General features: G+C 35.4%; 1 protein-coding gene and 1 pseudogene across 1 annotated transcript; one reads left to right on the top strand and one right to left on the bottom strand.

Annotated features, from left to right (window-relative positions):
* Window positions 1-18,577: 18,577 nt before the first annotated feature.
* On the bottom strand, window positions 18,578-104,795 carry PIGK (phosphatidylinositol glycan anchor biosynthesis class K). Its single transcript, XM_010963382.3, has 11 exons — window positions 104,646-104,795; window positions 101,308-101,361; window positions 98,405-98,496; window positions 80,338-80,473; window positions 78,477-78,588; window positions 77,282-77,378; window positions 74,898-75,015; window positions 74,569-74,679; window positions 69,710-69,882; window positions 44,192-44,276; window positions 18,578-20,011 (listed from the first exon to the last, which is right to left on the bottom strand). Exons 1-11 carry the CDS (start codon window positions 104,736-104,738, stop codon window positions 19,895-19,897), a joined length of 1,188 nt encoding a protein of 395 aa, XP_010961684.2. The 5' UTR covers window positions 104,739-104,795; the 3' UTR covers window positions 18,578-19,894.
* LOC105075567 (protein tyrosine phosphatase type IVA 1 pseudogene) lies at window positions 86,943-88,288 on the top strand (annotated as a pseudogene).
* Window positions 104,796-105,822: the final 1,027 nt, after the last annotated feature.

Raw genomic sequence — 105,822 nt, 5'->3', positions numbered from 1 at the left:
GAGAAGGCTACTTCTTCCTGAATGGATAGGATGATAGATTTCTCCACATTTTCAGAAATATCATAATTGCAAGATGTAATTTAATAAAATATTAAGGAAGACATTACACCCAGATTTCAAACAGAATCCCAACAGGGATGTTAGTGAAAAGCTAGTATACGCCATGGCTAACTGCACTTGAAAGAACGGCTTTGTGCACTACACAAATTATCCCAAGGATTAGCAGCTTTAGTTCTTTACCACGTGACTAGTTTTTTAATTTCAAAGCTAAATACAGGAAATCCATGACACTGAGTCAAAAATCTTTAAAGTTATATTTTAATCTACTGAATATCTAATGAGTGCTTTGCACAATGTCATTTGTTTTTTCTTATTTCACAATAATCCTATGATCCCATTGTGAAAACAAGTAAGCTGAGACTAGGACAGGTTGTGTACCTGGCCCCCCAGAGTGACGAAGATGAGAGCAGACATGCCTGTCACGTGCCAAGCACTCTCCTAAGTGCTTTACGTTTACAAATGCATTTCATCCTCACAGTGACCCCAATAAAAAAATAAATTCTTCTATCGTTTCTCTTTTACAGATGTGAAAATTGAGACACAGGACACTTCAGCAACCTTCCCAAGGTCATACAGCTAGTAAGTGGGAAAGTCAGGTTAGAAGCCACAGGGTCTGTCTCTGGACTCTCTGCCCTCGGTCATCATGTCCTTCCTGGCAGATAGTTAACCGAAATTTAGCAATTTCTACCAGAATGTTTATCATGTCTTATTACATCATATTCATAATATATGGAATATTTGAAGTATATTAGATACTAAGTGACAAATCTGAAAATTACGAAGCAAACATGAGGAGAATATTATCACGACCCTGAAACTACCTGCGTGTTTCTTCTGTTGTCTTGGGTTTTCAATTTGCCATTCCCTTTCTTTCTAAATAGTTTTTATTACATACAGCTATATCAATAAAGAATATGCTGTTTCATTTTACATATTAATAAATATTATAAGACTGTTACAACATAATGTATAGTCTTCCAAACATACTTTTTCCGTAAGACTCATTCATTTTCTTTGTAACTCTAGTTTAATCTCAAGATTATATAATACCATTGTGTAAATATACCGTAATTTATTTTTATCCATTCTTTAAGTAGACATTTTGGCTTTCAGTTTGTTGTTAATATGTACAATGCTTTTATGAACGTTCTGGAAAATTATTTTAGTACACGTGTGCACGAATTTTTATACAGAGTGTCTATCTAGGGATAAAACTGCTGGGCGATAGAGTAAAATTGTTCACACGTGCATGATGTTGCCAGATTGTTTTCCAAGCTGTTGGAGACCTTATGCCCCTAACAGTAGCTGTCCACATCCTAGTGAGCACTTGACCTGGTATTTTCGGACTGTAAGTGTTTGCCCAGCTGGTACACGTCAATTGTAGATCATTGTCATCTTGTATTTCCCTGATTCCTTATGAGGTTTAGTGGTTTTTCTTCTGCATCAGTATTACCTCATCTTTGAAATGACTCTTCATCTTTATCCACTTTTCTGCTGAGTTACTTTACTTTTTCTTTTTTCTTTCAAGGAATTCTTAATATATTCTAAATATTATATTTTTGTTGATTATATGTATTGCAAATACCTTCTTCCAATTTCTGGCTTGTCTTTTCTTTTTCCCTATGGTGTCTTTCAATGTAGTCATGTTTTCTATCTTTTCTGATATTAGGGCATTTTACGCCTTACTTAATATATCTTCCACTGCTCCTGATCAATAACTATTTTCCTATGTTTTATTCTTGAAAATTTCAAAGTTGTTGTCTTTCCTGTGATAGTCAAGGATTTATTTGTGTGTGTGTGTAAAGTGAGGTAGCAATTACTCTTGTTTGATATAAATACCAACTATCCCAGCACCATTTACTCAAGAATTGTTCCAGTGATCTGCAGTCAACTTTCCATTTACATGGGGATTTATTTCTGTTCTGCTTTCTGTTCCATTCTAACCAAATACCCCTGTAGAATACCATACAGTCTTAATTACTATAGCTTTAGAATAAGTCTTGATATCTTGTAGAACAGTCCCCCCCTCACTTTATTCTTCTTCCTGAAGGGATGTTGGCTTCTTCTTTTTTTAAGTCACCAATTTTTGCTAAGGTATTTTTATTCAATGCAGCACACAAATTATATATATTTGAAATGAAATGTTATGTATCTATACACCCATATAACCACTAATGAAATGTTATGTATCTATACACGCATATAACCACCACCAAGATCAGAGTTCGACACATTCCAGCAGCCCAGAAGGCTCACTCATGCATGCTCTTTTCCAGTCAATCTCCCTGTCAAGTGTAACCCCTTTCTTACTTCCATCAGTGTAGATTTATTTTGCATGTTTTTAAATTCCATATAAATAGAATTACATGGTATGTCCTTTTTTGTGTGTCTGGATTCTTTCAGTGAAAATTATGTAAGATCCATCCCTGTCCATGCATATAGCAGTACTTTTCATTGTCGTATGGTATTACTTTGCATTAGAAACACTAATTTTAATGTTGGTATATATAGCACATCTTCTTTATCCACTCTTTTTATTGATGACAATTAGGATTTTTCCATGTCTTGGCTATTATAAACTGCTGATAGTGCTGCTAAGAACATTGCAGTGTGTATATATCTTTTCAAATCAGTGTTTTAATTTTCTTCAGATATATACCCAGAAGTGGAATTGCTGGTTCATATGGTAATTCTATTCTTAAAAATTTCTTGAGAAATCTCCATACGGTTTTCCATAGAGGCTGCACCAATTCACTTCCCCACCAGCAGTGTGCTAAGGTTCTCTTTTCTCCACACCCTCGCCAACCCTTGTTATTTCTTGCATTTTTGTTGATAGTCATTCTGACAGGTATGCGATCATGTCTCATTGTGGGTTTGATTTGCATTTACCTGATGATTAGTGATGCTGAACATCTTTTCATGTGCTTTTTGGCCATCTGTGTGTCTTCTTTGAAAAAATGCCTATTCAGGCCCTCTGTCCATGTTTTGATCAGGTTGCTTGGTTTTTTCATATTGAGTAGTGTGAGTTCTTTATATATTTTGAATATTGACCCCTTATTAGATGTGTTATTTTCAGTATTTCATGTCTTTTTATTTTAGGCATTTCTTATAAACAACAAAATTTTTCTTACTCAAATCTGCTCATCTCTGTTTTTTATGAGAAAGTTGAGTTCACTTCCAGTTCAAGGGGGTTAATAGTATATGTAGACTTGGTACTATGATCTGACTTTGCAATTTCCATTCATTCTTCTTTTTCTAAGTTTTTCTTTACTGTTCCTTTGTTTCAACTGACTGTGATAACTATTGTTATTATTATTCAACTTTTCTTTTCCTATTAGTTTGAAAGTTTTGTATTCTTTCTAATAATGGTCACTCTTGAAATAAAATTTTATCATATATAACAACTTAAAAAATTCTATGATTAATCAATATATGTGAAGATTTCTTCTCCCTGCCTGAATAACTGAGGACCTTAGAAGCCCTGATTCTCAGTCATAAACTTCCAACATGCAGTCTATTTCCAACTACCCCATTTCCAATGCCACACATTAGAAATTACTTTTTATTTTATATTAAGAAAAGTTTAAATTTATTAAAAATACAAAATTACATATTTTTTTAAATTTATGTGTGTTTTGCTTGTTTTTTGTTCTATATTCCTTTTTGCACTATTAAAAATTTTCCATGGGTTTCTTCCTATTTTTCTTAAACTACATGCTTTAGAAGTTCCATTGGTGGAGATTTATTTATAGGGAAATAAGATCAGATTTACATGCTTAAAAATGTCTTTATCTCATCCTTGCTTTTCTGGATGCAGCATTCTAGGTTACTAGTGATTTTCTCTCACCTCTTTAAAGATACTCCTCAGTTGTCTCCTGATTTTTGCTACTGTAGAAAGGTCTTCTGTTTTTCACTTTATTCTTCTATTGTATGGTCTCTGGCTGCTTACTTAATCTTGTTTCTGTCTTTGTGGTTCTGAAGTTTCACTATATGTTAGACATGTATTTTCTTTGTTTTGCTGTGTAAACAATTACCCCCTACCTGTATAGACTGACATCTTTTATCAGTTCTGGAAAATGATTGGCCACCTATCTTGCCTCTCCTACATTCCTTCTGTTTCCTTTTTTTTTTTTTTTTTTTTTTTTGGACTCAGATCAGATACATAATAAATCTTCTATTTTATCCTCCATACTCTTAATCATTCTTCCATATTTTTCATCTTTTTCATTATGTGCCATATTCTAGGTAATTTCTTCAATTTTAATCCCTGGTTTGTTACTATTCTCTTACCTTGTCTAATATGGTATCTAACCCAGCCCAGCCCAGACTATCTGAGCAATTCAGAGCAAATATTTTCGCCCAGATCCATATGTCTGTTCGTATACTTTGGGGGAAACATTCCTTTGTAGACTCCGTATTAAGCATGTATCTATATAATCTATATAAAAGTCACAAACTACCCAAGGAAATATGCCGACATAAGGGAGATTCAATGGAAATAACAAAATTTTGAATATTTGAATCATTTATCAAAATCAAAATATAAAATAATTGTATATGGAATTTTTTTTAATTTAATGGATTTTTAAAAGGGGCAAGTTTTCATAGGATCATCCACAGTTCCCAATAGCATCTTCCTATAATCCTGTATCATGTCAACCTCAGGGGAAAAAACATTAGTCTAAATAAGGAATTTAGCATTTATCTATGTTAAATTTAATCTTATTGGTGTCACTGTCGAAACAATTGTAATTCTGTCGTCTCTTGTACATTTAATCTCTCATTATCTGTGCTACGTGTAAAGTTGATAAGTATATTATTCAGGAGATGGTTTTCCAGACGAGGCTTCCCTGTCTGATAAGTGAAAGCTGCTAATTTGGTTAGAACCGACCTACCTGGTGTCTGTGACTCTGATCCAGCACATATTTCATCGCCTTTCTGCAAGGATGCAGTGCAATCCTGTAACAAACAAGTTGCTAAAATACAAACACTGTCTGTACCATCCCCTTGGCTTGTCACCAACCTAAAAAGAAAATCAAGTTGGCACCTGGGGACCACTGTATTCCCTCTCTTAAGTTCTTGCTTCAAACATAGGCTTTTCAAAGCTCTTGCTTTGTGACTCTGGGCTGATTTACAGTGTAACCCTTCTCTGCAGTGTTCTGCGCTGGTTCCCAGCTTCCTCTTTTCCTCGTCCTATTACCTCTCAGACCCACGGAGCTGCCTCCTTCCTCTTCTGGATTTCAAGAAAGATGCGAGGATCTGGCTTGGCATTTTTAATAAGGGATAGGATGAAACAAGTTGTTGGGGAGGGTTACCTTGATTTTTTTTATGCCTTACCTTTCGCTATCATTTCTTTATTTTTAACATTTTTTATTGAGTTATAGTCATTATACAATGTTGTGTCAAATTCCAGTGTAGAGCACAGTTTTTCAGTTACACACGAACATACACATATTCATAGTCACATTTTTTTCGCTGTGAGCTACCACAAGATCTTGTATATATTTCCCTGTGCTACACAGTACAATCTTGTTTATCTATTCTACATATGCTTGTCAGTATCTACAAATTTTGATTTATCTATCCCTACAAAATTTGATTGATCTATCCCTTCCCACCCCCCCATCACTTCTTATCCAAGAGGACAGCCATTGCCAGCAGAGGGCGGACAGCAGGTGTACGCCCTCGTGGAGCAAAAGTCCTGTAAGCCAGGACAGCTCACCAGCCCACTCTCTGCTCCCTCCCCGGCAGTGTGTCTCTCTGACACTTTGCTAAACCTCCATTTTCTGTAAAGCTGGGGCTCCTCTTAGCATCTCTATTATACTGCGTTGTAGAAAGAATTAAATAAGAATACAGGAAAGGCTTCTGTCCCTGATGGCTCAGTCCCAGCTTGGGCAGGGAGGTGCTCTGAAAGTGCTCGCAGAGAAATGAACACACATTTCTGTCGACACTCATGAGGTCAAAGCTGTCACGGCCTCCCCCACGTTAGAACACTTCCCTGCCCAACTCGGTGCTGCCCACGCAAGGCTTTCCCTCTCTCCCGCCCATCTGCTCTGGCTGCTGTCTTTTAAGACTCATATCACATGTCGCCTCTGCCGGAGCATTTCCTGATCTCACCAGGTGGAGCTGACCCCTCCTCCCACTGTATCCTGTACTGATGTCTCTCCCAGTATTTGTTTAATGTCTCACTTCCCACACTAGACTGGCATCTCCTCGGGTTCAGGACAAGCAGGGATTCATCCCTGTATCCCCAGGACATATCCCGATGCTTGAACCCAAGTAGAGGTGCTTGGGAAAGGGAGGGAGAGAGGATAAGAGAAATTGTTTCAGTCAACGTGAAGAGGCATCTGTCCTCCCTGTCAGAATCCAGTGGGTGATGAGACAAGACACACATACGTGATGCTGATACAAGACAGTCAGACCCAAGGCTCTAGCAGGTAGGGAGGAGAGAAATTCTGACCAGAGGGTCCCCGGGAGGCCCCTGGAGCCTGTCTGGTGAGTTCGAAATACCTTTACTCTGTCTCCTTTATTGCAAAGCAGTTTAACCATTGGATGGGATAGTGTATAATGAGTTACATAACCACTGGCTTATTTTTTCCCCCAATAGGTAGTTTCTTCCCTTTTGAAAAGCAATGCTTTCAGGGATTATTTGCTCTTTGTTTGGAGCCAATTAAATATTAAAGTCTGTCTCCCTCCTTTGCATAAGTCAACAGAATCAGTTCATTTCAGGTCAGGAGACAAAGGAGCACAGAGCTTTGGCATCAGCTCCTCTCCTACCTCCATGCTCCCCACTCCCCTCTTCGCGCTCATTTAACTCTTGCCTGGACCACTGAGGCTGTCCAGGATTGCCTTTCTCTGATTCCTCCTGCCAGGGCAAAATGAGTCTCGTAAAGCACTCACTTTGCTCAGAACCTTTTTCTGAATCCTGACTAGCTGCTAGATTGAGTCCGCATTCCGTAGCCTGGATTCAGAATGCACGGTCATCCTGAGTAGTTCTGGTCTCCATCACAGCTCCTCCACATGCGTCCTGAAGCTCCGGCCACGTCAGGTGGCTTACCTTACACTCGTGTGCTGACCCTTCCCCTGGGTCCCCTTCTCCTGGATCCCCTTCTGTTGACAAGCCTTCTCCACCACTGCTCTCCTCCCTGTCTCCACACTGCCTCAAGGCTCAGTGGAGGAAGCATCTGCCGTTGGCAGCCCAGCTTCCATTTCTCCATCTTTTTAGGCCAAGGTTCCCCATATTTTCTTTGGAGAGTCAATTCCTCCACCATTAACCATGTGGTTTACAGGAGATTAGTTCTATACACAGCTCCAGGGACAGGTCCTGTTCGGCTTAAACCTACTGGCATATCTTGTCCCCTAGACACAAGAATTAATTCAGGATTGGGAACATGACTCTATGCAGGGATACAAGTTTTCCCCTGCTAAAAGTGCTTTAGAGTTTGACACTGATGAGGCCATGGTGGCCACCAGAAGAAGAATCACCTTGGGAATGAAGCCATCACAGGGGAAGCAGACACAAGTGATAGATATAAAATGTCATTGACTGCTGGATCATGCTGAACCTGAAGACAGATCTTTCCTGAACATTCAGTTATGTAAATAAATTCCATTTTTTTATTTAAGCATCTTTATATTGCTTTTTTTGTCATTTTCAAAAAAATTGTATTTGACTGATACTCTCAATTTATGACACCTAGAAACATTCCTGGAGCTCTCTTCACCAGCACCCTGGCTTCCCGTCCCCTAGTGTAAATAAAACAGACAGAATAAAGACATTTCTAACTTACCAGACAGGCTTAGAGACTGAGGCTGTGTCATTCACACAATGTAAAGATTAGATCAGCACTAGGGAATGGCAAAGCGCATGTCAGTGCAAGGATGTTTACAATAATTCTACCACCCTGTGGGGCATCTTCCTTGGCTATAGTTCTCCACATTCTCATTGAGTTTGCTTGACAGGCAGCTTAGAGAAGCAAATATAGCCAGATATTACTCAGAAGCCATCAATAAAACTGTAATACAATAGAATAGAAAGTAAATAGGTGCTTTATATGAAGTAAGAGTCTTGTTTCATAAAACTTTTCTTTTGGTTATAGAGACCTGCATACACACATGTGCATCAGTTCACAGTGTGAAACAGTGCAGACAGAAACAAAGTGTTTTTGAAAACCATTGATCTGGCTCCCACCTGGGACTATTCTATAATACAGAATACAAAAGCAATCGAAGATAACAGTGTATGACTTTACAGAGAGTACTTATTCTGAAAAACTTTTTTAGTCATATAAATACACAGAGATATATATGTAGTCACAATATGAAATGTATTTCTTACTGTGGGCAGTAGCGTCAAAATCTGAAAACCACTGATTTGCTTTCTGAGGCCAGAAATATTACAAAACAGTATGACTGTCTGAGCTGCAGGCAACAGTGTGTAGAGAAGGAAGGAGGGTCCATGATCACCTCGACACTGAGAACCATGAAGGCGGTAATCTTTGTAGAAGGATCGCTGGGCTTCTAGGTTGTTAGTGACAGCATGTCCACAGGACAGCTCAGAGAGGCGAGCCGACAACAGGGCTGGTCAAGCCAGGGTGTGTATCTTTCCAGCCTGTTTCCATGCCCAACTCTTCAAGAGACTGAATTAAAAGCCACATTTCAAAACTACAATGAGGTATCACCTCACACCATTCAGAATGGCCATCATTAAAAAGTCCACATACAATAAATGCTGGAGAGGCTGTGGAGAAAAGGGAACCCTCCTACAATGTTGGTGGGAATGTAGTTTAGTGCGGCCATTATGAAGAACAGTATGGAGATTCTTTAAAATACTAAAAATAAAGTTAACATATGATCCAGCAATCCCACTCCTGGGCATATATCCAAAGGAAACTAATTTGAAAAGATAAGTGCACCCCAATGTTCCTTGCAGCACTATTTACAATAGCCAAGACATGGAAGCAACCTAAATGTCCAGCAAAGGTTGACTGGATCAAGAAGTTGTGTGTGTGTGTTGTGGGGGTGTGAGGTGTGTAATGGAATACTACTCAGCCATAAAAAAGAATAAAATAATGCCATTTGCAGCGACATGGATGGACCTAGAGATTGTCATACTAAGTGAAGTAAGCCAGAAAGAGAAAGAAAATACCATATGCTATCACTCACATGTGGAATCTTAAAAAACAAAAAGACACAAATGAACTTATTTACAAAACAAAACAGACTCACAGGCATAGAAAACAAACTTATTGTTACCAGGGGGGGATAGGGAGTGGGAAGGAATAAACTGGGGGTTGATATTTGCAAAATAAAATAGATAAGCAACAGGTTTCTTCTGTACAGCACGGGGAACTACATTCAATATCTTATATAGTAACCTATAGTGAAAAAGAATATGAAAATGAATATATATATGTACATGCATGACTGAAACATTATGCTGTACACCAGAAACTGACACAACATTGTAAACTAATTATACTTCAATTTTAAAAAAAAGCCCCGTAGACACAGAAGCCAAGAGACAGGAGCTTTGGAGAAAGGCTCAACCTTCTGACCTTTTGCTACCTTTAGCTTTCGGTCCAAAGGAACCCCAAGGGGTGCTTTGCAAAGAACTTGACCTTGGGAATCAAAGTTATTGGCACAATTTCCTGGAATTTGTGGCAGCTTGAGTATCTGCAGAATAACAGTAACAAAAGCCAGGTGTCTCTTAACAAGCAGGTGATTTGCTTTTGTAAAAAGATGTTTGCTCTTCTCATGTTCTAAATTATTCATCTCTTATCTTTTATATTTAGTTTGTTCTCTAAATGGTTAGCACTTAGAGAATGTTATATTCCTTTGACTAGTTTTAGCTTTATTTTAATCTTCTTTTAAAATAAATAGTTTCAGCTACCTGACTTGCTTTTTATAATCCATTTAATTTCCCCCTCCACTGTTTTCACTTTAAAACATTTTTGTTCCCTTTTTCTACCTTAACTTTATTCACAACTACATCTGTGAAATTCTAAGTTTCTGGTTTTAACATCTAAAATTTTAAGCCTTTTGTCTCATTTTCCCTTAGTTATTCTTTGTAATTTCTGAGCTTCTGGTTTTGTTTTTTAACCTGTTTAATGTATAACTTTTATTCCTTTTATTTTGTTTCTTGTATTTCAGCCTCAATTTTTCTCCTTCACCTTGGCTTTCTTTGGTTTATAAGTGTATTTTCCTATTTGTAATTTTAATTATTCTGTTCCCTGTATAATGTGCATTTATCTGGCTAACAAGCAACAGAAATGCAAAGCTGACTCATAACCACTGTGCTATTCAGCTTATTAATATGTGAGCACTTTCATAACCAACCAAACAAGAATATTTCCTACACCAGTCTGCCTCTAACATGGCGTTTTTCTCTTTTGATCCATCTCCTTTCTTGGCAGGGTTACAAGAAATCCTGTTGCCTGAATCTTTTCATTTCCTAGTACTCATTACCAGGAGCAAAGAGAAGCTGCCTAGAGCCAGAAGAATCCGGAGTTTTTAAAAACAGAGTCAATGAGACCCTTGCTGAATGGCTTCTACATGCATGATGGGTCTGTTCCTTGCCTGGGCCAGCTCTGGCTTCCAGATTGTGTCAGAAGGAGGTATTCCTTCCCCCTCTTACCCCTCAGTGGAAGTTCAGAATTAGGGGGAGGTCGTGAGAAGGAGTTCCAATCCTTTGTCCATCTCTCTGGGCAGGAGGAGGACTTTCCCTTGAACCCAGAGGCATCATCTGAACAATTTAAATGACTGCGGCCAAGAATTTCACCATTTAGCGCCATCTGGTTTCCGTGAGGCAGTATATCAAAGTCCAGTCAGAAGATAGGAATCACGAAGTAATGTGAACAAGGAATTAGAGCACGGGGAAATTTGCTGGTGACAGAAAGAGAACTCAGAGGAACAGAGAAACGGCAGGGGTCAGGAGCAGTCTTTACCCCTCAGGCTGAGACAGAGGACCCAAGGGAGAAGCCACCCCTCCCAGGGCTGAGGTCCAGACACTGTTGGAGGGGGTGCAGCAGGGCTCACTGGATGGCAGAGAAGTTCACGGAGGCATTGTCAGTGGAACTTGCTGGAAAGCTGCTCTGGAGTGCTAGGGAAAGCTACCCGCAGGGAGGAGCCACACCTTAGAACTCACTGAAAAGCCACTGAAAGGATGTGGGGAAAGTTATCCAGAGGAGGTGCCCTGCCAGCAGCTCCCCGTGATGGAGACGTCCAAGGAGCTGTGCTGGGGGAAGGTGCCCTCCATGGACTCCAGGGCCAAGCTATGGAGGCAGGTTGCCTGGATGGCCACTCATAAGGAGGGGCTTTGCTGGAAAACCTCTGCTATGGAGGTGCCCACAGGAGGGCGCTCTGTGCTGCCCACTGCTGGGCACTTCAGGAAACACATGTGCACTCATGAATGGACAGTCAGACAGACAGACAGACAGACAGACACACACACACACACACACATACACGAAGAGCACACCAGAACAGAAACAGGAAGAGCAGCTCCTTCTTCCTGCCATGCCTCCCCAGCACCCCCTATCCACAACGCTTAACATCACATTCACTGTAATGGAGAAATCCTCAAAGCGCTCAGCTCCGTTACCATCGATCAGTAATGAGGGGATCTGGAGCCGAGAGGCAATGAACTGACCACGGGAACAGTACAGCTCTCTGGCTGTTCAGCTCCTGCGTCCGCTCTTCAACACGCCTGCGAGCTGTGCAGCAATGACACAGCTCTCTGCTGCCATCTGACAAGGTGTTGCTGTTCTTCTTACAGGTGAAGAAATTCTCACCCTTCACCAAAATAAGGAGATGCGTGGTCCCAGCTGCTGCCGTGCGCATGGCCGGCTGCATTCATCACGCCTCAAATTCCGTCACAGTCCCACTGAATATTGTCTTACCTAAAGATTATACTGTAAGATTAAGCCCAACAGCTTGCATAAAATAAAAGTAGGAGGAAAGGGGAGAGAAATAGCGACCACAAACATGTATCAGGCAAAGGGAAAATCCACACAGCTACCACAGTGCTCAACTCAGCAGTTGGCCAGGGGCCATAGCTGACACCCATGGCTTCCGACTTCCCTTGACCTACTTAATATTCCTTTGCTCTCAGCAAGTTTACTTGGTCAGTTCATTATCTGGTGGAGTGACCCAGCTTTCACTCAGAAGAGTGAGTCTTCAATCATCCCACCTCTTTCTGATGGTCAGTTTTCCATTAACCTTGGCTGTTGGTCATAGAACCAGTACGAGGCACCCCGGGGAATCCTCTTGCCACAAGTCCTCCTCATGTGTAGCAGCTACTCAGTTTTCCTGTGGTAACTGGGATCAGTCACCCCAGTCAGTAACTCCTTACTTTCGGCGAGTTGATTCAGTGATATAAAGAGCCTAAAATGGCCAGGTGGCAATCCTCTCTTCAGAATCAATGGAACCACTGTTTTGTCCCCTGATGGAAGCCCTCCTCTCTTTGGAGCTAAGGCCACCATACTAGCAAAGCTAAGCACTTCCCTTGCTGTGAACTGATTTCCTTAATCAGACTCCATTTTTCAGAATGCCATGATCATGGTAGATAAGGATTCATGTGAGTTCATGGACGGTGATGCTGGTAAAACCTTTAAGAGCAGGGAATACGAATCCATACCTGGAAGATGTGTCAGTTTCAGTGCAGGTGAATTTCTGCCCACTCTGTGATGGCCAGTATAATCAACCTACTGCCAGTCAGTGGATGGGCCCCTGGGGAATGGAGGCACCAACCCAGGCAGTGGCTGAGTTTTAATGTAGGTCTCTGCTCCTGGTGACTAGGCTCTCACCAGTAGCATGACCAGATCAGCCTTGGTAAAGAGAAATCCAACCAGCTGAGCCCAGGCAGTCTCGGTCACCCACCATAACTACTGCTTTCATGGGCACACTGAGTAAGCACTGGGATGGCTGGGGAAGGAGGTGAACTGACACCCACAGAACATGTCCTTTTACACACACACACACACACACACACCCCGACTACAAGGAGACTCCTGTGCAGTAAATGCTATGGTGAACACTTCCATGGGACACAGGTGTGTATCTTCACTATCTGTACCCATCTAGAGAAGACTCATAATATAAAATAAGATAAAGAAAATAGAGAGGGAAGAGCCGGGCAATGAGGTGATGATGAAAGATGGTGAGTTCAGTCTAGGGTGTGCTAAGTTTGAGATTCCTGTGGGGTTTTTGGGTAGAAAGGGGCACTTCTGGAACTCGAGAGAGATCCTGAGATAGATAAATTTCACTGCCAGTGAAACCACAGATGGGGATGAAAATATTCAGGTACAGTGTTAAGTCTGAGGAGTTTGAGGACAGAACTCTGCAGAACATCAGAGGTGGGCTGTCAAAGAGAAGAACTTGCTGGAGACAGAAAAGGAGATGCTAAGTGACAAAAAAAACTGGGGAGATCACGGTGCCACGGAGGCAGAGGAGAAAATGTTTCTAAAAGTGGGAGTAATCAACAATTGTGATATATTAAGGAGAGAGGGAAAAAAGATACAGGCAGAAAAATGCCATCTGATTTGGCAATTAGGAGATCAGTGATATCAGTGAAGAAAATAGTTTCAGGGGAGTAGTGGGAGCAGAAGATAGATTCACAAAAAGGTTCACAAAGGAATACACAAGGCAGGAAGCCAAGTTAGTGAATGCCGCTCATTCATTCAAAATAGTAAGCTACAGAATGAGGTAGAAAAGAGCTGTACATAGCATTTCTATCTTAACATTTAAAAGGAGACATAGAATTTTGGAGGGGTCTTTTAAGATGAGAAAGCTTGAACATCTTATAAAATGCAAGGGAAAGCACTTTTTTGCAAAGGGAGATTGCAGGGCAAGAAAAGAGGTGAGTTTATTAGTAAACAATATCCCAGAAGGGATGAGATCAGTAAGTCAATCTCTAAGACCAAAGGGGTGGGGGTAGGGATTGGATGTGTGGAAATAAAAGGTAAATTTGTAGGATGTTGAGAAGGAAGTTGAGCTGGTTATCTTCCCCCAATTTAATTTTCAGATCACAAGGCAAAATCTTCTGATAACAGGAAACTGTGAGTTGGTGGGACAGGACTGAAGAAAAATTACAATTTTCAAAGAGCAGTAATGGGAAACGGAGAAATCTAATCTGATTGCTCAAGTTTCACTTCCTTCTTGAAGTCTTCTTTGCCTGTTCCCTGAGAACAAATACAACAGAATGTGTTTCTTTAGCAATTAAAATTAGCAGCTCCTTTTTAAACACCCCCTTCTATAGCCCTTACATGGCACTTGTCATTTTCTGCTATGTACTTATTTCATCTTTCCACGTCTTTTCAAGAACTAATTCGTAACTCTTTAAAAAGAATCTTTGTACCTCTCATAGCATCCACTAAAGCAGGTACGTATTAACACAGTGTTTCAGTAAATATCCCTGTGTAACAAACCATCCCAAACTTAGTGAGGGGAAAAAAATTTTTTTTTTGATTTTTCCTTCTCACAGTTCTGGGAGTCAGCTAGGAGGCTCCCACTGGGGGTGTCTCCCATGGCTGCAATCAGGAAGCCTCGGGAGGCTCTGTCCCTCACTTGTCTGGAGGTTGATGTTGGCTACTGGCTGGGACCCTGCCAATGTAATGGACAGAATACACACACATGGCTTCTCCAAGTGGCTCGGGCTTCCTCGGGGGATGGTGGCTGGGTTCCCAGAGCAAGTGTCCTGAGAGAGAGCCAGGCAGGTACTCTACCACCTTTCCTGGCCTAGCCTTGACGTCATGCAGTGTTATTCTGCCATGTTCTATTTATTAGAATTAAGTCACTAAGGTTAGCCCATATTCAGGGAAGGGGAATTTAGACTCCACCTTCTGATGACAGGAGTGTCGAAGAATTTGCAGATACTATAGATAGTAAGGGCTAATTAGATGTCCGTTTAAGCATTAAACATTTTGGGAAAAAAACCTCAGAAGGAAAAAGAAATGAGAATCAGAGCGGTGTACAGCCTTAAAAGGTCTAAACAGAAGTCGATAAAAATGCTAAAGAGTCAATTAACCCATAAAAATATGCTACCCATGGTTGTTTGTTTTACAAGTAACTATTTGCAATCTTACAATTTCCTTTTAGGAGAAAAACTGAGCTATTTAGTCTAAGGCGTACATCAGTGGTTCTCCTCCTTTCGCGTGTATGTGAATTACCTGTGGATCTTGTAAGATGCCGATTCTGGTCAGAGGTCCGGGGTGGGGCCTAACGTTCTGCATTTCTACTGAGCTCCAGGGTGATGCGGTAGCTCCACGGACCACCCGGTGAAGAGCGAGTTAGTAGAGAGTGGCAATGAGGGTGACACTGCCAGGCTCTTGTCCTCTCCCCTTTCTCCGGGAGGGGCCCTAATAGACAGGGGTGTGCACCGGGGGTCCGTATGTGCTTGCAGGACCTTGACTCTCTGGCCAGGTGAACCCTTGAGGCCAGCAAGATTGATCAGTTCTTCCACAACTTTTAGAACTTGAAATACAGGAAGAGAGTAATTTTCCTCTCTACTGTAGTGAAGCACAGGATGTGAGGCTGTGGAACTGCCAGCCATGTGAGAAAGCCAGTCTCCAGGAGGAGTAAAGGAAACATGCAGAGAAGAGGATCCCGGAGACATTCCAGTCCTTGGTGAGGCTCACACCAGACCCCCTTCCCACAAGTTTGTGAGCTTTCCCACTACCCCTCCTGCAAGTTCCCCTTTTTGCCTAATTTGGTTTTCTATCATTTGGAAGTTTAAAAGATCGCCTAACACGGGTGGGGGAGAAGAGGATGCCTTCTCCTGGAAATGCAGCGCCTGCTGTGACGAGGGAATAAAGGAAAAACTCAGACACGGTTATTATCCAGCCGTCGGGCCGGCGGTGAGGACACGCTGCCCCATGGTCACGCTACAGGTGTGTTTCCAACAGAGCGGACAGGCCACGGAGAGAGGGGACAATAAAAAAGACAATAAAAAACTAAGGCTGAGGGAAGGCGGAGAAAAGCCTCAACTTACCTAAAATGGGGGGGGGGGGGACAGAAACAAGAGGCATGAGAGTCTGTGGACTGAATTTGTTGGACAGCGTTGAAAGAAGGTGGAAAGAACCTGTTACCCCAAAATGGCATCTGCTGAAACAGAAGGGAACAGGACAGTCCAGGAGCACTAGGCTCGTGGTTCCCTAAAGGGTGACCCCTGGGCCTGAGTGGAGGTTAAAACAAAAGCTCGGTAGAGGCCTGCCCAGCAAAGAGCAAGAGGCTGAACATCTCCTATGTGCCAGGTATCGTGTGATGTGCTTTACATTCACGGCCTTATTTAAATGACCCGTAAGAAAGTGCCCTACATGGCTCCAGCCAGCTGTCCCCGACATTCTAGCACAGACAGAGCTGGTCCTTCCATCATCAGAAGAGGGTCACAGCACACGAGCCCCACCCGGCAGACTCTGCCTGGGTGCAGCTCTGACGTCTCTGAGGCTCGAGCAGCCCAAGTGAAGCAGGATGACAGTGACCACCTTTCCAAGTTTGTGTACATGAATTTTTAGTAACGGGTCTCTTGGTCACACCTTCATCTATATCAGTCCCATTATTCAAGGGTTTACTCAGTCAAATATAATCAAATATTTCATAGCACATTTCCAAAACAGTAAAATTTTTGCACTTAAAGGAAAAGTTAAAGACTGGTTAAGGTGATTGTTCACAAATGGGACGAATTTCATATTTACGCAGCAGTGATATGCGCAGGTAGGACAGGCAGCGGCGGGACGGCGACACAGGACACTTTCTTTGCGGTAAACGCGCTCAGGCAGGACATGTGACAATGAGGTAATGAGGCTGATTCCAGAAAGCAAAATGGATACTGATCTCAGTTTACAGCCATTCCTTCTGGTATGTTTATAAAATATTTCCTTCGTAAGTTAAAACAGTACCTGCTATAGACGAATTTACTTTTGGTAAAATCAATGAAAAAAGTTCTATGTTAATGCAACATTTGTTCTAACAATTCCAGAAACACACGAGTCAAAATTTCAGATGACGATTCCCACAGTAACTGTAACTCTGCTGTACAACGTACATAATGGAAGAAACATTACCAACGTAAACCATAGCAGAAAACGCTCAGTAAGCAGAAACAAGCTGAGCTATGCTTGTTGTGGGAATCGTCATTTTCAACTAGCTGGGGATATACAAAAATTGAAACCGTAAATGCATGCATTATTTTTTGTATTTAATTCCAATTTTTCTTGATCCAATTCAATCCGCTTTCCATCCAAACTACATTTCCCTTTCACAAACTGCCAGTGAATGTCTTTCATAATTTGAAAAGCCACATCATTTGGTTTCTGTTTCTCAGGCGGGCTGCCTTTGTAGAGCGGCATCACTGTACCCTGGCCCTCCCGCGGAAGGTCAGGATGGGTCTGCTGGGGTCAATTTATCGATATTCCTCCTCTCCCTGAAGGACGCCGGAAGGGAGGAGAAAAAGAAGACCAAAGAGAACAAGAACCACACCGAGTAGCTTGGAAAGGTCAACAAGTGCAGGAGAAAGAGGGACTCTGGCACCATTAACTTCCCCCCCTTGGGATCTCCCTAAGCAGAAATGAGAAAAATACCACCACCACAGATTTACAGTTTCCCAAGTGTTCAGTCATATCATTGTCTCGTCTGATCCTCAGGACAGCGCTGTGAGAAAGGCAAGAGGAACACATCTTTCAGCTGTTCAGCTCTTTGTGATCCAAGTAGAATATACTTAAGGGTGTGTTTTTATGCTATCATTTAAAGTCTGGGCCATTTAATTGCACTTATAATATTACTCACTTAACACCTGCAGGGGATTGACTTATTATTGAAGGCAGAATAGACTTTATGTAAAAAGATTATGGTTATGAGCTAAACATTTAACGTATTTTAAGCTTTAAAAGCTTTAACTATCTTCTGAAAATTCAATAATGAAACAGAAAGAGAAAAAATTGCCCTTGAAACTCTGTCTGGAAAATAATTAATCCTCTATATTATATCTAGCACTGCTTTTCCTAGTTTGGTTTTAACTAAGAAGGGCACCTTCTACAATCGCTGAAGAGGAATCCTTTTACTTTCCAGGAGTCTTTACCATCAGGGTATATTTCATTATATTTAAACTAAATTACTTTGGCTCAAGAACAATCATACTTCTTTTACGGCTCGAAGGAGTTCCCCCACCAGTGTTCATGACCTTACGTAGTGTTTGGAGGGTGACATGGTCAACCGTTTTTGGTCTCTTAGCGCTACTGCGATTCAGCTATTGGAATTTAAGTTTGTTTCCCCCTCTTTCTATGTGTAAAAAGATCCTTCTCCATATAATCAGATAAAAAGTTTTCTTCTTCAGGTGTCTAGAACACCGATAAAAAGATCAATTAAAATGAAGATTCAGAGCTGGCAGAAAGCCTCAATATCGTTTGTTCTAACCTGAGAGATGGCACCGTTAATCCTATGCCTGTGAAAAGCATGGCCATTTTGCATATAATTAAAGGGTAATATTTTAAGTTGCTAAAAGGAAAACAAACTCTAAGGAATATTAATTTTAGGAGGTTTTATTGTGGAGGAAGAGTTGTCTTCTGAATGTTATCCACAATTACAAAACAGATCTTCATAGTGAATAAGATTAACACATAAGCTCCTGGATAAAACAGATTAAACACGGGAAAGTATCCCACAGGACATGAATGCTCAGCTTTCAGGGCTTCTCCCCTTTATATGTGAAAAAACAATATCTGGGCTGAAAGCAAAGCACACTCTCAAACCATTTCCAGTTACGAGACAGACACGAAGATGGCTGGTGAGATGCAAACAATCAGTGTTGGGGAGACAAGCTCTTGCGTCTTGTCACAGACCAGGAAAAAGGCTTCATGTGACACATCAGTCAGACATGAAGACGGGGCCACAAGCATGGAGTTTTCACACAGTCCATCCATTTTATGGGACTGCCCAAGGAAAAGTGTGGATCCAGCCAGGGGGGAAGGTATATACCTTAAACACAATTGAAACAACATCTTTTTCAACGTGGAAACCGAAGAGGAGGTGATCAATTCTAGATGCTCACAGAATGCTTAGAAATGAAAAACAATGGAGTTTATTTTTCTTGAGCAGTCGGTAAAATTCGCAAAGGCCTTACATTTTCCCCATAAACTGACAGTAAATAAGGTCCTGGAGACTGCCAGTACCATAGATTAAGAAATTAATTTTTCATATTTACTTACAATTTTAGCTGCAGAATTCCAAGATTAGCTGCAGTAAACTCTTAACACATTAAAGGAAAATCTTGGGAGCAAAGTAAGTGGTTCTATTCCAGAAGAGTGTTAAATAAATCACGGTACATTCATAAAGTGGAGAGCATGCAGCCATTCACCATGTGTTCCCGGGGAACACCCAGGGAGAGGGGAAGGGCTGACGACACACTGCGAACAACAAGTGAGATTACAATGTGGTATGTTCTCTATTTTGGAAAAAAATTATGAAAGAGGCTGGAAGAACATACACAAAAATACTAACAGAAGTTACTCCTGCTAGTGAGAATTTAATGTCTTCACATTTTTTTTCCCAAATGAAAAGGGGATAAAATAAGGGGAAAATTTCAAAAAAAAGCCAGTGAGTATATTCTCGTCTCTTTGTCCCAATATTTTAATAACACTCAAAATGAAAAAACTGAAATATATTTAGTGTCATTTAGCACTTGCACTAACAATGATTCTTCCTTAAGTTACAAAACATTCAAATTTACAGTCTCCTTATCTTTTTGCCAAGTCACACAGAGCAATGTACCTTTAAAAATGTATTGACATAAATTTTTATCCAAGGTTGTAGTCTTCCACGCAGTCTTCATACACCGTTGCATCTAGAAAATGAACTTCATGTGCTTGATTCCGTAAGTTTTGAAGAAAACCATGATAATAAGTGCCCACAATCCCAGAATAAAACCCCCAGGAGGATGCCAATCTTTCAGCTTTGGTTTCTGCAAAACAAGGATGACATTATAAATTTAACAATAAGTAAATAATTCAACAATAGATAAATACTGATGGAAAATAGGAAACTGACAGGTTGTGCTTTAAGGGGGAGTAAGTTAGACAAATTAAATGTACCGTCAGCCTTCTCTATCTGCAGTTTCCACATTCACGGATTGAAAATATAGGGGAAAAAGTTTCCAGAAGGTTCTAAAAAGCAGTCTTGATTTTGCCACACACTGGTAACTATTTACATAGGATTTACATTATATTTACAGCTATTTACATAGCATTTACATTGTGTTAAGTATTATGAGTGATCTAGAGATGATTTAAAGTACAAGGGAGGATGTGCATAGGTTATATGCAAACATTACACCGTTTTATGTAAGGTACTTGAGTAACCACAGGGCACCTGGAATCATCAGTCCCGGGCTACTGTGTTGGGACAGCAGCAACGGCAAAGACTTCAAACAGGGTAAATATCCCAAAATGGTTCTTACAAAGGTCAGTTTCAAATGGCATTTTGCTTCCTCAAAGGGGCCTTCCCTGACTACCCTACCAAATCACTCTCTTCACCCACGTTATTCAGTAGTCTAACAGTCCTTTTTCACTTTGTATTTATATAACCATTAGTTTGTTTTACCTGTCTCTCCTGTTAGACTGTGGCTCTAGGAGGGTCATCGAGCTATAATTCCCAGCACCTACCTGCCCCAGTGCCTGGCACACACAGGACACTCTTACAATACACTGACCAAGTCAGTACAAAAGCAATGCTACTCGACTCCACTTATCCAGACAGTCAGCAAATATTTGAGGGGCCGCTGAGTCTGGTCATGTTACTTCCATTCTGCCTACTCAAAGCTCATTAACTCAAATGTCAACTTCTCCAGATTTTCCCAGATGATAAGTTCTTTTCTTGGAATGTGCAGCCCCTCCTACATTTACTCCTATCTACTATTACAGTTTCTTTTTTCATTTACCTCCCTGCAAACTTCCAGGGGGCAAAGTCTGGGCGAGTCCCTTTTACATGCTCTTCTCCATTCCTCAACACCCAGCAGTGTCATGTATGCTTCTCTGCTCAGCAAGGAAGCAAGGAAAGGCAGATCAGTCTTTCCCATTCCGTTGTCATTTCAACAGCTACATCATGGCCCTGAAATGGAAGGGCTGTGACTATGATCTCGTTATGAGTTCTGCTTCCTGAATTACTAGCTAAGATTGTAAGGATAGTTATGATATGGCAACCATACTTTAGAAAAGACTAAAGTGAAACTATAATCTGAACTTTGCTTTAGTCACCGTATAAACTAGATTCCAGAAAGGCTTATAAATCTCTTATACATTTCTACATCTTTTTCTCCTTATTGATTGACTGATTGATTGAAGTATACTTGATTCCACATCTTATAGTTTGGCTTTTCCTTACATAATTGGCATACCTAAATGCTCTTCAGTCAATCCTCAAATTCACATGGGAAAAAAAGGAAGGAAGGTATGAAGAAACGGAGGGAGGGAGAGAAGAAGGAAGGAAAGAAGAAAAAAAAAACTCAAAGCAAGTCGTATCAACAAGAATTCATTAGTAAGGGCCATGCCATTAATATATATTCACTGTCATAATATCTAATAGTTACCTAATGTTTTCAAAATTATAAACTCACTAACAAAATTCCAAAGAGTATTTTCCTAGAAAGAAATTCTGTTTTTCTTTTAATTCTATAAATAGCGAAGTTATTTACGCAAATGTCTGATGTTCAATTAGGCAATCCTCTCCTCTTCTTTTTTTTAAATAAAGGAAATGAATTACTATATTGAAATTGCAGTTATCAAAACTTTTAAAAAAACAAAATTTGACATAGTAACATGTAATTTTTAAAATTAAAATGTGGATAATAATTTCAAAGTCATGCTAAGGGTAAACAGTATTTCAAGATGTTTGAAACAACTGTAATGTGATCTAAAAAATGACTTCTTTTTCTTTTCCTTGTGATGAAAATTCTTAGGATTTAACTCTCTTAACAACTTTCATATAAAACTTACAGCAGTGTTAATTACATTAATCCTCTTGTGCATTATATCCCTAGTACTTATTTATCTTACTAATTTGAAGTTTCTACCTTTTGACCACCTTCATCCAACTCCCCTTCTCCACAGCCCTCCACCTCTCATAACCATAAATGTGATCAGAATCTTTCTCTATGAAGTTTGTTTGTTTATTCATTTGAACTATAACTGACCTAAAACACTATGTTAGTTTCTGGTGTACAACATAGTGATTTGATATCTCTAAACATTTGAAAATCATTCACCACAGTAAGTCTAGACTTATTACCAGTTACCTAGACTAGTAATAACACACACAGGTTATTACTTTTAAAAGGTTAAATAAATATTGTCAAAATCTGGCATTAAAGTAAACTCTGGCCTGTAGAAGAACAGGCTATAATATATACAAATTGTTCCATAAACCAATTTAATGAATTTCAGTGCTGAGAGTTCAGGAGGTGTGAACCTTCAAGAATTCACGAGCACCTGTAACTTTCAGGTGGTGTTTCAACCAAGTCATGTTAAAAAAAAATGGTGAACATCATTTAAGCTCTATGATTCATTAGACATTACTGAAATAATTATCAAGTAGTTAATAGCAAATCTTATTTCTATACCTGTAGAAACTCTAGTTACTTTCCAACGAGACGGACCGCCTGAGGCGGTCACTCTACCGCTGCATGTCTAACTTAGCAGCCAGAGGCAGCTGTCAGAGATAACTGCTGGGCAGTAACTATCACTTCTCCAAAGACGGGCCTGAGAGCTGCTTTGGTCTGTTATTCCAAAAACTGCTTCGGAGAGTTCTGGAGGCACTGCTTCCTGATCCTTCAACTAGACACGTCCCACATGTAGACCACTGACACCCGGGAAAGGACCGGAGAGAAAAGCAAAGTGCTAGAGCTACATTCCCCAACAGCAAACTTTGAAAGCAACAACGGAGGACTAAGAAATACATGTCATTACTCCAAAATTACTATGGAATGGCGTATGTATTCACATTGCAACACTGTACTAGCTAATGAAAGCAGCAAATCTCAGCCTTTCAAAACTGCCGTTTGCATTTGCAATACTTTGTTGTATATCATTACATATATTTGATTAACAAAAAAAAAGGGGAAATTAGTTATTAATTAAATGAGCTTAATGTGGCAACTACGTAGAATTCTCCCAGCACAGCCTCTCCCATCTTCTCAGGAAAACACATAAAAAGGCAGAGAAAGAGACAAGAGCACACCCTACTAAAATTAATCGAAACTCTGATGAGAAACCTCAGACAATTTCACTACCTGAAAGTCCTAGAAACCAGGTCTAGAAACAAATTAATAGTGGCCCAGCTTTCTGATTAGTTCACATGATGCAAAGGATTGCTTTGCTCTGTGAAACACAGTAATTCTGTCAGCTGAGAAAGGGACTTTAGCGCTCTCCCTTTTTCTGCAGGCTGTTTAAGAGAAACAGAATTTACAGAGTAGACAATGGCTTTACGGGGCAGCCAGAGCAGTGTAACTCCCTCCCAACCGACCAAGGGCAACTTCTTTCCACAGCCCTTTAAATACAATTCCCAGGACAGAGCATGTCAGAAGGCAGAGGGCCACTGTCAATGGTTCACTGCTTCTAAGGCGGCTCCACATCCAAATGAAAATCTCTGCAAAGAACGGAAAATACAGGGAAAATCCTTTTAATGGTATATGTCAAGAAATACAGTTTTCCCATATACTTCATTGTTTTAAAGTGTCCCAAAACCAGGCACACACAGCGTGGGAACAGACAATCCTAGCCATCTTAGCAAAACCACATTGGATGACTGCCTGCCAGTCACTGGGAAACGTGTAACAGCCTATTTTTCAGATGCGGATCTGAGAAGGCATTCAAATCTAAGTAGATAGTGAAAAGCAACCGCGTGCTCTGTTGGCAAATTCCAACAGTGTTCTAAGAAAAAGAAAAAAAACAATGTTAGGTCCATGAGTAAATGTACTCCCACACTTGAGGAATAAATATCCTACAGAGCATACAGCCCTGAATAGATTTAATAAGGAAACAAAAGATAATTTGGATAATTTTAGAAAAGAATTTATTTGGTATGAACTTGAATAAAAATGTACAGGAAGCCAACAACAAATGAATAATATAAAGAGAAAAACAATACAAGATATAAGGATGGTAGGTTGAGATAAAGAGGGAGATGGGTGACAATTCTGTAACAGAAAAATTAAAATCTACACTGGCAAAGAAGATAGTGTCCTAAGCACATCTCTGAGTCCTTCATTTGCCTAATTGTGGTAGACTGATGGCAAAAAAAAAAAACCCTCCCAATTCCCCATACTTCCCTGTGTCCATACCCTTGGCAATACATTGCTTCATAGCAGCTCTCATCCGGAAGCAGACTCTATACCCTCCCACTGTGACTCAGCTGGCCTTGTGACTCCTTTTGGCCAACAGAAAGCAAGCACCAGTGTCCTCGTTCCAACACGAGCTTCCGGAGGCGTTGCTTGCTTCTGCTCTCTCTCACACCTCCGCTACCACCGTGAGAAAAATAACTGAGACGAGGCTTCTGGAGAAAAAGATGCCAGGTGGGGCCAGCCAGCAACCAGCCAACTCCCATATCTAACCAACCCAAGGTTGACCACAGACCACGAGGGAGCCCAGTTAAGGACAGAACTTCCCAGCTAAACTCAGCCTAAATTGCCAACCTGTAGAATTATGAGCCAAATAAACTGTTGATGTTTTAAGCCACTAAGTTTTGGAGTGGTTTGTTTTGCATCAAAAGCTATGAATACACCCACTGAGGTGAGAATGTAGAAGGAAAAACCCTGATCCTTTACTATCATAAGAAAATAAAGTTTCCATCTACAGACTTGTAGCTTCAGGTTTCTGCAACAATGGTATAGATAAAACCAGCAGGAAGGGCAGCTAATCAACCCCTTGTCCACCGCGAACTTGATTGAGGTGAGGGGGGCCTGTCGTTATAATGGCCCCTCAGACCCTCCTAGAATGAGGAATCCAGTCCCATTAACTCATCTGAGCTAAATTTCACACAGTAAAGACTTCAACAAACACCCATCAACACCTGAACACTATGCATAGCCAGACTCTGACGAAGCCACTACAGTGTCTTCTAGAGGCACATTTCGTAAGTATTCTTGCCACCCACCCCTTACTTTCAGGGAGCTGCAGTTATGCTCATTTGCAGCTCTCTTCATAGTCTTCCTGGAAGGAGACTGACTCCACCTGCCACCATGCTAGTAATTACTCCCGAGGAAATGAAGTGGGGGCATCTAGAGACTAACTCACCTCACTTTCCTCGAGCCTCCCTCCTACCAACTGCAATCTAGACCTCAAGTCTAGTTCCCTTCCTTTTAAAGCTGGTTAGCAATTGGTGTTAATCAGAAGTTGCCCCCACCACCACCACCCTCCACTAGAGAAATGAATATCTCCCAAAATTCTGATGTATCTTACCCATGGTAAATTCACAAAGCAATTAATCTAATCTAGGATAATTAAAGATGATTTGTTTTCAACAGTAATTTTATTTTTAATAGAAAGTTGACCACTGTTTTTCCTTAACCATGATTTTAGTTTTTCTGTGACAAGAATACCTACTATTATCAGTGAGTACTGCTTTGGAATTTGCAGCCAATCCAGATGCAACTTCCAGGAAGAAGCAAATTTTCATTATTTGCAGATGAGTTATCAACAAACTCCACAAAATCAATGCATAATTATTGAGAATAAAGAGTCCAGATTTGAGATAAACATAAGAAAACCAATACCCTTCCAATGTGCCAGTAAAAACGAGTCAGAAAACAGAATAGAAAAAAAATTTCATTCACAATATCAAAAAAAAAACATAAAATATCTAGGAATATCCACAGTATGAGATGTGAGGTAAATAATCTATACTACTCTATAGAGGGGTAAACAGTCCTGAATATCGAAAGGATGTGATAAAGCTAATCTATAATGTTGTTCTGATGCAAAATAGAAAAGATCAGTACAACAGAATAGAAAGTAGGCGATCAGCCCAGTATCCGAGAATTAGGTGTATGATAAAAGAGCTATCAATGAGCAAGGGGATATTCTTACTGGTCCTCCAACAATGGATTAACATTTGGAAAAAAGCAGTTTTGTTTCTAACCAAACACTATAAATCAAAATACACTTCACATGGTTTAGAATTAGACATAAAAATATTAGATGCAAAAAAAAATTTTTATTACTTTTGTAAAGTGGCACCCAGGGATACATCATAATGACAGCTATGTTAATGGTTCCAGTGGAGACAAGTTTCAAGGGAACTCACTGTGGAGAGCAGAACACAAGTCAAAGGGCCTGCAAGTTATTAAGGGGACTGCCAGGTGGGTGGCTACTGTCAGGATGAGCTGGCCCTTGAATGAGGTGCCATGTTTGGGTTGGTGGAGAGGAGGAGGCAGCACCCAAGCAGTGGCCCATGGAGCAAAGTCACGCGAGAAAAGCCAGGCTCTGGGAGGAGGGTGATGCCTCAGCCTCACTGGCAGGAGGAAGGTGGAGATTTGCATCTGCTCTGATCACTGCCAATCCCAGAGGGCCCTTAGGAAACCCTGTTGAAAGGATGGGTGTGGTTTGGGAGTAGCAAGCATCAGGGTCAGGGAGGTTCATTCTGTGAATGCCCGGTGCATGCTGGGATTTGAGACAATGAGATGCCTCTGAGAGCTTAGCCAGCGACCCCCACAGGTGAACACAGTAAAAAGAGATAAAATGTAGAAGGATCTGCACAGTAAAGGGATTTATAAGTCTAAAAGCAATAAATGAAAACAGAAAAGGTGGAAAGATTTTTAAAAGAAGTTTTTGAATGCTCTGTATTTTACAAAGTGTATAAATCAAATTAAGAGGCAAATAAATGGGAAAATATGACAGAAAGGGGGATAAATTCAGTACTTGAAGATGTCCCTAAAATCAGTAAGAAAAGACACATGAATTTATCTATAAATGGGACAGGAAAATGAAAATTCTCACAAAAGAATAATTATAAATAACTAATAAACATTTGAAAAAATACAACCTTTAATCATTAAAAACAATAAAAATAATGTATTAACTACTTCTTCCTCTTTTTTAAAACTAAACTAGTGAATACTAACAAGAATGGTCAACTTTTCAGGGCAGTATCTATTAACGTGTTCAGAAGTCTTTACAGGGTTCGTATCTTCTCATTCCTAGAATCTGTTAGACTCCTAGCTAGGACCTACCATAAGGAACTCAGAAATGCTGCCAAAGGTTTGGCACCAAGATTTTCTTCTCAGTGTTATTTAGATAATAAAAACAGGAAACTATATAGATAATAATAGGAGAAATATTGCACATTTATGTAATTAGTCATCAAAAATGTTTTCAATTTTAATGGTTTGTACAGATGTTTATACCGTAATAATAAGAAAACAAAAGCAAGATGCAAGTTGAGTATGAAATATGAAAAAATTTGAAGAAATTAATTAATTTCATTATTTTTATGGGAGGAAAGGGGAATACACAGGAAAAACTTTTATAAAAAGAGCCTACCTAGAAGACACTGCATATATTCATCTTTTGCAAATTAGATGCACGGCAATAATGCCACTTAGCATTTGATATCCTGCTTTAAGAAAAGGTAACGTGAATAGCATAACAGCAACATAATATAATAAAGTGCTTTTTCAGTATGTATCTAATGATCTTCCTGGAGTGTAAAAACATTGCTATTTTTAAAGCAAGCCTAGGTAATATTTTAGGCATTCTACAATGATTTTACTTACAATCAAGTGACAGACTGGTATAATTATTGCATTTGGTAGTACACTTGCATTGAGGTAAGTTCATACTAAAGTATAGCTTATAATTTCATTTGCGTCCATATTAGAGCTTCTCAGAAAATGACTGATTTTATGTAGTTAAGGTATTCTACTGACTGCCATTAAAATACACTTTCCCTTTTTAAAAAAAACTTTCACAATAATAGCTATAGTGCAGAGGTGAAAAGCATACATAAAACACTGCAACGTGTCATGAGCAAACACTTAAAGCTTAAGGGCCACCTATTATTGAAATGTCTAATATTTCAAATTAAAAAGATAGGTAGCTTAGCAACACCACACCACCAGTCGTGAACAGTGCTCAATCTCGCTTTCACGTTGCTAGGACATCACAACAGAACTTCAGAACAGTTAACAGAGAATAGATCTAAGTATTAAAATTACATAAAAAGAAAAAACTGAGGATTTAAAAAACTGTACATGTTTATTGGGAAGCAAATGGAAAACTGACAAAGTTTTAACGAGATTCTTTTCTTCAAATATAATGAGCTTATCAGATGAGTTGAACTATATTTTAAGGAACAAAAAAAACCCCAATCTACTGAGGTTATAATTACTTTAGAAGATATTTTAGTTATTTGTTTTCAACTGTTGAATCAGTTGTAGTTTATAAGTATTCCTAGTCTATCCATCTCCTCTCTATAAAATGTAATTTGTACTCTTCAAATTATATTGATAGTATAAATCAAACAGTGGTCAGCAGAATTCTCAGTCCTCTCTCCACGATTCCCTTTCCCTGTACACATACACGTACATGCCCTGTTCACCCTACGTACACACAGTGGACCTGCCCTGTATGGTCCCCTCCCTTTGAGTGTGGAAAGGGCTTGTGATTTGGTGGGATATCACTCCTTTGATTAGGTTGCACTGTATCGCAAAGATAAAGGGATTCTGAAGATATAATTAAGGTTCCCCAAATCAGTGACTTTCCGTTAATCAAAAGGGAGATCATCCTAGGAGGAGGGGCTGACCTAATCAGGTGAGCCTTTCAAAAGGCGGTCTGGATATCAGAGACACAAGGCAGAGACATATTTTAGAAGTAGTTGAGACGCTCTCCTGGTAGTCTTTAAGAATCAAACAGCATGCCGTGGAGTGGGCCACAGGCAGGGAATGGCAGGCAACCTCTAGTTGCTGAGGGCCTGCCACACAGTCAGTTCCACAACAACGGGAAGCTGAGATCTGCCACGACCGGCAAGCCTGGGAGAGGACGCTGAGCCTCAGGTGAGACTGCAGTCCTGGTAAACACCCTGACTGCAGCCCTGTTATAACCCAGGCACAGGACTAAGCTCCGTTGTGCCTCGACTCCTGAGTCATGGAAACTGTGAGGTAATAAATGCTTTTACATCACTAAATTCATTACATACCTACAGAAAACTAATTAACAAACAAATCTTGAAATGGAAGTATTCATTACCTCTCATACCTATTCTCTGAATGGAAAACCTTTTCAAGATATTAACTTTGAATGTTTAAAACAATAGAAGAGAATGAAATATTCTAAACTAATTTCTCCTACTCTTTCATACCTATTTATTCTCCAAGACCTTGCTCAAATATCACCTCCAGGTGAAGCCTGTTCTCAAACCTCAGTAAGAATTACTTTCTTCTCTGTGCATCACTGATATTTGGTTTATATCTTACACTGTAGTTAATTTACAGGTGTGATTCTACTACATTTTGGTCTGTTTGTGATATCCATTTCTGAACCTCTACAAGGTCTCGTAAGCTTAGAATAGAGTAATTAACTTGTCTTAGTTATATATTATTTTCTTCTTGAAAATAAGAAATGTAAAATATTCAAATACAATGAACTATTAATTTACTAGTTTATACTCTTGGTTTTATGAGTTAAGGAAAAATTAAGAATTGCATAAATTAAATAATAACACAATCTATTTTAAGAATCCCTAATGAGAAGTTAAAAAATATTCATTTAAAAATGTATAAAACAAGTTGAAGTTTGCAATAAATGAGTCTATTTTTCAGTTCTTAACTAAGAGAAATAACTCACTGTCCCCACAAATAAATCACAAAGGTGCTATTTATCAACAGTATCTATCTGTGTCTGTTAAAAGGTAATCAGAGTTCCACTTCTGCATATGTGGGATTAAATGCTATAGAATTATCTGCCACTCTGGACAACTAAATAATCATTCCAAAGGTAAGAAATAATGGTTTCAGATATTGGACAATCTGCAAATTTGCAGCGGTTTTATGATCCCTGAAAGAATGGGAACAAGTAAGATGATTCCTTCAGTTGCTGAAGCTTTTTCCCTGGAGGCCATTTCCAAGCTGCAGCACAAGGACACGGACAGAGCCCCAGGCAAAGCCTGGCAGTGCTGCAGAGCCAAGGAAACACAGATTAGAATTCAGGGACGTTTCGGTGGCTAGAATTTTCAGGGTGGACTACTGGAGTGGAGGAAGCTCCAGAGATCTGCAGAAGGATCTCCCTGAATCTTTGGCAGAGTTTGAATCTCGGCATGCATAACAAGAAGCTTGGACAGGAAAACGAAGCAAAACACCAAAAGCAACAGGCCAAATAATTCCCAGGACTCATAACATGCAGAGCAACAGGCCACAGTTTATAGCAGGGCTAAACCAGAATAAACCAGAGACAGTGCAGCTATCTCCCACCACTCCCACCCCCAAAAAAAGACTGCTCTGGATCTGGGTAAAACAACTTAAAAGCAGTCCTTAAAGGAATCAAACTGACCCTAAGCAAAATCTAATACTTGCTACGTGAATAAAACAAAAGTCCAAAATGCAACAGCCAACAACAATAAAAATTAAAATATCTAGCATCCATTTAAAAAAAGAAGACATGGAAATAAGGAGGAAAATATCACCTGAAGCCAGGAAAAAAATCAATCAGCTGAAATAGATGCATAAATGAAAAAGATGATGGATTTAGTAGACAGGGCTCTTAAGACAGCTATTATAAATTAGAGGTAATGGAAAACATGAATATATGAGGAGATAAACAGAATACAGAAGTAAGACTCATTATAGGATTTCTAGAAATGAAAAATACGATACATATAATGAAAGATACACTGGATGAAATTAACAGTAGATCAGACACTACAAAGAATTAGCATTAAGTTAGCAAAATGAAGCCCAGAAAGAAAAAGAGCAGGGAAAAGAATAAACAGAGACAAGGACATGCCTATTGTGGCAGAGCATCAAACAGGATCACATCTATGCAACTGGAGTCCTAGGGAGGGAGGGAGAAACACGTAAAACAAATAATGACTAAAATTTTTCCAAATTTCATAAAAACTATAAGCCACCAAAACCACAAAGCTGAACACCAACAGAAGAAACAGAGAAAAGCATGCAAAGGAATGTCATGATCGAAATGCGGTTAAACAATGATAAAGAGAACGCCTTACAAGCAGTCAGATAAAAAGACTTGTTCTTACAGAGCAGGATTCAACAAACTACAGCAGATGAGCCACATGACTTTTACAAATAAAGTTTTACGAGAACACAGCCACACTCACTGATTTACATACTATCTATTGCTGCTTTCACACCACACCAAGTTGAGTAGCTGCAACAAAGACCAGATGACCCACAAACCTACCTGGTCCCCTAAGAAATACTGTATTGACCCCTGCTACAGAGCAAAGATAAGAATGATTGAAGATTTGCTGTCAGCAACCATGGGGACCAGAAGACAATGGAAAGACATCTTAAAAGTACTGAAAGAAAACCACTGTTAACCTAGAATTCTAGGGAAAATGTGCCAAGTGAAAAAAAGTAATTCAAGGATGAATGTGAACTAAAACATCATTCAGTAAAACAAAAGCTTTGAGAATTCAACAGACTTCACTGCAGCGGTCCGATACTACAGGGCAGCACACCAGTGCCTATCCTACAAGGCGTACCGAGAGCAGACCTACAATGTAAGAAATGTTCAGAGCAGTTCTTCAGGCAGAAAGAAAATTCACACTTACACAAATGAATGAGGAGAGATAGAAATGGTAAATTGGCAAACAAGTATAAAAATACTTTTCCTCATTTCAAAATTTCCTTAAAAGATAATTGACTGTTTAAAACAAAAATGATAATAATGCACTGTGGGGTTCATAAATATACAGAATCAAAACGCATGACAACAACAGCACAAAGGATGGGAGGGAGGAATTAAGAATAGATCATTATAAGGGTCTTTTTTATCCATGAAATAATACAATAATATTTAAAGTAGACTGTGATAAATGGAAGACGTATATTATAAAAACTAGAGTGACAACAGCAACTCTGTTTTACAAATGAGGAAAATTCAATTGTTACAGAAGTGCCACTGCTACCCATAACCATGATTATCACTTACGGAGTGCTGACCCAAAGCTCCACTCCATGGTAAAACCTCCATGTTTACTATCTAACTTAATCCTTCCAACAGCACTGAGACATTATGTTATTTCAAACATGAAAAGACTGATTGAGTACTCTGACTAGTCACAAACTAGAAGCTTTAGTAGGTGGTTGATGGGACTGAAACGTGGTGTAGTCTGATTTCAGAGTCAGCGCTCTTCACTACCATATACTGTTCCTGCACCACAGGACTCCTCTGGGAACGTGTCCAGGCTCCTCCCCCTCCAGGCAGCTCCCTTACCCCACAGGTATTATGGGGCAACTAAAATAAGCACAAGACTAATGAGTTACAGAGCACACACTGGATATAGTTGGTGTTACGATTTAGGGGCAGAACTGAGGAAGACAGTTTGGTATATGAGCAAGAGAAGGGACTAAATGGGTACCAGGCGTGTGCCCAGAGATACTGGCTCTTCCGAGTGCTGCTCTCCTCGCTATTCGGGGGCAAGTGGCAAATAAAGCGTACATGAATGCATCTTTGCATGCCTCAACCTCCACTTTACACTGGCACAGGAAGGCAGGGACAACTGCCTGCAGAAACCACCGCAAATATGATAGCTTAAAGCAAAAAATACTTCTGCACACATATGCTCTACTGTGTACTTTTACATATAAATGGTTACCTTAAAAACTACTAGGATTTGGAGCTGTCCTTCACTGTTGGTGGGAATATAAATTGGTATAGCTACTATGGAAAACAGTATAGAGGTTTCTCAAAAAGCTAAAGATAGAGTTCCATATGGATCCAGCAATCCCACTACTGGGCATATACCTGGAGAAAACTCTAATTTGAAAAGTTACATGCACCCCAAATGTTCATAGCAGAACTATTTACAAGAGCCAAGACATGGAAGCAACCTAAATGCACATTGACAGATGAATGGATAAAGATGTGGTGTATACACACACACACACGCACACACGCACGCACGCACGGAATACTACTCAGCCATAAAAAAGAATGAAATAATGCCATTTGCAGCAACATGGATGGACCTAGAGATTATCATCCTAAGTGAAGTAAGTCAGGCAGAGAAAGACAAATATCATATGATACCACTTCAATGTGGAATCTAAAAAATGACACAAATTAACTTAATTTACAAAAAGGACAGACTCACAGACAGAAAACAAACTTACGGTTACCAGAGAAGAAAGGAGGAGGAGGGATAAGTTAAGAGTCTGAGATTAGCAGATACAAACTAGTACATATAAAATAGATCAACAACAAGGTCCTACTATAAAACACAGGGAACTATATTCAGTATCCTGTAATAAACCATAAAAGAGAATATGAAAAAGAAAAAAATGTATATATGTATGAATCATTTCACTGTATACCAGAATAACATTGTGAATCAACTATACTTCAATTAAAAAAAAATTGTTTCCAATTAGATATAAGAAAATTTTCCAACAGGAAGTTCATAGAACAGATTGCTCTAAGGAGTACACGAGGTCTTTTCCACGATTTAGAGGGCAACATTTTGGTGAGATTCCATCCAACAGATGCAAGGATTGGCTAGATTTTTAAAATTCTAGAAGATCTTCTAACATTGAGAATAAGAAGATACTAAGAAAGTAGTGAGAAATCAGCATACTCCTTACATTATTTTATGATTTCAAACCATGAGGAAAATTTTCTCACTGATATAAAAAATGTCAAATTAATTATCACAACTTAGTCTGCCTAAAACTCTAAAAAGCCCATTTAAGTTACATTTTATTTCCTACTAAAAAACCAAAGACAAAACCCCTACTAATACACCAATAATAATGCTTGTCTCCAATTATACAACTATTTCCAAATGAGTAAATAGTTAAGGGAAAAAAACTGAAAATTACTAGAATGAGCTTTTGTTACTTCCCCGTTTAAGGAAAAGTTAAATTCCAACTCCATGTTTTTAAGCAGAATTTTGTTAACTTCTATAATATGGGTCTCCCAAAAGAACCACCACAATGCTTTTAAACGTTAAAGTCTTAGGACTGACACCTTCTCTCCCTTCTTCTTTTTTTTTTTAAACATCTTTATTATGGTATGGTTCCTGTACAGTAAACCACACATATTTCAGATGTACATTCTGGTGAATTTTGATAGATATAAACACCAATGAAACCACTACCACAATCAAGATAGCTAACATTTCCATCACTCCCTAAGAGATGCAATTTTCGAATTCTGAATTTATCCCTTCCCAGCCCTGTTAATCCCTGGTAACCATAAGTGTGTACTCTATGTCTGTGAGTCAGTTTCTGTTCTGTGGACAGGTCCGTTTGTGACACCTTCTTTTCTGAAATACATAATCTAAAGAACAGATTAGGAAGCCGGTCTTTGTGCTTTTTAAATGAAATCATTATTTGGAGAAATAAGTTAGTTTCAGTCAAATTAATTTTTTTTGGAACACCATTTGCTTGTACCTAAAAAGATTATAACCTAAATTTCTCTTACAATAAATTATCTATGAAGTTTGACAAAATATTTTTAAAGAAAGCAGTCACTTTTAGTCACTGTAGTCACTATAAAAATACCTCACATATTTGCAAATAAAAACAAGTCTTAAAATTATTTTTCCTATACTCTACTTATAATAATCTTCCCCTTGGATAAAGGCCCCGTCTGTGATTTAATCAATGACAGTGTTCTTAAACAGTCCTTTTCTATTTCTATACTAATTGAAGACAGCAGGCTAAGATTTATAGTTATTAAAATTACTATTTTATTTTTGGCAGAAACAGCCAACTGAGATGTACAAGGAAAGAAGTAAAATAAGACATCTGAAACTCTTAAAAATTAATTGTTAAAATGTCAGTTAAATCTACTCTATTACAAACAACAATTTTAGGTATAAAAGATATAGCTATTTAGAAGAACAAAATACAGAATTAGTCCCTAACATATCTATAATTATTACACTTCTCTCTACCAATATTATAGATTTAGTAACACTATCTAAAAGTAAACATGTTTATTTCACAAAATTAAATGTCTACTGGCACATTTTAAACTAAAAACCTCTTAAGTAACCAAAATTAGGTAACATGGATATTATTTTGTTTTCACAAGGTATTAAAAACCCTTAAGATAGAACTGGTAAATAAAAAGATACACAAACAAAACCAAACAACTGAACACCTTGGTCAGGTAAATTCATCTAAATGTAGACCAAAGTAAAAATAATCTTCGAAAGAAACCTGTGCTTATCTAAAATTTACCAGAAATTATAAATTAAATACACTATGCTAATTACCCACCAAAGATGATTAGGATAGTGAAATGAAAGTTAATCTTAAACGTTACAAATCTGTAACTAAATGTATTGACTCCTTTAATATAAAATATGACTTCTCTGACATGACTGTATCAGTTTTAAAGTGACTGATAATCTCAACTCTTATTGGGAAGCACATTAAGGTGATTTCAGGTCAATTTAGATGACAGATTAAATAACTCCTAGTTACACTATTTCGATCGTTGCTAGTCGATATCTAACTACTGCCAAGTGTATAGCATGAAGTTGAAGGGCACTGTATTTTTTTTTTATATGTCTATACCTGAACAGCCAATTTCTGAATCTATGTGAGAAAAGATCATCTTATGTTTTATTTTCTTTTTTCCTCTTGGTACTTCTACTGCTGCTTCTAATGGATCCTTGAGTTTAACTGCTGTCAAATTTATTAAGACGGGCACATAACCGTCTATTGATAAAAGCAACAATGTATTTCCTCACTTTTTTAACTAAAATGTTAACTTATGTTATTGTACTATAAATTAAAACCTTCCTATTAGAAGCACGGGATGCAATGGGTATGAGTGATCTGGTTCTATTTTCTTCGCTGTATAATGTACTTTCTTCCTTGTACAGATTTCTACCAGAAAAGTCGGTACCAATACATAGCTAGGGAACTATTCAAGAAGCACATCACTTTTCCATTTCCCGGAGGTGGAAAACGGTCCAGCTCCTCACTTCCAGTATTTTTTGCCTCAACCCCCAGAAAGTCAACATTTATTCAAGGCACCAACCATCCTCCACCAAAGTACATTTATGCCCCTGACACTATGGTCTACACTTAACCCTTAAGACAAATATAGTCAATCAGAGGATCTAAGAAAATCTCAGGAGTTATGTGATACATTTTGATTTAATGGAATGCAGAAAATGAAAACATTCTTTATATTTGGCACATTTACAAAATTACAATAAATTTAAAAAGACCAAAACTCAATTTAGAACTGCCATCATGATTATGTCATGGTATCTGTTAATAAAATAAAAATAGATTTGCAGAGGTTAACCACTATATATATAAACAGATAAAAAAACAAATTTCTTCCGTATAGCACAGGGAACTATATTCAATATCTCATAATAAACTTCAATGAAAAAATATGAAAACAAATATATGTATATATATGCATAACTGGGATACTGTACTGTGCACCAGAAACTGATACACTGTAACTGATTATACTTCAATAAAAATTTAAAATATATTTTAAGAAGTCTTTACTATCTATATAAAAATATTTTAAAAGAAAAAATATACTTTCTGTGAAGAACCAAAAACTCTCCTGAAGGCTTTTGTCTTAGTAACTAAGATGATAAAGCTGTAATGCAAAGGGGGTAAAGTTAATTACTACCAAGACCTTAATATTCAAAGCAATACAAAGGGTCAAATGACTAATATTCATTAGAGATGTTTACTTTCTAAATGTGATGAACTCTAAATTACTTTGACTTGTGAAAGAACTGTGTATTTGTCTAGTTGATTTAATTGCTGATTATTTATTTCAGTTGCGTATAGCTAAGTCTCAGATATTCAAGGTCCACTCACACAAGTTAGAGATCATTCTGGCTCTTTGACACTCATTTTTCTTGCGACTTTGGACAAACCACTACCTATCAAGATGTCTTCAGTGGTGGAGAACAGATAAACAGTTAGTACAGGCAAGAGGTAAATGAGTTATAAAAATGTGCTTTTTATCATCATTTTTATAGAAGATGTGTTTGAAAATCATGTTATTAATAGCTGTTACATTACCAGTATAGTTCATAAAAACCAATAAATATTTACCGATATACTTTTCTAATTGTTTTGATATCTTCCATTTTTTGCATTGATCTATAATCCAGTTAGAATTTTCTTTTTCCATGTGTTATAAAGCAAGAATCTAGCCTTCCCCCACTGCAAGCAATTAATCACTTAATTAATTGTCCCAGCATCATCTACTGAATAATCCTTTAACTTCTCAATGATCTGTGAATGTGAGCTTTATCATTTACATAATCCATACATGTACAGGGATTTCGAGGCTGGCTAGGTGATTTATTCTACCTATTCAGCTCAGATCTATTTTGCACATAAGAGTTACCTACATTTTTGTATCAGTGCCACTTTGTATGTCTAAACAGTACAGGCCTAAATATTTTAATATTTGCCAGGGCTAACTAAAACTGATTTTTGACATAAAATTTTAAAAAATAAAACACATGCATCATCAAATGATACTAAAAAAAAGTGTTATGATTACAGTTAAATTATATATTAATTACTGACCTTGTCACTTTTCAGTACTTTCTAATATATTTTACTTTTTTTAAAAGGAAGTCTAGGTAACATCTGTATTTGAGACTAATACACTACTCTTAACTACATACAAATTTCTCTTTTTAAAAGTCTTGTGTTTGGTTATTTTTTTTAAATCCCTAGTTATCATTATTCTATAACACAATAAACTCTACATAGTGCTAATCAACTTTTTATGTTTACAAATTAAAGTGAAATGAACCTTTACCAAACCACAAAAGGAAGAAGAAAGGAACAAAGAGGAAATACCAAATCAACTGCAAAGATAAGTTCAAAATGGCAATAAACACACATCTATCATTAATTACTGTAAATGTTAATGGACTAAATGCTCCAGTCAAAAGACATAGAGTGGCAGACTGGATAATAAAGCAAGAACCTTCAATATGCTGCATACAAGAGACCCACTTTAGGGAGAAGGACACATATAGATTGAGAGTGAAAGGATGGAAAAGCCAAAAAAGTAGGTGTTGCAGTACTGATTTCAGACAAAATAGACTTTAAATAAAATGAAATGAATCTATTAATTCTTTTTTAAAAAAAAAAAAGAAAGAAAGAAAGAAAAAAGTTTTCTGACTCATTTGCATGTAATTCTTTTTACAAAGAAAATAATACCAACTTTCCACAGAAGTACCATAGTATAGTCACATATTTCAAATCTTAATAGTACATTTCAGGTATTTTTTAAAAACGGTTTAATTTTAAAATCAACATCTCTGAAGTAAATGTAAAATTATGTATATAGAAAAATAATCCTCTTCTCTCCAAACCTGTCTCAGTATGTTAGTTCTGTACCTGCATTCCTAGTAAACAGATGAAGAGGAAAAAACTACCTTTAAAGAAAAATTATCAACATAAGCATGCAAGGTTAACTAAATCACTGTCTTCTGTATGTATTTTTCTGTCTTCATAATATTCTATGCCCTAACTTCATAAATCCTTAAAAGGATTAGTTGTGCTTTCATACATAGTAATGCTCTTTCCACCAGTATTTGCAATTTACACTTTCCCATGCAATTTAGGCTTTTTTCATTTTGTTGCAAGACCACTAGATTGCTAAAATTGTAAGTATAATGAATTCTACAATTTGCATACCTACTCAGAAATGTTTAATAAATACTACCACTGTTGGCTACGAAAGGAACCTGAGAACCATACAGGTCTATCAACAAGCACTTTGGAACCTTTAGTGATCTCTTAACCCTCTTTGCTTCTTAGTCATCATATCAAAGACCACTAAATTCAACAAAGGTCACCTTATGTATCCAGTATCTACAATGTATCAGACACGGCATTTAATTCACTTTCCAACAAAAATAGTAACAACACTCACCAACATTTGGGAAGAATTCATGTAACTTTTAGGTTATAAGAATGAAATAGAGAAAAATGGGGGAAAGGGGCAAGAAAGAATAGTGAGAAAGTTAGAAGACCGAAGAGAGGGGAAAGGATAGAGAAGGAATGACAACAAACAAGAAGCCAGTCTTTCTCATTACCTACTCTGTTCTCTTCCTGTAACATTGCTAGAGCTACGCAACCACGTGGAGACACAGTGTGTTAAATACTAACAGATGTGCTGTGCACACCAGCCATCACAGCAATTATCAGAAGAGACAGATGCCAATCCAGAACCACACACTGTAACAGTATATCTCATTTGGAGGAACACGTTGAATCTTTCAGTACCAGGGAGCCATACTGAGGGGTATTCACATCGTTTCCAATTTGTTGTGGCCACAAGTAATGCTACTACAAATATCAATGCACTTAGGTCCTTATATGTAGGTACTTTTATTTATATATTAGTAGTATGAGCTATATTCTCATGAGTGGAACTATTGGGTTGAGGGTTTATATGTTAAATGTGAAGAGATGCTGCAAGATGGCCTTCTAAAAAAGGTAGGAATAATTCCGATATCTACCAACAAGGTAAACAAGTACCTTTATCTTAGCATCCCTACCAGAAATGGGTGATTTTAATTTTTAAAATATCTTTATTGAGACATAATTCATACACTATAAAATTCACCCTTTCAAAGTGTACAATTCAATGGTTTTAGTATATTTACAGAGTCATGCAATGATCACCACTAAGGTTAGAACATTTTTATCACTCCAAAAAAAGAAACCCTACACCCACTTAGAAGCCATTCCCCATTCCTCCACCTCATTCCACTCTTAGACAACCACGAATCGATTTTCTATCTCTGTAGATTTGCCTATTCTGGACATTTCATATGAATGGAAGGCCACTGTGTGGTAGTTTGGGACTGACTTCTTTTACTTAACACACTGTTTGTTTTCAAGGTTCACCCATGTTGTAGCATGTGTCAGTACTTCTTCCCCTTTTAGCGCTAATAACAGTCCACTGTATGGATACACTGTATTTTGTTTCTCCATTAGTTGACGAACACTAGTGTTTTTTCCAATGATTGTCTATTATGAATAATGTTGCTATGCTCATTCGTGTACGAGTTTCTGTGTGGATGCATTTTCTGTGTTTTTATATACTTAGGTCGGAATCATTGGGACATACGATAAATCTGTGTTTAACCTTTTGAGGAACTGCCAAACTGTTTTCCAAAGTGTCATTTTAATTTTTGCCAATTTGATGAGCATAAAATAATTTCACTTAATTTGTAATGTACACTTCCTGAGTTTTAGAGTTTCTATCATTCATTGGCTAGTTAAGTTTGCTTTCTTCTGAACTGCTTTTCATCTCTTTTTTCTTTTTTTTATATTGAGCTGTTTTGTTTGCCTTTTATAAACTTCCAAGAGTCCCGTGTATATTTTAGGTATTAACCAATTTAACTGTCTTCTTTGTAAACATTTTGTCTTGATTCTAACACTAGTCTTTTAATACTCTGGTATCTTGTGTTACATGAAATACCCCACTTTTATAGAGGTGAACATGTCTTCTTGGTTTATGTGTTCACTAGGAAGCCCTTCCCTACGTCCAGATTCAAAATGCAGTCACCGAAACTTTCTTCTAAAATGTTTATTTATTTATCTTACTTTAAGTCTTTACACAAAATTTATCTCATATTATATAGTATGAAACAGAAGGTTAACCATTTTCCTACTGAAATGGAGTACCATCTTAATCATATATTTAATGATCATACATAATAAATTTTTTCCTCTGGATTCTCTATTCAAGTATCTTTCAAGCCACACATCAGTACTATTCGTTGCTTTTGAAATCAATTTAGTAGGTTTTATTTGCCATTTAAAAAAAAATAGAAAAAGAAAACAGTGTGCATTATATGTAGTGAGGGTAAATGTTTCATACAAATTTTATTTCCAATTTTTAACACACACACACAAACATGTACATCAATGGTCATTATATATGTAAAATGTATTTCCTATTGTGAATTATAATAAATTAAACTCAAAATCCACTCTTTCATTGTGTTTATTAACCCATTTACCAATTCCTTTATCCACATACATTTATATAATTCTAGTGGCTGTGTTCTGATATATGGTAAGGCAGGTGTATTTCTCTTTTATACACCTTCTCTGGCTATTATTGGATATTCTTCCACATGAACTATGTGGTCATTTTTTTCTAACATTAAAAAACTTGCTTCCATTCTAATCAGAACTGCTAATTTGGGAGAAATTATATTTTTATATTAAGTTCCCTGACCTGTCAAGTATATTTGGAATAACTTTCTGCTTATGAAACATGGTGTGTTTCCATGATTCTTATGATATAGGTCCTATGGTTTACTTGTTAAATTTTCTCCTAAGTTATCTTATAGTCCCTTTCATTGCAAAAGAAAAATTTTCCCATTTCCATTTTGTGTGCTTATTGCAAATATGGAGAAGCTATCAGTTTATTTATCTTATAACTGTCCATCTCACCAGATTCTTCTATTAATTCTATTGCTTATAACTTGAGTCTCTTGGATTTCCTAGATGTGCAATCATATTTGCTAGGACACCTAAAAAAGATAAATAATTTGGCAGTATAAAATGGCAACACTGAAATTTTGCTTAGCTCCTCATTGTAAAATGCAGTTTAAGTAACATACACAAGAAATCAATTACTCAAATGACTGAGATACATTCCTCTCCTATTTCTGAAATTGCTTCTCATGTTACAGCCCCTGTCCCTAGCTCCTCCTCTCCATCATCTTCTAAACTGTGCTGCCACTGAGAGGCCCTGGCTTCTGGTGCCTGGGTAGTAGGGAAAAGAGGTGCTCTAGCTCTCACTGTACCCTTAATAATATATATATATATCTCCATCCACTTGGATATCTGCATACATGGCACAAGGCAAGACGCTGAAAAGAATATCAAGATATCAAGGATATCCAGAAAGACAATCAAATAGAAGATACACATATATATATATATATATATATATATATATATACACACACACATACAAGACAGGTGAATAAATAACATTATTTTAAATAAAAATGATACATGCCCCAAGCTAGGTATAAGTAAAGCATGATTCAGGATTAAAAGAAAAACAGCTACTTACAGTATAAAAACATAAAAACATACTATTACAGGTGGAGGTTAGATAAATATTAGAGTATTGCTATAATTTAGATATATTACAGATTTAAAAGTCTTGTGGGATTGGCCTAATTATTATGCATACTACTATTCTCTTAGGGTAAAAAACTGCTTTCAAATATTCCACTTATAAGTGAACTGCTAGCAACATAGCTCACATGTTTCTTAAAGACCACTTGGATAGACAATGGTAACAGTTCCAAAATTGTAGTACTGCCAGTAAAGGGAAATAACTAGAGGATAAATAAGAGTCTGCTTTAACAATGACCTTTTCTGATTACCCTTTGAGAACAGAATTAATTTTATTCAATAAAAAGAAAAAGAAAATAAATTCCTTTCATGCAAGTGTCTAAAAAATCGAAATTTTATAAATTCAGGTACTATAGAAATTTCATTATAATGTTTAGAATTTTGTGTTAAAATTAATACAGCTTCTTATAATACCAAGAAAATTGTGAATTCATACAGTATATAAAAGCAAACTGCAGCTGCTACATAAACCATAGTTTCTTGGCTCATTCACTCTATAAAAGTAAGATTGACATTTCGTCTGGTCGACCATCTTAAAGGTTAATTCTTGTTTCCTGTTTCTGATTTTATTCTAGGTGAACTGTTCTGGGCAGATTCTATTTACCTATTCTGAACAAACCACAAACTGTTTCATTGCTCACTCTTACTGTTAAGAACATATTGACTTGCTGCCTGCTCTGCTGTTTAATTCATTTATGCTGAGAGTCAGGCATGAAGACAGAATTTTAAATGTGACATTTGCAGGCTGTTAGGTCATTTAAGCTCTGACAACACTAGGGAATTCCTGACATATAAACTGGATCTGGTTATCTACCACAGATAGGCTACCCAAAGGGGAAAATTTCTAATCATTTTTTGTAATTTCTCACAGAATTTTAACACTCAATTTTAATGTCAATGAAAGATCTATATAGCCAACATTTTAAAGCAAAAGCCTGTTTCTTTTAATAAGCTCAACCCGGCACCTCTTCTTATCAATCTATATCTGCTAAATAAAAAATTCTTTTGACTGGCAAAGATACATGGAAAGACTCATAATAATAATTAGCATTCATTAAAATTCTGAGAAATTCTGACATTTAAGGGCTTTTAATATCTCCTACAATCTATACCTCCTGAAAAATCTGAGAGATCTAAAGGCCATAACTCTCACCAACAGACTATTTTTAAAATTCTTTGATTCTGGCTCAGCAGGGCAGACTTTATATGCTGTCAAAATTATAGTACAAAATCTAAGTTTAAAAACTTACCACATTGCCTTCTTTAAGATTATAGTTATGTAGAAGGAATGATAGAGTCATTATAATTGGAAATGAAAAAATTACCCACATGACATTTAGAATTCCACTTTACAAGAGCTGATAATGGGGTGGGGTGGAGGAAGTACAGAGAGACTGCTTTCTCATTTTAGCTACTCAAAAAAATTGTACCAAATGATATTTTTTCAGCTCTTTTTCTTTGTCACGAACAAGTACCATACACAATAGTTCAAATCAAAGTTCTCTAAAATTAAGTCTTGTTGTTAAGTAATGCACAAAAGATAATTCTGATTCTACCCTGTATTTTATATAAGCAAGAATTCTACTGCTACACAGCAAGTAGCCTTTTAATATTGTGCTTTGAATGAGACTTCCAGCTGTAGTAGGTGGAGTCTAAATAGGGACAGACGGCCTGGAATGCCTTTCAGCTATGGCCGTTGATTCTGAACAGCCTAACAAAAGCAATTACTTTCCAGAGATTAAAAGTCTTGTTTCTTCCAAAAGAATGAAATGGAAAGCAAACCTGGTGTATTATCTGGGCCACAGGAAGTTGTTCAGCATATTTCAGAGGTTCCATGAGTTCCTCATCCATCTGGTCTTCCTTATAGCTGGAAAAGAAAAAAAAAAAATTAAAAACCAAAGCTAAGGTAAATACTATTTTTAAATAAGGCAAATATTTAAATATGCCAAGTATGAAATATATTAAAAATATATATCCAAGATTTTGAAATAATCAGTATTTGTCGATAATCTATGAAAAACTACCTAATGATAATTTTTAAATGACATAACTATAGATGCATTCAGATTACATTAATTACGAGGTAATAAGACTACCTAACATCATTTAATATTCTCAGATCTTGCCTTTCATTGTGAGACTTAAGTGTTTAAGAACTCCCTGTTCATTGGGTATGCTTTTTATTATAGCATTTAAAGGTCTTCAAATCCTGGCTCCAACCATTCAAGCCTCATCTTCAGCAACTCCTCTATGCCCGAGTCTACTGTTTCAGCTATATCCAACTACTGGTCACCTGCCAGTGGGCCCTGCAGCTCCATGACACTCTGATTTTCTCCACTGTGTTTCCTGTTGGACCAGCCACAACTTCTTTGCTTACTCTTCTTTCAAATAAAATAATTCATTTAGCCCAATCTAGGTATTTTTTACCTCCTTGAAGACAAAAACCATGTCTCATTCCTCTTTGTACATCCAATGTTTACTATATAATAAAGGCTCAATAAATGTTTGCTGAATGAATATATGAATAAAATGAAGACAACAATAACTCTGAGAGATTATTTTATATGGAAAATATTTTCTTTAATACCTGTATTTACAATGAGATGCAGAGTTGACATAACACATACCTAACACAGCATAAAACAGTAAAGTGCAGAGTAGGGGTAAAAAATAGTATCTCCTCAAACAAGGAGAATTAGAAAAAATGTTTTTAAAAAATTATTTACCCTTTTTGAAATAGCAAATAAACATTAGACTTCAAAACAGTAAGACCTAAACACACTTAAACTTTCATTTACCATTTTTTTCCTATAAACTATGTATCAACTTATCAACTTATAATTAAATTTTAAAAATCGAAACCTTGAATTATCTTGAAAAACAGTCAAACAAGACTAGTCTAATCTCTAGGGCTACAGTTAAAAAATCTGATGGTGAGAAATCTGGAGTCTCAATAAAAAGGCAGACATACAGATAAGGACAAAATGTGTACACCTCCCTTCTGCATATGATTTAACAGCTTAAAAAAACCTCTTAGCTAGGTAAAAGTTTGTATATACTTTGCAGATTAGTGTGAAAATAATTAATTTGGGGGAACTCTGACGTCTCTCACCAATGATGAAAAAAACTGTCTTGAAACACTGTTTTAAAGAGACAGGAAGTAGAACAGCGGCTGTCAAGGGAAAGGGGAGAATGGGAAGTTACTATTCAATGGGTAGAATTTTGGTGTTGGAAGATAAAAAAGGTTCTGATGGTGGTTATGGTCATATGATAATGTTAACATGCTTAATGCCACTAAACTGTATACTTGAAAATGGTGAGAACAGTCAACTTTATGTTATATATATGCTGTGGGATGAATTGTGTCCCCTCAAAATTCATGTTGAAGCCCTAAACTTGAGTAGCTCAGAATGTGACTGTATTTGGAGATAGGGTCTTTAAAATGGTAATTAAGATTAAATGAGGTCATGAGGTTAGGTCCTAATCCAATATATTAGTGTTCTTATAAGAAGAGACTAGGACACAGAAAGAGACAAAGTAAAGACCATGTGAAGACACCAAGGGAAGAGAGAGGCCTTGCCAACACCCTGATCTTGGATGTGGAGCCTCCAGAACTGTGAGGAAATAAATTTCTGTTGCTTAAGCCACTCAGTCTGTGGTACTTTGTCACGGCAGCCCTCGCAGACTAATACAGTATATTTTAACACTAAAAATTAATATTCATTGACCAAAAAAACCCCACATTATTTTTAAACATTTCACAACATACTTTTAAAAAGTCTGTCTACATTTTTAGGTATATAAAACATACACCAAGCAACAAAAGCAAAACAGATATATTGAATATTATCAAAATTTAAAACTTCCGTGCTTCCAAGGACACTATCAAGAAAGTTAGGAAAAAAAAAACCGAAATAAGGAAGAACATATTTGCAAATCATTTATCTGAAAAAAAGATTTGTATCAAAAATATATTACAACTCAATCAGAAAAAGATAAATAATTCAATTAAAATTTTTCCTTCCTCATCAAGAATATTTTTAAGCAAAACTGACATATTTGTGTTTATTTTTTACTGTATGTCTGTGGTGGGAAGAATACAGTGACTACTCAGTACAGTTTTGTGCCACTGCCTGTTAAGGCAACCAGAAATTTCAATAACTATCTATTGAAAAAAATGAATGCAGATTGAATCATTTCTAATTAATTAATTAATTAGATTATTTTAATTAATTTAACTAATTAATTCTAAGAGTAAATAGAAATATGTAAAGATCTCCATTGTTTACTCCAAAAATACAAAGCAGTGATGTAAAAAGTGGAATTCAGTTTACTCACAAAAATCTCTCAGTCAATATAAAAAGATAGAAACATTAGAAATCTAGCAATTTGTTTTGAATGACTTTTTAAAAATGCCACGTAGTTGTTATGAAAAATTCCACCATGCTTATTTTCCTTATTTTCTTTTGTTTCATTTTTTCTGAACCATTTGAAAGTAACATATCAGATATGTTAACACTTCAGATATCATAACACTTCACATCTAAACACTTGGCATGTGTCAATCAAGGATGGGTTTAAAAATTTTCTTAATAACTGCAGAACTGCAGGACTTTTTTTTAAAAAGTCACTCAAGGTGCAGTTCACAAGTAATCTTGGGGATCACTATGGACTTAGGACTTTTTAACTTGTTCAGCATTTCACAATAAATCAAATAACTCATTTGAATTTCTTGAAAATGTCCATCATTTTCTTGCTTTGTATGTTGCTAAAAGGGTGGGGTCAAACTAATTTTCTATTTTAATTATTTTCATTTTAAATTTATTTTAAAATTTTAAATTATTATTTTTTGGCTTGGAGGACCAGCTGGTCTTTTTTTTTTTTTTTTAAGGTCTAATACTAGGATATAAGATATAGCTAAGAATCAGTTGTTCTAGATCAGTTCTTTAAGGTACAAAGGAGTCCTTTCAATATGGAAATTCAGATCTTTCATTTCAGAAAAGTTTGTTTTATCCTAATTTTAAGTATCATTTCTATTCATTTTCCTTTGTTTTTCTAGTTCAAACTCTTGAACTAAGCATACTGGATTTTCTCTATCACTTTTTCACTGATCCTTTTATCTACCTTATTTCAGTTTCATTTTCTTGACTTTTTCATTTCTATTCTTTATGTCTCTTACTGAACTTTTGGTAATATCTATTTTCCCTTGGGTACCTCGTAATTTAGTTTTCATTTCTGAAGTGATTTTTGTCTTTTTTTGTTGACTTCCTTTCCCGACTTCAGTCAGCTCCTATTTCATACATCTTCCTGTTGACTGTCCATTTCAATTGCGAGTTTGGAGTGTTTGATGCATGGTGTCCTTTCATAATGCAATTGTTTGTTATATAGGTTATTTGTGTTCGAGTATTGTGTCTTAGTTTTCCTGTTTTATGGCTTTTCTTTTCTTTCTTTTTATTTTTCCTTTCATTCTGCATGTGTATGTGTTTATGTGTGCTGAGATTTGGCTTTAATTTTCTGTTTTCTTACCATAACTTTGTACAGCTACTGGCCTCTTTTTCTTTTGAAGATTGTTCATATTGGTTTTTTTCAGGATCAGTAATAGTTAGCTATCTCGTGATGGAGGGAAGAAAGGAGATAAGCTGGCTTATTAGATTTCTCTCAGTTCAACATCACCCTCCTCTGTGTCTAGCACTGAAGTGTAGATTCTTTAATAAATGGTACTTTGTTGTGGTGGGGGGGTGGGAATAGAATTTGTCTTTTTTTTTTTTCATGTATCTTATTTCCCTTAAACCCTTATCTTTATCTGCTTCTTTCTTTCCCTTCACTACCAAGTCTCCAAGGGACACCCCCTCCCTCCTTGCAAGGTATGTTCCATTCCCTCAGAATTAATGCTTTCCCAAGACTGTCACCTAAGGTCACTCACACTTTCTAAGTCCCATCTCTTCTATCTTCAGTAGCCAGTGCTCTGATCAAGAAGTCCATGCGTACAGCATAATTCAGAAATTGAGAAAACTATCTGTGTTAATTCCAATTTATAGATGGCTGCCGTCCTAAGGGAACCTGGAATATTTTCTTGCAAAATGGTAATGTTCTCTTTCTAAAAGCCATATATTGTTCCTTTCATTTAACGTTTTGAGTTCCTCCTAAAAGGATATACTTTTTCTATTATCTCTTTTCAATATTCTTCACTAAGAAGTTCTACTTAAGTAATTTAACAAGAGATAGTTTCTCCATGTAAAAAGCTGTATATTCCTTTTTTTGCTTTACTTTTTTTTTAAACTGTGCTTTTGAAGAAAACAATAAATGGAATAGAATTTGCTTATACTGTTGAAAGATTTTGGATCCAATACAGTGATGCTACCATCTTAAATCAAAATGCACTTAAAATATTGTCCAAATCCTCTACATAAGTAGGTAAAATACTGCTGGCACAATTCTGAAACCTGTGAAGTTGGTCTTTACAAACTCTCATTTCTTTTCTGTTCTTTTTCATAGATGCTCAGTGTCCTCAAAAATCTTCCTCCTCTGTGCTGTCTAAGCACTCCTAAAAACATGGCAAAATTATTTTTTGTGCCCATATATAAAGTCATCTCTGATTCAGAAACAGGTGAAGTTTTTACTCTGTATTGCCATATTGAGGTTAGATTATTCCTATATAAAATGATCTAGCTTACTGTGGACAGAAGGCCAAAGCATCTTTTCAAACACTAGAAATACACCCAATTAAAAAAAATAAAATAAAAACAGGAAAACAGAGACACTGTGCTATGCCAAATACAAACTAAAAATTAAGAAGATCAATAAATAATTCAACTCACAGACATGGAAAACAAACTTATAGTTACCAGGGCAGAGGGGTGGGAAGGGATAAATTGGGAGTTCGATACTTGCAGATACTGTCTACTAGATATAAAATAGGTAAACAACAAGTTCCTAGTGTATCGCACAGGGAACTATATTCAATATCTTATAGTAACCTATAATGAAAAAGAATATGAAAAGGAACATATGCATGTACATGTATGACTGAAACATTATGCTGTACACCAGAAATTGACTCAACATTGTAAACTGACTATACTTCAATTAAAAATTTTTTTTAATTTATAAAGAAAGAAAGACAGACAGACAGACAGATGATGTAGGGTAACCCAAAGCCATTAAGAAGAAATTCTCTAAACATACGAAAAACAAGAAGCTAGCCAAAGTTAGTGTAATTTCTTAAATGTGACAGCTTAAAAGAATTCCTTGAAACTAAAAGTATAGGAAGAAACCAATTACTTCCTTACTTCAATCTTGTTAGGGAAAAAAGGGTAGAAATCTTCCACTCCTAAACTGCATTTTAAAAATGCCAAAGCATTCATATAATTGACAACACGTATTGTTGTGCAAGACATACTTGACAAACTCGGAGCCCTATGACATCCTGAAAGTTTAAAGATACTCTAAGGGAAAAAAGAACTCAAATTTATTGGTCAATAGAGACAAACACAAAATGCTATTACAACTCCAGAAACGTCCCAAGAGTCACTGAAGGTTATTTTTGTGAAGATAGGTTCTATAGAAATGAGGAACAACTGAATGCATCATCTTTGAAATGAGATCCCCCTCCCAAACTCACAACATCACCATTCTTCTAATTGTCAAACTAAAACTTTGCAAGCAGAGATACTGTAACATAACCTTGCCTGTTACCTACTTTGAAGAAGCACAAGGAGGATGATGAGTCAGGGGAAAGGGACATAATTTGAGGTAGAGAACAGAAAGTTAACTCCCCAGAGAATTCAGGTTACATTAATTTATGGCCCAACTATTAAAATGCCATCTTATTTATCATCAGCTTGCAGTGAGGTATAAGGGTACACATACCAGTTAAAAAAGAATATCTCGCAAGCAACTCAGTAAAGTGAATATAACAAAATCCCAGAAAACCAAGTTCTAGTTTTCACTGAAGGACCTCTTAATCTCGTAGAAGTTGTAGGCAGGCTTTCCAAAAGTTTCCAAAACCGGAAACCGTGTATGTAAAAGGAATTATCTTTGTAGAGTCAAAGGCAATTCTAAAATAGTGGTGGCAGTGGGTAGTCAGAGGAAAATCGGTCAAAATTATCGAGCATTTACCCTATGTTAGACACTCCAGTAGGTACATATAAGTGAAGTTATATATGCATATTGTTCTACTCTTTTTATTTTGCATACATATGTATCTATGTATAAATGAAAAATATGCAGAATATCCAGTTTCATTAATAAATTACATTCTATATATAAGCATATACAATGAAAATATATAAATATATACAAAATAGACAAAGAACTCATACAACTCAACATTCAAAAACAACCTGATTAAAAAATGGGCAGAGAATCTGAATAGACATTTCAAAGAAGACATACAGAAAGCCAACAGACACATGAAAAGATGCTCAACATCACTAACCATGAGGTAAATGCAAATCAAAACCACGATGAGATACCACCCCATACCTATCAGAAAGGCTATTATCAAAAAGAGAACAAGTAACAGTGTTGGTGAGAACGTGGAGAAAAGGAAACCCTCATGTACTGTTGCTGGGAATGTTAATTGGTACAGCCACTAAACAGTGTGGAGATTTCTCAAAAGATTGAAAATAGAATTACCACACAATTCAGCAATTTCACTTCGGGGTATTTATTGGAAGAAAACAAAACACTAATTTAGAAAAATATTTACACTCTATGTTCATTGCAGCATTATCATTCACATAGCCAAGATATGAAAAGTCGTGCTCTACGCTGGAACTTGGCACAACATTGGAAAATGACTATAACTCAATAAAAAAAAGTTAAAAAAAAAAAAAGATATGGAAACAACCTAAGTCTCCATCAACAGATGAATGGACAAAGAAGATATCTCTCTCTCACACACGCACACGCGCGCGCACACACACACACACACACACACACACACACACACACAGAGTGGACTATTACACAGCCATAAAAAAGAATGAAACCTTGCCATTTGCCACAACATAAATTAACCTGGAGGGTATTATGGCAAGAAAATAAGACAGACAAAGATAAATACTGGATGATTTCACTTACATGTGGAATCTAAAAAACAAAACAAATGAATAAACATAACAAAACAGAAACAGAGTCATAGATACAGAGAACCAACAGGTGGTTGCTAGAGGGGAGGAGGTGGGGGATAAGAGAAATAGGTGAGGGAGATTAAGAGGTACAAACTTCTGGTTAAAAAATACATGAGTCACAGGGATTAAATATACAGTGTGGTAAATACAGTCAAAAACAATGTAATGTCTTTGTGTGGTGGCAGATGGTAACTTAGACTAATCGTGGTGATCATTTTGAAATTACAGAAATATCAAATCACTATGTTGTACACCAGGAATTAACATAATGTTATAGGTCAATTATACTTCAAACAAACAAATTCATAGAAAAAGTGATCAGATTTGTGGTTACCAGAGGCTGAGGAGTGGACAGTTGGGAAACTGGATGAAGGGGTCAGAAGTACAAACTTCCAGTTATAAGATAAAGAAGTACTAAAGGTGTTAATGTACAACATGATTAATATAATTACAACTTCTGTATGTTATATATGAAAGTTGTTAGAAGAATAAAATCCTAAAAGTTCTCAGCACAAGGAAAAAAATCTATTTCTTTTTCTATTATTCTGTATCTATATAAGATGACAGATGTTCACTAAACACTGTGATAATCATTTCATGGTGTATGTAGGTCAAATACTTATGCTGTATGCCTTAAATGTATACAGTGCTATGTGTCAATTATATCTTAATAAAACTGGAAGGACAAAAAAGTCCAGCAAAAAATAAAATAAAATAAATTATATTCTATGTATAATTCAGCCACTTGTTTTTTTCATTTAACATGTTTTGAGATCCATGCATGTCAATACGATTACCAATCTAGTTATTACTGTTAAAGGCTATATGGTAGAATATGAAAATGTTTCATTTTATTTAGGCATTCCATTATGGATGGACATCTGCTTTCAATTATTTATTAACAGAAATAATGTTGCAAAAATATCCTCCCAGGTTACTTTGCTTACATGTTCTGTAATAGGGACAAACTATAGCCAACAGGCCAAATCTAGCCTGTCAACTGCTTCTATATATCCTGTGAGCTAAGAATGGTTTTTACCTTTCTTTGAAGGTTGAAAACACAAATCAAAAAGAGAATGCTATTTCATGAAAAATGAAACATACAAAATTTCAAATTTTAGTGCCTGTAAATGAAGTTTTATTTGAACCCATTCATTTGTTAATGTATTATTTATGGCTGCTTTTGCACTACAATAGCAGAGTATTTGCAACTGACAAAGGCTAATATATTTACTATCTGGCCTTTCACAGAAAAAGTTTGCCAACACCTATTCTAGAATAGTTATTGAGAAGTAGACTTGCAGGGTCATGACTTACGCACATTTTAAATTTTGCTAGAAACATTCAAATTACTATCTAAACGGGCTGTATCAATTTATGCTGCCACCAGAAATGTGTAAGTTCCCATTTCCCTCATCACCACTTAATTTTCTACAAGAAACAGTATCTCATTGTTTTAATTTCCATTTCCTTTTTAAAAATATATTTGAATGGTCACTGGACGAGAGTCTTTCTTCTTTTCCAAACTGTATTTCCTTTGGTTATTTTTCGGTTGTCTTTTTTTTTTTTTTTAAATCAATGTGTAGAGTTACTTATATAACCTGGATAGACATTCTTTGACATACATGTTACAAATAATTTCACCCAGACTTTCTCTTCTAACTTTGCATTTTTTTATTATACATGATATTTTAATTTTGTTGCAGTAAGCTTTATCAATCTTTTTTTTAACATTTTTTATTGATTTATAATCATTTTACAATGTTGTGTCAAATTCCAGTGTTCAGCACAATTTTTCAGTTATTCATGGACATATATACACACTCATTGTCACATTTTTTTCTCTGTGAGTTATCATAACATTTTGTGTATATTTCCCTGTGCTATACAGTGTAGTCTATTCTACAATTTTCGTATGGCATCGTCCCCCACTCCTATTTCCCTACTTTAAGTTCAATAATTATTAAACAGTAGATTCTCTTCGATTTTCTATTATATGGTCTGTGAAAAAAATAGGGAAAGTTTGCCTCTTCCTGATTCTTATACCTCCTATTTTTACTCTCGTCCTCTTCATTTAGCTGGGACTTCCTGTGCAATGATGAATAGATGGAACTATAGTATGTATCCTTATCTCATCTCAGTTTCATTGAGATGTTCCTAAAGATTCACCCTAAAGTACAATGTTTGCTGCTGGCTTTAGATACATGGACTTTAGTAAGTCAAGGCAGCTCCCTTTTCTTTCTAGTTTGCTAAGCCATATTGATGTGCCTTTTTCATCATTAATGACTGATGAATTTTAATCAGATGCTTTCTCTGCATCTACTGAAACAATTATAAAATATTTCTCACTTAATGTAATGATAGGATGAAATACATTAATATATTTTCTAACCCTTAATCATTCCTGCAATTTTAAGATAACTTCTATTTGATCATGAAGTATTTTTATTTTTACATTACTTAATTTGATTGGGGTTGTATTTAAGACTTACACATCTGTGATCATAAATGAGGTTAGCTCTATCATTTTTTCATATTCTCTTTGTCTAGTTTTGGTTTCAAAATTAACTACTCCCACCAGATGAGTTAGGTAGTATGCTTTCTTTGCTTATTCTGTTCTGTATGTTGGCTCCATGTATTTGGTAAACATCACAGGTAAAAACCATCTAAGCCTACTGCTTGTCTGAAGTTTATTGGGAGAGTTTACATATCTTTACAATTGAAAAAAAAGCAAATTCTTTTACTTGAAGGCTTAATTTATTTCTTTCACTTCCTTTTTTCCTAAATTCCCACTAAGTATTACTTCAGCCACATTCCAAGTGATTTTTGTACCCTTATATTGAAGATATATCATGAATACAGCACATCTGGGGGTTTTGTTTTGAATTCAGTATGACCACTTTACTCTTTCAGAGAGAGTATTTGGTCTAACGGTATTTAATTCAATAACTGATATAACTGGATTTATAAGTATTATCTACTTTCTATTTCCCATCTATTTGAGGTTCCTTTTTCTTTTGTTCTTTTGCATTGACCAAATATTTTATTTATTCTTTTTCCTCTCTTAACACGGTAGTTATACATACATTATTACAGTGATTACCTTGGACATTATAACATCCAACTTTGACTTGTTAATCTAACCAAACTGATCACATTTACCACTTCTCCAATAAGAATAGTATTTTGCAATATTTTGATTCCATTTATCCCTCTGCCTTTGGCATTGTTGTTGTCATATATTTTAATTCTACAAATTTAACTCAAAAAAGAGACAGTTTTTACTTGTTTTTTGTCCCACCAATATTCAATTATCTTAACGACATGTATATGCCTATTCTGGTTCTCTTCATTCCTTCCTGAATTTCTGTGTTTCCCATTGGGATCGTTTTATTTCTGACTCAAGGACTCTATTTAGTTTTTATTTTAGTTCAGGTGCACTGGCAACAGACTGTTTTGTTTGTCTGGAAACATCTTTATTTCACCTTCATTTTTGGATGATGTTTTTGCTGTGTACAGAATTACAGGTTAGAAGTTTTGTTCCTTCCAGCACTTTAAACATGCCATTCTGTTGTTTTATGGCTTCCACTGTTTATGTCAGTATTAAAGGTGATGTGCCTTTTCTTCTCTGGTGGGCTTTTAAGATTTTTCTCCTTGTCTATGATTTTTCAGCATTTTTACTGTGATGTGGTTTCCTTCACATTCATCCTGCTTGGGATTAGCAGAATTAACTGAATCTGTGGTTTGATGTGTTTCATTAGTTTTGTTCATTATCTCTTTATGTATTGTTTCTTCCTTATTTTCAATCTGTCCTCTGGTTTAAGACACTATTTACACACATTACATCATTTTACTGAATCTAATATCCCTTATTCTTTTCTCTCTGTCCCTTCCTTCTTTCTTTCTTTCCTTCAGCTTGCATTTTTTTTTCTATTGAATTGCCTTCAAGTACACCAATGCTATCTTCTGATGCATCCAATTTGATGTTACACCACTCATTGAGTTCTTCGATTCAGATACAGTATTTTTGATTCTAGAATGTTTATTTCATTGTTTTAGATATATTCATATTCTCTGGTGAACTGCCTATCTTTTTGTCTGTTTTCAAGAATGTTTTCCTATTTTCTTGAACATATTAAAAATAGTTATTTTAAGGTTCTTTTCTACTAACTCCAAGCTCTGCATCACTTCTAGATCTGTTTCTATAGTCTATTTTGTTTTTGTTTTTTCTCTTGATAATACAGTCACAATGTCCTCCCTTTTATGCACCTACTAATTTTTGATGATTGTGTATAGGATACTGTGTACTTAAAGGAAAAAAACCTACTGACAATGCTGTTTTCCATCTGGGAAGATCTACAATTTTTCTGCTAGGCATTTATAGAGTGGTGGTCTGACCACTTCCATTCTATCAGGGATGAGCAAGACTGCCCTACAATTTTGATTAAACTCATTTAACCTTTAATTTGCCCCTATTCTTACAGTGAGGCCCTTTAAGATTTTAAATGGAAGCCTGGTAGACCTTTGTCCCCTCAGCACAGAGAGACAACAGAATTTCCACTATGCTTTTCACAGGTTCCTGGCTTAGATTTCTGTCCTGTTGTCCTGCATAGCTTCAGGTTAGGAACTCCAGCTGCAGTGAATCGCCAAAAGCTGTACTGGTCTCTTTGTCCTCATTAGTGACCCTCCATCAGAGGCCAAGCCCAGATTCCTCTAGTATGGAGGTGAACAAGTCTTTTTCCTGTAAAGGGCCAGAGAGTAACTATTTTAGGCTTTCCGGCCATACAGTCTCCATCACAGGTACTCAACTCTGCCATTATAGCATGAAAGCAGCCACAGACAATATGTAATGAATAAAGGAATGAATGTGGCTGTTTTCTCAAAAAAATTTTATTTACAAAACAGGTGGTGGGCCAGACGTGGCCCATGGGCTATACTTGGCTGATCTTTTCTCTTGCTGCACCCAGAATCAGGAAATACATCCAAAGGGGAAAGTAGTTGGAAATTGTCAGTGTCAGTTCACCACCATCTCCAGGGCTATCAACTCTCAGCTGGCATGTTCTTCAGGGACTCACGCCCTGAAGATCTTTATCTCTTCAGAATTGTAAGACTAGTAAATTCAGCTCTTGTTTTCAGAGTTTTTCTGCTTAGTTGTTAGCTTTCTTTTAGCTTCAGAATCTGGCAAATATTTTGAAAGGCAAATTGGTCATGTGATTGAGGCAAATATCTTGAAAAGGAAACTTGCTTTTGTCTGAATGACAATTGGTCGCTCTAGCCTCACACAGTCACCAAGATTTTTGCTGGTTTCTCTATCCACAAGCAATGACCCACTGCCAGGACCAAACCTAGATTCTCAACCTTTGGCCTACTCCCAGAATCAATAAATTAACTCAGCGGAAAAGTGTCTACAGATTTTCAGCTCATCTCTAAGAAATTTTCCCCAATCTGGATTTTTACCTTCTCAGTCCACATTGCTTCTGCACTTCTCTGATGTCTTTAAAAATATTATTTTTGCCTGATTTTTCTAGCTAGTCTTGGTGGGATCATAAGCCTAAGCAAATTATTTCATCATTCCAGAATTAGTAACTATATCCTACTACTTTCAATATTTAAATTTTTCATTATCACTCAATTCTCAGTATTTTTTAAATTTCCAGTGTTATTTTTATTTATTCCAAGAATAACTCAAAGTGTGTTTTAAAATTTCCACATATATATATTTTAAACAATAAAATATATAAAATAATTTTTTTTGCTATTGATAATAACAATTCTATTGTGATAGGGGAAAAAAAGCTCCATAAGATTTCAAACACTTTACAGCTATTAAGATATGGGGTTTTTTTTTTGGCCCGTAGGTCATTTTTTTAAAGTATTACATTTGGACTTGTGAAAAATGTTTATTCTCTAATTGTTGAATCCATCAGTAAATCATGTTGCTCATATCTTTAATTTCAAAACATCTGAGGGAATCTTTTCTCAATTTCTGATAATGTAATACTGAAATCTACTACAATGGTGAATTTATCAAACTGTTCTTCAAGTATATGTATTTTTTAAAAATATATTGTACCTATGTTATTAGTAACTAAAAGTTTAACATGCTTTCATCTTCCTGATCAGTTAAGCCTTTTACCATTAGTTGCACTCATTATGCTTGGTAATGCCCTTTCCTGAAGTCTACTTTCTCTAATATTAATAACTACATAAGTTTTCTTTTGGTTAGCAATTGCCTGGTAATCCTTCTATTTTCAGCATTTAATGTCACTATGTTTTCTGTCTATAGATTTTTTTTTAATTCTAATATGATGATCTCTATTTTAAACTAAATTAATTCACTTAAATTTATTGTCATAAGCAACATAATTATATGTCTTCTTACTTTGTAATTCCTATTCTTCCTGTTTTTTCTACATTTCACCTTCACTCCTTTGCTGCCTCCTCCCTAATTTTTTAAATTCCGTTTTCTCTCCTGTACTGCTGTCTTTATGCTATTTCGTCTATTTCTAGTCATTTAGGGTCATTCTTAAAATGTAAAATGCATACTTACCTTAGTGTCTGAAGTTACTAAAATCTACTCCTCTTCTTCCCCCCACCAAAATTAACCTCAGAATACTTTAGAACCAATGATTTCCTCTCCTTTCTACGTAATATTGTTATTAAATATATTAGTGCTAATTTATGAGCTCAGTATTCTTCCTTGTAATCAGACCTCTCTCCTTTGCCTTCTTCAAGAAGTGATTATTTTAGATGTTATTTAAGTAAGCGTGTACTGATTCAAAATACACTCAGCTTTTCTCTATGTGAAAATGTCCTTATTTTTGTTCATTCTTTAATGATAGTTTAGCTGGGTAACCAATGTTAAGCTGACAGTTATTTTCTTAAGCCCAACTATCCATAGCTTTTTGTCTTGACCTTCACACAAAGCCATTATAACTCAAAACTCTAGATTTCTATATCAACAATTACAGGGAAACTTGCCTACCATGTTTACTTACCATTTAGATTTTAGCTCCTTAAACGTTTTTCTCCAAGAGATTTCCCTATTACTGAAGAAAGTGGAGCTTCCTACTGAGAGCCACTGTTCAGCAGTGGGCTCTTGCAAATACTTTCTGCCTCACGGGTAAAAGGGCCTGCAGCAGGACAGGCACACAGTCCTCTGTAAAGGCATGTTTGGACTAAGGTGCAGCTGGACCCATCATGGATTGGCTCTAGGACGGGGACCCCACCACTGGTACTCATTTTATAGTGAGGCTAAGCAGGCCTTGCAAAGGGAAGACAGAGTCTGAGCTTGTTGCCAGCTGCTTAGGGAAGCTGCATGTTTGGAACATCAGCTGCGACCAAGAACATTATGGGAAGTTGAACCTGGGCAGCTGCTTTTCCTGAATAAGGAGGTGCCACCAGTTTTAGTTCAATCTGGAAAAAGCCAGAAATGCCCTTCATCAAACAATGATGCTTGTCTCCAGACAATTGCTTTTTTTTTTTTTTTTGTAATTTATAGTGCACCTAAGTATTTTATAACAGAAGAGTTTTTCAGAAAAATCCAGTCAGCAACAATTCTGAAAGTGAAGTCAAATGATTGTTCCTTATTATTAACTTCAAATCACATCTCTAACTCATTTATATTAATTTCTTGTTCTGAAAAAGTACAATGTTAATTTAATTCTGAATAGTACAGAGTATTCTTTTATTGAGAAATGTTCCTCCTGATAATATTTCAAACAATGAATGCCAAAGGCCTCTGAAGTCAGGTTGTGTTTTTATACCTAAGGTAAAAATGGAATTTCTCATATTCAGAGCCAACTCACCGGCAACTTTCATGTATTCTTTATTACTAGAAGTTACCTAATTTCTGGATACTCAAGGTTTTACTGTGCCTAATTTTCAAAGAATTAGGAATAAAAAAAACTACACTTAGCATTAAAACCATACAAGATATATTTTAATCATTTTCATTGATTTATGACATATATATTATGTTTCAGCATACTAAAGAGAAATTATTATGAACATCAGCTATTTTTTCAAAGAATAAGATAAAGCTTTCCCTAACACTGAATATAAGATTTTTGATATATACATCATGTTTATGAAAAGCAATCAGAGCAGTTACAACTCCTACTGGAAGCAACAGAAACTGAGGGCAGTATCTCTAAGCCAGAGATTGCCTAAACTAATAATTTATCTCTAACCATATAGTTCATTATTACCTGTCTTAGTACCATAAAGCAAAAGTGCAAAATATTCTCCTAAAGCATGCAATCCTTATATCACCTAATAGAAATCTAAAACACTATGTTCCTACTCCATCTCTCAAGATACATACTCTTAATATACATATATTTGGTATAAAGAAATAAACATTTTAAAAATTAGATACAGTACTAATTTTAACACAACCCAGTTTAAATCGCTCACTGACTGGCAAAGTCATTCAGACCATTTAAACTAGATCCACTACTACTAAGTGTGGTGCAAAGTAACTCTCGGCCAGCATCCACACTTACTTATCATGAGACAGATTCAAGTATTCTGAGATCACATCCTTTGAACTCTTGTAATTTATTAATTTTCATTTGTTTTTCACTTTTGAGAAATCATACTAGAAAACATTAATTAACTTTAAAAGTTGATCCTATCAGATGAAGAACAAAGAAAGGCTCTTATAACTGAAGTTAAAATGAGGTTGATCAATCTCACTGGAAAAAGATCTTCCATAACAATATTAACTGCATGCTTCTCTTAGTGAAAGTACTTTCAGAATAATATGTGACAATTTCATCAAACTAGAGAAAGTGCAAAGTCTGGAATATTGCTGAATATGATAAGAACTTTGTATATTTGAATTTCAAACAGAGAAAGATGAAGAATATTAGTCAATGTTGGATACATTAATGCCATCTGTAGCTCAAATGAAAGCTGTCGATAAATGTTTGTTTCATGAAGAAACATAAAAGAGGTTTCCTTTCTTACATAAATATTAAAGTACTATTTATATTGCCAAAACGTGGCCAAAAATCAAACATGATTTTTTTTTCAGCCTCCTGCTTTTTCTTTATTTCTATAAGAAAATCAGTTTTGAAATACACGTTCTTAATTACCTGCCACCTTACAGGAATTTATCTATCACATTTACAGAAAAATATACTTTAAATAATATTTCCTAAAGTGTACCAATTTAATGAAAAATCTCATAAATGACTTTACTTGCAGGTTTTAGGTACAGTTTGGCTTTATTAAAAAAAAAATCTGTCATGAAATTTCAAATTATCTATTACTCCTGAGAAAAATTATGGTGGTCTAATAACAGCTGTGCCCCAAAATTGGTATCAATCACGAACAATACTGCTAGTAAAGACCTCGTGGCTCTGTCCCTTACCAGGTTCATTCCTCCCCCTGACAATAAAACCTACAGATAATTTAACACTAGTATTATGATGTCAGAATGAGTATTCTAAAAGACTGACAGGCTACAATAATGAACTTGTAAGATAACTACTGGTGATAAAAACACAATGAAATAAGCATAAAGCCTAAAACAGAGTTTTAAAAAATTAACTACATGAGTAAGTATGAGAAGGCCAACCTAACAATAATTCCTGCCATATCAAAATATGCAAATTGATAAAAATGCAAATCAAGCTATAGAGGTAGAGCTACAGTCCACCAGGCAAAGATGGTAGCACTTCCACTGTATCTTCTGCACTAGAGGAGAGGCTTCAGTGTGGCTGGGATGAGTTTTACATGAATGCTCTTAAAAAGGCATTGACAAAGTATGCTTATTTTATATACATTATCCCCAATCCTCATAATAACTCTGAACGTAGAGAGTTACAGATAAAGTATCAGAAAGATTAAGCAATGTGCCTCAAGATATAAAAACCAAAATCTGAATACATGTCCATTCACCTTCATACTCTTTCCACTTATATCAGATTGCCTTAAAGAATCAATCCAGCACCAGAAGGAATATGACAATACTTCATCTGCAGAATATTTGAAAACCATGAAACAAGCCATACCATTATTTCAACAAAAAATGGCAATTTCTGAAATGGGATTACAGACTTATTTTGTTAATATAAAGTCCTCTGCCTCTTGCTTTACCGAACAGTTACAGTCCTAAAGTGCTGTATATAAATCAATTTTTAAAAACTTGAATCCAGTTTTCCCCACTGATAAATTATAAATAAGAACTATTTTATCTTTATGACTAATTAATCATAAATAATCTTCACACACATCTTAAGATTTCTTCTAACCATTTAATTTCTTGATTAAATATTTAATAATAGGTAAAGTAATTTTAAAAACATGCCAGAAGAGCAGCAATTCAAAAAGATCCTGAAGATTTACCTACTTTAAAACCAAAATTCTGTATTATTAGGTTTATTAAAGCAAGACAACTTACACATAGAATTTTTTAACCATCCTTTTTTAAACTGATCATTCAATATCAAAAATCTTTTTCTCCTGTCAGTGGTGTGAAGAAACAAATATCATGATTTATTTGAAAGTACAACCTGCCTCAATCTTTAGCGTTAAAAAAAAAAAGAAAAAAGAAAGTTCCTTATGTACAAATATGTAATTCTACTGCCATCTTCTGGTAAAACACAATTTCCCAATTTTTTATTGTACTCTTAAATGACAAACCTCCAGATACAAAATATCTCCTTCCTAGTACTAGACTAATAAAAGAGAATAGGTAATTTTTATGATTGGCCAAAAATATACTGGAAATAGAATTCTAGAATAATTTTTATCAGTACATATGATATATTCTCTCAATAATGTTAACGCTTATTGAGCACTTTATTATGCTTAAACACAGAAGGGCTTTACAAGCAAAATGAAAATTAATTCTCTTAATAAACTTATAAAGTGGAATTGCTATTCCCATTTTACAGATAAGGAAACTGAGAATCAAAGAAATCAAATGGTTTGCCTGAGGTACACAGCTAGTAAACAGCAGAGGCTCTGAATTCAGAAGCTTACTGAGTCCAATGACCCTGTCATTGGTTATTATGCTGTAATATCTTCTATAATATCAGATAATAGACATTAAGTTAATTTAACTGATTTAGGGTATTAAATCTTAATTTAGTGGAGAAAAGCAACAATATTACAATTAGTAAAAGATAAGTCACAGAACATAGAATCAAAGAGTTAAAAGAAACCTTAAAGGTCCCACAATTACTTTTGCATAAAATTCAGAATTTTATTCCTTAACCATCCCAATGGATTAAGTCCTAATGTTCTGTTTTTATAAATAATACCATATCATTTTTAGATTTTTCAAAATTTAAAAAACTTAGTTTCTATATACTTAGTGTTCAAATTAAAATTAACTTTGCTTTGATAAAGTTAAAAATATTATTAAACAGTAGCTGGAAATTACTGTCCTCAATAAACATATTTACTAATTTATATTCAGAGAGGTTTTACTTATACAAAAGGATATACTAAATTCTTCTATACTATTTATATGCACTGATTTCTTAAAAGTCATAAACCAACTCAATGAATGTTTTTGTTAATTGTGGATAGTGAAATAAATTGTGTAAAAAAATTTCCATGAAATAATCAACATATTATTTTGAAACTGTAAAAATAAGAACTTTTTGCGTCTATAATATGACAAAATTGGTCATTTAACTATCAGGTTTGGTATCTTTATAAATCAATCAGAGCATATCTAATTTATGCTCTGAAATTCGACTTTAATGAGGTCCTGAATAATAGTGACTAACTGTTATAAATAATAACATAAAATAAAATGGCCAAATAAGATGCTTGAGTTAATACAGAATTATACCAATGAGCAAATTAATCATTTTGAAAAACAAAGTAGTATGTAAAATAGTATAGGAGAAATCCTGTCAACTATTGTTTGAGCCATTCTGATGAATCTTTGCATAAAGTTTCATAATCATATCAATCGGTCAATACTATGAGAATTTGATCACAAAGTTTTATATGCCTCACAATCTATTTTTCCCAATTTCAAAATATATGTTTCTACTGAAATGTATGAGTTAAGTTTGATTTAATTTCCTAGTAAACATTATAAATAGAGACTAGAATTCATATGTTCAGTGATATAATAAATAGTTTAGTAGGTCTTTTACATTTCCAAATAAATTTTAAAATCAGTCTGCCAATTTTTACCAAAAAAACCTACTGGGATTTTTATTGGGATGGAGTTGATCAATGCTAGAATCAAATAAAATCCCTGAATACAATCAATATTAAAATTAATTGTACTTCTGTATTTGAGCAACAAATGTAAAACAATTTTTTGAAACATCACTTTAAATGGCATCAAAACCAAAACTACTTAGGAATAAATTTAATGAAAAGTGTGGAAGACATCTATACTGAAGACTAAAAAACAATGCAGAGAGAAATTATAGGAGATCTAGATAAATGCAGTGATATATTCACGGATCAGAGGATTCAATGTTGTTAAGGTGTCTATACTTCTCAAATTAATATATGGAGTCAATCCAATCCAAATCAAATCCTGCAGGCTTTTTTTTTTTTTTTAGAAATTGACAAGCTGATTCAAAAATTTATATGGAAACACAAAGCATCTAGACTAGCTAAAAGAACCTTGAAAAAGAAAAACTGATTCAGGACTTACACAACCTGATTTCAAGACTTATAAACCTAAAACAATCAAGACAGTGTAATACTGGTATAAACAGAAATACAGTTCAATGCAACTGGAAACAGTCCAGAAATAGATCCACCCATACATGATTGTGTGATTTTTGACAAAGGCACCAACATAATTCAATAAGGAATTCAATCTTTTCAATACATGGTGCTGGAATAATTAGATATCTATATGGAAAAAAGTGAACCACAACCCCTACCTAACACTATACTCAAAAATTAATTCAAAATAAATCAACATCTAAACATAAAAGCTAAAACTATAAAACTTTTAGAAGAAAATAAAAGAACATCCTTGTGACTTTGATTTAGGTTAAAAATACTTGCACAATGGGCATTAAGCATAAAGGAAAATTTGATAAATGGACATCATCAACATTAAATCTGCTACTTTTCAAAAGACACTAAGAATATGAAAGGCAAACTAAAGATTAAGAAAAAATATTTGTAATACATACACCTGAGAAAGAACTCGTACCCAGAATATATAAAATCTTACAATTCAGGAAGAGAACAAACTCAATTTTCAAAAATTGAGCAAAAGACTTGAATAGACACTTCATAAAACATTATGAATGACCAATAAGCACATGAAATGATGCTCAACATCCTTATTATCAGGGGTATGCAAATTAAAATCATAATGAGAAATTACTACTAGAACTGCCAAAATTAAAAAGACCAATACCAAGTGCAATTAAGATGTGGAACAACTATTTGTGAAAATGCAAAATGGTACAGTGACTATGGAAAACAGTTTGGAAGTTTCTTAAAAAGTTTAAACGTGTACCTCCATATCACCCAGCAAATCTAGTCTAATATACTTACTCAAGTGAAGTGAAAATTTATGCTTGTATGCGAATGTTTACAGTGGCTTTCTTCATACCTGCAGAAAACTGAGGGGGCAAAAAGAAATGTCCTCCAATTGGTGAATGGATAAACTGTACCTCAGCAACAAAAAGGAACAAACTACTGATACATGTGACAACAGGTATGACTCTGACATGCATTACACCAGTAAAAGAAGCTAGACTCTAAAGAGTACAGAATGTATGACTCCTTCTATATGACATTCCAGAAAAGGCAATACTGTGGAGACAGAAAACAGATCAGTGGCTTCCAGGGATATGAGGGAGACATTGTATAAAAAGGGGTGTAAGGAAATTTGTTGTAGTGATGAACTGGCATGGTGATCATCCAAGTGTATGCATTTGTCAAAACTCAGAACTATGTACCAAAAAGGGTAATTTTACTCTAAGTAAATTGTACCTTAATTTTTAAAAACTCAAAAAAAAAAAAAAAGAAAAGAAAAAAAAACTATAGCTCAAAAAAAAAAAAAAAAAAAAGAAAGAAAGAAAAAGTACAGCTGCATACAACAGCTTAACCAAAAACACAGTATTACCAAAAGAGTCAAAATATAATGTACAGGGATACATGTTTAGATGATGTAACTAAAATAAAGAGCAAGAAAGTAAATTCCATAAAAATTAGTATAATGGTGAACTGTGAGAGGGACTGAGAGGGACTGAGAGGGCAGAAATTGAGAAGGGGCACAAGGGTTCAGGAACCTTCTGGTGTACCAGCATCATTCTAGTTCTTTTTCTGGTCATTATATGAGCAGTTGCTTTGTGATAATTCATTGAGCTATCATTTATAACTCAGAGTAAATTATAAAATAATAAAATAAGAATATATATATTTTTTAGAGGCAGAAAGCACTCCTGGATTCATATCTTGGCTTCACCATTTGTTAGATGTGTGACTTTAGGCAGGTTTCTTAACCTTTCTCAGCCTCACTTTACTCATCTGTATAATGGGGAAATTACACATGTTTCATAAAGTTATCATGAAAACTAAATGAGATTAATTTATGATTTTTTAAATGAGATTTTCCTTCAAGGTGTCTGCCAAGCTCCCACGTCCCTTTTGGGGGTTTTCGTCTTATCCACATGGGATGGGTCCCTCAGTAGTGATTTTGTGTTAAATGACCCCGTTACTGCCCATCTGGGTCAGAGGTGGCTTTGACTCAAGCTGAGCTAACCAAGAAGCCCTCTGGGGAGCTTAAAATAGGGACTGAGCAAGTTATTTCTGTATCTGGGCTTCATCATAAACAGAATAGATACAAATCTCCAGAAGAGTAGTCTGAACACATTCTATGCCCTACATGGCCAGAGCAGCAGCGAACAGGGAGATGGAAAGAGTACTGCCCACCTTTCTGATTGATTTCTGGTTCCTGATTCCAGTCTTTTACTGGAGCCTACCCTTGGGTTCCATAAAACACCGAATATCTGTATAAATAAATATCTTTAAGGAAATAATGCTAGTTCAGGTTGGATTCTATTATTTACAAACCAACAGTCCTAGATAATGTGTTACATAAAGCAAGAAGCACATAAGAAAAGGCTCAAAATCTGACGACTGAGGCAGCAACTGTCTGACCTTTGACCTCCCATATGCGGTGGGCACTTCCTTACCAAGCCTCTGAAAGAGTCCTACTCTGGTATCAAAACACACACTGACCTTGATAAGCCCATTTTTGACCCTCTGTTAGAGACTGGTAAGAAATCTGTAAGAAAAAAGTCCAGTCTCAAATTTCCTTCTAGACTCAAAATTTTTCAGTTGCTAAAGACCACCTCAAGAGAGAAAGAAACAACCAAGATAAAAGCTGGGAGTCTACAGTTCCTATTGTCCTGGATTCTAATTTTTTCTTGGGCAATGCCTACAGAATTGACTTCTACATTTTGGTGCCTGTATTTTTATATTCTCAAGCTAAAGGCTATTTTCCCTATATAGTTAGGACTCAGTAACGCTGTCAAGGACTTATTACCAGATTCTAGAAAGCCCAACTCTTTGAGGAAGGCAGGCTGTTTTTTTGTCTGCGTACTTAACAAAAGTCAACCTATGTACACTCAGACAAAGCAGTTTAGAACGAAGTTATATAAGCTAAGTTCTTCTTTCACATCATTTGTTCTTGCAAATAAATGAAAAAACACAATTAGTTAAGACATGCGCAGAAACAAGTGTTGTTTCTAAATATATGACTATACCTTACTCAATATCTAAGTTTCAGAAGACATATGAAAACCAATTATTTCATACAGTTACTTCGGCCAATTTTATGTACTAATGTTCTCCATCATAACTGATTTTAGTTTGGGTTCCTCTAATATACAAAATATGAAATATGGACAATCTGAACAAATGAGCTCCATTGTTTTCCATATAGGTAGAAAGTAATATTTTTAAAGGTTTAACTGCCAATTTTCATAACAGTGACCGTACTGATATTTTTAATCTAAGAAAAAATATGTATACATACCATAATGTCCTTAATAAAGTTGCTTTTCATGATACCTGATCTCTCATGAATGTATTTTTCTCTAAACAAACATCCAACTGCCATTCATATTTGCATATAAATAGAACCTACATACGAGATAATATTTGTATCATCCATGTAAAAATTCCTGGAACATGTTGGTAACTTAATCCTCCTAAATTAATTGGAAAACCCACAGCAGTAATTAAGAAACCATCTGTTAAGCAATGTTCTAAATAAAGCTTATTTTTAAACACTAGAGGGCGCTCTAATTCAACAGTGCCTGGTATCTGGCTTAAACGCTTAAAATAATTTTCTCCTTGATTAAAGGTAAATGAAAATAATTGTCAGCACCAACAGTTTTTTGCTTTCAAACTAATACATGGAAATACTTTATGAGACAAAATTCCATCTTTCCAGAATATATTAATAAAACTTGGTAGAATTTCACTGAAAGCATTTTTATTATATAATTATTACATACTTAATAATATGTTAAGTGGAAAGAATAGAAAATAAGTACAGAAGTAGTATAAAGATGGTCCTTGCCTATAAAGGAAATGAATGCAATATTCAGATGATTAAGAGAAGGTGCATCATATCTTATATCTTACAGGCTTAAGTTCAAGGGCAATTACAAAATGAATTTGGTAAGACATTAGCTCAATTTTAACTTTAGTTGCTAAGTATTAAGATATAGTTTAGTTTAGCTATTTTATAAAAGTAATGTGAAACTCAGTATTTAAATAATAAATAAAATTGATACTGCTTTCAAGTATCATCTGCTGTCTCAAGAAAATACTTTTTAAGCCAACAGCTATAGAAAATTGAAAAAGAAAAAAAATCCAAAGCTTTGAATACCAAGAATAGGAAATATTGATAATAATACAAATTTTAAATCTTCATAAGAAATGCATTTGATGTTATTTTTTGAATTTATTTCTAAAGCATTCACAAGCTCAATTATAAATCTTTAAAATTTTCAAAATTGAGAGTAATTTACATGTTGCCTTTTGCCAATCCAGAAAAGTACCCTGGAGTATGAGTTTCCAGTAGAGAGTATTAAACAATCACAAATAACAAAGTTTAATGGCTACTAAACTATATCATCTACATGTTTCAAGAAAGTGGCTATTAACTGAGATACTACGTATTCCTAACAAAGTATTTTGCCTTTAAAAATGTTTACAGAGAAAAAAATAAGCAGATCATTATAAGTATTTCTAAATTCACGTCCGTAAAATCAACCAGTTTCTCTCAGTCTCTCTCTCACCCACACGTACACTTAACTGCTCACTCACAGACAATTCAGTCCCTAAGAGGGAGAGCCTGGCTTATACCTCCCCCTCTCATTTCTTTCCCTAATTAATAACTAGGAGTCCCCAAAGAAATCCTAAACAGCGGCACGTGTTGATGGAGGGCCAGTCCAAATTTACAGTAGTCCCAGATACACTGTTCAAAAGAAGACAACACGAGGGAAAAGGCAGAGATGGGACAGAATCAAGCTACAAATCACCCAGACTCCAGGAACCAAAATACATGGCAGAGAACTAATCAGACTGCCGGAGCCCAGAGAAATTCTGGAAATGGAGGCACTGTGTCACAGTTTGAAGTATACATTTGGCACCTATGTTCTCTTGGCACTCACTTCCCCTTTATGTTTATCTGCCTGGCATCTGCCAGGTGCCTAGGGCCTTATTACACTCTAAATGCCCAGCTGCCAACTTCCCTATTCAAGTCACACCCTTTAATACCTTCTACTACAATAGGTGGCAACATACACATTCAATAAGGAGTATTAATGTTTGCAGTGGTCACATACCTGCCCCATCAGAAGGTCTTCTGAATCATTATATATACCTCTACTTACGTTTCTGAGACAATTGTGGGAAAGTTTTAGTCCTTTTTGGCAAGTCTGAATTCACACTACTACAAACATTGTATTTTGGATCTACAACATAATCCTAATCATGATCTTAGCTTCCCGTTGAAATTTATAGCTTTTGCCCATAAATTCGAAAAGCACAGGGCTCACATAAAATGAAGAATGGGTAGAAATGTGACTTTATTTATAAATACCAATTTTCATCTCTTGATATTATGTTACATAAAAATTTACAAACCATGAGACCAGAATGCTCTATCTGAATAATAATTTAAGATGAATACCTGCTTTCCATGATTCTTGAATCTGGCTGCAAACTAATAGTCTCTGTTGTAATTTCCACTTTCCGTACACTTCCAAAGAAATCAGTTATCAGGACGTTTTTAGGATCCCTCTGAAAAAGATCTGTGCGATGTCCAGGAGTAGACACACACAGACTTTTGGGGCATACCTGAAACTGAAAAACATATATATATATATATATATATAAAACAATAATAAACGCACACATGCCTACATATAGATACAATTTTTATTAAACCCATTAACACAATATGGTAGACGGCAGTATATTTTTAAAACTCTCCCAACCTAAAGAAGCTACTGGTTCTAAAGATTAAAGTTTCACTGCTATTATAATATTTGACATTCTAAGAAAGCCATATAGACATCAGAAATAGGTGATAAAACTAGATGCTGACCAGGGAGGGAAAAAACACTCACTCTTTTTTAACATTGTGCTACCAAGTATATCCTGACCCTTTAAATTTATGAGAACTCATCAACACTCTGACAACAGAATTGCTTTTTTTTTCTGCATCTGTATCCATCTCAGTGGGATGCTCTACCAGAGCATTTTTTTTAACATTTTGTAATCATGACACTTCATTCAAACTTTAAATTCAAATAAAATATTACATAGTAGCCCAATATATAACAAAGATGAAAGCAGAGATGCTCTGGATTGCAGGAAGCTAAAGCATAGTATCCCCCTTGCTCTCCTGCTGTGAACCTGTGTAAACCATTCTATATAACGTTCCTAGTTTACCCATGATGAAAATAAACCTAAAGCACCTCAAGACACTCGTGCTCCAAAGAATACTCTGAAAACCACAAGTTCATCACCACACAGATCTCACAATAGCTTTTATGTTAATCTTATCGCTGATATTCCACATCAGCAAATTACCAAGGACCCTTGCAGGACATTTGGTCCATGCCAAATGGTCCCTGATATTTGGCCCAGTCCCAAACAGGTTCATCTGGCATGAACCAAATATGCTCGTGGTTGCCATGTCTGTCATATATACCAGGATATATCAGACTTCCAAGAGTTTCATACAGACCCTGCATAAAGAAGGCTTAATGTTACTTCTTATTTGACAACATTTCCCATGTAATTTAACATAAGAAATAAGCCTAATTAGTTTAACATCTTCCATTTTATAAGGAGAGGAAACACATTCTTTGAAATGTTCTAGGCACCCTCTGAAAAACTTCAAAGATGGTTGAGGTCAAAAGACTTCAGTTTTACAATCTTATTTTGGGGAAATTTGTCAAAGATATGAAAGGTTTGGACACTTGAAGAAACAGGATCGCAGAACAATATAAAACAATACTTAATTGTCTGTTTAACAGATGAAAAAACTTAAGTTCCAGCTTTACACATTCTTTTCAAGTGCACATGGAACATTCCAGTTTTACAGAAGTACACTATTGATAATCAAGATTAATTTTTAAAACCATTACAACAACAAATCAATTTTAGCCAGCTTTATAATAACAATTCAATTTAACCAGTGATTACAGAAGGTAAAATTCTCTCTCTTCAACCTTCTGTATACCTTTAATTTGTCCTGCATAACCGAAGTTCTAAGTTTAGACAGAATTATCTTCACTTCCCTTAACACAAATGCATCTTTATTCCTCACACCTTCTCTTAGCCAAAAGCACATCCTGCTTCTCCTTGCATATGGAGATGTTTCCCAGATTATTTCTAATAGCATTAATTACATTATTAGAATTTTAAACCTTTAAAAACCTTAATTTCTAATGAAAATTTAGGAAGTAAACAATTGTGGACTATCTCTTACATTAGCATTCTACAGCTCGGCAAAATTATAAATACCTTTTTATAACTTCTAGAAACATGCTTTCTGATAGAAAATTTCTCAGCATGGCACCAAACAAGCTTACTAATAAATCCAAATTTATCTTTAGTTTCTCTATAATAGGAAACCAAAAGTAGGTAAACCTATGTGCAGTAACTAATAGTTCAGTATTTTTTCTAATTTTGGAAGATCTAGATATTCAATAAATTTCTAGCATTTAATTTAATCTTAGCAAAACTTTAAGGTTTCAGGTTACTAAAAAGATTTGGGAAACTAATTTGAAAAGTTTGACTAAATACTTTTTAGCCTACTTACATTTATTCAATTTACGTGCTCTTAACCATTGTTGAATTACTTACGAAAATTTCATTATACCCAGTTATTTTTCTTGCTGACAAATTTGCAAGTCTAGGTAAAATAAAAGTATTATATTTACTACTGATAACTCCAAGGACGTGTCTGTTTTAATTAAGCCAAAAACCTTAAACTAGCTTTTATTTACTAAAGATTATCTTAGATCACATGATCTTGAAGAACATTTTAGTCAGTTTCTGCTATATTTCTGAGAACTTTGGAATGCCCAATCTTTACAAGTTTGTCTTCAAACCACCTAAATAGAGCTCTTTTACAAAATAATTTTGCAGTACCATCCAGAGGTAAAAATATATACATATGTGTGTGTGTGTGATATATATATATATCTCACATACCTACAACATACATGTAGTGATACAGACAGACCTTATAGTTACCAAGACTTGTGGAGAAGACACTTAAGATATTTTTATCAGCCAAATTTCCAAATATTGCTTCCCTTTTTTTTTTTTTTTTTTTTATGAGAAACAACTGCATTTCAAAGAACGGCTCTTAAGTCCCAGAAAAGATGCGGATAGGAAATCTATATCACAAAGACACAAATTAAGGGCAGAACAATTCTGTTTCCAAAGGCCCAATATCTACAAGTATTTTGAGATAAACAGAGGAGATTTGAGGATTGTTGGAATGTTTCTTTCTCTGGGTATATCTAGCTTAAGAGTATTAGATCTAAAAAAATTCTTACTAGGCTTTAAATAATTTTAGTTCCTCTAAATGTTTAAGGGAATTTAGCAATGTACCCAAAAAAATCCCTCCTTTTCAATCAACTCTACGAGGGGCCCATATGAGCATGTAAGTTGATATTGAAAATTTTGCACAGGGCCTTGAGAATAATGTCTTTTCCAATGTCCTGGCTGATTACAATTTAAACATTGATCTCTGGGCCAATATTTTGATAATGAGTCCTAAGAAGGTAAATGGGGGAGGCCTAGGCATGGTTTTAGATACCTTTTGTGTGTTTAATTTTTCATTAGCCTTTTGCAACAAATCTTTTAACAAAGTTATTTTGGAACTTTGAAAGCTTCTGGCAACTTCTGCATACTCCTCAAAATAGGTATTCCATTTGGTCTGTGTGACTGGGGAGACCTCGTTTTTAAGTGAACTTTTTAAATGACCTTATCTATTTGGAACGTTCCTCCTTAACGGCCAATGTAATTCCAAGTTGATTTTAGTAAAACTTTGCCATTTTGCTAAATAATTACAGCTTCCAGGATCACAGTTCTTAAAAATAAAATAAGCAGGTGTGTTGGAAGGCAGTGTGCTCAACTATTTGGACATAAACAATCATATTTCTTTTAGTTAGGCCCTTGGTCCTCTCAGAGCCAAACTAATACCTAAGAGGGACTTGGGGCAGGGAACTGTGTAGCTTGTTGCTCAAAATTTTCTTGAGGTTGGCAGGGGTCCCAGATGTCAACCTAACCTATTCCATGACCAACGTATCCTAACATGGGAGTCTTTAGGTTAGGTGGCAAGTGCTCTAACAATTTTTAAATGTCTGACCCGTACCCACCTATCTTTAGAGATTTTTGGCTTCCAAGATTCCCATTAGCAATGGCCTTTACTTCATGTGCACAGAAACCAAGAGTAACAAAAACAAAAACAAAAGCAAAAAAAAATAGAGACTGGGAAAAGGACTGAATCAGCAGACCTCAAAGAATGGGGCTTTTATTATACTGAGGTATGTTCTCTCAACTCCCACATTATTGAGAATTTTTATCATAAATGGATGTTGAATTCTGTCAAATGCTTTTTTCCACATCTATTGGAATGATCCTATGATTTTTAGCCTTCATTTTGTCAACATGATGTGTCACAATGATTGATTTCCAGATGTTAAGCCATCCTCACATCCCGGGAATGAATCCCACTTGGTCATGCTGTACGATCCTTTTCATGTATTGCTGAACTCAGTTTGCAAGTATTTTGCTGAGGATTTTTACATCTATATTCATCAGAGTTATTGGCCTGTAATTTTCTTTTTTTGTAATATTAATTCTTTTGTTTTGGTGTCAGGGTAATGTTAGCCTCATAAAATGAATTTGGAATTATTATTTCTTCTTCATTTTTTTCAGGGGGTGAATAATTTGAGAAGGCTAGGTATTAACTTCTTTAAATGTTTGGCAGAATCACCTGTGAAGCAACCTAGACCTGGACTTTTGTTTGTTGACTTTTTTTTTCATTACTGATTCAATTTCTTCACTAGTAATCTGTCTATTCAGATTTTCTATTTCTTCATGATTCAGTCTTGGAAGACTATACATCTCTAGGAATTTATCCAATTCTTCTAGGCTGTCTAATTTGTTTGCATATAATTGTTCATAATATTCTCTTATGACCTCGTATTTCTGTGGTACTGATTGTAATTTCTCCTCTTTCATTTCTGATTTTATTGATTTGGGCTTTTTTTTCTTGATGAATCTGACTGGCTAAACGTTTGCCGATTCTGTTTATCTTACATAAATTCCAACAGGGAAGAATATGGGAAGGCCTCCTGGAGGAGGTAGGATCTGATTCGACTCCCAAAGAATAGATAGAAACTCAATATGTGAATCTTAAAAAAGTACATTTCTGGTAGGGAACAAAATATGAGCAAATACTTTAAAAAGCCACCATTCAGCATAGCTTTTGTGCTATAATCAAATTAAGCAAATACTTACAAGGTCATTCATATTCATTTGGCTAGCTGGATTAATTTCCTCCAAAAATTCCAAGACATAAAATGTGTATCTATCCATAAGATGGACTCCAATTGCAGGATCAGGTTGATGCTATGAAAAAGCAAAGGGAACAAAAAGATATACGTCTAACAGAGAGCATCATTATAACAAAATGTTTAAACTGTAATCAAAATTTCCTTCTAAAGTATGAAGAAGTCTAAGAATAAGAAATAACAGATGTATTCATAAGGCATGCAAGTGATTTCAGAAATAGCTGCACATTCCAGAGATAATGCCATTTACAAACGGGAAAAAAAAAATGCACCTACCGAGAGCGAATCTTCTCCCACTTGGCTACTAGCTAGAGCCATTATGTTAGGAGAATAAAATCTCTCATACATAGACGCTCCTTGACAAGTATCAATAATAAACAGTAGCTCATTGTAGCTGAAAGAAAAGTGATAACATCCTTGACATAAACCATGCCGTTAATCACACACTGATTAATATTTTTATAATACTTCTACAACATGTTTAAATCATGTATCATTTCACTAGCTAAAAACTTGAGATTTTTCTGTAGAATTCACAACACATATTTGATCCTAGAAAAATTAAAGGTATAATCCTGTCCAGGGAAACCACCTCAGTAGAACGCAGTGACTGTGCCACAAAGTGGCTGCCCCAACTCTTTCCCCCTTTCTTATCTATGCCACGATTCAGAATCCAAATGAATATTCAATTCAATAAACACTAATCTAGCACCCATGCCATCCTAGAAATTGAGCCAGGTTTAGGAGAATATACATATGTGACTTAGTCACCATACTCAAATATCTTAAAATCTAAATAGAAGACAGACACAAACATATAACTAAATTGGAATGTGATGAGTGTTACAAATATTTATTGAGGTCCTACAATGTGCCTGACACTGAGCTGGGGATACAATAGTCCTTGCCCTCACAGAGCTTAGAGTCTGACAAAGTCAGAGTGCTCCGAGAGCACTGAGAAAGGAACAGAGGGAACTGTAAAGAAAGGCAGGTCAGGGGAAGGTGAGATCTGACAAGGGCAATGAGGGGTGAGTGTTACTTTATCTAAGAAAGGGAATAGCACATTCCAGCAGGGGGAAAAGCCTGTATTAAGGCACCTAAATGTAAAAAAAAAAAAAAAAGTATAACTCTTAGGGGAAAAGGAATAGTACAGTGTAGCTTGGATACAGAGTTAATTTGGGGAAATGGAGAGAAATTAGTTTCAAAAGGGGAAGGCAGATCTGTAAACTACATTGTAAAAAGTCTGGATCTTATCCTATAAGTCTGAAGAAGCCATCAGAGGCTTTTTTTAAGTGAAAGAATAGCATAACTAGCTCTGCATTTTAGAATGAGCTGCCTAGCTAGTGAAGGTGAAAATGGGGAGCAGATAACGTTTTCTCAGAAGCTATCTCTCAGATATTGGATCTCGGTAAACAGCTAACACTGCACCGAGAAAAGAAAACACGGGATCATAAGCAGTAATACCTAAGCAGGTGATAGAAGGCACAATTAATATGACATCTGTTATGAGCCAAAAATCTGTGGGTACCCCCGGGGATCAGAAACTCTGAAGCTATGAGAAGCAGCACAATTACAAGCGTAAGCTCTGGGACAGGACCACTTTGATGTGAACTCTAGTGCCAGCGCTCACGAGCTGTGCAGTTGGGCCAATTACTTAACCTATCTGTGCCTTAGTTTACACATTTGTAAAAATGGGAATAAAAATAGTATTTGCATCATGCAATTGTTATTAAAATTAAACAAAATAATACATGTATAATACAATATCCAGCTCCTAGGATACATTCAATAAATGTAAGCTATGAATAAAATAAAACCAGTACCAAGCAAATGCTTCCTCGACACTTCTATACATTCTGCTTATGCTTATAATTCAGCATTTAGAATATTTAATTTGTAGCACAGTTGTATATATATGTTTGTTTTCCATTAGATTTTAAATAATCTGAAGGCACAATAAGCATCATACTCCCCTCTGTGCCACATGTTTAGAAGGTAAGCCATAAGTATTTATTCAAGGTATCAAGTTAAAGGCAGTTCAACTGCTACTTTAAATTCACTTAAGTTCATACGACAACTTTCAACAGTCACCTTCAACTTTCAACTTTCAACGGTGCTTAACACAGATTACTAACAATATATCATCCTTAATGTGAGTTGTTACAAATTTTATACTAAATTCAGTATTTTTTTTCAAAGAAGAAATCATGTACTGCTGTTACATGGAGGACCCAAGAATGTGCAAAAGGTAAGAAGTACAAGACGAAAAATAAACACATGTTCATAATCCCCCTAAATAATGGGGAGTTTGGTTGGTAAACCTCTTATTTCCTCCAAAAACGATGAGAAGTAACAAAGTATTATCTCAAAAAGTGAACTTTCTTTCATGTTCTTTAAGAAACCCAAATTTTTCTTTTAAAAAGAATTCAGTTCATACTTTCATAAAATACAATAAAACTATTGCTGTAATATGCAATTGCTAAACAAAAGTTTAAAAAACAATTCATTTCAGTAGAAATAACAAACAAATCTACAGGCAGAAGAAATAACTTATTAAAATAAGTTTAAATCTCATAAAATAAGATTTATAAATCTACTAACCATGGAAAAATTAGGTACTAATTTAATTTTCATAAGAAAAGTAGTCATTTGTCAATTACCGTCTTTTCTGCCACATTTGTTCAAAAGCATCTGCAAGTTCTATGTTGGTTATTTCTTCAGAATCTTGAAATTTCAAGAAACCATTTCCACCATGTCCTTACAGGAAGAATCAAAAAGATCAAATAGACACATTTTTAATGCAAATTACATACATCCATCTAAACATTCACTTCATTCATGACAATATTTTAATATCGCTTGTTATTTCATACCTTAAAGTACTGTAACAACAAATTTAATTTTATTTTCTGCTTTACCAATTAAAAAGAGAATAGATAGACTGTGTTAAAAAAAATAGATATAATATATTTAAGAGTTTTTCTATCATTCAGTTTTAGAAAAGTACGTTTATGCTTTTCACCAGCTCCATTATTCTGTCAGAAATGAGTTTCCATAGATAAAAATTTCTCAAATACCACACAAACATTTTTGGTGAGAAAGGAGCTGAAGACACTAGCTAGTACCATGGTAAGTAGCACTATTCACAGTGTTTACGTAAAATGCTAGACCACTAGGAAGTGCAGTTCTCACCTAAAAATGGATATCTTTACTACCATCAACCCATGAGAGTTGACCAGATGATGATGACATTTAAAATGCATGATAGAGCCAGTCTGTCTGGATTTAAATGCTAGCTTTACTACTTAATGACCGTGTTATCTTACGCAACTAACTGAATTTTTCTATGACTCAGTTTCCTCGGCTGTAAAGTGAGAAATTTGTCAGCAAGACCATCGTTACCATGCCTATATAGCTCCCTTATGCAGACTTTTTAAAAGTACCTCCTACTGGGTATCAAAGTAGAAAAATCTTTCTATTTCAGTGCTCGTTCTGAATATATGCAGTCCTGTGAGTTCAAAAATGGTTAGTGCCTATACCTTTGTGGGGGAAAAATAAAATCTCTCTCACATTAGTCACGACTCTGTGGCAGGGCACACAGCTGAGTAATTGTAAGCATATACCAGACCTCAGCTCCCACTCTCACCCCTAGCCACTTATGTGCAGTGTGCAACCCATACAACCATATATGACAGCCCTGATCATCAGCACCTTCTTCAGACTGCTGTGAGGATGAAATGAATTATTACAGACAATGATTAAGAATACTGTCTGATATACAGTAAGCCTCAATAAATATCAACTATCACCATTTTTATCTTCATATTATCATAAATACCGAAATTCTGTAAATACCTGTCATATAAATAAGAATATTGCTCCTATCATCAGAAAGAAGACGTTTTGACCGAGGAGTACTAGATGGGATCCTCCCAGTTAACAGCCGTAAAAAATTCTCCACAGTTACCTGAAAAAATGAGAAATTAGATAAAAATAGAACTTCGGGAAGCCTGATAATTTTTTTTTTTTTACTTTCAAAAACATTCCTTCTTCTTTCTCTATGTATTACTCAGCATAATCTGAATATAAAACTCAGAGAAATATAATTCAATTAAAATATATTTATTTAAATATATACCTCAAAGTAATTGTTTCCATTTTTTAAAAAATACTAAAAACTAACATTTAAAAACTACCTTGAGGAAAAATAAATTAATTATAAATTTAAAGTTTAAATGCTATAGAAAGTATTGCCAAAAACTTAAAAATTGTTTATCTGTCTTTGCAGGTAATTCCTTGGGAAAATACAAAAAATAGACAGTTATAAATTCAGCATTATAACTACTGCAATTAATATGTGCAACTACTTAGTCAATTCTAGATTAACAATGAAAGACAGGTCCATAATAAATCATAAAAATAAAACCATTAGGATAGATCTATAAATAATCCCCACATTATGTATCTTTGATTTTTTTTTTAATGCATTTTGTTACTTAAATTTCATTAGGGGTAACTTTAACATGAAAAAATTCATAACACTGTAAACCAGTTTTCCCAATCAGGAATTTCCAGACATCTTGGATTCCTTGAAAGATATTTAAAGCCTTGGGTGTATAATACAAATTTGACGTTATATCATACAGATCTAAATTTAAAAAGCAGAAAATCTATCCAGCTTTCTTGTTTGACTTTTCCCTAGATCATGAGTATGTAAATGTGTGTGTGTGTGTCTATGTGTGTGTGTGTGTGTCTATGTGTGTGTGTGTGTGTCTGTCTGTGTGTGTGTGTGTGTGTGTGTGTGTGCGTGCGCACAAGTTTAAGCTGTTTGCTTTACACTTTTTTCTAGAAGATAGCAAAATGCTAAATGTTTTAAGAGAATTTCTTGTCAGCTAACAAGGAAGGGAAACTTTTGATCTATATTTTACAACGACTAAATAAACAAGTAAAAAGTCCAACATTCACATACACTTAATTGTTGAAAAAACATTTCTGAGCGCCTTCTTAGGGCTATAGGTACTTGCTAGGTATAAGAAACGCAAGATACAGACCATGTTCTCAAGGAGCTTACAGCCTGGGAGAAGACATATTTTTAAAATCGCTTCAAAACAGGTCTAGAAACATAAGAAATTGTGTCTCTTTTGAGAGGCTTGGTAAAAAGGGAAGGATTCTAGAGGAAGACTTCATCAAGGAAAACTTTAAATTTTAAACATACAATCTTAAATTTAAAATAAAGTCTCAAAGGGAGAAAATATGCCATTTTTTCAAATTTACATTTTTATCTTTAACCATATGCACATAAACACTGGAAGCATATTAAAAGTGATTACCTCTAAGTAGTGTTAGTCATTTTTATATTTCCTCAATTAATGTATTTACTAAAAATACAAAACTTGAAATTTTAGACCAAATATGAAAAATGAACAATACATTTTCTAGAAAAGAAAGTTGATACATTAAACTTCAATAAAATGTTCTAATACAGAAGCCAAGACACAGTTGTTCTATCCTAGATACATTTATGAAATGTTCATGTTGTGACAGTTTTACTCAAATAGTTTCCTTAATATGAACTCTAGAAACAGAATTGTATCTAGGCTTAAGTGACATTCATGTATAAAGTTTAAAGAAAAAGTATAAGACTTATTCTACCACTATTTTAGAGCTTAAAAGTAACAACTACATTTCTAAAATGTGGCTAAATAAAAGAATTTACCTCATAACTTCTATAATCTACTTCCACATCATCTCCATACACATTTAGTTCCATATTCTTATGACTGAACACTGTAGCTGGTTTAGGATTTCTAGGGTTGCATGCCATATCATCTGCAAGCATCAGAACAATGTGACTAGGAAAAAAAAATTTTTTCAGTAAATACACTAAATAAAATCAAAAAATTTAAAAGATACATTTTATTTATATTATGTAATAACTATGTGCATTCTTTTATTAAAAATAACAAAGTAATTACTGAGTACATATTTTAAAAGCTTTAATTATTTTTTTCATATCCTTATGCAGTATAAGTTTTAGAGTAGAGAAATTAGAACAATCTGGCATGAACTTATCGACAGAACTTTAAGTTACTAACTTAAATTTTTTCCCCAAAAGAGCATACTTTATGCCATACAGCAAAGGGAAGCTAAGCTGACAGAGAAAGAGCTACACTGTTTCCCCCAAAGATTTTTTTAAATTTTAGTAATATTTGACACTCTCAAGACTTAGAGTTAAACTATGATATTTCAGAGAATTTAATTTTCAGAATCTCAAATGCTTAAGTATGAAAACATGCAATCAATCAACAAGTACAATCACTGCACCACAGGAACACATCTCCAGTGCAATCATTCCTCACTGGCTCCACTCCATCTCCCTAACACCATCATCTCTAGATGATGGTGGACTAGATGCTTCCTGCTTCCAACTCTCACCCTCTTGTTCATTCTCCTTACAGCCATCAGAGTGATCTTCCTTAAATGAGTCAAGTCATTAAACTTTCTCACTTAAAACTCGCCAAGGACGTTCCATTATAGAGGAAAATAGAAACTCCTTACAAGGTCTAAAAGGCTCAATGTGGTTTCTGTCTATCTCTCTAACTTCAGCCCCTACCACCCATGTTCACTATACTCCTTCCACACTGGCCTCCTTTCTGTTCCAGGAATATGCCAAGGCTTTCCCAATTAGGGTCTACTGACCAAATATTTAGACTTCTTTCCTCCCAAATCTTCACATCATTCCAATCTCACCTAAGGTACTCTATTCTCACTACATGTTTTACCTCCTATAGGTCATTTACAAATCTGAAATCCTCATCTCCCACCACCACCTCCGGTAGAACATAAGCACTTCTCTGAGGCAGGGGCTTTATCTGTCCTGTTCACGGTATCACTCAGGCTTAGTAACAGAGCCTGGCATATAGTAGGTATTCAATAAACATTCACTGAGTGAATGAAATATTTTCATTTTTGTATATATTTCCTTTCAGAGAAAATTACAAAGTCTCTTTTAAATACTCTTCATCCTGATCTTACCATTAAAACTGGTGAACAAGAGTCAGGCAATTCTTTATTCTACCACACACTTTCCCAAACATACGGGAAAAACTAATGCGGCATACGTAATTTACTTGGCAAGAGATAGTAAGAAGAAAATGTTCTGCTGCATATGTTCCAAGTACATTAAAGTTCAAAATTGAAACACTGTGATTTTTCTTGAAAATTGGTGAGGTTTCTATTTTGACAGGGTTCCAGCCCTGCCACATTCAAAGATCAGATCTTCAGCTGTTACTGATTCATACTCACAGAAATGATGAAAGTTATTCCTCTTAGACTGGAAAATATCTTCTCTTTTTAATAACTTAAAATGATTTACATTAAATTATTATCAATCATATTTTTCTTTATAAGCCACTATTAAACAAGACTGAACTGAGCTCTAAATCTTAATATAAAAATAATAATATTCCTTTAGGTCATGTTTTTTATTTAAAGTTAATTTCATTCCATGAAATTAAATAATTTTTAATATCTATATAATGTCAATTTCATAAAGAAATAGTCATTTCCGCTTAAAATTATAAATTCAATCAACATTTTTCCTACAGATAATTTTGAGCTTCAATATAAGTTCTATAACCTTTGGTTAACATGATCAATATTATCACTGAAAAATCATTACATTTGTAGATAATAAATAAAAAACAGGACAGAAAACAGACTGAATTTCAAAGGTTTAGAAATCCAACAATATATTCTAATGCACTGTTTCTGAAAGTTAAGAAATACTTGGAACTGTTTTCTGGAGAAAAAGGAAATTCTCACTTTGTCCAAGTGTTAAGTTATTTGTATAATAATACTTAAAAAAAAAACTACAAAAAATACAAAATTATAAATTAGATTCTAACAGAACTATCAAACTAATAATACTCTAAGAACATTAATTCGATTTGAATGATGATGTTATTTTGCTAAAACTAAATGACTGTTGTACTTAACAGGAGAAAGAGATAACTTCAGGCCTGGTTCTACACTCCATTTTTTTCCTATATTTTGACAACCACACTACAATACAATTTGATGATGTAGAAAAATGTCTGTTTGCAAAAGTATGTCGCACAAAATGCAATTCATAACTTCCAGGCTCTGTTTACTGTTCAGGATAATGAGATTTTATATTTAACTAAGCCTTTGCCAACAAATATTCTTTGAACACCATTTATCATGAGATTTAACTTGCTGCCTCCTGAAACTGTCTTTTTCACTAGAATATCAGGTTAGCTTCACAACAGTTATTTAAGTCTTCACTGAGTGAGTATCAAATCAATCACTGCTAGAATCAAGACCAAAAAAAACCCCTACATTGAAGACATACTACTACGTTCTTAAGAATAACGCTATCAAGTTGCTTTGCCATCTTTTAAAAATTAAGACAAAAATTCCTCAAATATATTTAACTGACAAAGGAATATGATATTCTCGCACTTTGGGAATCCTATACTACCATGTGTGATGACTCAACTCTCACACTTTACTCTATTCAAGGCCCTGCAAAACCTACATCACACAGCAAAGTACATGGTAATATGGCCTTCCCTCAACACAAAACCAAAAGAAAAAGTGAGCACTTGAATTTTACAAAGTTCAAACCGGGTTTGAAACAAATAGAGTAGTTATTTATGTAAGTAGTTGCCACATTTTTTAAATCATGAATTCCTGTTAGTTAAAAAAAAAAAAAGTGAAGGCACAACCATATACATCTACTAATTTGTAAGTCATATGTATCTGCTACTTTAAATATATAATAAATATTACTGAAACATGTTTTTCCTTCATAGATTAAAATAATAATAATAAAGAAACTAATATCTTCTTCCCTTACCACTATTTCGTGTCTATCTGATAGAACCCCCTGATCATGCTTAAACAGATTTTAAAGATCAACACAAAAATGAAATTTTAAAACTTCTCAAAACAGAAGGCATGAAACCCAATTTGAGAAACACATGTGAAGGGAAAACGGTTTAAAATAAATACTCTCCCATCATTATGCTTCCATAATAGTGAAGGAACAGGTAAGCCCTGCATCAGGGCTGCTCAGCCTTTTTTTACCCTCTTTTCTGAAAATTTCCCTTGGCCCAGTCAGGAACCAGTAACCAATGGGTTAAAAAACTTAAAAAAAGAAAACATTTTAAATAGATAAATAATCTTTCGCAGCCCTTGACCATTAGAGTACGAAGTTTCAAAAAGCATAACCTTTCATTTATAAAAGGTTGGTATTACCATAATAAAAATTTTTCACTGAATGAAATTTAAATAAATTACTGTATTGGTCAAAGTGCTTTTAAGCCATTCCCTTAAAACTGCTATGCATTCTATAGCCATGTTACCCTAGAGCATCTGTAACTACCAGAGCTACACCCAGCTTCTCTTCAACATCACCATCCCAATCTAGAATAGTAGCTGACGTTAAAGCAGCAGGAGACTTGAGGATCACAGAGATCTTTGATGCTCTCTTAAATATCTGGATTTCTGCTTACAGGTGTTGCTTTTTTTCCCCCCAACATAAATTATTCAGAATGCTCTGTGGGTTATTGCTTCTGCAGTAATATCATCACTACTGGACCAAGCAAATTCAACAAACTTTGCAATATAATTGCTAGCTTGATGCCAGGGGGTAATTTCCTTTTAGGTTTTTCTTCTTCCTTTTCTTCCATGTCTTGAAGAATCACCAAGTTAATAAATCTCACCACCAATACACTATGAAACTAATTATAACAAATCTGCTAGCCACAGGTGCTGGACCATCAAGTTTTTCTGAACTACTTTCAATTTGCCAAATGTCAAACAATTGGCATTACTAAACAATATTATGCCAGATATTCTGTACTTACATTATTAGAAATAAGACTCAAAAATAAAATTGCACTGCAGAGACAGGAAGTCAACAGCAGCAGACATTTACATAAGGGTCGAGCTAGGTAGCGACAGGCTCATATATTTAACGTCACATGTGGTTTAGTATAACATAAGTAATAACTAACATTTATTGAGCAAATGGAATATCTCCAGCACTACATTAATAAAACAAGCACATTACAGGCATTATCTCATATATTGTTTCCAAGATATATATTATTACCATCTCTGTTTTACAGGTTATGAAACTGAGGCACAAAGTTAAGTACATGTCCCAGGTCACACAGCTAATAAGTAGTGGACTTTGGGTTCAAATCCAGTTTGTTTGACATGAACATTTCCTTGTAATAATTCTGCATTATCATTAATGTGAACTAGCGTTTGAAAGAATTTAATGATCTGTTTTATATTGATTAATTAATCAACTCAAGTAATTAAGTTGAATGCATGCACTCATTATTGCTGTTCAATATTTTGGCAAATAACATAAAACAGGCCCTTGAAATTCTAAATGGAACCATCCAGAGGCTGTAGCAAACTGTCAAATTGAAGAATAGCACTAGAGCACTCCTTTAAATGTACTAAGGTATAACTGAAAAAATTAAGTGCCCACTTAAATGCAAAAATCAGAGAACAGAACATCAAAGAGATACAGAGGCTGAAGTTCTAGACATTCTGCAATCAATTCCCCAAAGCCTCTGACTCTTTTCCTACAGAAAGGCACTGAGATTACATCCTACTGCTCGCCCTTCTCTCACCAAGGTCTTTTCAGACACCAAGTCTGCCATTTTCACTCTTAACCATCTGTACCTGCACCTGTAGCCACACGTATGTCTTGACTGCTTCATCTCTGCTTCAAAACACGCCCCAATATTCACCACTCTTCCACTAACTGAGGCAGGGGTAAGCAGTAGAGATGCCTCACCCACCTCTCCCCCTTTCTTGTCAGAGTTCAAATTAGTATTGTGCAGACAAGATTCTCATCTCTTTCTTACTGTTTTCCATGGCTCAACTTCCCACTAAGTAGTTTACTGACTTTCTCAAGCATGCCAGCCTCAAGGCTTGGAATTCAAATCTGTGCATTAAATTAGCAAAATTATAAGTTATTAAATTTCTCAAACATTTTGGGTGACTCACAGAGTCAAAATAAAGAATGTCGCATTAATGAATGCTACGATCGAGTATAACCTATTTTTGTCAAAATATATAGAATAAAATTTGTTTTAATCTTGATGTATTCAATATGGTCCATCATAATGGAAATCAATACATGCAATCCTTCGCATATTCTCATGTTTAACAGAAATTTTACTTTTGTTATTTTTCCCATATGATCCCTACTGATTTAATCAGTCTCCCCACTGCATCTACTTTTATGACAAGTGTCTTGGAATCTTGCTTAACATCATTAGGAGATTTTTACAGTCTGCATGTAACCTTATTAGAGTGCCATGAACAGTTTTCTAGGACTTGACCACCATGCCTGAATTGTACATTTCGCCTGAAAAACATCATTAATAAATCTTCTCTGATATACCTCTATTCTCAAATGGCAAGAAAGTGAAAAGGTTATCTTATTTACTCTAGGCATTTAGTAAGATATTCTTAAGAAGTAAGTTTAGATATTCTTTTCATTAAGAAGACTTGGATGACTATGCTTCTGAGGTATCACTTTTATCAGTTTTTTTTAAAAAAATCTATTTGGCAAAGGATAAAATACAGACACAACACTGGTGGTGAAGAGAATTTTACCACCATCTCTGCTTTTCAATTTGATCATAAAGGTCAACAGGACAACAATTAATGAGGGAAAATACAAAATGGAGACTATTACAGACAAAATGAAAGGGTAATTAACTGGAAGACAGTAAATCTCAATTAAATATAATTCAACAATCTTTAAAGCAATATAATGGTGTTAACTGAAATGAATTTGATTTAACCATTCCATATTAAATTGTGTAGGCATTTACTATAATATTTTACCCAAATTAACAAATTTGGATTTCATATTTTAATAAGATTATAAAAAATAAGATTAGAAGTTATGGAAAAATGAAAACAAGGTAAGATTACAGGATGATGGAAACAAATATTTGTTGAGTTTACAGTGTGACAGGCACTGTGCTGCAGCCCTTTCAGATACTTCATTCTCATTAAATCACAACAATCCTGGGAGGACTATTACTGTCTCCATTCTAAAAGAAATCCAGCGAGGTCAGATCACTTGCCCAAAGCTGTATGGCTGGTAAGCAGAAATGAGATTTGATTTCAAAGCCCACACACTTTCCACCCACTACTACATTCTTTGGCAGAATGGAGTACGTTGCCTTTCACTCTTTCAGAGCCAAAAGAAAATCTTCAATAATTTCTATACTCACATCGACAAATATTAAGGGGACATCACTTTTCCTAAGAATCTCATCATAGTATTTCCATTTCCGATGGCTCAATGAAATTTATGCTTTAAACTTCATTACAAATATTTTTAAGTTTTAAATAAACAATTATTTAATTTTAAAGCTATAGATTTTAAACTGTTTTCACCTTTTAAAAAGATACTGAAAAATCGTCCCAAAGTCTTTTTCAAATTACAATAAAATCTGACTAAGACTGCTTGGGGAATGGAATGTTCTGATTTCAACTTTTTTCCAAAACCTAATACCTACCCATTGCCCCTGTCAACACCTCCACCCTGCAACCGACCACCATGGACCCCATGCCCTGCAGCCACAGCCACAGCTGCCTGTGTTGCTACCTCCTTGGTACTCACTGTAAGATCAGGCCACAGTTTTCAAAGAGTAAACATACTCCTTTCTATCTTCACAGATTCACGGGGTTTCTGAAGGACAGTGAAGATTACAGCCAAGCACAGTATGACCTTTATAGGGACAAAAGAGCTATAGAAATTCATTACTACTCCACCAAGAAGCCGTGTTAAGAGCAGTTAAATGGACACAGAAGTGCTGAATTGAAACCCACAGAGCATTGTCTAGTTCTGACCTAGACGGAGTGAGCCTCAGCGCACTTCCTCTGTGTTAATCAATATTAAACGACTGAAGACTTGCTGCTTCTTGTTAGGAGTTCATTTCATTCTCCATTATTCCCAACTTCATACTCAAGGCATAGAGAATTTCAAGTGGAGTTTGTTGAGGTTTCTTTACATCATATCTGTGTTCAATTTACTTAGTCCTTTTACAATCTTAATGAGTTTTGTTTTTTGTTTGTTTTTTTGTTTACTAAACTAACATGTCTCGCATGAACTGTCTAACTCCCATGGAAGTCACACACAAGAACATGGTATTTCTTATCATATAAAATCCAACCAAAGGGACCTTAAACAAAGTTATTCAGAAACTTAAGAAGTATGGATTACCATAATAGTAAGAGTATGTGAAGCAATATATGACATTGCTCTCAAGGAAAAAGAAGGCATCCATGTTCTTGACTGGCCTTTTGATGAAGGTGCACTGCCATCGAACCAGATTGTTGATGACTAGTAAAGTCTTGGAAAAATCAAGTTTTATGAAGAACCCTGTCACTGTACTACTGTCCATTGTATTGCAAGCCTTGGAAGAGCTCCAAAGCTTGCCGCCGTAGCATTAATAGAAGGTGGAATGAAACACAAAAATGCAGTACAGATCAGAAAGCAAAAGCAGCATGGAGCTTTTAACATCAAGCAACTTTTGTATTTAGAGGAGTATTACTCTCAAATGTGTCTGTGCTGCAAAGACTCCAGTGGTCAATGAAACTGAGGTACCTAATGCTACTGTCTTAGAAGTAGAACTTCAGACAGGACCTAATTTGTTGCACATTTTAGCCAAGAAGTTGGCTCAGTGAGTAAGTCTACTGAAGCTTTTATAGGAGTACAGAATAGCAGTTTTACCAGGTTATATGTTTGGCAGAACCTCTATGTTTAGGTTACGGTCAGCCTATTTTGACACTTAGCAAAAGTCTTGCTGTTCAGCATTTAAAATTTATTTATCATTTGTTTCAATTCCTAAAATCACGCCATCCTGAGTTATAAGTCAAGTTTAAATTTATTCCCATGCCAGAATCTTCTCAGTACATAAGAAATTTAGAAAGACAAGGTACCAAAATATCCAGTTAACACCTGCATATTTTTTAGTATCACACAGAACTAAAATCCTAGGATTTACGAACACTTTAGACCTTATGAGTTTTACTCCTTCAGTCATGTCAAACAGTGATTCGTTTGTTTACTTTATGTTTACGTTTGCCCTCATTCATACCAGTACACAACAGGTTTGCATAACCATTGACTTCTGTTCAATTTTTTACCAAGCTGTATAGTGTTATTTAATATCTTTCTATAAATCTCATTTTGTGCTGTTATGAAAAACCTGCATCTTGAAAATCTACTTTGTGCAGAAGTTTAATTAATCTCCAAGCAAAAAAAGCTTTACAATTAAATTAATGTTTGCACTTTTGTGTACAACTTAACCAAAACAGCCTAAAAAGAAAGGGAGAGGGCTATTAAATATTTCTAGTAAGATACTGCCTTTATCTTTTGCAGAATATGTAAAACATGTCCTTTAATTTAGTAAATATTTTCTAAAGGTAGAGATATTTCGCTATTGTAGCTAAAAAATTCTTAATCATAAAATTTTTGAAATTCCTGTTATTTTTCCATACCTCCTGGAAGTTGTTTACCAGCTATTATTTTTGTCTGAAGTGTGTTTTTTTTTTTCTTCTCTTCCCAACTTCCCTTGCAAAAAAAAAGTGGGGTTTCTACTAGTGAACTGAACAGACGTCTAATTTTTTATGTCTTTTGACTTGTGTAACTCAGTATTTGGATACTTGACAGTTTATTATGTAACTGATCAATAGTGATGTGTATTAATGTTAGTTTAACATATATTTATATTGTCTTATAATATGTGGTTACAGTTCTGTGGGACAAATAATTTGTCAGTGTTCTCCAGCTTATAAAAACCTAGTGCGAGAGCTAGTTCACTTATTTAGAAATAATGAAAAAAAAAATCTAAACTGCTTTCTTGAATAAGTACAATCTATTAAGAACAATCTTTACCAGTATTTAAAGCTAACGTTTGAATATCTATTTTTATTAAATATAATAGAGATAGAAGAAGTACAGGATACTAAAGTAGCTTTTACTTGCCCAGAATAAACCCTGAAATATATTTGTAACTCAAGCTCCCTAATATGATCTTATTTGATTCCACTTTGCCTATAGTACGGTGGAGAAAAATTAACAATTCAAGTAAATTAAGTTTTGATTAATATGGGTTTTGCTTTCTAACATAATATATCTGAATTTCATGATTTGAAGCCTTTGCAATGGATATAATTAAGAATAAGTTAATGGGTGGGTGTAAGGATTTAATGTCAGGGTACATTTTAATGAACTGAGTAATCTCCCACTCATGATCAGGTCAGATTCTTGGAAACCATTAATATAAAACCCTGTGAAATATCTTTTCACCAAAGAAATCAAATTATGTTCACAAATGGTAATTTCACTTATCCTTTTAACACCTCTGAGTCAGATATAACATGGCAGAGAATTACAACATTGTTTCTATCAAATCTCCATTAGAAGTCCTCGGAAATGTCTTAGAAATTCTCATTATCATCTCATTATCATCATCAAAATTTTATTATTTTCCATGGTGAAATGTCATGTTGAGTCTGACTTATTCTGAGGTCATTCCCAATGCCACCAGCCAAGCATTTATATTTTTCACAGAAGTTATGGTTTACTCCTCTGCCCTTTTCTCTTCCCTGTGTCCCCACTTCAGTTTAAATTACAAAAATTGGCAAGTGTATTCTGAACACCATACGCTCTCAATATATATTTGGCTGGAAAAGGGAAGGAGAAAGAAGAAAAGAAGAAAGGAGGAAGAAAGGAAGAGAAGAAATAAATTCAATTAGTGTGCATTCTGCCCCTACCAGCTGTCTTTTTTCCTTCCTATTTCTCAGTCCAGCCTGGAACCTACCCAAAGTCATATGACATCAAATGCATCAGGCTCCTTTTATTGGTGCCCCAGTACAGTTGTTCCCTAAGGCGGCCTTAGTTCTGCCACCACACAGCTGTTGACATTAAACGTCATTTTACCTCTCAGGAACACATTTTTCTCACATGTAAAATAAAGGATTTCTCTGGACTACTAATTTTGAGGGATATAAAGACAACTTTTATCTGAAAATTGTCAAATATGAAAAGCTTCTGAAGATTAAAAACAACTTTCTATGGTACAAAGACCTGAAAGGAAGACAGCTGTCACTGTGGTGGATTTTATGGATATCAAAAAAAGGGAATTTATAGTCAAATTATTAAAATTAATAAGAGTTCAGCAAGTTGCCAGAGCAATATATAAAACCCAACTGCCTGTGCAACAGAAGTAAGAAAATATATTTTTAAAAGGTACCATTTATAGTATCAACCAAAAAAATATAAGACAAGTAAATATTCTACCAAAAATGTTTATGGAGAAAATTTCTAAATTATAAAAGTTAGTTTAAAACCATTAAACACACAATTAAATAGAGATATACCTTATTCATAAATGGAATGATTTAATATCATAAAGAAGGCCATTCTCTCTAAATTAATCTAAAACTCAATGCAATGCAAATCAAAATCCCAACAGGATTTTAAGAACTTGACAAGCTGATTCCAAACTTAATATGGAAGAACAAGACACAAGAATAGCCAAGACAATTCAAAAGAAGAAAAAGTCAAGGAAATCAGGTTACCAGATATGAAGATAGTGTCAGGAATGAAGATATTCTGGGGTTAGCAGAGGGAATAAGCATCTCTCACTTCTTTGACTTCCCAAAACCTTCCTAACTATTTACAAATCAATAAAGAAATTTCCCTTTGCTCCATAAATCTCTTCATGGTCCTCTTAGTCTTGCAAATGGATCTTACTTATTATCTAAACATAAGAGCTGTGGCCAAAATGCTCCTTTTAGTATTGTCACTATTCTCAGAGCACATTTCAACTTCTTAACTATTCTAAATGCTTACCTATTCAAGATATTATGTACTTCACTAAGAACATCCCATGGAGAGGCAGACAGATCAGCTGCCAACATGAGAATAAAATGACAGATTGCTCAGAATACATGTCTCTATATTCAAACACTATTATTTACATTTTTACAAAGTATATGAGAAAAAAAACTGTTGGGAAATGACAGAAGACAAGAAGCAGAGCATTCAAAGGCATGAGTTAGTACTATCTTTACAGTAACTATGATAATATATTGCAAATTATTTACAAAGCACATTTACTATGGTTCCAGTCCTTTTGTTCATAAAAAAAATAGGTAAATTATAAAATAAAACTATTAATAAAATAAAATTTTATATACATTTAATAATTAAGAAACTTTTATAAATTAATTGTAATGGTTTTAAAAAAAAATTAGCGAACTCCCTGTACAGAGTACTCTGTAAGGTTCCACATAGTGACACAAAGGAAAGAAACATATATGGGTAGGAAAGGACAGCACACAGGATATTCTAAGTGTTCTAAGTGGGATGAATGGTGAAAAGAAATAGAAATGGGAGTGAAAAAACTACCATGTGGTAGATGTCAGAACAAATCAACAAATGAACATAGTAAATTGGGATTAACAAAGCAGAAAAGACTGAAGACTGGTTGAAAATTTTGGATTTTTTTTAGAGGAACAACAGAGTCACTGCAGGTTCTTAATCGTGGGAGTGAAAAGACGAAAGCAGTGTCTGAGAAAGAGAATTCTAACAGCTGTGTGTAGGATGAGCTGGAGGGGGAAGAAACTAGAGACAGGGAATAAGCAGCTAGAAAGCTGCTCAAGTACAGAAGCATGAAGCACATGAAGCGTAAAATAATGAAGACCTAGACAGTAATAAACACTATGGAAAAATAAGAAAATGGGAAAACAGAGAGACATTCCTTATACTATGCAATTAATATTAGCTATTTTCATAACACCCTAGCACCACATTCAACATGTAGATATATATTTTTAATTAAATAAGGTATTAAATGATCAGTATGCATAATTATACCAACCTCTATAGAATTGCCATAAGAATAAAAAGAGATCATGATATTAAAAGAATTCTCGAATTGCAAACGTTACATAAATATTATCTGTTGTAATTTCTTAGGGAGGAAATAGCTGTGATATAATAGAAATATTCCAATCATAAAGTCAAAATGCCTGAATTCAAATTCTGCTTCTATTATTTAGCGGTACCTTTAACAGACCTTAAGCAAGTCATTGAACCATTCTGAGTAACCATTTTTAATACGTAAAATGGGGTTGGAAGTGGGGAGACTCTCTCATAAAGGTCCCAAGGAATAAATAATTCATTATAAAACCCCTAACACAGTCTCTGAATTATGGTGGATAGTGCATGTGTGTTGCAGTAGGGGTGGGGGAGGAAGCCAGAAACAGGGGTCCATTTTGGCCGACCTTCCCGAAGAGAAAGCTACAAGCATTTCCAAAGAATCGTAACAACCATGACCTTCTCCATATTATTTTAATCAGAAATTACACAAGAAAATTCCTGAAATATCTTATTAATGCTTACCTTACCCAATACCCTCTTACATATAAGATCTAACCCACAGCAGCATAAAGAACAACAGTCAAAAGTTATATTGCCAATCTGATTTTAAAAACAACAGTAACAGGCAGTGATTTTTTTTTAATTTACAAAAATATTACCAGAATTCAAATTTCTAATTCTAGTATTTATTACTTGAGAAAGAAGTTAAAAGGGACAAAGGACAAAAAAAAAATGCATCCTAAGGGAACTTAAATAGTAGGAAGGCAAGGGATAAGTAAAGCTGCAGTTAACTTGTCTTAGGCAAAACTCTATGGACTTCTATCTGGTGGAAAGAAACGAATTTTAAGTTCCCTGGTGAGATCACCCTCCCCACAGACCCCAAAAGTGGAAGTCAGGGAATAGTTTATAAAATCTACTACTGAGCATTTTTAGCTTAAGAAACAAGATCTAACGAGACTATAAAAAAGCAATAGTCATAAATATTTCCTTTCTAGCCAGGACCAACTGGGTTCCACTTGACTAGGGATCTTTAGCATACTCCTCATTCATTCATTCATTCAGCTCTGCACAGTATGCGAAAGAGTGCACTGCGAGGATTATAAACATAGTATCAGAACCAGCCATGAAGAAAGAAGATCAACACATAGGAAAAAGTGCCATGATAGAAGTACAAATAAAGTATTTACGCGAGAAGGGCCAAGAAAGCTTAAGGGAATGTATGAAGTGAATCTGGGCATAGGAAAACCAAGAAGGAGGGAGGAAGGAAAGAATTACAGATGGAAGGATCAGTATAAGGCAATGAGAGAGGCCAATACAGGGACTTACAAGGAGGAATTGGCTGGAGCATAAGGAACTGAAATTAAATGATCAGAGTACCAGACTTGGACAGACTGCAAAAGCCTAGAGTTCCAGCATAAGGGATGTGAACATTATTTTGCACACACTAAGAGTTTATGAAAAAGAGGAGATGAATAAAGGTTTAAATTAGGAATACTAATCTCAAATAATAATTAAAATATAGAGCAAGGGGAAAAATAGAGTCAGAAAAGCTGCAGGATTTAGCTATGGAAATAAACAGTTTATCAGATAGGGATCATTTCAAAAATTCACATCCACTCAACTTGCAGTAGAGTTAAATTATATTTTAAGAAAACTTAGATACATATTTAACTCCATAAACTTAATTCTTATGCGCTGAGCCAAAAAAATAAAAGGAGAGACAGATCTCATCCAGCCTCTTACTCAATGTATTTATTCCCCAAAGTAAACATGAGATGAGACGGGAGCTATGACTCTGCATTCCCTGTCAGTCTCAGTTCCCATGTCCCTCTTACAGCATGAGCACCTCGATGCTAGTGTTAAAGATATGGATAGATTTTTCATATAACATGTCCCTTAATCCAAAACCACTTCATCAAATGCTCCACCAAAGAAAAAGAAAACCGTAATTTGCTCTAGCAATGCTCTAAAACTGGCTGTGTTTGACTTCATAAAAGATAACACTATACTGTACTTCATGTGCTCTTTAAGAAATTTACAAGAATAATTTTGGCCCAATTTCTGCTTCACATACTGTCTTTAGAACTTAACCCCTGTTTAATGCCTTCTCTCTTCCCCAGCAAAACAGGGATTTAGACCAACAATTATTTTAGGACACAAAATTTCCTAAAAATAATGAAATGTTTCAAGAAGCTAAAACCCAGCAAAGAGAAAACAAAATCTCTGAGGGTGGGTAAGGTTACAAAAAGCATGAGCACAAAGTACGAGACCCCCGTCCTCCACAGAACTTGGTCGATAACAGTTAAGCTGGAGGGTAACAGTCAAGCTGAGTATCTTCTGAGCATGTCTTTTTATTGTCCCCCATCACCATTAAATTCCCTTCTCTGAGTCAATATTTCGGTACAGTACTATAAAATTCTGGTAACCCATGTATCAAATAGTCTTTTATAACAGATTAACATTTGCTAAAATCTAGACTAATACACTTTAGAAGACAGACTTTTTTTACTTTTAAAGTACAAACTTGTCTGCTTTACCTAACTGATTAAAGTATTTCCAAGTCACATGTTTATTTATCCAATACCTACTGAGCACCTACTATGTGCGGAGCACTGTGCTAGATGCTAGAAGCACAAAGTGAAATAAAATATAATCCCTGTTCCCTTCAAGGAGTTTATAATCTAATGAGGGAGACATACTATGATTAATATATTCATGTTATAATCAAAGTACATACAAAGGATAAGATAGAGATAAACAAGGGGGCCAGGGAATGCTTTTCTGAAGTATTAGGGTAAAGTGAATTTGGAAGCTCAGGTAAAAGTTACAGCTGTGCTTCCTAACTTGATTGTCCACCAGAACCATATATAGAGCTGATGTCTAGGATTCACTTCAGATTTAGTGAATTAGCATCTCCAGGGGTGAAGCCAAGAAATCAATATTTTTAACATGCACCATGAGTGATTCAGAATCACAGCCAGGTTTTGGTAGCAGTGAGCTGGAAGTATAGACAACCACTCCAGGCAGAAAGAATAGCTCAGTATGGTCAGAGTATGTGAAATACATACAGAAAATCAGAGAGAAATCAGAAAAAGGGTACTGATATGACTAATGTGACATTTCAAACAGGATCTAAGAAACTGATATGAACTTCCAAAATAAAAGGCAATCATCTGTTATATTTTAGTAAATGATGTCTGACATGAACTAGTTTCTTACTGAAGAATACAGGAAAACTAAATGCAAATACTTTGCATTGCAAGACAGAGGTTAAATGCTCCTTTAAAAAAGCAAATAAAGCACAAAAAAAACCCCAAAATGGACCTTTATGCATAATTTTTATTAAATGCAATGACCAATCATTTTTCTCAGGATACACATCCTGAGAAGTTGTATGTCAGAAGTTAGGATAATACTGTTTTAACTTGAAAATGTTCCATAATGTCTAAAATAAATTCAAACTGTATTTTGAAATTTAAGCTTTAAAATGGAAAAGTGCTCTTAATGATTAAAGTTTCCAAACTGTTATTTCATAATAGTTTATTACTTTCTGACTAAAAGTTTACTTATAATTGTATTTTTATACTTAATTCCAGGTAGGAGTAAAGTGAGACAAGCCACCAAGGAGAGTATTACCATAACAGGCTAAAAGCCAAATAGAATCTTTTCTATTGATCTGTTTGTTAAGTAACAAATGGTTTAAAGCATCAACTGTTTAAATCCCCAGTTAATTCCTAACAAAGACTTCATACACAGGGAGGTAGATGGGAAAGGATTTGAAACAGGAATAAGCTTTTAAAGAGCAGTCTTCAGAAACCTAGGGACAAACCTAATTAGAATATGTAAAACACATCCTAACAGTTATAGTCTGTTTCTTAAAAGCCCCTCTAAATCTTAAACCATTTAGACATATCCTAATGCTTATAGACTAGACAAAGATTCATTTGCCATAGTGAAACCTACTGCCAAACCACGCACAGTCATTCCCTGGAGGAGCACATAGGATATGGAAGCGACAGTAGTTTTAAACCGAAGGACTAAGCACATACACCTATCTGAGGAGAACCAACTGACAGATAATAGTATCGGCTAATTACAAGAAGAATACTTACACTTGCTATAACAAATCATCCTCTCAGACTTAATTGAATGTACTTTTTAAAGATGGTATTACCAAGTTATCTTAATTTTCAGATGAAATACAGGAATTCAATTATAGTTCCCAGGTTAGAGCTGTCAGCTTCTTACGCTAAAATGAACTACTGACACAGACTGTAAGATGACTTTGTTTCCTGAGTCATGCACTGCTTCCTTTCTGCTCCTGCAACACTTTATACATATCTCTGCTCACTTTTCACTGCAAGGACCTAAATCATGCAAAGAAGGTACTATTATCACAATGTAATAGCTGAGGAAACAGGCTTAGTACGGCCAAGTGATCGAATCAAAATCACCACTAAACCCAGATTTCAAACTCAGATCTGTCTGACTGCTAAGTTTTTTCCAAACTACCTCACAGGTGGATAGAAACACAGGACTAAATAAATCAAACCTAAATAACTGAATTGACTGCAGTTTCCTCTCTAACTGCTTTGGAAGTAGCAAAAATACGTCTATCATATCTAACAAACCAAATGTGGAGGACATGCATGTTTTTTCAATATTTATTTTTTAGTAATTCCAAATACTTATTTTACTTCATTATCCAAACTCTTTTGTTTGCCTCCAGACTGAGATTTTACAGATTGTTTTGCAGGCTTCTGTATGAAATACATTCTAAGACGGATGCCTATGAAAGAAACCCCAGCTACAAGAAGCTAGTTCTTTCTGATCCAACTCGTGTTTTTTATCTTTTCTTTCAGTCTCAAGCTCAGATTCAAAGCTGCTTCTTTCTGAAGATCGAAAGCCTGCTATTTCCCTTGAATGTGGTTCTTCTGAGGACTTGCAAGTGCCAGACTATCTGGCTCATGAAGCTTATTCTTATCAGGAATTATTAGGTGGGTGTGGGAGTTCCACTGAGTACCTGAATCCCCTCGTATGATTAGGAAATACACCACTTTCTGAGTCCTCATAGAAGGTAGAGCCCCTCTCCCTACATAGAAGTTAATGATGCCATATAGTCACTCTTCCTGTCACCCCTGCAGCACAGACATGGGCACTTCATCTATGCGCCGTCAACATTACATTCCCACCAAGGACTCTAAATTAAGAGCTAGAGACAGTAAGAAGGTGGGACAGCAAAGGTCAGATTTTGGCAGAAGGCAGTAGTAGCAACAGTAAGTGTCCAAAGGCCATGGTAGCAGCTATGCAGTAGCTGAGTCCAGGCTTAAGCAATTCGAGGCTGCATTACTGTCACTGGGCTGGTTTCATGCTATGAAGTTTAGATGTGAATTTTCCACCTTATCTTCCTTCTTCGTGACTCTTTAAGGATTCAGCCTTTCCAGCACTTTGGTAAACTAACAGATATGTTTTCAGTAAATGTCTTTTCTATTTGAATCAGTCAGAATTGCCTTCTGTTGCTTACAATTAAAAACCCAGACTGAGGCATTTTATAATTAAATAAATGACACAACAATTATACTCTATTTTTATCAAATCTTTTTACCTTAGTATTGACTGTTGTTTTATGTAATTTGCCATTATGGTCTTTAGTAAGAGCTACTCTGTACATGATGGCATGCTTTAACAACAACACAATAACTTCAAGTTAGGTTTCTTCATGTTTTTCAGAAGTGACACAAAAACACAAATATAATAACAATTATCTAAGGGTGGTTTTCACTGGGGTTCAGAGTTAAGCTTTATCAAGAATTCTTACCTGTCAGGAATACCTAGCCTCTTGACGCTTCTATAAACAGAAAGAGTATTTGCAACATGGCGATAATTAAACCAGAATCGGGACGTACACACCTGAAGTATTAAAACAAATACATTATTTTTAGGAATCAAAATAAACCTGAGTTACAGAAGTATTTCTCTGTAAGTAGGATATAGAGATGCTTAAAAAAAGAGTACATCATTATTCAGGCCTAGAAACAGCACAACACAATAAGAATTGTCAATAAAACCAATCTCTCTAGAGAGAAGGCTTTCATAACCGGTCTTAAATTTAAAAAACCACTCAGCTTAAGAGAAAACAAATCTTTGGGTAATCAAACACTGAACTAACTTAGTTACTCTCAATTTATGTGATTCTATAATGTTCCTCTTTTTAAAAGATTAAATTATTTAGAACCAAAGACAATGCCCATACTCTTTTCATAGAATAGAATATTAACTGCCTTAGGTTATATAATATTCCTATCACTCCAGTCCTAATTTCAGTTGTGAAAAATGGAAGATAGAGACTAAAACACAGTATAGAAAACAGTTTTTATATGCACATAAGAGAATGTAGTATAAAGAAGCTGTTGAACTGAACAGAAAACTATAAACAATTCCAACAAGTCTTACCCTTTAAAAAAAAAAAAGAAAGAAAGAAAGAAACTGATTTCTAAAAAAAGATACCAAAGGTACTAGGAAAATCTAATGCCATGCCTCAAAAGTTAGCCCTCTCAAGCATTCATTCCAAAGGAAGAAAACAGAAATTGGGACTGTCTGGTAGCATACCTACCCACTAAACACCCTCCCACCTCCTACCACATGCCTCTGCTGATAGTAAGTATAATGATAGTTTCGAGAATAGCACAAATATTCTTGCCCCTGCACATAGAAAGGAACTACAAAGTTTTTTTAATTAAAATCTGTCTTCAACCTGGACTCCAATAAGGAAAAGACTAAAATTCTTGACTAGATAAAAATGTGAAACTCCATTAAGTCAAACCATAAAATCCTACAGAAATGAAAAACTTGAAATAATTATAATTCAATAAGAAAAAGATGAACAAGATAATTTTGAAAAATGGGCAGAGATCACAGCAAGCATTTCATAAAAAAAGTATTAAAAATTCAACATCTTGTAATAACCTATAATGAAAAATATGAAAAAAGAATATATAACTGAATCACTATGTTTTACACTAGAAACTAACACATTGTAAATCAACTACAGTTCAATAAAAAAATTTCTTTAATTTTAAATGGACAATAAAGTCGTACAGATGCTCAACTGCTATCATAATTTTTTAAAAAACTGGTTAAGTATCCAAAAGTCTGACCATTGATACTATTGGCATGGTGTGGAGAATGAATACTCATATCCTACTCATGGGAATGTAAACTAATATATACCTTCTAAGAGAGTAATTTGCAACATATATCAAGTTCAAAAATGTACTTCTTTTTATTTAGCTTGTGTAAGTATGGGAAAAAAAAGTATTCAAGAATTCTCACTATATGTTGCCTCTATTAGCAAAAATCAAAACCAAAAAGCTAGAAACAAAATCACTACCCATCAGTATTATTTTTTTAACCATAAGTATGGATTATCTTTATAAGTTTTTTATTAAACAAAGATAAAAATGTTTTATTCAAAGCAGATCCTGAGACTAAAACGGAATTCAATTTTCCTTCTATCTCCCTCTGGTGGCAAGTTTTCTCAATCATATTACAAGAGTAAAGGGGCCTTTCATTTACCTCTGATCATCTAGTCAAGACTAAAAACAAATTAATTCAAAATGAGGGGGAAAACATTTATATTTTTTAAAATTTCAATTTTACAACATTGAAACAAATGTATGTTTTACACTTTTAACTTGTCCCTGATCAAATTTCATAATTTTCCATTTAAGAAAACACAATTTATTGAAGTCTTACTATACTGAGTTAATGTGTAAAATATTGCACAAAATATGAAAACTGCAGTTGTGAAATGCTCAGTAATAATTCTTTTTCACCCTCTATTTCTCAACTGAGATCCCGGTTACTGAGATTGGAGAGGGGCTTGGTTAGAGGTTTCCCAGAACAAGGAGGATTTTAATGTGTGTGTAGTATAAGCTAATAGGCTCCTATTCTAAGGATGAGCCCCTTGGCAATTAGTTGTCTGCACACCGGCAGTTATTCCCTCTTTTAAGAATTCCTTCAGAGACACTAATCACGGAAGTGCCCTTCGCTGCCTGTAGAGCAAGTTATCCTCTCATCTTGGTGGATCATGGCCTGCCTCCTGACGGTTTTCTCCAACTTAAGTGGTCACTGAAAGCCTATCATCCTTAACATGAGCAGCTTTTGTTCAACACCTTCATAAAATCCCGTGTGAGGGGCAGCATATAAAAGGTGTTCTTTCCTAAAGAACAAGAAAATGAGTCATGAACCCATGTTACTATTCTATTTAATCAAAGTAACAGGAAAATTAATTTGTCTTCTTCTAAACTTTTCTGTGTAATTTGAATTTCCTACAATGATCATTTATTTTTGTAAACAGAAAAAAAAAGCAATTAAAAAATAACATAGCCTAAGTAGAGAGTATCTATAAACTAATATGATAGATAAGAAATACAATTACTAGTTTCCATCATTAAAATAACTCTACACTTTATAAAATGCTTCCCTTAACAACAGCACCCCTAATTTATTTTTATTTTTACTTATACATCACCACTTGACAGATATACTAAAGGCAAAGATTATTATTAGTTGATGTGGTCAATAAAATATAGCCCAATCGAAATAAAGAATTTCTGTTATAAGATAAAAATTTTACTTTCAAGAATTTGATTCACACAAAATTTCTCAGACACATATCTGATGTAAACAACAAGGTGCACCCTTATAGAATACACTTACCAAAACCGCCCAGTTGTTCGTATGGCCGCTTCTAAAGAACTGTTCTGCTTGATCCTATTAGTCAAATAATAGCAAAAAGATTAGAAGAAAAAGCTACATTTCCCCAGAAAAAATATTGACAAAGGCCAGTTAAGATTCATGAAGTTGTAATAACAGTAAGTCATCACTGTGTAAATGTATAAATATTCTATTATTTGACCTTATGAAAGACAAAACAGTTTTATTTTTTGATGGGGGCCTTATTAGGAGAGGGACTTCTTTTTTTTTTTCAAACATTTACCTCAAATACTGTCAACTTTTCCTGATACGCTTCTAGCTTTAAACTGTGAATGACTTATTTCACGTCTTGATTCTACATATAACAATACCATTCCTGCTGAAATTTCACTCAATATTCGTTCCTATTCTGTGCTGAGCGTTTCCTAATATTTCACTTGAACTCACCAATACATTTGATCTGACACATTCTCTAGCATACTTCCATGCACCATTCTGCTAACCTGTTAAATAAAGTAAGTCTGAATTATATTTATCATGGAACATTACAAACCTCAGCATCCAATACCAACCAGACACTGAATGAACATGACTGATAATGAACATGAATATAAATGAACATTTAATATATATAATATTATATATTAAAATAATAGTAAATATAAACTATAATGACCTCAGATCTGCTCCCAAATAGTATTAATTACTAGAACAGTCAGACTGCCTGGATTCAAATCTGGACCCTACTACTTACTAGCTTTGTAAACTTAGGAAAGCTGCTTAATGGTGACTGGAGCTGTAATTTTCAGCTGGCAAGAAAATTTCAGGGAGAATAAAACAAAAAATGCACTCAAATGTGTGTGTGTGTCATACATACATATATATATATTTTTTAATCTTTCTCAACAGCTGCAATAGATGCTGAAGAAAGCAATGTGCTACAGTGGTTTAGGAATTTGAAGATCTGGGTTCTAGCCAGAGTCATTTAGCTCTTTAGACTTGATCTTCTTCATACAGAAATGAGAGTTGACCCAGTAATCTCTCATGTCCCTTCCGGCTCCAAAATTCTTACATCATTAAGACGTCAGTGGGAAATGAGATGGCAAAACACTTTTGTGATTGTTTACACAATACAGACATTGCAAAGTTATTCATTCATTCTACATATAGTTGGTGGAACACCTATTATGTGCCAGGTACCATGTAATGTACAGTGATCCAAAAATCACTAAAAAGCATGCTGCTTTCTCTCAAGAATCCCACAGTTCAATAAAGAAGACAAGCAAGCAAACACCTTACACAATGTAACATTCATTCATTTATCACATTCATTGGGCACCATGTGCCAGTCACTGTCCTCAGTGCTCAAAATATGATGGGCAAAATCAGTGATCGTACTTACCTCCAAAGAGGTTACTATCCAATTTGATAGGCACACATTAAGCAGATGAGGACAAACTATAAATTCTATAAAGGTAAGATACCCAGTACCATAAATAAGAGTGTAATAGGGGGACCTGACCTGATCTGGGAAGGGGGAGGCGTGAAGACCAGGGAGGGCAGGGATGTCAGGGAAGTTTTCCCCAGAAAAGTGACATTTGGGTTAGGATCCAAAAGACAATAAGAGGGAAGATAATTCTAGACAGAGGGAACATGTGCCTTAATGACAGAAGAAAGATTTAAGTTTTCAAGAAACTGAAAAATTAGCATAACTGTAGTTTTGAAAAAGAGAGAACCAGAGGTGCAGGCAGAAGCCAAAGTATGCAAGGCCTTGTTTATGAGTCACAATCAAGATTTAGTTCTTTATCCTTAAAGCAACATTGAGGTGTATACAGATGACATGATCAGATTTGCAAATTTGAAAGTTACTCAGGCTGCAGCTTGGAGAACAGACTGGAAGGAAAAAAGAATGACTTGAGGGAGACCAATTAGAGAGCTACTGCCCTCTAAGTGAAAGATGATGGAAGGAATAATAGAGTACAAAGCATACATAGATTACCACAGATGAGTGCTGTACTAGCTAAGTGCACAAATTACAACAGTAAAGGCAAAGGTAAAGGATAGGGAACGATTCTGTGGAGGTTAGGCTTTTGCCGCATCTTAGTAAATGAGCAAACAAAAGAAACAGGAGGATTAAAACCTGGTAATGTTAAAAAAAAAAAAAAAACACAGCAACTGCATAACTACAAAAAAAAGTAGTGGTATGAGTACTACCAAAATGAAGTATACAAAATAATCTGCTAGAACAAAGGAGGAAAATGGAACTTCTATTGACATTTATCGTATCTAAACAACATGCTTTATAAATATTGAATATACACATTAGCAGTAATTCATGACTAGACAGAGAGAGTGTGTGTGCTCTCTATCTTTTTTAACTCGTTGGGGTGTGTATTCAAAAAGTCTTGAGTCCACTCATCTAAGCTCTAGGTTGGAGGTGGTCGGGAGAATGGTCTCCTATATGAAGACTGGAAATGTAGGCAGAGACCACATCCTGATGTTTAAACTGTATTTTGTATGCAATGGGAAATTATTGAAAGGATTCAATTAAAGAAATAACTTGATCAGGTTTACATTTGATGAAGACTAGAGGGGGGAATTTGAAAGCCTGTCGGAAACAAGATAAAGCTACTCCAATAGTCTAGACAAGAAATGACCCGGGCCTGCAGTGGAACTGGAGAGGTGAAAGCAATTTCTAAAGTTCAGAACATAGAATTTAGTGATGATTAAAATGTGAGATACAGAGAGGAGATTATTTTTTAAAACCCAGGTTTCTAGCTTACGAGCAACCCCATAGGAGGTGGGGTAGGAGGAAAATAAAAGTGGGGGCACAAATTTTCAAATATCGGCTGACTATCCAGGCCTCTTAGCCAGCTGGATATTCGGGCCTTAAAAATGATGCTAGAGATGTAGGCTGCAGAACTGGACTGAGGTATTATCAGAGTATAGGGGATCGTAAAAGCTTTCTAAAGGGCCAGAACGTCGTGTGAGCGAAAAATGAAACACCGGGCCCATCTGATTCCTATTAAAGGGAAGTACTAACCACTCCTGTAGTTCAGTAGCAGGAAAGTAAGCGCTCCAGTCTTGTGCTGACCCTTCACCTGCTAGGGATTGCCCATTCCTCGGAGCAAAGGATCACACCTTCTCCCGCCTCCCAAGACTTGCTTCTTTTAATTCACCTCTTAAGAGGGACACCCTCCCCACAGCCCAGCGAGCCTAGGAAAAGGCTGGAGGCTTCCCTCGGCGGCTGTGCACTGGCCTTCTGCTGGGCGCTCACACGAGACAGCCACTACACAGCTGTCCCCACCAGGACCCAGTCCCTGACAGAGCCGGGCTCCTACCTCGATCTGACTAGCGGCCAGGCTGTCGAACGGAAAAAGCAAAAACGCTGCCAGGGCAGTCAAACCCTGGCTGACAAAACAGGAATCCACCATACTTGCCGGTTTCAGCTTTCGGCACCTGGAGGGGCGGGGCGAGTGCCGTAAAGCAGCACGGTTTTGTTTTTTTTTTTTTTTCTTTCGCGACGCCTGCCCCGCCTCCTCGAGGCCAGCCCCTCCCCAGCCTTTAGAAGTCCGTGCTTCCGCAGACCTGGAGTTTCCCGTGTAGCCAGGGCACGGTGGATACAGGACGTTGAACGTTTTCTTTAACTCCATTTTCAGTTTTTGTATTGTAGAATAGATATAACGTTTAAAAACCTTTTTCAAAGGTGAGGAAGAAAAACGTGCGATCCCATAAACTTTAAGAAGTTGTTTCCTTTTTTGCCTAGTGCTGCCGGTTCAATTCATTGACTGAAGCATGAGGTGGTGGGAAGAGTAAGCTTTGGGGCACAAAAAGGTGATTAATTGGATCATTTGTAAGTGAAAAGATGGGTGAGTGTTGCAACTAACAGGCTTGGGGTCTTTTATTAAAAGTATGAATTTGGAGAAATTAGTTAAATTTTTGTTTCTTCTGTAATTACAGAACTATTTCTCAAAGAGTGAGGATTTAATAAGATCGTGTGTATTAGTTCCATTATGTTCGTTATCTACATTCAGTTATAAATTCTGCTTTGCATCTAGCATGACAAACGTTATTTATGCTGCTTCATAATCTTCATAATTTTAACATTTAATGGTAACATGGAATTCTATCCTTTATTGATGCCTCAGCCAAAAAGTAATTGCACTTCTTTTGGGCAATACAAAGTCTCTACGTTTTACTATTAAAATAATATTGTAAAGAGTATCTTTAAGCATTTGGCTTTTACACTTATGAATTATTTTCTTTGGATAATTTTCCCAGAATAGGACTCTTGAGTCAAATGATATCAAAAGTTTAGTTGCTATCAGTGATGTTGCTTTCCAAAGTATATAAATTTACAGTGCTATCAAAATACACAAACACCAAATTATCTCATTTTTTTCCCTCTAAATTCTTTGGTGTAAAATGTTGCCTCAGCTTGTTATACTTCCAGTTCTTTAATTACTATCAAGACATGATGTCTTGTGTTTATAAAATATTTGTATGTCTTTGACGTAA

This window comes from Camelus bactrianus, chromosome 13 (assembly GCF_048773025.1).
Source record: "Camelus bactrianus isolate YW-2024 breed Bactrian camel chromosome 13, ASM4877302v1, whole genome shotgun sequence".
Taxonomy (NCBI): domain Eukaryota; kingdom Metazoa; phylum Chordata; class Mammalia; order Artiodactyla; family Camelidae; genus Camelus; species Camelus bactrianus.
Note: the sequence above shows the minus strand (reverse complement) of the source record. Positions and strands in the feature narration are given on the sequence as shown.

Bases quoted from the DNA above. Each gene is read 5' to 3' on its own strand.
- PIGK (XM_010963382.3), bottom strand. From the start codon at position 104,738: ATGGTGGATTCCTGTTTTGTCAGCCAGGGTTTGACTGCCCTGGCAGCG. The intron at 80,474-98,404 runs GTAAGAATTCTT...TTTTTTTCCTAG, and splicing joins AGGCTAGGTATTCCTGACAG to TCACATTGTTCTGATGCTTG. The intron at 75,016-77,281 runs GTAATTGACAAA...CTTTTCTTTCAG, and splicing joins CAAATGTGGCAGAAAAGACG to CTACAATGAGCTACTGTTTA.